Below are 144179 nucleotides of genomic sequence, written 5' to 3'. Positions count from 1 at the left end.
TGTTTTCTTTAATGTACAGTCTTCGCACTACTGTATTTTTGTGTTTGGCAGACTTTTTCTGGCTTTTATGCCTAGACCACCTAACATTTTTTTCTGCAGGTTTTGCCATTGTTCACATTGTACCAATACTTTGTTTCTGAAATTTGTCGGGACCCGGTTAAATGTATTGAAGGAAGAATCCTCAAGGTAATGTAATAAACCTTCTAGCTGCTACAACGTATTCCATTTTGAAATAAACATTTCATTTAACTTTATTACTAAATGTAATTGATTTACTGTTCCTTGGTATATAACATTGTGCCATGAACTGTAAAAGAAATATTTTATACTTGAGTTCTTGTTCAATATTTTTCTCTCAATGAGCATCTTGATGGAATGAGAGTCCTTTGTGATTGAAATCACTTATTTTTATTACTGTCTTTACTAATCAAGACTCCTACAATAGTCAAAAATATGAACATAACATATTCCCTTCTGAGTCTGGCCTTTTTCTTTGGCAAACATTGATTTTCCCCTCTCCTGCTCTTTTTAATTTTTTTTAAAGTTACGTGTACGTGGCGTGGCTGTCCTTATTCACTTCCTTACTCACTGTCAACACCAGTAACGTCATCAAGAACTTTGTCATAACTTTTGACATAGTTTTGTCACTTCATTTGTACTCCTGCTAAAGTTCTTTAAATCTTAGTGTGAGTGCATTTTTTAAAATAATATAACTTGTAAGTGAAAGCTTAACTATTCTAGCGTTTGGATGACTCAAGGAAATGATGAGGATTATGGAGAACGGATGACTACATTGATTTGGATAAAATAGGAACTGACTGGAACCTATAACTATAAAGTTCTAACCAAACCTGAACCCTAATTGATTTTTTTTTTCAGTTTTGGAGAAAGGTTGTTTATTTTATTGTTGTTACATGAAATCTTCAGCTTTTGGGTTCATTTATTCAGTACAAGACATACAGGATTGCTGTCTAGCAATAAACATTCTCCATTAAATTGTGTCCAGTGGTCAAAATTTAGGTCAAAATTACTTGACGATTTCCCTTTTAATATATTTTATTGTAAGTGAATGGAATGACTAAGAAAAGACACTAAAACTAAATCTCAGTTTCTTATTTCTTTAAAGATTAAAGTACTTACAGACTTAGGATTTTTTGCGGAGGCTTTCCATGAACTGTGTCTGCTCAATCATGGCAAAAAAATTCCCTGGAAAGTACCTGCGGGCTACAGACTTATTGGGAAAATGATGGTAAAATATGCATGCTTGAATTATATTTGTACCCTCATATGCCACGAAACTATAACACTTGGTTCTCCTTCATTGAATTATAATGATCAAAAACCTTTACAAGCAGTATAGCCATTACTAGTTCCTGAAATTACTAGTACTCCAGCATCATGCAATAAGCAGTTTAGGTGTCATGCACTGAATGAGGGAGAGAACCGGTCATTGAACAGTGAAGACAAAAATAAAGTTTGAATACCTTCCTTGTTCACTGTGTTCCATCCAACCTATACAATGAGTAAGGCAGGCGTCTTGCAGGGAAAAGTAGTATGTGACCATGTAGTTTAAGACTATGGGTGAAATCCTAGCCTTATTTCAGTCTATGGCAAAATTCCCATTGACTTCAGTGATGCTAGGATTTCACCCTTTCTCATAATGCATATGCACAAAGGGACAGAGTTAAGGATGTATGCACTTGGGCATCTCCTGGTCTTGAAACATTTTATTTTGCAACTTTAACATTCCTTTCCTGTAATCTCATGTAAAGAAGTGTGTGTAAGTGTGTATATATACTTTGGTGTCCAAAACAAAGGTCTGATAGCCTGATTAGTTCTGTTGTTTGTCATTTGAGGATTAGAATCACCCACGCTAGATTAAAAAATAAACTAACACATTACAAATCATATCTTTTCACTACTTGAATTCTTTAATTGCCTTCAGTTAACATTATCTTCCTCTCTTCCTGTTAATATTTGGTTACCATTTTTAGTATTTCACTATAGGAGAAGCTTGTAGCCCTTTTAACAGGGCCACTGTTATTTTGGAATCCAGTCAGTCTGGAAAGATGAGTACAAATTAGTTTTACATACCAAATGCGGCCCCAAGTTCCTTGAAAATTTTGTAGCATTACAATTACATGGTCCTCTTTTTTAAAATGTTTTATTCCTCTGTTTGTGTGAAAAGCTAACACAGGCAACAGGGGAAAATGACTGATTGTGTGGAACCAGTGAAACTGACTGCAGAGGCAGTGACATCAAATGCACAAAAGGCTAGATTCTGATTTCCTTTCCACAAGTGTTATTGAGACCAGAATCAGGGCTAAAGAAAACCAATTACAAAGAAGCTGAAAATATACAAAATGTCAAAAACACAAATTAAATAATGTAAAAAAAAGAGAAAAACATCTTCCTTTCCCCCATTTTAATGTGTAGTAATCTTAGGTTTCATATGAAACATTACTTAAATGAAAAGTGTTCAGACAAAAAGGTGATCTTATTTAAAATTTCCAGTGTTTCTTTCAAACAAATGCCATAGGGAGACACTTCATGGGTTAAGAAGCTGAAAGTCGTGCAAGAGTAAGATACCAGTGTTTCCGAAAGAGAGTGAACATATTGCACCCCCACTAGATTGGGTCTTTAAGGACACCAGTACCATTAATGATATTTTCTTTGGCCCTCTGGGAACCTTCATTATTCAGAGCAGTACTTAAGCGTGTGCTCAGCCCTACTGAAGTCAACTGCATTTGAACATATGATTAAATGCATTTCTGAACTGAGGCTTACATGACAATATAGCATGTGACACTGTACCACTACACTGGTTTCCCCCAAGTTCCTTGTAAGAGCATCAGCAACTCATTCATCATTCATTGTTACATTTTAATTCCAGTCTTTTCAGAAATTTGACTCATCGAAACCCCTCCTGACGAATGCAAACTTACAGGTAAGAAAACAACTTTGTCTCATAGAACTAAAATGTTAGTTCAGAGCATGATTATTCACCTGCATAGTACCTGTAAGAGTCAAAAGGAATTATGTGACCTGGAGAATATACCTATTCCTGTGCTTTCTATATAACTTTGTATTGTCCATTATATGCCTCTGTAAATGTTTCCTTTTATTATTATTTATTATTTTATGTTAATAATAACACTCTTTAGCACTTCATATACATTAAATTTCACAATAGGCCTCTTTGGATAGAAGTTAGTCTCACCGTTCCTCGGTGGGTCACAACTGAGAATACCAGATTCAGGACAAACTGCTAAGAAATAGGGCAGACACACTGCAAAACTTGTGGTTATTCTTCCATGAGAAATACCAAACAAGCAACAGAAGTAAATTTCTGTCTTACCGCACTGGCTAACAAGAAGTCAGAACTGCAGCCTCCTTAGGTATTCCAGTCCTTGTTTCAACTCCCAGACACTAGAGTTAATGATAAGTGGTTATTTAAAACCAGTTTCATCAACCAAAGGGCTCTTCTGGTTCTAAAGGACTAGCCACACACCCAGGTCAATATATAACTTAGATCTTACCCTATAATTATGCTGTTGCCAATCCTTTAGTATCTAATATCTAAAGGTTTATTTATAAGAGAAAAGAAGAGAGACTTAAAATTGGTTAAAGGAATCAAATACATACAATAATCGCAAATTTCTTGGATCAAGCTTGAAGCAGTGATGAAATAAACTGCTGGCTTGTTAAGTGTCTGGTTAGAATCATAGAATATCAGGGTTGGAAGGGACCCCAGAAGGTCATCTAGTCCAACCCCCTGCTCGAAGCAGGACCAATTCCCAGTTAAATCATCCCAGCCAGGGCTTTGTCAAGCCTGACCTTAAAAACCTCTAAGGAAGGAGATTCTACCACCTCCCTAGGTAACGCATTCCTGTGTTTCACCACCCTCTTAGTGAAAAAGTTTTTCCTAATATCCAATCTAAACCTCCCCCATTGCAACTTGAGACCATTACTCCTCGTTCTGTCATCAGCTACCATTGAGAACAGTCTAGAGCCATCCTCTTTGGAACCCCCTTTCAGGTAGTTGAAAGCAGCTATCAAATCCCCCCTCATTCTTCTCTTCTGCAGACTAAACAATCCCAGCTCCCTCAGCCTCTCCTCATAAGTCATGTGCTCTAGACCCCTAATCATTTTTGTTGCCCTTCGCTGGACTCTCTCCAATTTATCCACATCCTTCTTGTAGTGTGGGGCCCAAAACTGGACACAGTACTCCAGATGAGGCCTCACCAGTGTCAAATAGAGGGGAACGATCACGTCCCTCGATCTGCTCGCTATGCCCCTACTTATACATCCCAAAATGCCATTGGCCTTCTTGGCAACAAGGGCACACCGTTGACTCATATCCAGCTTCTCGTCCACTGTCACCCCTAGGTCCTTTTCCGCAGAACTGCTGCCTAGCCATTCGGTCCCTAGTCTGTAGCGGTGCATTGGATTCTTCCATCCTAAGTGTAGGACCCTGCACTTATCCTTATTGAACCTCATCAGATTTCTTTTGGCCCAATCCTCCAATTTGTCTAGGTCCTTCTGTATCCTATCCCTCCCCTCCAGCGTATCTACCACTCCTCCCAGTTTAGTATCATCCGCAAATTTGCTGAGAGTGCAATCCACACCATCCTCCAGATCATTTATGAAGATATTGAACAAAACCGGCCCCAGGACCGACCCCTGGGGCACTCCACTTGACACCGGCTGCCAACTAGACATGGAGCCATTGATCACTACCCGTTGAGCCCGACAATCTAGCCACCTTTCTACCCACCTTATAGTGCATTCATCCAGCCCATACTTCCTTAACTTGCTGACAAGAATACTGTGGGAGACCGTGTCAAAAGCTTTGCTAAAGTCAAGAAACAATACATCCACTGCTTTCCCTTCATCCACAGAACCAGTAATCTCATCATAAAAGGCGATTAGATTAGTCAGGCATGACCTTCCCTTGGTGAATCCATGCTGACTGTTCCTGATCACTTTCCTCTCATGTAAGTGCTTCAGGATTGATTCTTTGAGGACCTGCTCCATGATTTTTCCAGGGACTGAGGTGAGGCTGACTGGCCTGTAGTTCCCAGGATCCTCCTTCTTCCCTTTTTTAAAGATTGGCACTACATTAGCCTTTTTCCAGTCATCCGGGACTTCCCCCGTTTGCCACGAGTTTTCAAAGATAATGGCCAAGATAATGCTTCCAAATGATTGGAATGTCCTCAGTCCTTTGGTTAGAGTACTCCCATTAGTATAAATTCACAGTCCAGAGATCAGAGCAGGAAAGAGGCCAAATGGAGATGTTTCCAGGGCCTTTTATACTTTCTGCCATATGTTGGGAACGTCATTGTCCCAAACAAAACCCTCAGCAGTTTGTGGAAAAGTACAGCCACAAGATGTAGTCCAGTGTCACATGAGCTGGTCACAGGCCCTTGCATGATTCAATGAGTCATAGCAGAGGCCATTATCCATATTCTGACTGGAACATCCACAGGAAAGTCCATCAGGTAGGGATAAGATTCTTCCATGGCCTATTGTGTTTGTTGATGGGCTATCAACTTGAATACTCCATTCACGATGTGCTGGCTAGATTGGATGTAAACCACCTGGTCGGTGTTACCCAGGAGCAAACACATTTGAAATATAGGTACATAGTCAATATTCATAACTTCATGAATACATGCATGATACATATGATATGCATACAAATAGGATAATCATATTCAACAAATCATAACTTTTCTATTGACACCTTACATGACATACTTTGCACAAGATTTGTTGCAACTGTATAACAGTGGTAGCAACGATAATATACATGGTCATATTTTAATCATATAACATCACAATTAGTATTATAATTGCCAGTTTACCAAATGAGAAAACTGACAGAGATTTGACATGACCAAAGCTGAAGAATCTCCACAGGATCACTGTGGCTCTATCTTGAGATTTGATTTAGTTAGTTCCGCTATTTATATACTTCATGGTACTACATTAAGAACCTCTTCTAGCTTTCGGAGTGGTAGCCGTGTTAGTCTGTATCAGCAGAAAGAACGAGGAGTACTTGTGGCACCTTAGAGACTAACAAATTTATTTGAGCATAAGCTTTTGTGGGCTAAAGCCCACTTCATCAGATGCATGCAGTGGAAAATACAGTAGGAAGATAGATAGATATACAGAGGTTTGATACGAAATTTAATATTTATGAAGAGCTAAAAAGTTAATTATTATTAGTAATAATTAAGGAAGCATTTACAGAGAGTAGAATGAAAAATACAAAGTTGTATAGCAAGTACACAGTATTGTTAGTTTTGTGATGCAGGGTTTTTTTTGTGGGGGGTTACAAATAATGTGAGTTTGCTCCCTGCCTTAATCTCTGTAACAAGAATCAAGTCTGGGAGCAGAATTGGGATTTTGGCTGAGATTACTGATATAGAAGTTTAATTGTATACTATTTGTGACTATCTCTGTTCAAGGACAGATACATACTTTGTAAATAGAACAAATTATGAAAATATTCGGACTCTGTCATTGATTTTTTCCTCCAGCAGGAAATTCACCTGCCAGGCCCTCCCATATGTGACCACTTGGCAGAAAAACATTATGGGAAGAAAAATACCAGTTCCTCCATGGTGACAAATATTATATTATCTAGTATGAGCCATATCTACTTGTATTTTCATGAATGGCATTAATAGAAGTGGAGTACACATTTCTTTTATTGAATTCAGATATGGTGGTTAGCATGTAATTGCATATTAATTCGAATTATTAACTTTGCTTGTAGGTACTAGAAGACTTATTTAATTGGAGTCTACCTCCAGCTGTGGTTTCAATGTGTGATCAACAAATCATGAATAAATTAACTTTGGCCAAAATGCATTTCATCATTTGTCTTTCGGCAACAATAAATAGCATTCCTGAAAAAGTGATTAAAACAATCTATTCTGTGGATAACACTAGCTTAAAAAAGCCAAGCAGAATCGTGGAGTCAAGCATAAAAAGTAATTATAATTGTCATGAAAAAGTCTGATCATCATTTGATTTTATTCTCCAGCTTGTTTCATGTATAATTTTATCATTTTTAACATTTCTGTACACATTATACTGATGCATTTTAAAGAATATTCATATTGTCTTGCTGAAAATGTAAACGTTTATTTTTTATTTTAGAAAGTTTGAACATATAAGTTTTCAAATTTTTTATAGTTAAAATTTCATATTTAAATTTAATTTAGAGTTGCCTTTCATTCTTACTTCTTTTTATAGATACATTATTGTTGGTGGATCCTATGGCTTTTTGTGCTTTGTACTGTTTTAACATTTCCTGATCACTTTCTTCCAAATGAGTATCCATTTTTTCATCTTGGGAGATGAATGACTGGCTTCCTTTTCTTTTTAGTAAATTACCCACCAGAAGATACTCTTTAGATCATGATGTGGTCACCTATTTATTTTCCTTTCATAGTCAGAATGCTTCACTTATTACTATTAATTATATATATTGTGGAATCTCCCAAGATATGTTGGGGCCCTCTCCAAACATAAGAGATAGTTCATGTCCCAAAGATCTTACAGTATAAAAAGTTGAAGACAGAGAAGTAGATATGGGAACAAACAAAATGGTCACAATGAGGAGAAAGACATGCTTTGTTTGTTCCAAAGGTTGTTGGATTTAGTTTGTTATATATGAACTATGCCTAACTGCTCTGTTCTTCCTCATTGGCAGTTGCAGGCTCAGTCCTTTTCTTCATGGGGCTAGCTCTTGTGGGATTGGAGGCTTTTCCAAATTCTCCTCCCCCCCCCCAAAAAAAAATCCCCCAATGTCTAAACAGAGAGCCCTGTAGCTGCAACTGAGATGTGTGAAGTATAAAAAGTTTGGCAGGGTGGTAGAACAAATGTAAATAAGAAATATGTTTGAGAACAGTCATGAATTTCTCATGAATATTCAGTGAATAGAAAAATAAGATAAATTCTTCAAATTATTGAGAATTATTTGCTCAGCTCTGCTCCTTTGTAAGTTGAAGTCTTTCTTGGAATTTAACTGTTATCCTTTGCTTTTACAAATGTTATTTGCCAGTTAATGCAGAAGTTACAAGACACCAGGAACAAAGCAGCATTATTATACAGCTGGTCAGATGTAAAGACGAATTAAATATGGCTATGCTAAAGGTAATTTTGTTGTTTAGGAAACAGTCCACTATTCATCAAATGATGTATTTCCTATGTAGCCGAAATTATACAATGGGGACTAGATGATGTAGGGAACTGGAAATGAGTTAAAGAGTCTCTACTTTCTAGGTCACTGGTTCTAATGTGACCCAAGCTGTTAATAGCTATAGGTAGCGTCCTACCAATTTCATGGCCGTGAAAAATGTCATGGACCATGAAATCAGCCCTCCCCCGTGAAATCTGATCTCTTCTGCTGCTGGGAACCCACGGCTCCTAGCTGCTATTCCGGCCGCGCTAGGGAGGGACAGGAATTGTCCTTCTCTGCATGGCCGCCCTTGGTTGGGAGATCAGACCCACCTACAGAGGCAGCGCAGAAATGAGAGTGGTACACCCTTACTTCTATGCTGCAGCAGCCCTGGAGCTGGGCTCCAGGCTTCCGTTCCACCCCCCTCCACCGTCCCCAGCGGCTTCTGCCACAGCACCAGGCACCAAGCTCGAGGCTTCCTCCCACAGTGACTCTTGCCGGGCTGGAGGATTTTGCTTCCAGTGGCTACAGCTGGGGCATCCTGGGCTCTGGGCTTCTGCCCTCACTAGGGTTGCCAACTTTCTACTCACACAAAACCGAACACCCTTGCCCCACCCCTGCCCCACTCCTCCTGAGGCCAAGCCCATGCCTCACCCCTTCTCTGAGGCCCTGCCCCCCAGCTCACTCCATCTCCCCTGTGTTGCTTGCTCTCCCCACCCTCACTCACTCGCTCATTTTCACTGGGCTGGCTCAGGGGGCTGGGGTGTCGGAGGGGGTGAGGGCTCTGGCTGTGGGTGCAGGCTCTGGGGTGGGGCCCGGGATGAGAGGTTTGAGGTACAGGAGGGAGCTGGCGGGGGTGGAGCCGAGGGGTATGGGAGTGGGCTCTGGGCTGAGGCAGGAGGTTGGGGTATGAGGGTGTGTGACAGCTCTGGCTGGGGGTGCAGATTCTGGAGTGGGGTTGGGGATGAGGGGCTTGGGGGGTAGGAGGGTGCTCCAGGCTGGGACTGAGGGGTTTGGAGTATGGGAGGGGGGGCCTGGGAGGAGGTATGGGCTCTGGGCTGGGGGTGCAGGTTCCAGGGTGGGGCCAGAAATGAGGGGTTCAGGATGCGGGAGGGAGCTCCAGGCTGGGGCAGGCAGTTGGGGTGTGTGCACGGGTGAGGGCTCAGGGTGGGGGTGTGGGCTCTGATGTGGGGCCAAGGATGAGGTGCAGGAGGGGGCTCAGGGCTGGGGCTAAGGGGTTCGGAGTATTAGAGGGGGCTCTGGGCTGGGGCAGGAGATGTAGGTGTGTGTGAGGGCTCTGACTGGAGGTGCAGACGCGGGTGGGGCTAGGGATAGCAGTTTGGGGTGTAGGAGGGTGCTCCTGGCTGGGACCGAGGGGTTTGGAGGGGGAAGGGGGATCAGGGCTGGGACAGGGTTTTGCAGCCTGGGAGTGGGGCAGGGGTGCAGGCTCTCGGCAGCGCTTACTTAAAGCAGCTCCCAAAAGCAGCGGAATTTCCTCCCTCTGGCTCCTATGTGGAGCCGTGGCCAACTCTGTCCACTGCCCCGTCCACAGGCGCCACCCCCACAGTTTGTGGCCAATAGGAGCTGCAGGGGAAGCCCCGAGGTTGGGGGCTTGTGTGCCTGCCAGTTGCAGTCGGGGAAGCCTGGGCTAGGGACTTCCGTCCCCCCGCCGCTCCAGCTGGGGAAGCCTGGGCTTGGAGCTTCTGCACCCTCAGCCACTCCAGCTGGGGCTTGGGGCAGTCCAGACTCGGGGCTTCCCAGGCTTGAGGCTTCAGCCCCGCGGCTGCAGCCAGTCTCCAGGTGCCCAGGCTCAGAGCTTCTTCCCCTATGGCTGCTGCTGGGGCTTGGGGTGACCCGGTAGGGGCTTCTTCTGGGACTGGGACACCCATTTTTCCTGTGGGGCCTCCAAATTGGCCAGGGACCCCTGCCTTAATCTATCCCTGGCATGGACTAGCAACTAGGAGCCCCCTCTGTTTCAACAAAGAGGCTTGGGACTAACTTGGACATGAGAACTAATGTACCCATTCACCTTTAGAGGTGGTCCCTGCAGAACATATCTGAGTTATTTTGATGGGATAATATACTGGATAAATAGAAATTAATTCTCTAGAACCTTTGACAAGGCATTTAAAAGAGAAGCATTCCATTTCATTTTGTTGTGTAGTTTAAGAAATTACAGCTCCAGGCATATGACAAAGTAAAATAAAGATTTAAAACATTTTGAATAAACTTACTGGTGCTCTTGACAGGCATTAATTGCTGCCTGTATGAATTCCGCCAAATCCATGGAAAAGGTAAAGAAATAGATAGTGAGAGAAAGTAGTCATTCTAGTGTCAGTTGACTGTTCTCTCCTGGCAAATTAATCATCCTCTATCTATGACCCTTTACCCTGGAAATCAGGCTATTGCTTATTACCTTACCTAATTGTTTATTGCTTATTTTAGATATTAAACCTCATGCATCATGGTTTATCCCAATCTCTAACTATGCAGAGGTGGGAGGGAAAATTATCCCTCATTTGACCACTGCAGGGTTCTTACACCTACCTCTGACACAGTTGGCCACTATCAGAGACAGAATAACTGTCTAGATGAACTTTGGGCCTGATGCAGTAGGGCAATTCCTATGTTGCTTAGTTGGCAACTAGAAAGTAATACTATGCTGCTCCATACTTGAAAACATGCCACATATAATTTTTAAATGAGTTGGAAGAGTGCTCTTCTTTTAGAGACTACAAAACACTTGAGAGGCATAATACAGATTTGACGCTTCTGATGTTTCCTTTGAGCCCTATCATACCATGGATTTTTAAGAAGAGCACCCTTTTGAGGTCATTGTGGAGTTCTGCTTAAAAACGGATGGCATGACATGTTCCTATGACTTTTAACTTAACTCTTCCTAGAGTCCTGAGGTTGACAAGTTTTTAGTTTAAAGTGAAATTTCTTTCTGATCTGGTTTTTCCAAGGTCTCCTGCAGCTTTACTTAATGTGAATCCGAGGGCCTGCAAGCTACTCAGGGACTTTCAGGACATATACTGTACTCATTAATTATAACGAGGTTATATTTAGATAATAGGTTTCTTTCAATATGAACAATTGCTCTTTTATTATTTTATTTACAATTGAAAATTACTGAATCCTGAACTGTATGATATAAAGATAAGAATGAAAAATGTTTAACTGAATAATTTCTAATTATATTTTATTAAGATATACAATACTATATCTTCTGGTGCTTAGAGTAATAAATTAGAGTATTGTGCTTAGAGTCATAAATTACAATATTGCCAGTTAAGTATGCAGTGCTACTTCCTGTTCTTTGAGTTTATAACCAGATCAAAAAAAATAATCTTGCCTACAGAAATAGTGCCTTGTATTCATGTGGGCCTATTTCAAAGTATGGAAAGTCCTGGACAATAACAGGGAACTTTTTAAGTGTCTTTCTATTATTTGTATTATTTCTTGAAATTACATGATGTTGTGATGTTCTTCTCGTAGGGGATTTTATTGACAGAAGCTGAAGAAAGGCTTAACTCTCTTGTAGCCAACATACAGAATGAATATGACAGGAAGATTTCTCACTGTTCTGCTGTAGAATTAGAGACTGTTATTGAGGCCAAGCTTCAGCTTGCAGTTATTTCTCAGCAGAGACATCAAACTGCTTTCAGGTAAATGACCAGAATACATTGCAGCTTGCTGAATGTAAGATTAACCCCCCACCCCCACCCCCAAAAAAAATCAACTATCCTCTTTGCTTTCAAAGATACTCATAAATTTCAAACGTTAAAAGCTACCGGAAGTAACAACAATAATTGCCTGTCTATACCAAAAGAAGGACAGGAGACACTTGATATTATTTTAATCAGGCTGCAACTTTATTACTAGATGTCTGGGACTACCCGGCAGATAAAAGTGTCCAGTGCAGGTAACTCCATGATCATTTCAATATCTACCTGAGGGCTTCCGCAAGCCTCCCTGCTTTTTTTCCATCCAGGCCCCGCAGCCAACCCATTGCTGGGACCTTGCCACTCCCACCCCCGAAGGAAGGGTAAGGTGGGCTATAAGGAAGGGGGGTTGGCTCCGTGCCGTGCCAGTCATAGGAGCCCTGAACCTCCCCTGTTCCACTCCTTTAACAAACATCTCCTTTTAAAGTCCTTTACCAAGCCATTTATCTGGTCACTATGTCACTTCCCTATGGAGTACCTGCCCTGGACACCCACCCCACACTTACATAATGAGTTGTGACAGCATAGCCTAACTCCTTCCCTATTCACCATAACAAAGCTCTCCCTGAGCCTGCTGTGGGGAAGGTGAAGCCCCCCCACTTTCTACCGTGGCCAATCTTGTGGTAAGGGAAAACATCCTTCCCAGACTCCCTAGAAAGGAGCAATTAGCACAAAGCCCACAGCAGATCCTGACCAAATTTGGCATTTTGCCACCTCCAACAGGAAGGAGGTGGGTGCTGCTGAGCCTGGTCTGAGGAAAACGGGCTTCTCCCTCCAGGCTTGTCCTTTATCAATTCCCAAGCCCTTCTAGTTCCTGGGGGACATGTCAGCGTTGCCAAGCTGACCCACTCACTTTTGCAGCATCTACTGAGCTTCTCTCTCATCCCGCACCCATAAAGTGCTATACTCCTTCCCCCAGCAAGCCAGACAATATCCACCCCTACTTAAGATGTGGTGTGGTCATTTGTGTGCATGGCAAATTGCATTAGGATTCTATTGTCTATTTCATTTAAAAAAATCAATATTTGACATATCAGTTGCTCCAGATAGAGTGTTTGTGATATATTATTTTGCAGAATTAAAAAAATACACCCAGGATTTTTACTGAAAATAGGAGTCTGCAAATTTTAGCAGATGCCTTCCTATTTTTGGTATAATTTTAGTATAGAGAGAACATCTTTTTCTGCAAAATCTTTTTTTCTGAATTTATGAAATTGTTTTATTTTAAAATGCCTTTGTCCCTGGCCTAAGAGAACATTCGTCAGATTTACTCATTGATGTTAGATCTGAATTGTAATACTAGATTTTGGAGCTGTTCTAATTGTATTAATATAGCTTTAATATATTTGAATGAATTAGATATTAATTGCACTGAAGTATATTTGCATTTTTAAATTGAATTAATAGTATTGTGTAGAATACTGTTGTATTTTCATGACTTTCAGATTTCCCCATAATTTCTAAACCTCAAATTTTGTGAAAATTTCTGGTGCCCTTTGAGACCTTCATAAAATTGAGGTTTTCCTGTACTTTAGGAATATCAAGCACAATAGAGATACAAATTATTCATAGAAGTTTCTGTATAATCATCTTCATATCACATTAATGTTTAATTTGGGATAATTTTCCTGCTTAGTATAAAATAAAATAGATTAATCTATTTTTATAAGAATGATGATTTTATTACAGTATTTTTTGTTTTTGATAATGTCTACCTCTTCCCTTTAGCTAGATCTTTTATCTGATGTAAACAGTATTTGCATTGCAGTGGGCTGTTAACTAGAGATTTAAGCTTAGCTTGTCACCCCTTTTTGGGCTAATCACTCGTGTTTTAGTTTACCGTTCCATTCTCCCACTATTATCATGCTGAACTGCAATTCCCCTTTCTGGTGTTCTAATAAATTGTCTGTCATCCAGCTGAATCCTCATGTAGCCTTGACTCAGAGCCTACCAAAGAGAAGATTTTCTCTTAAATACATGGACTAATACTAATTATACATTGGACTTATCTACCATTCTCCATCTTCAAAGTGCTGTACAAACATTCACAAATTAACTGAAGACATTGAGATAGCACAACTATATAATCTTTCAGCTGAATTTTCTTTAGATTATTTAAAAGAAGACAGAAGTTTCCCTGAAGTCCAGGCAGCAGGACTGGTGCTTTTGTATCAGAGTTAATAAGGTATTTAGTGTAGATGCGGAAATGAGAACTTGTAGACTGCCTGTGGACATTTCTCCTCATGTAATCCTTGTGGTTCACTGTTCCTGTCAAGCAGATTAATGCTGCTGTAAATTTCCCCAAGAGAAATAACTGACCAGTATGCAATGACTGCTCTACCCTTTTGATTGCTATGTCAATTTTATGAAACTCTCTTGTCAGTATCCAACTACGTATTGTTTCTCTCTTGGCTTACAATTTGCTTCAGACTGGAACCTCTTTTTACGGTGTCAGAGGTACCAGTGTGTGTCAAGCATTTGCTGATTATCTTTTGGGGCTCTCCAATGCGGGGTAGATGTTCAGTCGGCCTTATAGATGGGTGGTTCAGTGATCCAAAGTGGTCAGGAAGGAAGTACGGTACTTAATCTTCAAATGTTTGCATATGTCCATTACACTAGATGTGTGTGTGCCTTGCACACCAATGCCAGAGAGTTTTCCCAAGTAATAGAGGGGTGCCACACCTCTGCCTCCTGCTCTGAGTTGAGGGTATAAAAGGCAGAACTGCCCTGCCCATCCTTCAGTTCCTTCTTACTGTCTGTTCTTAGAGTGTACTTGTTCCTCTTTCTAGCTTTTGATAATTAGTAGTTAGCCTAGTTGTAGTTAGTGATACTCATTTTGTTTCCTTGGACCTCTTTTTCCTTTTCTTTTTGTTTTCCTTTTATATCCTTAATGTCAATAGTTAGTGGATCTGGGCTTTGGGAAGCCTATGCCAAGGGCCCTTGGCTTCAAGCCCTGCTCCAGGGGTCACAAACCAATGCCTGTGAATCTATGAGTGACCCTGACTCCTGCTGTTTGAAGTATTTGGGTAAGAGCCACGTCAGGGAGAGCAATCCAGACTGCCAGGGTTTCAAGACTAGAACAAGGAAACAAAATAAGAGTATCTCAGATACATCCCCATGGAGACTGCCCTTTGCCCAGCATCAGAACCAGATCAGTCAGATTGAGGGAGTTCCTTGACCACTCCTTTCAGAAGTGCTCCCCTGGCCTTACCTGTAGACAGAGACAGGAGGAGATTCCTGTGATGGGCATCTGTCCCACACTGGGGTTAAGGTGGCTAGGCAGGCCATTTAAATCCCCCAGGTGCACCTGGAGGAGGAGCCGGGGAGCAGGCCACTAATTAGGAACAGGTGGGGCCAGTATATAGCCAAGTAGCTGGCTATTGCAAGGGTGTAAAAGGTTGCAAGGAAGTAGGCTACAGTCACTCCCTGAGTAGAGGGAGTTGGAGGGTGGCAAACCCAGGGAGGGGAGAAGCTAGTAAGGTAGGAAGAAGCCCAGGAAACTGCAGCAAGGACTAAGGAGATATAGCCTTTGGCTGCATGTTATAGGGTCCCTGGGCTGAAACCCTGTGTAGAGGGTGAGTCTGGGTTCCCTTACCAGCCACTGGGTAGTGGCACAGCGCAGTGGAGACACCAGCTAGACAACAGGCTCTGGAAGGACTTTGAATTCTCCAGAGGGGAAGACTTTAATGATCTGGCTGGAGGGCCAAGCCATGAAGAGGAAGCTGCAGATCTGGGAATGAGCGAGGCAGCAGAATGAGACAAGATGGGAGAAGACACCACTGGAGGGAGGGTGCAGACTGGCAGAGCTATTCCCCACAGTGGCCAGCAGTGGTAAGTGAACCCTGTGACAATTCCACTAACCAGGACAGTCTTCAAAGAGGTACAAGCACTTGGAGCACCCTCAGCTGCTGAAGCCTAAGAAGAGGACAGCTTTGACTTCATCAAACTCCTCTGTACGGGACTCTTTGGCTGCAGAAGTTAGCCAGTCTTGTATTGAAAGTACAGTGTGCCCTTTGGCTGACCGCTCCCTGGTACTGCAGTTTAGTGGATCTCATGAGCAAAGCCATTGACTCTAGTACCCATTCTGGGGCCACTGAGATCAGTTACTTCATCAGTGCAGATGGTGGAGCCATCATTGCTGAGCATGGGGATGTGAGGGCAAAGGCCCCTTTTGGTACTGACCACTCTGGAGGCCTACAAAGCTGCATAAGTTCTGCTGAGCCTTTTGGTACCGCCCTTGCCAACCATCCAGACCAACAGTGCCATGTGGAACCATCACACAAGTGATGCATATGTTGCCGCCAACATTTGGATCTGTTTTGGTCCTTGTGACCTTGAGTCCTGTACTGCTTTCTTCAATCTCCTTAGTGTTGGCTCGGAGACTACCGTAAGTAACTGCGCCACCTCAGATTAGGAAACCCTCAATGCTGCTGCCGGTACCATAGTTGCATCATGGATCACAAACCTGATTTGTGGTTATGCTGCCCGGTACTGCACCACCCTGGCTTCATAGTTCTCTGCTGCCACCTCGGATTCTGAAGTGAGTCCCTTCTTTTTCCACTTCAGGGAGTCCAGGGCCTCCTTCAGGAACCATTTCCATTCTCATAACAAGTGAAAGGACTGGAATGTCTGGTCTAGGCAGAACTCACCTCCAGTACCATACCAGCCCCATCACTGGCCTCACTGGGTGTCTTCCACATTACAGTCCCTATCCTGAAAAACACTGATAGCCCTGAGTACCTTTATGCACAAGAGTAATCCCATTGAACTCAATGGGACTACTCACAAGGTGCAGGACGTAGGTAGTTCTTCACCATTATGTAAAACTGGAATAAAGTGGTGGCAAATCAGTCTTTAAGGATTCAGTTGGGAAGAGTGGGAAGACTAAACAGTACTAAAACAGGTTTCAGAGTAGCAGCCGTGTTAGTCTGTATTCGCAAAAAGAAAAGGAGTACTTGTGGCACCTTAGAGACTAACAAATTTATTTGAGCGTAAGCTTTTGTTGTTAGTCTCTAAGGTGCCACAAGTACTACAAAACCACTTTCTTGGTTTTCATTACTGTTTGAGGCTCTTTGTGTACTGAATCAATTAAGTCAGTCCAGTGTGCAGTTGACACATATTGGTAGGAGTATGTGAGTAACCTTAGAATACTGCTGTTCATCCTTTGTCTGTTTTCTGCATAAATAAAGGACTGTGTCTTCTAGAACGTTCAATCTAGCATTTTTCAAATTTCACAGTCTGATTCCTATTTACAGTATTTAGAGGCCTTAAATTATATTTACTCTCACTTTAAGGCAGCTTTACATTGCCAGAGCTGTGCAAAGAGGCCGCAGTGTAAATTAACCTGGCTTATCATTTTTGAACAATTAATTTGTGGAATAGTTTTATGCCTTCCAACAAGAAGTTGGAGCTTTTGCCTTTTGAGTTATGGTAGCTTGGAAATACTTTGCATTGTTCAATATCACAGAAAAGCAATAACGTTTCAGAAATGTGGTGAAAGATGGGAAGGTTGGAAAAATACTTATAACTCATATGGTGTAACTACACATGTGACGTTGTTGCTTGTAGCTCTGATTCAGTAGAAAGTTGGGGACAGCTGTTACAAGGAGCACATTCTCTGGAGGGTAGGCCTATGTCTGGCTCAAGAGCATTTGTTGGAAAAGATTTTCCCACTAGATCAGTTTCCCAAACATTTTCCTGTCTTGAAAATACCTTCATTCTTTTGACAAAATGTGGGATTTCCATCTATATTTGCAATTGTTGGAGATTCCTTTTCAGTCATAAAATATCAGTGTAGCTGGTAAGTCCTCTCTTTCTTTTTCAAAGAAGCACTGTTTAATTAGAGTGTTGCCAACACTCATGTTTTTTCCTAATGCCTTAACTGCTAGAACGAGGTTGCACAAGAATCTTACCTTTTAGGTTTTTTTAAAAATGAAGTTTATTGCCCTTGTGGTTGCAAAGAAAATCTTGAAAATGTGACCCAAGTGCAGTCTACAGGCTCAGAAACCAGAAGGCAAAGAAAAAAAGCCCATCATTTATTATTTTCAAGCCAATCTCATGATGTCGGGGGGAGGGGGGCACTGACTGATGATTTTTGAACACTTGATGTTCACAGTACTGTGGTTCATAGAGCACTGGGCCTTGGGTTGCATGTATGTGCTTCTCAGTGTGCCTGTTACAGCCCTTTTATATTAAAGGTTACTGAAAATCAGTCTCTAGCAACGTTGAATGATTGTGAGGGGGCAACTTCCAAATACCATGTGATTGCTTACTGGAGACTATGTAAAGGAAGTCTCTTGATTCAATCTTGGGAAGAGAGAAGCCTCTCTACAGGGACTTGGCAAAAGCCTGAGGTATAGTTACAAAGGGATACCAAGGAAGAAGGGTGTGTCCTCTCCTTTCCTAGCATGCAGAAAGTGGTACAGCCTCTATTAACAGGTTTGTCTGACTTTAAGCCAGGGATCTCAAACTCAAATCACCATGAGGACCACATGAGGATTAGTACATTGGCCGAAGGGCTGTATTACCGACACCTTTTCATGCAAAGATGCAAAAGCCCCTGGCCCCGCCCCCACTCCACCCCTTCCATGAGGCCCTGACTCTGCCCCGCCTCTTCCCACCCCTTCCCTGCCCCCATTCCAACCCCTTCCCCAAATCCCCGCCCCTGCCCTGCCTCTTCTCTGTCTCCTCCCCGCTCCTTCCTGGAAAGCGCTAAGTGCTGCCAAACAGCTGTTTGGCGGCAGGAAGCACCTGGCGGTAGGCAGAGGAGCCAGGACGCGGCGCGCTGGGGGAGGGGAGGCGGTGGGTGAGGGGAGCTTGGTGGCCACAGGAAATAACTCTGCATAGAAGTGGGTTTTTTACCAACAAAATGCCCAAATAAATCTGTTAGTCTTTAAGGTGCCACTGGACTCCTCATTGTTTTTGTAAATTCAGTATATGCTATAGATACATTTTTTTGTATTAATTAAGAAAAATCTAGTCTATAACTGCTGATTCACAATCAGAAATGGTCTAGACATCAGAATGATTACATAAAAGCATAAAATGATACATACTTTTGTTTTTAACAATATGTTCCCTATCAGTGCTGCTTTGGCTTTCTCTGCAATTCGACTTCTTCAGGATGCAATCATTTTCAGGAAGAATGTTCCACATATTCAGCTAAATATACAGCAAACAGAGCATCGAGTATGTATTGATACAGATTAACTTTGTAAATTATTGTTTGCTTGCTATGTAAAGTCTTGCATCAAAATGTCAAATTGAGCACACTGCTGAACCTCTTTTAGAAATGGTGGTGCGGTGATCACCACTCATGCATTTATCTACAGCTATTAAGCAGTGGTATCTGAAGTATTAAATTTACTTTTAGTCTTAGTATAGGAGAGGTCTGATATATCTGATAACTCTGTGTGGTTACTGTTGCTAAACATTGACTTTTAGTTGCCATCATAGTAGTTAATATGCTGTGGGAGTATTGTAAATGCAATTAGGATACTTTTTCATGTTGCATATTTTAGCATCAACATTTCCTCTGCCTATAAATCCCATAAAAAGCAAAGCAAAACAAGAAAAAAGACCACCAGAGAAATACCTTGTTGTATTGACCTAACCTCCTCCCAGTAGTTGTGCTACAGTATACAAATCCAGGATTTTCTTTTATACTGTAAAATATAGATTTGAACTTCAAACCTCTTCAGACACTTTTGGATGCTATGTAATAAATACGTGATTGACTTTACTATACGTAAATTGTATAAGCAAATGTATTGAGTGAGAGCATTTCACTGGAAGAGCCTGAGAGAGAAGTACACATCACCACTGAGATCTAAAATTAGAAGAGTGTCTGATCAAATCTCCTAATTCTCAATACTTGTCTAAGGATTGACAGAATTTTGACTGAGGTCTTTTATTATCTTGACAGTCCCACATATTGTAGCTCCAGCAGTGACAATTAAAATGTAAGATGGACTGCAGTAATTGTTAAGGCTCTCAACATACAATATCATTAAAGGAAACTGATTTTGAAGGTCAAAATCCAGCCTTATATCTAATTTTCATCAATCTTTGCAAACATGCAAGCCATTTATGTTGAATGGGTGTCACTAAAAGCAGAATGTGAGTTGAAGTATATAATTGTGATACTAGCTAAACAACAAGCTCTGGCCATGCTCATCTCTTGTGTTCTGATGGCACAAGCCATTGACATCTGGGCTGCAGAACACAGTCTCAAGAAAAGCTATTTGTAATGGATTGGAGGTGGTATAAAAGATTGGCTTGGGAGCCTGAACTCTGTGGTAGGTTTTGTTTTGGAAGACAACTGCTTGAGGTGCCTTAGACATCTGAAATGTTAGAATTAGTCTCAGTGGATTAGTGGGCAGACTGCAGATGAGGTGATCAAAAGTGTATAACAAATGCTCTTTATCATCTGGTCCTTGAATTTATCACGTGCTCATCACCGGCACATATTCTACACATATTACATATTTATTTGTTCTCACATTACCACAGTTGAATTTTCATTGTAGATTTCATTATTTCATCGGGTTTTAACTTAATAAATCATAATTTGACATCTGTAATAAAAATGATTGAGCCAAACTGAATAAACTTTTTAATTATAACTATGCTATTTTTAAAATATTTGTATTATTTTGATTTATATTATACTAACAAATACATAAACTAACACAAACAGTTCTGCATTGTCTGTATTAAAGTAGTTTATTCACAGAATAATTTTTTTTTATTGACTTTGGAAATATGACCAGGATTCTTATGTAGACAGTACTCCGCTGCCTTGCAATGTAATAGCACAAGAACATATGAACATACGTCTGTGGCTGAGATGTCGCATGGCATTAGTGACTGCACTAACAGCGCAGATCCGTGGCATTTGTGACATGAAAGGTACTACTGTCTTTGCTTTAGTATTTTAGATTGTAAACTTGTTGGACAGGGACCATATGTTCTTGGGTGTCTGTATAGTGCCCAGCATAATGGTCCTCTGATCCCAATCTCTACTACAGTACAAATAATAAAATATTAATGTTAGCACTATCAGTAAACAGCTGTTTATACTGAATTCAGCCAATACAGCCAGGAAAATATTCTGTTTCTGAATTTGGTCTTTCCCTCTAGTTTATAAAGTATAAGCCATTAAATCAAAGAAGGCTCATTTAATGCTCATTACCTTCTGAAAAATCAAGTATGTAATAAAAAAATTGATGTGCTTTAAAGCAATTAAGTTAAATAGGCACACTTAATTTTTAAAATTTATTGCTGCTACATATCTCTATTTTGAACAAACCTCAAATAAGCCTCTGCTGTGCTGACTTTATATAGCTCCCATAAATGGAAATGTTCTGTTCCAGTTTCTTTTATTTCCAGGCATTTGAGCATGACAGTATAAAAATACTTTATGCCACTAATTGCACAGAATTGCTAGGGAATTTTTTTTGTACATAAGATTGTTAGTTAATATTTCATCAGTTACACAATGATGTATTGGTGTTAACTATATTGCATTATGTATACATGTACATTAACATATATGTTAAAATTATGTATTTACAATTTATATATAATTCTACTTCCACTCTGAAAGGTGACTGTAAAACAGGAACATTTATTGTGTCTTATTGATTCCAGACTGAATTTTTTTAGTTCAAGTCGTACAAGCTCAACAAGGGCTCATACGCTGTGGTCTTTCTGGCATGAGTATCATCTCTACTAACATAGGTTTGCAGGCCAACTCTGCTCTGAATTGCACCTGTGCAGCCCATATAAAGGATAATGGAGTTTCAAAGTTGTAACTGGCAGAAGATTTTTGAAGACAATAGTGGAGTTGAGCAGGTGTAATTGGAGAATATCCTCAGGCTTGCAGAATCTTCATTACTTGTACTGATGCCTCAGAAGAAAAGAACCCAACTTGTGTGTGTTGGCAATGCTGACAATTTGAAAACAAACCATTTTTTCTTGTAAATTGAACACATTTGATATTGAAATCAGTGAAACACAATAAACATGGAAGCCCATTATATCACTTTTATAGTCATTTTTCAGAGTGGATGCAACCTTAAAGTGTGGAAGAGAAAGGTACTGTAAAATTTTAATCTTATTTTTATTTTTAATCCCCTTATTTGTTTTAGAAAATGACATGAATGATTGCTCAAGTCTAATAAATGAAGTAATAATAGAAGCAGAGGCCTTCAGTGACATTGAGACACAGGCTGAAGTGATGGTGCAAGCTGTTATACTTGACCTGCAAGAAAGGCGCCCAGTGACCGGCATTAAGCTTCTTCTGCAGGTTTGAATGAAAACAAAGAACAGTTGTTAATTTTTTTGGTTTTTGCCAAATAAAACTGCTGCCAGGACAAAATAATCCTGAAATAGTTAATACCTCTTAGATAATGTGAATATAAACATACTTTTTCATTTTATTTGTGTCTTTATAAACAAACAATAACATTGGTTAAATTGGTTTATTTTATCTGTGTTTAAATAGGATATAATCAATTTACTCCAAGAAAAGCCATTTATTTCCCCAATGGCTTCTTTAACACTAGTGAAAAGTATGCTTCTGCTGGCTGACATATTGACAACACAAACGGATGAGGACACAGAGCATCACTCTTCTGCAGTCGAACGATTAAATTTGTTAATTCTGGCTCACAAATTTACCATTAAACAGGTGAGGGCATGTTGGTGATTTATGTTAGTTTCATGCGATTTGCAAACTTCTCATACTCTTCTCATTTGTGACATACTCTGGAAACTATTTTAGCAACTCATTGGAAAGAAAGGGGGCATATAATCCAATTTCCTTCAGATTATACAATGTACAAAATTAGACCTTACCAAATTCCTACAGACTCAACAAAGGTTTTAGATGCAGATGTAGATAATCTGTACTTTGAATACTATCCTGTGTCATTTTGAAATGGATAAGCACTTAGGCACCCAAATCCCTATGTAGGTACTGAAATAAATGGCCTGATTTTCAAGGATGTTGAGCACCCACAGCTCTCACTGAAGTCAAAGAGTGCTCCACACCTCTGAAAATCTGGACCGAAACCAAACCAGAAATCAAGTATAAAATAGCAATATTTAGTATTTATAGATATTCACAAAAATAAACTGAAATGGTGTAAATAAAGTGATTTTACATACAGTTAAAATTCATCGAAAGGCATAACACCTGTAACATAAGCTTATAGCAATATGCTATTTCTTCATTATTTGGAAGTAGACATGCCCTTCTTCATTTTCTGCCCACTCCCAATACTGGCTCACAAAAGAAGCTTTCAGATTAAACTCTCTCCTTAAGTGTAGACATGCAGTGGCTTAAACTATTAAATTGTTATGTCCCCAAACCTATATGATCAAGAATGAAATGGACCACTCTGTCCTCTTAGAATTCCACCTCTGGAACTTGCTAACCTGAATAGTTTTACAGCCTGCATAACTGTAGTTCCTAATTGTCTTGACTCCCCCTATGTCAACAGTGCTTGTAGTTTTGGCACATGAATTTATATTATTGTGAGACAATCTCTCACTGGCTTCAAGATCTTTTCTCCAAATCTGGCAGTAGCAGCATTCCATCTCCAGAACTAAGTTGTCAGTGGTTCTGTTTCTTGATGACTTTCTGGTGTGAGGGAATTTGTTTCTGGAGCCCTTATCCTGTTTCAGAGGCTGAGACTTGTAAACCTGATCATGAGCTCATTGACCTTGTGTCTGTCCCACCTGGGATACAATTTGAAGTACCCAACTTAGAGGAACGTTCTTCTCAATGGAGAGGACACTTGGTGTTAATTCAGCAGTTCAGGAGTATCAAGCCCTTCTTCAGTGCGCTTTCATAAGACATAATGAAGTCAGTCAGTGGGTCTTTGGATCTATGAGCGCAGACCCTTGTATACATTCAAAGTGCAGAATTGCAACCTGGATGTATATAATATGGATCACATGGTTTGTATTGTGTATAATTATCTTTATAAAATACATTTTTACTAGATTTTTACCCTTGGAGAACCAATCGAACAGTGCATAGAAGACCCTGCATTGACAAGTCCTGTGGTTCCTTTGAAAAATAATTACTTGCCAGCTATCAACGTACTGGCAAAAGTCAAAATGAGAATTGGTAAGAAAATCAAGTACATTGTTGAAGTAATGGGTCTGATGAATAGTTGAAAACTAATATCAGATTAACTGAAATAGTACCAGAGGGGTATGAATTACATCAATTTTTCATTAAGTAATGGTAAAAATGTAAGGAAAATATTTCCTTCTGAAATCTTCAGTAGATGGATACAGTCATTGCAAATAGCAAAACAACTATACGGACAAGGTACAACTATTACAACAACCATAAACATTTTAAAAATATGATTTTTACATAAATATTATAGTTTTGTATAATGCATGTTACTGTATTCCATATAATTTGCATTCACATATCCATTTATTTTACAACTGCCAAGTGCAATGTGTAGTTTTAAATTAATAACCTTCATTCTTTCCAAGCAGAAGTTAACAATACCATGCTGAGTGCCACACACAGCATTTATTCTCTGAGAATTGCCCATATATATTCCAACTCCCTAATGTATGGATCCCCATGGGGAGTCATCTCAGAGAACAGTTGTTATGGTAACTAAACATTTTTTAAAAAAGAATAGGAGATAATCTGGGCCAATATTCCTTCTCTCAATAAAATAAGTTATAATGTTTAATGCTGTGTGTGAGCTGTTAATGAACAAATAAATTCTGCTTCATTTGTCTAGTGTAACTAGCAGTGCATGATTTTTTTGGCACATTACTTGGAAATGTACTGAATATACTCAGAAAAAAGCTTTAAACTCTGTTTGATGTTTAAATTAAATTAAATTAAATCATTACCGGACCTCTGTCAGTAAAAAGCCAAATGTTTAAAAAGTCAGGACATTCATAGCTAAAGTTACACAAACAATATTAATCTTGTCTGCATATTCCCTCCTGCCAATTGTCTTTTGGTGTAGTGCAGTGGTGGGCAACCTGCTGCCCGTGGGCCACACGCAGCCTGTAGGTTGCCCACCACTGGTGTAGTATCTGAATCATGGTAGATTACAGATATCAGTATTTAGGACAAGGCAGAGTGGTCTCTTTGGTTCACAAAGATGGCTATGATATAGTTAGGCCCCCACCAAATTCACAGTCCATTCTGGTCAATTTCACAGTCATAGGATTTTAAAAATAATAAATTTCATGATTTCAGATATTTAAATTTAAAATGTTATGGTGTTGTAACTGAAGGGGTCCTGACTCAAAAGGGGAATGTGGGGGAGTTGCAAGGTTATTATAGGAGGGTTGCATTATTGCCACCCCTACTTCTGCACTGCTACTGATGGCAGTGCTGTCTTCGGAGCTGGGTAGCCAGAGAGTGGCGGCTTCTGGCCGAGAGCCCAGCTCTGAAGACAGCACTGCCAGCAGCAGCAGCAGCACAGAAGTAAGGATGGCATGGTATGGAATTGCCACCCTTACCTCTGTGCTGCTGCCTGCAGAGTTGGGTGGCTGGAGAGTGGTGGCTGCTGGCCGAGGGCCCAGTTCTGAAGGCAGTGCAGAAGTATGGGTGGCAATACTGTGACCGCCTACAATAACCATGGGGGAGAGGGGGAAATGCAATGTCAGTGTTTCAAATGGTATTTGATGGTTCAGCTACCCATATGTAATGTGAGACACTGTATGCACATCTGACTCTACAGTGTGGTATTTACAGTGTGAACTGGAACCAAGATCGTGTAACTTTAATGATGATGTAATCTCAGTAGCTCCGGTTCTTTTCTTTCTCTTCATTAAAGTTGTATTCCCAAAGGTGCTTGTACAAATGTTTAAAATATACAAAAATAAAGAGAAGAGTTCCAAGTACAGTGACTTGCCATCCATATAATTCCAGTTCACACAATATAAATCACCCAGCAAAATAATGACCTCATTTGGTCAGTGTTTACGCTTCAACCTAAACTTTTAGGAAAAGCCTAGGAGAATAGATAAGCTTTGCAGAGTTCCATGGAAAATGTCAAAAAAGCCTCTAGATCTGAAGGTTGCAAAAGGGGCTTTGACATTTGGAGATTCCTGGCAATGTTGGTTTTGTATAGAATCTGAAGTTCAAGTGCAACTAGGGAATGATTCACTGCCAGTCCTTCCAAATGTCCTCTGCAGGGTCTGGTTCCTGTGGCCCATGTGAACCGAGCCACGCAAGATGGTTTCAGAGTAGCAGCCATGTTAGTCTGTATCTGCAAAAAGAAAAGAAGGACTTGTGGCACCTTAGAGACTAACAAATTTATCTGAGCATAAGCTTTCGTGAGCTACAGCGCCCTTCATCGGATGAAGTGAGCTGTAGCTCATGAAAGCTTATGCTCAGATAAATTGGTTAGTCTCTAAGGTGCCACAAGTCCCTTTTTTTTTTTCCAGGATGGTTTGTTTACATCATATTGTGTTGAAAGATCTTAATGATCTCTCAGCTCCACAGGACCTCACTGAAAATATTTGTACCGTTTAGATTTTTGGAGTTTAGTACTGTAAAATAATTTTCGTTGCCAGGAAGTTATTTCCTTTTTACAGTATTTGTGTTTTTTGATAAACAACTTACCAAAGCCTGCCTAAAATGTTTTCCTTTCAGCACATGCATTAGCTCAAGAAGTAGCTTGCACATCTAGAAGAGAGAATCCATTACAATGGTTACCTGCTCTCAGTCACTTAGAAACAGCATTGGACCTTTGCAGAACATCCGCAACAAGAGAATTAGATTTGGAAGCAGAAATTCTGTTTCAGAAAGGTAAGCAAAGTCCTGGTTTTGTGACATGACTATCTTTCCAACTTATTCTTATGCCTGCAATATGCCTTAGAATGGATACATGCTCCTGACATTTCCCACATTGACAGATGACTAAAAATATCTCTACTGCATTTAATTATACTTGAATATATTTAACAAGAGTACAGTATATAATGACATATTTTAGAAATACAAGAGGAGTTTCATAGAAGCATTAGGTCAGGAAGGGACTTCAAGATGTCTTTTAGTCCAGTCCTCTGCACTAAGGCAGGACTAAATATTATCTAGACAATCTCTGACAGGTGTTTGTCTAACCTGTTCTTAAAAACCTTCAATGATGGAGATTCTACAACCTTTCTGGGCAATTTATTCCAGTGCTTAAGTACTCTGATAGGAAGTTTTTCCTAATGTCCAACCTAAACTTCCTTTGCTGCAAATTAAGCCCATTGCTTCTTGTCCTATCCTCAAAGGTTAACAAGAACCAGGGCCGGATTAAGACCTTTAGAAGCCCTAAGCACTGAAAAGATTATGGTCCCCCCTCATATGTAATTGAAATAAAAACAATACTTTATCAAAATAAAATTTTTATTTTTTGAAATGACACAAAACTTACATGTATGCTGAAATTAAAATAGCTTTTTTCTAGATTGCAAAATTCTGGATAAGCTCATCGAAGCTGACTCGACAAAGCATGTCCGCTTCCATACACAACAGGGAAAGTGAATCAAATCTGTCCTGACATGTTGTTCTCTGAGGGTTTTTCATTCTTTTCAGCTGAGAAAAAGAGCGTTCTGCGGAGCAGTTAGTAATCATCAATGTTAGAAAAATACGTAGTGCAATCTCTACATTTGGAAATACACATTGTATTCCATCTTTCAATATTGTGTCATGAAGATCAATGTGACTGAATTTCATTTTTCCTATTTCATTAAATTTTGCACGCATATAACAGTGGAACTGCCATACTTCTACACAGAGATTCATGTTCAAGTCAACAGGGTATGAGTCAACTAGCTTTTGGGAACCTTGTGAATATTGTTCGTCAGATAAGTCCATATCGTTCAGAAAAGAAAATCTACTTGATACTTCTTTATACACTTTACCTCTCCTCTTCATATGAGCGTCAAGTGTATCAATTATAGCATAGTAAGTAGATACGCGAAATTTATCTCTAGGATTCAATGCTGTTTCTGTTGCATTGCTATCATTTGCTGGTTTTTTCCTGATTCACTTGTGGGACTGGGCTTCTTTGTAGTTAGTATCAGGCAAGAAATCTTTTGATATGTCTTCAAATCTTTCAAAATCATTCCTCAAAGTGTGTAAGTGCTGATGATTGACAGAGGTCTGCACGTTTTCAAATCCAATTCTTTTTCTTGGAGAGCTTGACTTGTGTGGTAAAAGTGTTGTAAAATTTCATTCCACATGGTCAACATGAATACAAACTCTATTCCTTGCTTCTTGTTTGCAATGTTTTCTGCCTCTCGTATACTTTCTCCCTTTTGTGATTGGTCTTCAGCTATACTTTCTAGTGCACCCACAATTTTTGAGTAGGACTCCAGAATTGCACTTGTTGACACTGCATGTGCCTCTCAGTGAGTATTAGAAAGATTTCAACACATGATTATTGCCCAAATATGTTTTAAGAACTGCCCATCGGTGTGCTAAGGCAGAGAAAAATGTATAAAGTAACTGGACTGTTGAGAAACAACTTACTGCCACCGGACAGCAATCAGCACTGCGGCCAACAAGATTGAGAGAGTGCAGCACATGGTATGAATATGGCATATTTGTTCTGTTCTAAAAATTTCTTCTGCATTCCTTGATAATGCCCTGACATGTTGGCAGCGTTGTCATAAGATTGACCTTTGCACTTTGAGAAATCTATTTTGCAAACTTGGCACAGATAATGCAGTACTTGATTTGCCATTTCTTCACCAGTGTGGCTTTTCAAATTGAGGAATATTATAAATCGTTCAACTGGTTTTCCATCTGTGGGAGACAAATATCTTAGTACAATACTCGATCAATATGTGAAAGATCAGGTGTAGAGTCGACAGATAAACAGAAGTACCCAGCAGTACATATTTCATCCACAATAGCTGAATGAACTTTGTCACTCATTAGACCAATGAGTTCATCTCATATTGTCTTGGATAAGTATGATGGGTTACCTTTGCCAGCACTCCCATATTTTGAGAGATGGCCTGCTAAAAATGGGTTAAACTGAGCCACAAGCTCCAACAATCCCAAGAAACCTCCATTCTGCAATGATCCAAATGTGATTTCCTCGCATTATTTCAATCTACATTATTAGGACGCCCCCCTGATTTAGGTGGGGATAAGTAATAAAAAGAGAACAGAAAAACAGGGGAAAAGTGTGTAGTGGAGTGTCAGGAAGTCTAACAAAGTTCTGATTTTTCCCATGATGACCACTTTGATGCTTTTTTTGAAATATCAAATATCAAACTCTTTTTTTTTTTTTTTTTTTTTTTTTTTTTTGGTGCCCCCTGCTTTGCTGGTGCCCTAAGCACGTGCTTAGTCTGCCTACTGGGTAATCCAGCCCTGACAAGAACAATTTTTCTCCCTCCTCCTTGTAACAACCTTTTATGTACTTGAAAACTGTTATGATATCCTCCCTCAGTTTTTTCTTCTTCAGACTAAACAAATCCAGTTTTTTCAATCTTTCCTCGTTGGTCATATTTTCTAGACCTTTAATCACTTTTGTTGCTCTCCTCTGGACTTTCTCCAATTTGTCTACATCTTTCTTGAAATGTGAAACCCAGAACTGGACACAATACTTCAGTTGAGGCTTTATCAGTGCAGAGTAAAGCAGAAGAATTACTTCTGGTGTCTTGCTTACAGCACTCCTGCTAATACATCCCAGAATGATGTTTGCTTTTTTTTGCAACAGTGTTATACTGTTGACTCATATTTAGCTTGCGATCCACTATGACTCCCAGATCTCTTACCAAAGTACTCCTTCCTAAGCAGTCATTTCCCATTTTGTATGTGTGCAATTAATTGTTCCTTCCTAATCGGAGTACTTCTCATTTGTCCTTGTTGAATTTCATCCTGTTTACTTCAGACCATTCTCCAGTTTGCCCAGATCATTTTGAATTTTAATCCTATCCTCCAAAGCACTTGCAACCCCTCCCAGCTTGGTGTCATCCGCAAACTTTATAAGCATACTCTCTATGCCATTGTCTAAATAGTTGATGAAGATATTGAACAGAACCAGACCCAGGACCAATCCCTTTGAGAACCCCACTCAATATGCCCTTCCAGCTTGACTGTGAGCTACTGATAACTACTCTCTAGAAATGGTTTGGCAACCAGTTATGTACCCACCTTATAGTAGCTCCATCTCGGTTGTCTTTCCCTAGTTTGGATATGAGAAAGTTATGTAAGACAGTATCAAAAGCCTTACTAAAGTCAAGATATATCATACCTACCGCTTCACGTCTATCCGCAAGGCTTGTCAGCCTGTCAAAGAAACCTGTTAGGTTGGCTTGACACATTTTGTTTTTGGCAGATCCATGCTGATTATTATCACCTTATTATCTTCTAGGTGTTTGCAAATTGATTTCTTTAATTGTTTGCTCCATTATCTTTCCAGTTACTGAAGTTAAGTTGACAGGTCTGTAATTCCCTAGGTTGTCTTAATTCTTTTTATAGATTGGCACTATATTTGCCATTTTGCAGTCCTCTTGAATTTCTCCTATCTTCCATTATTTTTTGAAGATAATCATTTGTTCACCTATCTAGTTTATCAGAGAGTAAGGGGCACAATCAAGAAAGATAAGGATATTGCAGAGACACTAAATGACTTCTTTGCATCAGTCTACAGTAAAGAGAATGAGAGGATTGTGACAAATTTCAAAATGCTATGGAATTAAATAAGAGTCCCGTTAAATTAATTGCAGTAGGGTTCAAAGTCATATATATTGGAAAGAACAATCTGAAATATTGACATGCATTATTGGATTCCAATGACATCTAGGTGTCACTGTGTTTCCAAAGTTGATTATTGTAACTATTTCACGTATTTCAATACAGGGTAATACTTCAGTTTGGAATAACTTGTCATACTGATATCATACATTACATTTAAAAGCAAATTGAAGAAAACTGAATATGTGCCCATTACTTGCTTATCAGCAGGAGAAAAAAGGCAACCTGAGTTTCCTGCAGGAAAAAGCAATTTGGGTCTTGCAGAGAAAAGAATAAAATCATGCAAAACTGCTTTGTGTTTCTTTCTTAGGTAAGGTAGAGCGCCAGATTATTGAAGCAGGTAACAATAAGTCACCACAAGCTGCTGAAACCCTGTTGAATGCCATAAAAGTGAGCCAGCGAAATGATCAAAACTTTGGGTAAGGAACTGTGAATATAAGTTTTCATAATACTTTCTCACTTTAGATATGTGCCACTATGTAGTGTTTGGCTTTATTCTGGGACTTTTTGTGATGCTTCTTTTATAAAGGACAGGCTTCTTTCCCTCTTTGTGGAGAGATTGTCTATTCCAAGATAAAAGAAATATTGATATAGTGTCTTATATAATGTAAATGTTGCAGGGGATTAAATATACATTTCCATAAACACTGAAATAACCAACACATAAATATTATGTTAGATAAAAGTTAGAGCTTTCAGTTTTGTTTTGGAACATGTACCCTCTGTTTCAGCTCCAGGAACAAAAAGTGCTAAATTTAAGTTGATGGTTTTATTTCATTTTAAAAAACATGAATTGCAGTCCACGTCCAAAGGATAGAAAACCAGCAACTGTAGCAGGCAGTGCAGCTGGCCACCAAGCAAGAGCAGCAGAACTAGTGACCTGAAAGCGAATGTTAGAAGTCAACCAACATCAATATGAGCAGCAACAGGAAGAGCACAGGAAGAACGGGGGATGGCCAGGAGCTTCTCCTGAAATGGCTGCTGGAGGGGTCCAGTGCCAATGTCAGAACTGACTGAGGCTGCATGAACCAACTCAGACCGGCCAAATTGGACCCAAGTGATGACCTTGAAGACTATTTGATTATGTTAGAGAGAGTAACAGTAGCCGCGGAGTGGCTATGAGCATCTAGGGGGAGCTCAGGCCACCTACCAAGGTCTCAGTGAGGTTGCCTGACATCATAGCATAGTAAAAACTATTGTCTTGCACTATCACCGTTGCTCCTGATCTGAACCCTATTGTTGCCCAAGGGATCTTTCTCAAGCACTTGGAAGCCCAATCCAGAGCTTGGGAGTCCTAAAGAACTTTCCAGACAATGACTTCAAGAGCAGCTTGGCCTGAATATGTGGGAAAGGGCAGCTGTATGAGGGATCGCAGGGGGAGTAGGTGAGGAGTAGGTGCCTGTAGCCTGGCAAGCTAAAAGAGTTAGCAGCTAGAAACAACCGAAAGGACAGATGGAGGTGGAGAAGGGCAAATGTGCCTTGGAACAGGAACGAGAACAGTGTTCCTTGGTATTAGTTACCAGCAAAAAGCTGGCAATAGACTGGAAGGACCGAGAGGCCTGAATCGATTCAGGCAGTGAGGACCAGGATGAGCAGCTTTGGGATACTGGACATCAAGATTGTTAGTTTCTGTTCCTGACTCAGGGAGCAGATTGTGGTCTCATGGTTACATACAGTATAGCCAAATATAGCAATGCCCCTGATTGGGTTCTCTGTGGGGACAAAACTGGGGTCCTCTGCATGTAAAAACATGATCCTCTACCTCTTGAGCCAAAGAATCAGAACTCTGAGCACAGAAGCAGTAGCAGAGGCATAAACCTTTATAAGTGGCTTTCCTTCTAGAGGGTGACACAGTACCATACTGTGTTAGTGTAGGTTTCATAAGCATCTAGTGTGCCATGTTCCTTCTGAAAGAATGTGTGGCGAAGTAAATGAGACATAGTTCTGTATTAAAGACCTGGGTTCTGTTCTGGATTGTACCTGATGTGACCTTGTGCAAGCTCTTAGTTATCTAATCTGTGAAACTGGTGAATGAGAGTTATTCCCCACAATGTAAAATGTTGTTTCAGAATAAGAATTGTGACATGCACAGAAATATTAACAGTTTTGAAGAGCTGGGTCTAGAACTCATGATCTTTGATTTTTGTTGCTTAGTGCAGCTTCCCTTAGTCTACACAGCAGTGTGTTAGTGTCTCTCTCTTGTTTTGTTTCACAAGAATCACGTCCCTGTTGGAACTTATCACAATAAATCTGTGAATTGGCAACAGTTCAGCATGTGACTGTGCTTGGAAAGAGGACTACATAGTCAGGAGACTGTTTCACATAGGAAGAGTCCAGAGTGGCAGGAGGACCTGGAGAGAGCCAATTAGGAAGCCTGGAAAAATGACCTACAGGGAGCATGAATATTAAAGAATCTCTCCAACCATAGAGTCTTGGCCCATGATTATAAGGATATGTAGGAAATGGCCCGGAGACAAAGTGAAGAGGACACCCTGCTTGAAAGTTTAGGGTCTCAGGGTCAGGTTTGAGTTGAGAGAGGGATTACGTTCCCCGTGCGTCAGCTGAGCCTAGTACAGGGCTGAAGGGGCTGTTTTTTCTTTGTCTGGACACGTTTTGTTTATTCCTGGAAGAGGAAGGATCTTTGTATAGATTTATCTGGAGAGCTATACTCCAAATCTACCATCCATGAGAGAGAAAAACTGAGGCAGTGGACATGTGACCTAACATTGAAGCAGTAGATTGTGCTTATAGGAACGTGTACAAATTGTGTACATAGAACCAGATCAGTTTGACAAAAACAGTTTTTTGTTTACCAAGTACTTGTTTGCATATTACACAAAATACATTTTGCATATTCCTAAATAGTTATCCCATTTGTTAGGTTTTCTTGCCTGGTATGGTATGCCTTTCTTTCTTGAAGTCTTTATATCAGGACTGGATATCTTTCTAAAAGATCTGCTATATCTCAGACTGGAGTTATGGACTGGATGTAGGAATCACTGGAGTTCTACAGCCTGTATTATGCAAAAGTTCAGCCTGGATGATCGTAATAGTCCCTTCTGGCCTTAAAATCAGTGCATTTGTGTCTTTATTTTTGCAGGCTGATAAGGAAATCCTACCTGGAGATAGCACTGTTATATTTCCATTTGGCTACATATAAGGAAGAGGCTTTGCAAACTGTTAAGATAGAGGCATCCAAAACAAAGGTACATACTCCTTTTTTTAGATCATAACCTCCTCAGAGCATGGACCATGTCGTCTTTTAGCACGTTGTGGACATTACTACAATATATATTACAAATAAATAATACTAACGCAAAGTAGAGCGGTAGGATTCTAATTTAGTTAATTTGGTTTATGGTATTTTTGCAATGTTAATGTTGTATGTAAAAATGGTTTCAAATAAACAGGAAAATACTGAGGTCAGAAGAACAACCCCAAAATTGTGGCTTAGTTTCAGATTCTGTACTAATGAATTTGTGGTTCTCAAACAAAGTATCATTATAAACTGAACTTCAAACATTTTTCAGACTGCTGTTACTCAGTATATTGTTTGTATACTGTTTTACAACTGGAGATGGGGGGCAACATTGCAGACACAAAAGACTAGTGTACTGCAAGGTACAGTCACAAGCACTACACCATCAGGGAATACAGGTCAAGTAGGTAAGGAAAAAAGAGGTAGTAGAAAGGTCACTTAAAACTCAAGACAATGTTTACTGACAAAAAATGGAAAAAGCTGTATACAAGAACTCTGTAAAAGAGCGGGATCATGATGTGCCTTCAAAAATATAGGGGAGACCCATTTATATAGTTTGGGTGGTTTTTAAAATACATCTGACTTTCACAAATGTTACTGATTTCTGTAACTTAATTACCATGACACCTCCAGGACCTCCTCCCCACCAACTATGTATTTCCATGGCAAACCTACCAACCTAATTATGAACTGTTGCTAAATTTTAGACTACTCCCAAAGAAAACTTGGCTTCTATCGAGAGAATCTCCCATGTAACTGAAGTGTACAGAGCACAGGCCTGGATTGCAATCAGAGCAGCTACACAGGTTGGTGTGATATTTGGGGGAGATTTTTTTGTGCTTGATCCCATTTTTGGGTATGGCTACAGAGCAAAATAATAATAATAATCCTGTGGCAGTGAGTCTCAGACCCTGGGTCAGTTGACTAGGGCTCTGTGATAAATGAAGGGGGAGGGACTCCCTTTTGTGGACACCCAGCCAGCCAGTAGCTATAAAATCCCTTAGTAGCTGTTCTCAAATTGCTCTACCTGTAAAGGGTTAAAAAGTCTCACTGCTATGCACAGGTAAAAAGAAGTGAGTGGGCACCTGGCCAAAAGAGCCAATGGGAAGGCTAGAACTTTTTAAAATTGAAACAAGACTCCCCTTTTGTCTGTCTGTGGTGGTTCTCCTGGAGAGAACGGACAGAGAAGCTATGCTGTAAGAAGCTTGGGCCAGGTATGAAAAATCCTCAGTATCATACCTAGAAACTACTCATTTGAAACCCCAGATATGTAAGTAGATCAGGAAATATCTAGGAAGATGTGATTAGGATTATCTCTTATTCCTTTATGGCTTGTGGATTCCTCTGTGCTAACCCCAGGTGCTTTTTGTTTTGCTTGTAACCTTTAAACTGAACCTCAAGAAAGCTATTCTTGATACTTAATCCTTGTAGTGTTTTTTTTTAATCTAGCAAATGCCTAAATTCCCAGATGTATTTTCTTTCTTTTTTTTATTAATAAAATTTACCTTTTTTAAGAACAGAATTGGATTTTTGTGTCTTAAGAGGTTTCTGCACATGTTGTTTAACTAGCTGGTGGCAATAGCTGATTTCTTTTTTTTTTTTCTTTCTCAGCTCGTGTGTGTGTGTGTGTGTGTGTGTGTGTAAAGGGCTTTAGGGTACCCCACAGGAAGGAATTTCCATGTGCGCCTTCCTGGGTTCTCAAAGGGGTTCTTGCACTTGGGTGGTGGCAGCATCTACCCATCCAAGGTCAGAGAGAAGCTGTAACCTTGGGAGTTCAATACAAGCCTGGAGTGGCCAGTATTAATTTTTAGAATCCTTGCAGGGCCCCACCTTCTGCACTGGAAGTGCCAGAGTAGGAAATTAGCCTTGACAGGATTGCATTGCAAGACTAAAAATAACAGTGTAGGTGTTCGGATTCGGACTAGAGCCTGGGCTCTGAGGCCCTCCCCCATTGCCAGGTTTCAAAGCTCCAGCCTGAGCCCAAACATCTACATTGCTATAGCCTCACAGCTCAAATCCCGTGAGCCGAAGTCAGTTGACATGAGCTCTGAGACTCGCTGCCTCAGGGTTTTTTTGCTGTGTAAACATACCCTGTATTTCACTCCTACCAGCTGTGAAGACAACACAACACAGGAGAGACAAGAATTAAAATTCATTGGGACTTCTGCCAGGCATGTTATTTGGAATACTTAAAATGAATGCTGTATGAGCAATGCTTTTAATCTCTCCTGGCCATGTCTGACACAGGTTGCTTTTACTTTGATTCAATGCAAATCTAGGAATTAAGTGCCTTATATGTATGCATACACATTTGACATGTGGGCAGACATCAGTGGCATCCAGGTGAGGATGTCTGATTTGAAATCACTTGTGTAATAATTAAGTTGTCAACAGTAATGACCTATTTAAGTGAGATATGTACTCTATGTCAGAGAGAAATGGAAGATTTCCCCAGTCACCTCTGGTGTTGGGTGCTTAATTTTTTGTAGTCTGTTTTCTAGTCTGTGTGTGTGTGTGTGTGTGTATATACACACACACACACACACACACACACACACACACACACACACACACAGATATAGATATAGATATAGATATAGATATAGATATAGATATATATCAATGACCTGATTCTGACTAAATTAAATATTAATTTTAGGTCAGTGAAGCTATGCTTGCTTCTCAGCTATTAATTGGAAAGAAGAGTGTTAAAGGCCACGAAGTGAAAGCCGCAACACAACAGAACATCCCAGAATTTGCTTCTATGGACCTTCTTGCTTCATACAAAGATTTTTTGTCTGGTATTACTTTATATCTTACAACTGTAGAGCATTTAATAATCCATGGAAAATATCCATCACATGTAATATTATAGTGAATTTAATATGTAAACTCAGATCATCTGGTTTACCTTGGTATTAGGTTCAATCACTTGTTTTTTGGTAGTAAAGAAACATGAAAGCTTTCTTATTAGTTTTTCATGCTTGCAATACATTTTATTTGAAATACATGTAAGGTAAAGACAAAATCCTTCCTTGCCTTGCAAAGAAGTATAAGACTTAAAGAAGAGGGAACATCTGCCACTGCCCCAGTACACCCTTACAGGAGCAGGGCAAATTACACTCCTAATGGTTTTAGTGCCAGCTAACTCACCTGGCAGCACTTCGTATCACCAAGGGAGCATGGCCAACTGAGTTAGGGGCATTACTGTGTACCTAACTCCCTGTGAGCATGCTGGGGTTGGCAAGTAAATCAGTGTGTGTGGTGGGAGGGATGGACACACTGCTAAACTGTTACTTTTTAAGACAGCTGTGCATGCTGAATCAGGATTATCTGAGCCAACCTGCCCTATGCCCAGAGGGATGGCTCCTGACCCTCTGGTGAGCTACCATTGCTTCTTTTCACATGGTGAGTTAGGGCAGATTTTTTTCTCTAAAGGTTAGTTTTACCTTGGAATGTCTGAATTTGGAATAAAAAAAGAAATATTACCACTAGTCAGTAAGGTTCTGTTTGATTTGTTTTTCAAAGGAATTCTGAAATTAAGCAGTTATAAAACACTTATTAGGGCTGCAGTTTAGTCATGGTATTTTTTATCAAAAATCCTGGAGCACTCATGGTAAATTCAGTAAAAGTCATGGGTCATTACATTTATTGTGACTGCTCCCTGATTTTTTCTTATTTAAAAAAAAAAAACTTCCTCCTTGCCCCACCCCACCTGCAGTAGCCCCAGCACTGCAACCCTAATCCCACTCTGTGAGGAAGGGAGAGGGGACTAGAGAACAAGCCTGCCTCACACTCACCCTGGGTAGTGGCAGTTCCTGCAGCGCCTGTCCTGCAGGACTCTGCCTGGTGCCCCATGCTCACCCTGCAGCAGAGACTCCTGCAGCTGCTGTCCCACGGGGTTGGGCCCAGTGACCCACTCCAGCTCTTGTGACCTAGCACGCAGGGTTGCATTATTGCTCAGGTTTGACCACCCCACATCTCCCCCATTATGATGGAGGGGCATGTGAGCCAAACCTCAGATGTGCTGTGACCCCCACATGCTAGGTCATAATGCCACTCAATGAAGTTTTGCCCACCTATCCTCCCGCCATGATGCGGGGATAGTGGGGCCAAACCTGAGCAACGCTCTGCCTGATGAATGCAGAGCAGGCTCACTTTCCAGCCTCTTCATATCTCCTCACTGGGCTGAGGTAGGTCCACTCTCCAGCTCCTACCTCCCCACTGCTCCCTGGGCCTCTGCTATGCATTGGGCCAGTGACCCAGCCTTTGGGAAAGTCATACAGACAGGGAAAAAAGTCACAGGCAGACAGAAAAATCAGTGACAAATCTGCAGCCCTAATGATCTATTCTAGTTATTATACTCTATTACTCAACCACTATCCAACACTATCTTTCCAGTCCAGTAAATAAAAAAATTATATTCAGTAGATTTTTATGTAAGACCTAGCCAAAAATAATGTTTTCTGATCTTGCATTGGTTGATTCATAACAAACCCTGTTCCTAGAACTACACAGAGATCAGTCTCATAGTAAAAATAAACAAAAAAGATTCCCTTAAAAATCAAGCTCCATTTGAGAAACAAAGTAAAAAATTATCCGTGTTTGCTGAATGATAAAGTATACAATTAGAAAAGGGAGATTTTTACCTCCAACCTCTAAAATTATTCTGCAAACAATGGAGCTCATTAAAAATGATGAAATGGCAATTTTTGTTTCAGAAATAATTTCAGTGAAATAAAGTGTTGCTGTGGAACAATGATTTTGAAATGCTATGTAAATACCAAGGCAAAACAGATATGTATATATTTCTTGAAACAGAAAACCTTGATGCTGTGATAACGTTCTGTTCTAATGACTTAATTTCAGTTATTCCAAATGACTACTGGAGATGGAATTATTTTGTCTGATACATGATGGTGAAGTGGAGCAATGACTGCTTACTATACCATTGTTAAATAGATGTGTTGTGATTGGTTTATAAAAACAGATGGGTCGTGTGCTGTAGCCTTCCATTAATTTAATTGTCTGGCACGAGTTCCATTGGCTGACAATTGCTTATCATTTTTCTTTTAGCAAATGTTGCAGGTGTTTGTCCTGGTTGTTTTGAGAGGGAATACAAAGGAGAATGGAGGATGTAGAAAGGAAGTAATAAGCCATAATAAGAAAAGGAGAATTGAAATGAAAATGAGCAACACAGCATGTAAAATATTAGATTTAGAGGCACTAATGAGGGAAATTGTTAAATTTTCATTTATATACAGTGTGGGCATTTTAAGTACATTCTGTTTTTACAATTAACAATGAAATGATCTTTAACAATGAAAATGGGAATAATGGAGGCATTACTTATTTTTCTATATGCACGCATAATTAGCTTAAACTGTTGTTTGGGAGATTGCCACTGGGAATTAATACCAAAGGTTTTTTTGAATGGTTGTAAGAGACAGACAAGAATGTAGAGGAAGATTTTGTAGTCTTTGAAAACAGCAAGGAATTGGAAAAGAGACTAAATCAGGCATAGTTCAGATAGTGCTGCCAGGCCTGCAGATGCAAAGATTCCCTGTGTTCTGTGCTGAAATAGAAGTGTAATACTTACTACTCCATCTCTACTGTTGCATTGTGAGGATTACATTCTCTTTTGTACTGAGAGCTTTGTGCTAATAATAACTTCTTTAAAGATAGCATCTGTGCATGATTCTCACTTCTGGGTCTTAGTTCCTTAGCTCAAGACTGGCAAAACTGATGAAACTTCCCTAGCTCTTAGGGTTTTTCTTACCCTGGAGGGCAGCAGTAGCAGGGTAGAGTGTTAGCCTCACTGATCATTTTGCTCAGTCCCTGCTGAGTATAGATGCTGCCCTCTGAAATTTACAGTCAGTTATTTCCTTTTTGAAGTTGGCAAAGGAGTTTCATGCAGGAGACTGCCAGCCATCAGTCCTCAGGGTTGAAATAACAAAAAAGGAGCTTGGTCTTGCAAGTATTCTGGGAGCCAGATGCCCAGCCGATTTCATAGAGTTCAGTATTCAGAGCACTTGCAAAATCAGGAGCAAGTTCTACAAGGAGGGTCAGAGACCCATTCATTGTATAAGTAATCTGGCCTTTAAATGGTTTCATTAAAAGAAAGAAATAAGATTAGCCAATGTGCTTTTTGAGTTTGTCATGGATTAAGTAAAACAAGTGGCTAAACAAAAGATAAAAAATTAGAAATAACTGGACCAGAGTGATTTTTGTTATAACGTCTTATTAGGTTGGGTTTAGACCCTACTGCACAGTGCAAATGAAAAGTCAAAGTCCGATCCTGCAGTGGATTGCACATGCGGACTGCTGTGCCCAGATCGAAACCTGTTGACAACAGTAGTGTTCTACACCCACATAGCAGTCTGCCTGTGCACTACCAATGGGAAGATCGGACCCACTGAAGGCAATAAGCCAAAATATGGAAATGTGGAATGGCCTAATATGACATAATGGAAGAATCACATGGAAAACTATATGCACTCTGGCGCTAGTTCACATCTGTTAGGCACAGCCCAGAGTAAGAAAAGTCACACTGCCTCAAGGGGGCCCAGGGAGAGTCATTGCTTTCAGGAGCTTTCTAGCTCAAGGAGAGTGCATCTACTGCCTGCCCCGCCCCCCTTTATTGGGTACAGCCTGCTCCCCAGGCTGGTGCAGAAAGGGGTGGGAGTATGTTCCTCCTCCTCCTCCTCCTTCCCAAACAGTTTGTGTCCACAGTCTCCGTGTCCTCAGGGGACTGTGCTCCCCTGAGCACAGGAACTGCAGTTTTGCCTGGCCTTCATGTGGGCCATGCAAAGAGGTTGAAGGTGCCATGTGCCTCTCCTCCTGCCCCCCACCCGCACCCCAGCTTCAGTTCACATAAGGGCCAGGCAGAATCTGACTCCTGATGTTAAAATATTGAATGTTAAAAACATTTTCTCCTGGCTGGTAAACAAATACAAGAGCAGGTTGGAAAGGGCTTTATAGTTGCTTCCCTTGTATTGCCACATTGCTGGGGTCACAAATGGCATTTCAGCTGCGGATGACAAAGTTCAGCAGAAGACTCAGAAATAGCATTGAAAATAAAACTCCCTTTTGGTGTGCATTTTAGTTTCTTTCTGCTGTGAAGTACACCTTAGCTTTTAAACTTACAAATTGCAAGGTTGAATAAAATGGGTGTGAGTTAGGTTTAATTGTTTTTGCATTTGCAGATGGATATGGATATGAGGTTCGCTATAAAAACCTTATGGCCCCTTCTCTCAAAAATGAAGAAATCTTACAAAGTGAAAAGGACCAAATAGAAAGTGAAGGAACAGCATGTAATATCTCCAAGGACAGCCAGAGGAAACAAACTATAACATGGGTCCATTTAATCCGCTACCATAATTACTTAATAAGATATAACATGAGCCCTCTCTTTGGTATGAACTGTCAATTTTACTTTTTTCTTGATGCCAGGGGAATTAGTTATTCTCTGAGACTAACTCCAAAGTACCTAATACTGAGCCTGATTCTGAGCTCTTTTGCACTGTGTAAATCAGGAGAAACTTCAGTCAATGGGGTTATGCCAGTGTAAAACCAATGTAAATGAACATAGACTCAGGATACCATATTATGTCTCTTTTGCAGCACCAAATGAGTCTCTTGAAATTGGTTTCTCATTATTATTTCAGTAACCTATTTCATTTTCAAACTTTCTTTTTAATTATGGAGACCTAAGTAAACATTTGATTGTCAAGGTGATAGTGAGAGTTGCACTTAAAAACAACATTACATGCCAGGCTCCAGGGGTGGTTTTGGTCCTCCGCAGCTGTTGTCTCGGGGTAAGCCCCTAACTGAGCTCCTGAAGGAAGAATCCATCTCTCTCCACTGAGCAACTCTTAAAATCACCTCAGAAAGCTTTTCTTTCTGCAAGCACCAACTGGGAGGTGGGTGCTTTAGTCTGTCACAGAATTGTAAGGATTCTTAAGCTACTTTTGTTATGTGTATTCAGCTACAGACAGCCCTGGTCCATGACTGTGGCTTCAAGGTGCTACAATTCAAATAAACAATAATAATTAAGAACCATCAGTTTAGTAATTCTGAAAAAATATTTATAGATTTTTGCTGAATTTATTTAAATTTACTATGTGATTTGGATTTATAAACGTCAAGCAGTCATAAAGTCTATATTTCTAAATAGCAAATGGTAAATTAATGAAGATTTTCTCTTTCCAAAGCTGTCTCCAAATCAACACCTGGACCATTTTCTATGGAAGATGCACTGTTCACTTCTGTTTTTGATACAGGAATTGTTCTACGTTTAGCAAAAATGCATTTTTTCCTAAAAAAACATCTGTATATATATTCAACCTGTTGTCTTGAAGATTTTCCAAAACAGCTGCAGGTTTTAGAAAAACCAGGTGTTAGTCTGGCTGCTATTCCTGTAAAGGTATGTTTTAAAAATTATTTTCCCTGTCACACTTGCATGACATGCCTTGCACTCATCATGCATGAAGAGCTTCATGGACTCTCCAAATTTTCTGTTTCTTACCAGCTCTTCTACAAGGGTGACATTCACACCACTGCACAGGGCCAGCACAAAGCCCATGCAACACTTAAGTCCTGCTCAAGCCTTATTTTGAGGAATTAATTGTTGCACAGGCTTTTGTGCTGATCCTCTGCACAGGAGTGGAATTGCATCCAATGTACATTGTGTTTAAAGCATGGAAAACAGTAGCAATTAAACAATGTTATTTTGAAGGGAAATTTTCATAAAAAGCTAAAGAAAATTTCAGTGTTATTTGATAGAAGACCAATATTTTTGTCTTATCCCTTGGTCAAATCCCCATGCATCACACCAAAAATACCCAATGCCTAATACGTATTCAGATTGTACAAACCTTCTATCCTGTCAGAATTGTATATGTTTTGTATATATTCTATATGTTACATACAATATTATGAAACATTTCATTCAAAAAATGAATTCTATTTATTTGTCTAAAGAGGACACTGCAGAGGTGTTTAACTCCAGGTTTAGCTTATTTTTAAACGTGTGTTACAATTGTAAATATGCTTATTAGACCAGCTGAGTTAGTAGTTTTAGAGTCAGTCCTTTCAGGACTGAAGGGTTGCAAACAAACGTGGCAACTAGTCCAGTCCAGATCTCACAGTCATAGAGTTTAAGGCCAGAAGTGACCACCAGATCATCTACCCTGATTTTCTGCATATCAGAGGCCACCAACACAACCCAGCACCTACACAATAAATCCAAAGTATTACAGTCCACAGGAGCCTAAGTTATTACGTGAATCAGGCAGCGCATGGGAGGGACTGACATATACCAAGGCTCTGCAATGCCGGGAATTGATAAATGAAATATACCCAGATTATCTCAGTGAGTGAGCTGCACAACATGCTGCAGAGGAAGGAAAAAAAGCCCCAAAGTCATTGCCAGTCTAATCTAGGGGAAAATTCCTTCCCAACCCCACATATGGTGATCAGTTAGACTCTGAACATGTGAGCAAGAATCAGCCAGCCAAGCATCTGAGAGAGAGAATGCTCAATGCCACTTTGGAGCCCTGGCCCACCCATACAGTATCCCATCTCCAGACATGACCATCTCTGATGCTTTAGAGGAAGTAGACCAAACAAAACCACCCAAGAATACATTGCAAGGGTGAGGGATGTCCTCTCCTGAACCTTGCAGGTGGCCAGCTGAAGCCCTGAAGCATAAACTTTTAAGAACATAATATATAAATTGGAAGAGACCCCACCCAGGTCTGCTGAGCTGTGTCTTCCACCATCACAAACAACTCCATCATACAATCCCACTCATACATTTGTCCATCTCTCACTTCAAAATCTAGTTTTTTCTCCCCGCAACTCCTATTGTAAGGATGTTCCAGAATCTTACTCCTTTGATTAGTAACTTTCTGATTTCCGGTCTGAATTTGTTTATAGTCAGTTTATATCCATTTGGTCTGTTGTCAACATTGTCCTGTAGCTTAAATAGCCCTTTACCCTCCCTGGTGTTTGTTCTCCCTTCTTCCCCCCCACCTTCCCCAATAAGAGCAATCATATACCCTCTAAGCCTTCTTTTTGCTAGATTAAATAAGCCAAGCACTTCCAGGAGAAACAAAAATAGGTCTGGAACTAGGTTCCATGATTGCAAAAGGAACTTTTAAATGTTAAGGGAAGTTGACTGAACTTAAGAGGTCAAGCATCTGAATATGAAGAAGCTTGGAATTACTGTAAGTCAAAATTGCATAAACTATCTGAAGCCTGCATCCAAAGCAAGGGGAAGAAACTCATAGGGAAGCATTGCAGACCAAACTGGATGAACAAGCATCTCAACAGATTATTAAGAGAGAGCAGAAAGCCTACAAGGAGTGGAAGAAGGGATGGATCAGCAAGGAAAGCTAACTCTTGGAGATCAGAAAGTGTGGGATAAAGTGAGAACTATCAAAAGCTAAGCAGAACGGGACATTGTAAAGGAAATTTAAAACCAATAGTGCAAGGTTCTGTAGCTATATAAATAAAAAGAAAACAAGTAATGAAGTGGAACCACTAAACACTGAGGATGGGGTGGATATTAAAGATAATTTAGGTATGGGTCAGCACCTAAACAAATACTTTGCCTCAGTTTTTATAAGGGTAATGAGGAGTTCAGGGGCAATGGCAGGGTGGCTGATGGGAGCAAGAGTGTGGAAGTAGAAATTACCATATCTGATGTGAAAGCTGAAGCAAAACACAAACAATTGTAAGACCAAGAGCAAGGATTTTTCATGAATCCATAAACTTCGGGGGTCATATCCCAGGATTGGAGAATTGCATATATAATACCTATATTTTAAAAAAGGGGGGGAAGGGTGATCTGGAAAATGATAGGCCTGCTAGTTTGGCCTCAACTGTATGCAAGGTCTTAAAACAAATTTTGAGAGAGTAATTAAAGACATAGAGGTAATTGGGATAAAATACAACATGGTTTTACAAATGATAGATTGTGCCAGACCAATCTGATATCTTTCTCTGAGAAGATAAGATTTTCTAGAAAAAGGAAATCCAGTAAATCTAATTTACCTGGATTTCAGTAAAGCATTTGATACAATTCCCATGGGAAATTGTTAGTTAAATTGGAGAAGATGGGGAAGGAACTGGTTAGGAGACCTTAGCAGGTCATACTGAAAGGTGAACTGTCAGGTTGGCAGGGGGTTACTAGTGGAGTTCCTCAAGGATTGATTTGGGGACCAGTCTTATTTAACATTTTCATTAATGACCTTAGCACAAAATATAGGAGTGTGCTAATAAAATTTGTGGATGACACAAAGTTGGGAGGTATTGCCAATATGGAGGAGGACCGGAATATCATACAAGAAGATTTGGAGGACCTTGAAAACTGGAGCAACAGAAATGGGATGATATTTAATAGTCATGACTTTGCACGTAGCGACTAACAACAAAAAATTCTGTTATAAGCTGGGGATGTATCGGTTAGAAGTGACAGAGGAAAAGAAAGACATGGATGTATTGGTCAAACTATGAGCCATCAATGTGATACAGCTGTGATAAAGGCCAGTGCAACCATAGGATGGATCAGGTGAGATATTTTCAGTAGAGACAGAGAATTGTTATTACCATTATACAAGACACTGGTGAGACCTCATCTGGAATACTGAGTGCAGCTCTGGTCTCCCATGTTTAAGAAAGATGAATCCAGACTAGAACAGGTGTAGAGAAAGGCTACTAGGATGCTCAGAAGAATGGAAATCCTACCTTATGAGAGGAGACTTAAGGAGCTTGGCTTGTTTAGCCTAACCAAAAGAAGGCTGAGGGAAGATATGATTGCTCTCTATAAACACATCAGAAGGATAAATACCAAGGAGGGAGAAGAGTTAAGGGCCAATGTTAGCATAAAGAACAAATGGATATAAACTGCCCATCAACATGTTTAGGCTTGGAATTAGACAAAGAATTCTAACCAACATGGGAGTGAAGCTCAGGAACAGCCTTCCAAGGAGACTATTAGGGGCAAAAAGTCTAACTTGTTCCAAGACTGAGCTAGATATGCTTATGGAGGAGATGGTATGATGAGGTTGCCTCTAATGGCATATGGCCCATCTACGACTGCTATCAGCAATATATCCATGTTGGCTGGAGATTGGACACTAGATGTGCAGGGCTCTGAGTTACTACAGAGCATTCTTTTCCAGAAAAAAGGGTCTCGGCTGCTGGGTCTTGCCCACATGCTTAGGGTCTAACTGATCGACATATTTGGGATTGAGAAAAAAATTTCTCCCAGGTCAGATTGGCAGAGATCCTGGGGGGTTTTCATCTTCCTCTGCAGCATGGGGCATTGGTCACTTGCTGGTTTGAACTAGAATAAATGGTGAATTCTCTGTAACTTTAAATCAAGATTTGAGTAGTTCAGTAGCTCAGCCAGAGGTTATGGGTCTATTTCAGGAGGGGGTGGGTGAAGTTCTGTGGCCTGTGATGTGCAGGAGGTCAGACTAGATAATCACGATGGTTCCTTCTGGCCTTAAAATCTATGAGCCTCCTCTCATAAAATAATCCCTCTATGCCCCCAGTCATAGAATCATAGAATATCAGAGTTGGAAGGGACCTCTGGAGGTCATCTAGTCCAGTCCCCTGCCCAGAGCAGGACCAATTCCCAACTAAATCATCCCAGCCAGGGCTTTGTCAAGCCTGATCTTAAAAACTTCTAAGGAAGTGGATTCCACCACCTCCTTAGGTAACGCATTCCAGTGTTTCACCACCCTCCTAGTGAAAAAGTTTTTCCTAATATCCAACCTAAATCTCCCCCACTGCAACTTGAGACCATTACTCCTTGTCCTGCCATCTGCTAAGACCATCCTAGTATCTCTTCTCTGCACCTGACCAGAATTGTACACTGTATTCACATGAGCTCTAACCAGTACCTTGTCCAGTGGCATTAAGACTTCTCTATCTCTTCTGGAAATGCCTCATCTGATGCATCCAAGGATTGCACTTGTATTTTTCAGAGCCTTATAACACTGTTGACTTATAGTCATCCTGTGATGGATCAACATATCTAGGTCTCTCTCCATCTCTGTCACTTCCAAACGATGAACCCCAGCTTGTAGCAGAAATTCTTATTATTAGACTCAAGTCCATGACTTTGCACTTTGTAATATTGAATTTCATCCCATTCAGGTCTTTAAGGTCATCAGGATTTTTCCATATAATATTCTGTTCATTGTCTGCATTGATGATGCCTCTCAACTTAGTACCATCAGCAAATTTAGTACACTCTTATATTTGTGCCAAGGTCAGTAATAAAAAATATTGAATAAAATTGGTCCCGAGACTGATCTTGAGGAACTTCATTAGTAATCTCCCTTCAGTTCAATAGTTCACCTTTCAGCAGAACCTGTTGCCTTTTCCACTTTAGCCAGTTCCTTATCCACCTTACAATTCTTGTACTAATCCCCATCTTCTCCAATTTAGCTAGTAATTTCCCATGTAGTAGTATATCAAATGTTTTACTTCAGTCCAAGTGTATTAGATCTACTGCATTTCCCTTATGTAATAAATCAGTTATTTTCTCAAAGAAGGAAATCAGGTTAGTCTGGCACAATTTACCTTTGGCAAACCCATGTTGCATTACATCCCCATTACCATTAACCTCCATAAATTTAATTATTCTTTCCTTCACAATTTGCTCTAAAACCTTGTGTACTACTGAGGTCAGACTAATAGGTCTGAAATTGCCCAGATCACTTTTCCCCCCTTCTTAAATATAGGTACACTGTTAGCTATTGTCCATATGGTATTACCCACAAATATATAGATTTATTAAATATCCTTGCTACTGGACTAACAATTTCATTTGCCAATTCTTTCAGTATCTGGAATGGAAATGATACAGAACCCCACCCCACCCCCCCATTTGAGCACATTAAGCTCTTTAAATTTTCCTTCCAACTCACATGTGGTAATTTCCATTTCTATGTACTCATTTTCATCAGCCGTGCTTCCATGTTATCATCTTTATTGAAAACTAAGGCATTGCATTCATTTAGATTTTGGGCTTTTCCTAGATTATCCGTAATCCCCTTCCTATCCACACTGCATAGAGTCCCAACTTCATCTTTCCTTATTTTCTTTGTATTTATATAACTAAAAAACCTCTTGTTATTTACTTTCCATAACATGGGCTAATTCAGCTTGACTTTTAGGTACTGTCATTTTATTCCTACATTTTTTAACCTCCAAACTGTAGCTTTCTTTGCTGATCAATCCCTTCTTCCATTCACTGTAGGTCTTCTGCTTACTCTAATAACTTCTTTGATGTGTTTCAGAGTAACAGCCGTGTTAGTCTGTATTCGCAAAAAGAAAAGGAGTACTTGTGGCACCTTAGAGACTAACCAATTTATTTGAGCATAAGCTTTCGTGAGCTACAGCTCACTTCTGATGAAGTGAGCTGTAGCTCACGAAAGCTTATGCTCAAATAAATTGGTTAGTCTCTAAGGTGCCACAAGTACTCCTTTTCTTTCTTTGATGTGGTTATTTGTCAAGCTGGGTCTGGAGCCTTTCCCTACAAGTTTTTCCCCTTGTTTGAGATGCAAATTGGAGATTGTTTTTATATAGTTGATTAAAAGAAATTCCAAGCTTCAAACCTAAATAAAGCTATATACTCACATTATATCATTCACAGCAAGCTTCAACAGTTGGAAGTGCAGGGTCTGCAATAACAATGCCATATATATTGATTTTAGTCTCTGAAGGTTCAATGTAAAGTTAAACATTATTTTCTTCCCATCCCACTCTTCACCTGAACAGGAATAACAATTACCATTACAACATTAAAATAACAGGTTATTCTTTATGGTTAATCTTACTGTCCTTTCTTCAGTGTTTTCATATAAGCCTGCAAAAATGTGTTCTCTTACCCATCTGATTTAAACTGCTTTTATGAAAGTAGCTCTTTAGAATTGGTGAACTTTCTGTAATGTAAGACAGCATAGCATTACCCAGTTCCCAGCAATGAAGAGCTAATTGTGCCACTGAATAAACTGTAACTATATGATATGTGACATTTATAACAGCCATCATATATCAAAAATTATTTTACTCAGTCTGCTCTTCTTTTGATATAATTAGTGTTACACTGTCCTAGAATAATCAGCTCCAGAGATCACTGTTATGTTTGTGACAGGTGCAAGCAGCATAATCATGAGTTAGTTTCACTGTTGTAGACAGCTAACAAGCATAAAATTGTTTGATTTTTTTGTTATCCGCTCAAAGCTTCATTGATTTTTATAATAACATTTTAGAAACTTTAATCATTCAGCAGGTTGTATGCATTATTTTAAAAAATTGTTCCTGTAATTTGATACGTAAACCTCAGCGGCTTTTCACTACAAATAGGTAGATGACTTATTGAAGGTATCATTGTTATATTCAGGATCTCCTCATTTATGCATGTCTGTATAACTTTTTTTCATCCATTGAAGCTTTTTTCTGCTCTGTTGAACAAAGAATCCAAACAAATTACATTAAAATTTCAAAAAATGCTCTAATAAAATGTACCTTTTAAAAATTTTTCATGCTTACATTTTATATCACTCTGTAAGACAATAGTTTGTTTACAGGATTTTGAGAAAGTTGAGTTGATAAATACCAATGTCTGTAGTCCAGCAACCCTCCAGTTTGACAGGAGGAGCTGTGTCATCTTTCTTCTGAAAGATTCAATGTGATGTAAACCACAACAAATGATGATGTATGTTTAAAAACAAAATATGCCACATAGCACTGTGTGGTACATTAGAAATATATACTGTAAAAAGAAATTTCTATAAATCCTTAATTAAACTGTACAACATAGACTAGATATTGCAAAATCATAGAGATATCAAAAATGAAATCTTTTTATACACAGATACACATTAACATGGAGATGCAACAAACTTACAACAACATTCTAAAATGGGCCTGGGAATAGGGATTTAATCAGGCATTGAGGGCTCAAAAGTGTCTTAAAGGTAGAGCCTTGTTTTGTGGATGGTGAAGAGTTCATGGCCACAGCCAGAGCACCAAGAGACACTGAGGAACCATGTATAGTGTGGGGTACCCCCAAGAACAGAGTCTGCTTTACTTTGCCAAGAGACCATTGTGCGTATGTCATGGGTGCTTATTGTCTCAGGGTGTTTTTATCCTTTGGATCTGTGTGGCCAAGGACCCATTGACCATATAAGACCATTTTTTGTGGCCAAATGGTGAAGTCACTACTGTAGTTATTCAACTCGCTTCCATATATGTTAATATCTCAGCACTGGATTTCCACATGATCAGCATGTCAAATAATTTTTAGAAAGGACGAACCATTTGGAGCTTAGAAGTACAGATTTTGATTAACTACTTCACTTTTAAAAACTCTTCAGTTTACTCATTTTAAAATGTTTCACCATGTGAACTCTTAAAAAGCTCAACTGAGAAAAATGGGTGTGGCTTCTTTTAAAGCTGCATATTTACTTGAATAACTATATAAAAGGTATCAGAGGGGTAGCCAGGTTAGTCTGGATCTGTAAAAGTGGCAAAGAGTCCTGTGGCACCTTATAGACTAACAGACGTATTGGAGCATGAGCTTTCCTGGGTGAATACCCACTTCGTCAGATGCTGTATAAATAAAAGTAGTATATTTATACAGCAGTAGATGTTATAATGGGACTAAAAAGACAGTGTAGATTGTCTAAAGCAGTGGTTTTCAATCTTTTTTCATTTGCGGACCCTTAAATTTTGAATTATGGTGTGGACCCTTTTGCAAATCTTAAACATAGTCTGTCAACCCCCAGGGGTCCACGTACTCCAGGTGGAAAACCACTGGTCTAAAACTAACTGCTAGCCAAGCTTATTTTATATTGGAAAAAAATTATAAATCATTATTTTGGTTTACATTTGTTTTTCAGGTGTTTCCAGAAATTCCTGGAGCCCCACATAAGAAGTCCACAGTGAGAATAGCTTCCCCTGTTTCTTTTAGCACAGACACAGACATTCAGCTAGACAACAAGGCAACGATTGCTCCAAACAAGGAACTTTGCATCCAGTGGTACATTCCATCTCTGGAGAAAAGAACGAAAGATATGGAGACTACGGTATAATTACAAAATGGAAAGAGTTGGATTGGAGCTTTTTATTAAAAATAACAAAGTGCATTTAAGCGCAGTACCTGAAACTTGTATAAATTCTATATACATACAGTGCATGATGCCACACACCTGAAATTGCCTGTGTATGAACCAAAAATCTTCATCTATTGCTAAGAAATAAATTTTCAACCATAAAAGCAAATTAATTCAGTAAGACTAAAGTTGACCTAACTCATCTTGTTGGTATTACTCCATAGACTGGGTGATTGTGCTTGCTATATGGACCATAATAGTTTGATATAATAAAATGACTGACACACACCAGGGCAGAGAAGAAGCTTCAATAGTAACATGTCCCCTAACCCACATTCAGTAGAAGCCCTATGTTCAGTCTGCATGGGGTGAAGACTCTCTGGGTTTTGGAATGTGTGGTTGAATGGGGTCAGGAAGTCGGGGTGCATTCGGGGTGGTCATGCCATGTGGCATAATCTTTCAAACCCACAGAAATTACTTACTTACTTAGTGGTAGCACCTACAATAGTCTGGATGCTGTACAAATAGCTATATAGAAAGAAACAACTCCTTCCACCAAAGAGTTGACAATCTAAGGTTTCTTTACAGGTTTTGCTGTTTTATGCTTACAATACAAAGTATGTCAAGATTGTCAGCATCAAGACTTTCAATTCAGTCAATGTGTTTTCTGGTCACTTGTGGATTCCACTGACTAGGTAATTAATCACAGACCTTGTTATATTACTACATGCTATATTATGTGTGTAATGTCTACTGTATGCATAATTTGTGTCTTGATCAAATGATGACTGCTCAGAAATATAACTTAGTATTTGAAGGCTATAAATACTAAGGACAGAGATCAGTTGTGTAGGGTGCTACAAGGGGGAATAGCTAGGAGTAATGCGATAAAATTAGGTAAAATAAATTTTAGGCTGAATGTCAGTAAACTTTGAGATATATCAGACTGTGGATAGAGTCCCAAGGAAAGTAATAGAAGCAGTATTGTTTGAGCTATGCAGAATTGAACTGGAGGAAGCACTGGAGAACATTGTGAAGGGAATAGTCTTGTAGGTAAGAGGTATCCCTGCCCGGCAAAGTTCAGGAACTTCCGAATTTTGTTATACAACTATAGCAATATTTTATGTATTATTTCAAATTCAACTCAGATCATCAAATTGTTAAACTTACCTGGTGTGTTCTGGCATACAAAACACATAACATAGCAACAAAGGCAACAGAATGGCAATGGCATAAAGGAGAAAATATTATTTTTGAAGTATGTTTCCTCTCACCATTTCTGTTGTGGTTCTTTTAAATCACAAAATGCCTAATACTGCATTTCTTCACATTTCATATTTCCATTGTCTTCAGTGAAAGCTTGGTTTTTGCAAAACTGCAGGATCAGGCTTGAAATGAAAGAAACCATCGTAGCAAAACTATGTGAGAAACAACTCATGTCAATTTGTTTATGTATGGAAATAAAAGTAACATCTAAGCATTGCCAAATGTATAACTGCATTTTGTAACAGATACAACATTATTCTTTTTTAGAATTATTTCCTTACGTGAGAAATTGTCTAATGTGAAACAGCACATTGAAATTTTGGTGCAGTCATCTACAAGTTTTCCTTTACAAGTACAAAGTGAAAGACAGAAACAAGTGCCTTCAAAAAAGTCCAAAATTAATCTCGCAAAGGTGCAACTTGATGAAAAAACAGAAGTAAGTGAGGACAAATTATGCCTAAGATTCTAAATACGTCTGATAGTCCAATGTCTTACATGTTTGTTTTTGAGGAAATGGGAAAGTTGGAAGAAAAGACAAAAACTGAGACCTCCCTCAACTACTTCAAGGAAGGTTGAAACATTTTAACCCACATCACCTAATCTTTAACTTTGTAACTTTTTTCCTTTCTTGTCAGGTGTGCCTGACATAAAATATGCTCAGCTTCCTTGAAAATAAAGGCCACATTCTCAGATGTCTAAATATGGCTGTAAGCACCTAACTTTTTTAGTGATCCATATTTGAAAATGTTGGCCATGGTATTATACTAATATGCAGATGAACACAAAAGCTCTTTTGACAAAATAGCTTATACATCTTCAGTGCAGAATGGCCAGTGATTGGATTCTAAAAAGAGAAACTTCCAATAACTGAGTAGGACTAAAAATGGCAAGGAATTTCTTTTCATTTTCTCTATACCACCATGCTCTCTCTTTTTATTAGCAAGGCTGAATATGTCTCTGTGACAGAAATAAATAAATACAAAAGAGGCAATTTCAGGATTTCCATGTGGTCTCTTTGAGATAATGTCAATGGAATAGAATATCGCTACAGCATAACTGCTGCTTGATAAATGCCAAGGAAAAGAAGACGTTTATTTTCAAAGTGGGAGACGTTTATCATGTGACACTGTTCTCTTTATATCTATTATATGAAATGATTAATGATGTAGATGCTGTCATTTTTCTTGATGGGTGCTGTGAAGCAGTGACAATTGCTCACTGTGCCATTATTGAAAAGCTGTATTCTGACTGGCTTGGAGAACAAATGATGTTTCAGCCAATCACAGAATACAGTGTTTTTAGGAGGTAGACAGAGCTGTCCTTTAGTGACTGTTTCTGATTAGCTGAAGGTTTTTGTTCAAACTTTCATTAGTAAATAAGTCAGTGATCTGAAAACCACAGTCTGGAATGCTAATTGGTTGTGGCATTTCTTTTGTATGTTACATGTACATAAATATCTTCCTCCTATCTGCTTAACTCTAATGTCTCCAGTAAATGTGTGGCAGAAGTACATTTATTGGGGGCTTATTCCCAGAGCTGTGCTGTCCATAGGACGGACCGGGGCAACCGCCTGGGCCCCATGCTTTGGGGGGCCCCGTGCTTTGGGACACAGGGTCCAGGGTGGCCTGGGGGGCTAGCAGGGGGCCTGGCACTAGCAGCAATGAGCAACTTGGCCCCAGGCTGCCCCACTCTGCTCCGCCTCACCGGCTCCTGGTGTCGCTTGGGGGAGGAGGTAGAAGCTAGAAAGAGGCAGGGCGGGGGCTTGGGGAAAGGGGTAGAATGGGGGCGGTGAGGGGGTAGTGGGGAGGTGTTGTCCCAGGCCCCGCATTCCCCTAGAGACGGCCCTGCTCATTCCTCAAGTCAATTGGTGTTTTGCCTAAGTAAGGACTGCAGGATTATGCCCTTGGGTTGCTATAGAAAAGACCAGCATGAATTTACTGTGGATACTATAAGTCTGGTACTTTATACATTTAAGGATTCTGAGCATCACTTCTCTGCAGTATTAAAAAACGGAACATAAACATTCCCACACTTTGAATTCTGTCAAAACAACAAATAACCCCATAATTGTGAGGCAATGAAAAAGAATGTTTAAAAATCCTCTCTAATAGTTCATAGCATAAAACGTAAAATACAGCATTGATTTTTCCTATTTTGTTATCATTAGGAAATGCTTAAGCAATGTTTGTCTGAAGTAAAAGCTTTGCTGTGTATTGTTCCAGATCTGGCCTCTCCATTAACTGAGGTATGATATTCTGATTTTTAAAAAACCCTCTTTTTCTTTAAGGCTAAAATTTTTTGATCAAACTAAAACAGAGATGATATCAATTAGTCTTTCTTTCTTTCTTTTTTCTTTCTTACGTTATTGGTTTTTAATAGAGATTTGTACAATCAAAATAGCATTGATGTACACAATTGTGACCTGCTCAATTTAGGGCACCCTGCCTATACCCTACCCACAGCTCAAGGCATGACCCAATCAATGTAGGCACCCCCACCCTTTTCCTTCCGAGGGTTCAGGGTGTAAGGTACGTATCTTTACCCACAGGGCTCAGGAAGAAACCTAATCAATTTAAGTACCCACCCCTTTTCCCAGTGAAAGAGCTTTAAACAGCTGTGCTCTAAACACCTATTTATTAGCAACACTCACAGAATACATATACCAAGCAAATCTCTTATGCTCACCACTCCCAATATACAGACAAATTTCACGCAATGGCCAGTGAGGATCCACTAATCTAGGGGTTCCCAGCGATGCCTCTGCACGTCATGGTCATATAGAGGGGTCAGAGTTCTGGCAGCTTGATGTTGAACTGCAGCCCAGAAATGGTTCCCAAAGAGCATTGTTTTTCATTTACATTATATAGGTAAAACTAGCTGCCTTCATTAAATTTACTAAACCTATCACATTATCCCCCACTCCTAAATAACAAATATTTAACCAATTACATACTGGCACCTACCTGTCCTCCTTCCTGCCCAAGTTTTTACATTTACAATTTAGACATGAAAGATAAACTTAGTTGTGACCTTCTCTGTTTATGCAGATGGTCAGTACTGAAATGCTGGTCAGATCTTATCTTAATATTATTTTTTTTTTCCAATTTTAGTGCTGAACTCCCTGAGTTTCACCCAAGGCTGGTTTAATATGGGACCGGGGTTAGGGGGCATATTTGATCAGGTCTCAGGCCTCCACAATAGCATGATTATAAACTTTATATCTTTGTTGTTTGGCTACAAACACTTCCTTCTACATACAACAGAAAACTAAAAATGCTCACAGTAGATTTGTCTAATTTTTCCCTTCTCAACCTTTGCCAAGAGCTACATCCTTTGCATAGGCTCCACCAGATTCCCAGCACTTTTTAATATAAAGACTACATGTATCCTTACATCTAGCTTTGGACCCTCCAGTCATTTGGGCTTTCCTTTTGTCCTTTTTGGCTCTTACCATCAACTTTTTGGGGAGGTGGATTGGTACATTTTTTGTCCATGACAGTATACTCAAGTTGTTACCCCACTTGTGATCAGCATTCAGTTTCTCTTGGAGGCATCCAAAGAGTGATTGTGACCTCACTACCAGTTTCCAAGTCCGCAGCAAGACTGTCTTAAATAAAAACAAGATGGGTGAGGTAATATCTTTTATTACACCAGCCTCTGTAAGTGAGAGACAAACTTTTGAGCTTATACAAAACTCTTCTTTAGATCTGGGAAATGTATTCAGAAGGTACTTTAATGGATCTGTGAAGGTAGGTGTAGTGATCTGTGGGTTTCTTGTATGCAGTTGTCTGTAGGGTTCCATTGCTGAAGCTGATCGTGGAGTCCAGGATGTTGACCAGACTCTGTCAGAACAACTGATACAAAACCTGTAGACATAGCTCCACTGCTACGATGATCGACACTCCCCATAACACACCCTTCAAAATCCAGGGATTCTACACATGCCTATCACAACATGTGGTGTACCTCATTCGGTGCACTAAATACCCCAATAACAACTATGTGGGTGAAACCAGACAATCACTATGCTCCCAAATGAACTCTCACAGAAAAATGATGAAAGACGAAAATACCAAATTGCCTATGGGTGAACACTTTTCACAAAGCAATCATTCTATATCTGACCTCTCGGTCTTCATCTCAAAGGAAACCTGCGCAACACCTTCAAAAGATGAGCCTGGGAGCTTAAATTGATAACTTTGCTGGACACCAAAAATCATGGACCGAACAGAGACATTGGATTTATGGCTTATTACAACAACCTGTAACCCACTAAACCCCTGACCCCCAGCTTTCTGTTTCCCCTATGACTGGAGAGGTGTTGACAGGCTACGTGACTGTGAATGGACCCTTGAAACTACTTATGCTATACAATCTTTTTCACCTTGTATTTTGTTGTGACACCCAGAGTATGTTTCCCAGACCTGAAGAAGAGCTTTGTGTAGCTTGAAAGCTCGTCTCTCTCACCAACAGAAGTTGGTCCAATAAAATATATTGCCTCACCCACTTTGTCTCTCTAATATTCTGGGACCAACATGGCTACACCAACACTGCATTAAATAAAAACAGGTACAGCATACCATGTTAAAAAATCTGTTGGTCAGTCAGACTCAGCATGACAATTCAACCACCGGCCCTCTAGGGATTTCCTGCCTCTCTTCATTTTTTTCAGGTTATTTGTAAACCTTGGTGTTCTGTGAGGAGAAGCTGGCCTAGGGGCAACTATTGTGATAGTAGATGCCAAAACATTAGTATAAAGTCTCATAAAACTGTTGATAGACTGATGAGGACAATTTTTTCCCTCAAGTCTACCTGATGGAAGCTTAATGGTTCTTCTTTGAATGATATACCGATGGGTGCTCCACTTGTAGGCGTGGCAGCGCCCCCTGTGCTTGGGATCGGAGATCTTCATCAGCAGTGCCTGTCGGACCACACATGCACACCTCCCCCGTCTCGCAGGATGTATATGTAGTGCTGTGCTGTCCAACTGCCCCAGTTCCTTCTCTGCTGCCTTTGGTCTGGGACGGAATCCGCAACAGAGCCTGCTTATCCTGTTCCCTCAGTAGATAGTGCGTTAACTTGTTAGTTGTAGTGTAGTTCGTATTTTCTTCTTTTCCTTCTCTTTTCTTCTATCTAAATTTTTTTTAAAAAAAATTGTTGTAACTTTACCTTTACAGTTATTTCATAGTTTAGGTTTTCGTTTCTCCGCTTCCCATCCTTCCCACCCAGGAAGCTTTTTTCTCCCTCACAATTATGCCCAGATCACCCAGGTTTAAGAGGTGTGTTTCTTGCGTGGTCGCCTTCCCAGTACCAGAGGGCCACCTGCAGTGTATTCACTGTCTGGGAGAGCGATACGTCCCACAAAAATGTTCCCACTGCCCTGGCCTGATAGCCAAAGCCAGAAAAGACCAGGAAATTCAGTTAAAATTTCTCCTCATGGAGAAATCACTACAACCGGCATCGGACCCAAGCCCAGACTTTCCTCCTGTGAGGCCTTTGCGCTCTGTCAGATCATCTGCCAATCCTCATTCCCTGCGTCCCTTGGAGAGAAAGTCATCTCTTTCTTGCTTGGATTGAAAGAAATGGGCTCCCTCCTCACACTTTGAGGCACAGCCTGCCAGAACACCATCCACTGAGAAGTCAGTTGCTTCAGTATCATCTGACAGGGGACATAGCTCCAGGGCCCATCCAAGTACTTCTCCCACCAAAATGAAAAAACCGTCTCGCAGTTCTGAAGACCGAGACAGGCCATAGAAAGTGTCCGCACTGGCAAAGTCATCAGCACCGGCCAAGCCTCTTGCTCCATCTACTGACTCTTCAGGGGAGCACATCCCTCCTTCAGCATTGAGTCGCACATCGGCACCGATGATGCTTTTTCCCCCTCCACAAGACTTCAGATATCCTAAAAACTTGCTGGTATCTGACATTCCTGAGTTCCCTCTCCTTAGACGTGACCTCCACCCACTTCCACCTTCCTCTCCAGACTCACGATGCTCCCTTCCTTTCTCCCCCAAGGACGGAACCTCCCTTCTCCAGTGATGAGGAGGAAGAAGAGGAGAAGGAGGAGGGCTCCATTGCACCCTCATCTGCCAGACAAGTTCCACCTACTCATCCTCACTACGCACAATCTACATCTGGTCCACAATCTTGGTACGGACCACCATGGATGCAACCACATGTTCCATTCCCTTACACTGGCCATATTGGGACCTTTGGGCCAGGTACTGGGCACAGTCTGGGAAACCTCTCATGGAGCAAAACCAGAGACCTACACCTCTCCCTTCTTCATTGGTCTCTCGCCTTCTGGAGGCTGAGCCTCCACCAGTACTGCCTGAGGAAGAACAGGAGGAGGAACAGAAGGAGGAAGCTACACCAACATTACATTTCTCTTCCTCTTCCCCAGACGAGGCTATCGTGCCCCCATGTCCTATGACTGATGACAACTTCAAACATTTTTAAGAGTTATTCCACAGGATTTCAGACTCTCTTCAGATTCCTTTTGGAGGAAGTCAGCAACAAGCAGCATAAGGTGCTTGATAGTCTGCACACACCCTCTTCTTCCAAGATCTCACTACCAATAAATGAGGCTCTTCTCAACACCACGGAAGTGCTCTGGCAGCATCCATCAGCCCTCTGACTTTCAAACGTGCCAACAAAAAATACTATGTTCCATCAAAAAATGCAGAATTTCTATTCTCGCAGCCCACCCCTAATTCTCTGGTAGTCAGTGTGGTGCAAGAGAAAGAGACCGTCAATACCAATCCCAGTCTAGCCATCCAGACAGAGATTGGAAATGCTTAGACTTATTTGGATGCAAGGCGTATTCATCAGCCATGCTTCAATTTTGAATTTTGTACTACGAGCTCTGATGGCTAAATACAGTGACAGTAGAACCTCAGAGTTATGAACACCTCAGGAATGGAGGTTGTTCATAACTCTGACATGTTCATAACTCTGAACAAAATATTATGGTTGTTCTTTCAAAAGTTTACAACTGAACACTGACTTAATACAGCTTTAAAACTTGACTATGCAGAAGAAAAATGCTGCTTTCCCTTTGTTTTTTTAGTAGTTTACATTTAACACAGTACTGTACTGTATTTGCCTCTTTTTTTTTTTTGGTCTCTGCTGCTGCCTGACTGCGTACTTCCAGTTCCAAATGAGGTGTGTGGTTGACTGGTCAGTTCATAACTCCAGTATTCATAAATCTGAAATTCTCCAGTACTTTTTTTTTTTCTCTCCTGCTGGTAATAGCTCACCTTACCTGATCACTCTCATTAGTGTGTATGGTAACACCCATTGTTTCATGTTCTCTGTGTATATAAATCTGTCCACTGTATTTTCCACTACATGCATCCGATGAAGTGAGCTGTAGCTCACGAAAGCTTATGCTCAAATAAATTTTGTTAGTCTCTAAGGTGCCACAAGTACTCCTTTTCTTTTTGCGGATACAGACTAATACGACTGCTACTCTGAATAATGTACTTAAATTATTCCAAGTTGGAGGAACTCTGTTGTGACCTTCCGGAGGCCAAGAAAGAGCAATTTCAGACCCTAATATCTGAGAGATGCTTCCTAGCACATACAAACCTAAAAGCCGCATTAGACTTTGCAGATACTACTGCCCGCTCCATTGCAACTGGTGTGGTCATAAGGCATTCTTCGTGGCTCCACCTCTTGGGCTTTCCTAAGGATGTACAAACCTCTGTGGGAAACTTACCTTTGAGGGTGAAAAAGTATTCTCGGTGCACACAGATGATTCCCTGCATTCACTTAAGGACTCCCAAAGTACTCTCCAGTCCTTCAGCATCTACATGCCAGTGCCGAAAAGATGCCCGGGGAAGTATCATACCCCCCCCCCCTTCTTTGACATCCCACCAGTTTGGCGACCGACTAGCTCTGTTTTTCCTATCATGGAGATGAATCATCTCGGACAAGTGGGTTCTAAAGATAGTCAAGGAAGGATACTCCATCCCCTTCCTATCCTGCGCTGCCACCCCCTCATCCCGATCCCTCTTCAGGGACCCCTCGCACAAACTCCGCAATAGACACTCCCCTACTGCAATTAGAGTACATTGCACATGTTCACTATCCACCTCGATAGCTTTTCTCAATAATGTCCCCATTGCTGACATTTGCAAAGCTGCTAAATGGGCACGAACCGACACTTTTGCCCGTCACGATGCTATTATGCATGATGCAGACACTCTCTTAGGACATGCTGTCTTATCAGCAGTAAATGTTGCTCTGAAACCCCAGCCTTCCAATTAGGGGCACTGCTTTCTTGTCACCTATAAGTGGAGCACCCATAGTGACATCACTCTAAGAAGAAGAGAAGGTTACTCACCCTGTGCAGTAACTGAGGTTCTTTGAAATGTGTGTCCCTGTGGGTGCTCCACTAGCTATCTATCCTGCCCTCTGCTTCAGAGCCAAAAACACAAAGTTCTGCGGCAGAGAAGGAACTGGGAACGGTCAGACTGCACAGCACTATATATAGGTCCCGCTCACAGAGCAAGAGTGGGGAGGTGCGCATGTGCAGTCCAATGAGCACTGCTGATGAAGATCTCCAATCCCAGGTGCAGGGGATGCTGCCGCACCTACAAGTGGAGAACCCACAGTTGCTGAACAGGATAAGTAACTTCTCTTCAATCAGCATCAAAGCTCTCCAGAATGAGGCACTATTATTCAACTTTCTTGACTACCTTAAGGTGGCCATGAAAGTGTTGCAGTGGCTGCAGCTGGGTGTTCAAGTAAGAATCCCTAGGGTAAGCTTCAAAGTCCATCCTAACCAGTGACCCCTCCACTAATCCCCAAATACCTTTACCCTGCAGCTGCCCACAGCATAATGATTATTACACAAGGCATCCCCCTCATTCATCCTTTATAAATAATTAAACCGTGGATCTCTCACCTCCACTCCCCCTTCCCAAACACATTATCTCCTCCTCCTCATTACTAAATACAGTACTCCATGGTACTCTTAGAGCAGTCCTGCCTATAGGAGTGAGATTGTCCAAAGGACTGACTCTTATGGATCCTGGCCCAACTAATAATGGGGAAAAGGTCCATGGTATCTGGCAGTTCTGCAGTCCTACCTTGGCTGATCAACATTCACCAGCACAAATGATGAGCTCCTCAAAACCCTTTTGTACATATCACCTTCCCCCTTCCCACCAACCCAGATATCCCCTTTGAGAAATAAATCATCTTCCTCCCAAAGGACTCTATCCCTCTACATTTAATTCATTGCCCATATCTAAATACAATTCCTTTCTGCAGAAATCAGACTTCCAACAATCCCTCCCAAACATCTTTCCTGGAAGGAGAAACTGGGCCAGGTGAATAGGAAGAGAAGCCATTCTAACTTCCTTACAATCCTAGTGGGCTGTATCAGTGGGGCCTGTTTTAAAATGTTGAATAGAGGCTTCAGGCCAAATCCTCTCACGTAAAACTTCCATGGGAGATTTTGTTAAAGAAGGATTTCAGACCTGATCCTGCAAAGGGCTGAGTATTTTCAAACCTCACTGAAACCAATGGAAGTTAAGGATGCTCAGCACCTTCCTCCTTAAAGTATATTTCAGAGCAATATTTCCAACACTTTCAGTACATTTTATAAAACATTTTTTGTTAGACTGTGCACATAACAGATGACCCTTTGTTGGAGTCAGGGGAAGCTCAGGGAGAGATTGTGCATCAGGAGGTATAATCCCTCACCCACGTTTTCCAGCCTGCAGGAGGAGTACACACACAACATCTTTAGGATGATGTAGCATGCTCCCCTTTTGGTGAAAACCGAGCCCCACCCCTACCTGTCCCCTGAAGCCAGGATGCATAGCTAAAACACTCCTTGCTTACTTTGAGCACAGGGACTGCAGTTGTTCTTCCCCTTGTATGGGGTATGTAATCAGAAGAGGCTTCTTGTGCACCCTCGCCTCACAGCAGAGCCAGGGAGAACCTAGTCTCTGAAAGAAACTTTTTGCAGTTGTTTTTTACCTCCTTTTTGTCTTTTCCTGAGCTAATTGAATGAAGTCAGTTTCGAATTTTGCGTAGTCTTTTAAAATTCTCTTTCTTGTCCTGTCACACTTAGCAGCCCATTGTATTTTCCTGTCTTTTTTTTTCTTTTGTTGAAGTATCTGCCTGTACATTTGCTTCATCATTGAATTTACTTCTTAATTAGAACAAAAGGCCATTTTTATTGACTCATTCATTTTAGAGTATATTAGTGTTCAGGTTTTGAGAACAGAAGATGGATCATCTGTTTAAAAATAATATAGTCAGTACAGTCAGGTGCCCCAGTGAAACTTGAAAAAATAATGCTAGGGAAAGTCCATTTTAAATTTCAAAAGTGATTTCTAAATATAATCCCTTTTTGGCTGAATGCAGTTAAACAATAGTTTTAAAACTGGTCTAATTCATATAGACTAGGTGGTCTCACATTAATTGGTGGCAGGACTAGGGGGACTGGCATCACCTTCTTACAAGATTCACAGAGATTAACTTGGAACTGTAATATAACCTGGGGCACTCTCTTCTCCATTAGAGCAGTGGTGGGCAATCTGCAGCCCACAGGTTGCCCACCACTGCTTTACAGCCCTCTCATTGTGTGTGTGTGTGGGGGGGTATTGGAGGAGGATTGAGGATAATTGTAGCCAGTGGGATTCCCTGGCACCATGGCTCCATTGGAGCCACGCTACTGAATGGTGGGCAGAAGGAACCAAAGTTCAAGAGCTGGCACAAAGACGTGAATGGGGCAGATGGTCCTGATGTTCTGGCATCCAGTGGATATGCCAAAGTCCCCAGGCTTGAGGGGTACAGAGTGATCAAAGAGAAACTCTGTGAAGGGATCTTGCTGAGGTTTCCTCCCCCTTAACCTGTGTCCATGGGGTTTTATGTAAGAAGAGGTCATTTTGGCCTCAAACCTATTTATGTGCCGCAAATATTTGCAATTTATTCTTCCATTGTGGTTGGGAAACCTGTTTGACTATTTAAGAGGTCTCAGTTTATTCCTACTGTAATATTAAAAAGCTATTTACTTAAGAAATATTGTTTTTATTTTTGCCAGGTCCCATTTGACGTTACTTTGCAGTCAATAAAGAATTTGGAGAAAATGTTTGATCCTGCTAATGGATGTGCAATAGCAGGAGGAAGCCTTTTCAACTGGATTGTATCTCTGCTCCCTTGAATTTTCTTTCTGTAGTAACTTAATCAAACACTGAATTTCATAGTTTTTAAGGTCAAATTGTGTTCCTACTTAAGCCAATGGGAATTTTGCCATTGACTTTAAAGGGACCAAGATCTGGCCCCTAGTGATTTGCGTAGTTTTTAGTTACATTTTGGAAAATGTCATCTTATTTTTTTTTAAATAAAAGGTAACTTTCCTTCTTCCATCTTAATCTTAAATGAAATTGTCTTTTTCAGGAATTAATGTTTTTATATGAACTTTTTTCAGTAAAAAGATTTAGAATGTAAGCCATTCAGTCCTAAATAAGTGAGTCTGTATTTTGCTGGGGTTTCTCCTTTTCAAAAAGCTCATATTGATTAAAAAATGTGAATAGGCCAAAAAGACTGCCCTTGAGATACTGCAGGCCTTGTAGCCTCCTAATATTGAAACATAAACTATGGATTTTTCCATAATGCATGTGTTATATGCTAAACTTTACCGTACCAGCACACTTTTAACTGCTTTTGCACTTAGTCAAGGGTGCTTCTATTGATGAGCTTCATTGAGAAACCACTGCACTGGACTCCTTCTTTCACAATTTCACTGCATTTAAATTACAATTTCAGATTCCTCTGTCTTTGTTAAAGGAAGAAAAACTCTTACATACTGCTGACAGTGAAACTGATTTGTTAGAAAGAGGTGTATTTAGATGTCTTCATATAATTCTGAAGAGAGAATCTGAAAACAGGCAAATTTAAAAGCTACATAAGTGTAGTACAAAGGCATTGTATCTTTCATACAATATTCTAAAATGCTTAACAAAATAACATTGAAAATATATATAAATGCTAAGTGTTGTTATTGTTTGAAAATTCGTACAAACATTAACTAAAGTATCATAAAAACATTCCTCTAAGGAAGGAAGTGTTGTTATCCCAACTTTACAGATGGGGAAATAGACACAGAAAAATGAAGTTGCTTGACCAAGACCACATAGTAAGTCACTGTGAGATCCAAGATTATAATTTGGGAGTTTCTGGTCCCTAGCCATTGCTCAAGCTATGAGACCATTTTGCCTCAAAACCATTGCTAACTACAGTAATTCAGGCAACAAGCAATACAAATAACAGAAAGAATCAGGGGAATGTGTGAGGGAATAAGCTGAGTTGTACCTGGTGATTAGAGTTTGAGATTGGGAGTCAGAAATCCTGGGTTCTATTCTGCCTCCTGTGTGTGACTATAAACACTTAACGGTGAAATCCTGGCCCCATTAAATGGCAAAACTCTCACTGACTCACTGTATCTCTGTGCCTCAGTTAACCAAATGATAAAATAGATATAATGATACTTAAAAGTGATCTGTAAAGGGAAAAAGAGGGTTGTGGTCCTTTTTGCTTTATTATATGTAAAGGTTGACTGAAAGTATTTTAGTTATGTGTTGCTTTTATTATAAGAGATGTGGGGGTGGGGAGGAGTGTTTAGTTTTACATTATTCAGATGTTGTCTATGTTGTTTTTCCTATAACACTATGGATAAGAGGAGTACTACTAGGATTATCACATCAGAGGAACCAAGAAAGTGAAACTTGAGTAACTAACTAGGGAATGTATTTTTAGTGAGATTGTTTAAAACTCTCTTATAACTCATATTTAACTCAAACGCCTAACATAGTTGGGAGAAAAGATTCACAACTACTACCCCTTCAATTAAAGGCTGAGAATACTCCATCTACACTTTCACCGTCCTCCAGGAAGACCCCCCAACTCTTACAGGGAAGATAAAAATTTACATTCCTCATATGCTGTTTTTCTGCTTCTTTTATAAAAGAAATATTTTAGACTTCATAAAAACCAAAAAAGGGCACATACCTCATTTTTTCTTTTTCTTTATTCTTTTTTAAGGTCACCTTGAAGTATATCAGAGGGTTTTCATGAGGCTTAATTAATATTTGTAAAGCACTTTGAGAGTATCAGATGAAAAGTGCTATATAAGTAAAAAGTTTTTTATTACAGAGGAGATAACTCTTCAGTGCTGTCAATCTGGACCCTGCCACCACTATTACATTTATTTTTAAAAGAGAAATAAATGTTCAATAGAATTCTTTTCACATTCATATTTAAATATTTTATGCTTTTAAAGTTATTTTTGTTGAAATAAGAATTTTGCCCTACCGTCTCTCCTTAGCACTTCAGTAGAATGGTAATGCTGAAATTTTGATATCACTGTATCCAGAGCAGCAGATTTTACTTTCATAAACACAGGATTAAGAATTCATTGCAGGTTTCAGAAGGTAGCATTGGAGACAACATTTTTCTTTAGCATGTAATTAAATTCTTTAGTTAACAATCTGCTTGTAAGGAAGAAAGCTCGTATTTAAACACATTTTCAACAATTTCATAGAGTAAAACATAAAATTAATTGCAAAGTAAATTGCTTCTTGTTTTCTGTAGCATAGGAATTTGCGTGGGTTTTTCATCCCATACCATTGAATGAAGACTAGGGTTTGCAGTCTGTTAGACTCAGATAAGTCTCTGTTTGCACCATTACTCAAATCTCCGCAATATGCTCTCCCTCAATCCTCCCCAAAATATTATGGGTGCAGGGGATCATGTCTTGTTTGATTCCAGAGTTTGAAGACTAACGGATGGAACAGGCATCCCCCAGGCCTTTTTGTAGTGAGGGTCCAATCCATGCAAAGGATCATCCCTTTCCTGCAGTGCAGGGGTGGAATTAGTTACTTCTATGACAGCTCTGAAAAACCTGCATGTCTCAAGTTGGACACCCAGACATAGAGACTCCAACAATTAATGGACAGTGGCCAAATTTTAGCCAAAATATTTCTGTGCCTCAATTCCCCTTCTGTAAAACGGGGTTAATAATACTTCCCTCTCTCACAGGGGTTCTGTGAAGATAAATTCATTACTATTGTGAGAGGCAATAGTGAGGAAATAACATACTGCATATTCAGTGCAGTGCTTGGATGGCGTGCAGTAAATTGGGGAAGGGTCCAGACACTGAATGATGAGGATAGACAGAAACATTAAACAGCTGCTTCATTCAATGACTCAGACTTCCTGAGGAAAAAATAACCTGTGATTATGTAATTAAAGATTGTGTCAGCACGCACCAGGGGGACAAAGTAAGCTTTATTTTCACAATTCTGAAATTTTGAACACTTGACTTTGCAACCTTAATGTCTTTTTACCATAGTTTTCTTGTATGTAATGCATATGTACATTAATAATGAAGGCCTGCATGGGATCTGCCAGACCTCCACAGATACTTAGCTTCTTGTAAGTACTTCAGGTTTCATTTAATAAATTTTGTAAAGTGAAAATTGGTTGTTTCACGCAGTTTTCTTCAAGTGTATGTGATTATTGTGTGAAAGTTGTGTGGAGTCCCTTCTGACTCCAACTCTAGTTACTTTTCATCTGCTTAGCATTAGGAACGTATCCTCTTTCTTGGAGAAATTATCATCTTGTGGGACTGCCCATAGATTAGCCTCACTGTACCTCAGTTCCCCCATCTTTAATAGGGATAAAAGTACTTCCCCAACTTAGAGGGGTGTTATGAGACAATCCATTAACATCACAAAATGTTTTCAAATCCTTGAATGGAAGATGCTCTGGAATGCAAATTATTATATCAAGAGACAGTATTAAAGAGAGAATATTTAATCCTTTTAATCCTTTTTTCAGTCAAATAAGAAAAGAAATATTTTTCTTAAGTAGAATAATGATGGGGCTAGGATTAATTTGCAGAATTACAAGATAATAAACCAAATGAATTAGGATAGCAAAGAGCTCCATTTATGTTTGCCAGATATGCTCTTTGAATTAAGCATAGGTTGCTCTGTAAAACAAAAGTCATATAAAGAAAGCAAGTGAAAGAATCCAGAGGCAAGTACTGAAATCTAATATTTACCAAAGCAATTTTAATTTTCAGCCTTCAAACTCCAAAGATAACTCATTCATATCACTGGTCAGCCTGAATTAAGATTCCACTTACAGGCAAATAGAAATTTATAATGTGTATGCAACAAAATACAGCAAAAATCTCAATGGGAGACACTGGAAAGAAATGGAATGTCCTGGTTATGATTTCATCAGAACAATAAGGGCCAGATTCCTTACTCCAACTGAACTGTCCACAGTATAAGTGTAGGGGGGTGGGGGGGTTGAAAGATGCTCAAGGGTGACTTTAAATCAGGGATTTCCCTACACCTCCCCTGAATTCCCCCCCCCACCCCCAGTTTTGTGAACTATTTACATGCAGTGTTGCCAATTTAGTGATTGTTTGGAAATTTGAATTGAAATTGAAACATTAATACACACTTTAAAAGCATATAAAGTGTATGATAAAATATCTGTATCTGAAAAAGTATAATAGATTTGAAAAAAGAAAAGGAGTACTTGTGGCACCTTAGAGACTAACCAATTTATTTGAGCATGAGCTTTCGTGAGCTACAGCTCACTTCATCGGATGCATACTGTGGAAACTGCAGAAGACATTATATACACAGAGACCATGAAACAATACCTCCTCCCACCCCACTCTCCTGCTGGTAATAGCTTATCTAAAGTGATCACTCTTCTTACAATGTGTATGATAATCAAGTTGGGCCATTTCCAGCACAAATCCAGGTTTTCTCACCCTCCCCCCCCACACACACACACAAACTCACTCTCCTGCTGGTAATAGCCCATCCAAAGTGACCACTCTCTTTACAATGTGTATTTGAAAAGTATGAACATAGACTAGCTTCCTTATACAGCTGTTTTTATGACAATGTCAGTGCATTCATTTCGGTGATGTTGGCCAACCTAATAATTTCAAATTATGATTTGTAAGGAAAGTCTAAATGAGCTCTGCCTAACAGTAGTGATGAGTTGGGGGATGGGAGGAAAGGCTTCAGGACCAGATTGTATTTACATTCACACCTAATCTACCTAGGTATCCAGCAAACAGAGTTGTGTTGCCCAAGTGACAGATTTTGGCTGGGGTTGGGTTACAAATCACTTGAATGTGGGGGTGAGGCGGGGAATGAAATGTTGTTGTTCTTATTGTAGGAGTAAAGGGCAGTAGAACTGTACTTAGCCTGTGCTGATTGAGGGCATCAAGAGAGAGGGTGGGGACAGGTGTTTAGCTTGATGGTCTGCCTGAGTCACAAGTACTATTTGATCTGCCCCCCTCCACTGTTTAAAGACAGAGCTGATTAGGCTCCATAAATAGTCTTTTGTTTTGTTAAGTGACCACTACAGCTCAAATCACTGATAATCGGGTCTAAGTGCTTAGACCTTGTCATAAATAGAAAGGGAAGGGTAAACCCCTTTAAAATCCCTCCTGGCCAGAGGAAATCTCCTCTCACCTGTAAAGGGTTAAGAAGCTAAAGGTAACCTCGCTGGCACCTGACCAAAATGACCAATGAGGAGACAAGATACTTTCAAAAGCTGGTAGGAGGGAGAGAAACAAAGGGTTTGTGTGGCTGTCTACATTTTGTCTTTGCCGGGGATAGACCAGGAATGAAGCCTTAGAACTTTTAGTAAGTAATCTAGCTAGGTATGTGTTAGATTATGATTTCTTTAAATGGCTGAGAAAAGAATTGTGCTGAATAGAATAACTATTTCTGTCTGTGTATCTTTTTTGTAACTTAAGGTTTTTGCCTAGAGGGGTTCTCTATGTTTTGAATCTAATTACCCTGTAAGGTATTTACCATCCTGATTTTACAGGGGGGATTTCTTATTTCTAATTCTATTTTTATTAAAAGTCGTCTTGTAAGAAAACTGAATGCTTTTTCATTGTTCTCAGATCCAAGGGTTTGGGTCTGTGGTCACCTATGCAAATTGGTGAGGCTTTTCATCCAACATTTCCCAGGAAAGGGAGGGTGCAAGTGTTGGGAGGATTGTTCATTGTTCTTAAGATCCAAGGGTCTGGGTCTGTAGTCACCTAGGCAAATTGGTGAGGCTTTTTACCAAACCTTGTCCAGGAAGTAGGGTGCAAGGTTTTTGGGAAGTATTTTGGGGGGAAAGACGTGTCCAAACAGCTCTTCCCCAGTAACCAGTATTTGTTTGGTGGTGGTAGCGGCCAATCCAAGGACAAAAGGGTGGAATATTTTGTACCTTGGGGAAGTTTTGACCTAAGCTGGTAAAGATAAGCTTAGGAGGTTTTTCATGCAGGTCCCCACATCTGTACCCTAGAGTTCAGAGTGGGGGAGGAACCTTGACAGACCTGCTGTGGGACAGTGTTTCTGTGGAAGAGATGGCCCAGCCTGCAGTAGCAGTGCGGTTTCCCCACTGAGAATTCAGCTGAAATCACTGAGAGCTGGGTGGAACCTCAAGAGACCAATTCGCAGAGGTCACAGTGGCAGGTGGCAGCAGAAGGAGACAGCGCAAGGCCATTGGCAACAGAACGACGGAGTGAACAGTGGCACAACGAACAACAGTGGCCAGAGCGAAGAGAGCAGCTCGAGGAACAAGCAAGGTGCCTTCTTGCCCCCACCTGGCAAGAAAGCACCTCTGAGTCATGTGAAAGCACCTCTGAGTCTCCACTGACCCAGGACAACACTAGTGACTGTTAATGAGGCTGTTAAGAATGCTGGAGACACAACACAGTTCATGGCTGTGGCATCATACTTTTTATTTAAGCAAGAGATACCACACACTACAAACTGGAGGCCAATGTTAAGTGCATTGTCACTTGTTCATCCTGAAGTTGAACTCTGGTTCCGAACAAGACCAGCAAATGCTCACTATCTTTCCGCAAGAAACTCAACTGACTGGCTAGAAGCATGTGGTGAAACAGTGAAAGACTCAACAGTTGAAAAAGTGAAGAACTTTCTCACCACATTCAAAATTTTGCATACATGGCTGATGAATTCACCGATGCAAATGGGCATCAAGTATTAAGTCATTGTGTACATTATCTTGATGAGAGTGGTAGGCCAGTAGATGCATTTCTAGATGTTCAAGATATAAAAGACACATCGGCTACATCTGTGACAACTCACATCTTAGCCCTGGTCTACACTAGGACTTTAGGTCGAATTTAGCAGCATTAAATCGATGTAAACCTGCACCCGTCCACATGATGAAGCCCTTTATTTCGACTTAAAGGGCTCTTAAAATCGATTTCCTTACTCCACCCCTGACAAGTGGATTAGCGCTTAAATCGGCCTTGCCGGGTCGAATTTGGGGTACTGTGGACACAATTCGACGGTATTGGCCTCTGGGAGCTATCCCAGAGTGCTCCATTTTGACCGCTCTGGACAGCACTCTCAACTCAGATGCACTGGCCAGGTAGACAGGAAAAGAACCGCGAACTTTTGAATCTCATTTCCTGTTTGGCCAGCGTGGCAAGCTGCAGGTGACCATGCAGAGCTCATCAGCAGAGGTGACCATGATGGAGTCTCAGAATCGCAAAAGAGCTCCAGCATGGACCGAACGGGAGGTACGGGATCTGATTGCTGTATGGGGAGAGGAATCCGTGCTATCAGAACTCCGTTCCAGTTTTCGAAATGCCAAAACCTTTGTCAAGATCTCCCAGGGCATGAAGGACAGAGGCCATAACAGGGACCCGAAGCAGTGCCGCGTGAAACTGAAGGAGCTGAGGCAAGCCTACCAGAAAACCAGAGAGGCGAACGGCCGCTCCGGGTCAGAGCCCCAAACATGCCGCTTCTATGATGAGCTGCATGCCATTTTAGGGGGTTCAGCCACCACTACCCCAGCCGTGTTGTTTGACTCCTTCAATGGAGATGGAGGCAATACGGAAGCAGGTTTTGGGGACGAAGAAGATGATGAGGAGGAGGAGGTTGTAGATAGCTCACAGCAAGCAAGCGGAGAAACCGGTTTTCCCGACAGCCAGGAACTGTTTCTCACCCTGGACCTGGAGCCAGTACCCCCTGAACCCACCCAAGGCTGCCTCCTGGACCCAGCAGGCGGAGAAGGGACCTCCGGTGAGTGTACCTTTTAAAATACTATACATGGTTTAAAAGCAAGCATGTGAAAGGATTACTTTGCCCTGGCATTCGTGGCTCTCCTGGATATACTCCCAAAGCCTTTGCAAAAGGTTTCTGGGGAGGGCAGACTTATTGCGTCCTTCATGGTAGGACACTATACCACTCCAGGCCAGTAACACGTACTCGGGAATCATTGTACAACAAAGCATTGCAGTGTATGTTTGCTGGCGTTCAAGCAACATCCGTTCGTGTGTTATCCTCAGGAGAGTGAGATATAATCCATGGTCACCTGGTTGAAATAGGGTGCTTTTCTTCAGGGGACACTCAGAGGAGCCCATTCCTGCTGGGCTGTTTGCCTGCGGCTGAACAGAAATGTTCCCCGCTGTTAGCCACAGGGAGGGGGGAGGGTTGAGGGGGTAGCCACGCGGTGGGGGGAGGCAAAATGCGACCTTGTAACGAAAGCACATGTGCTATGTATGTAATGTTAACAGCAAGGTTTACCCTGAAAGAGTGTAGCCAGTGTTTTATAAAATGTGTCTTTTTAAATACCGCTGTCCCTTTTTTTTTCTCCACCAGCTGCATGTGTTTCAATGATCACAGGATCTTCTCCTTCCCAGAGGCTAGTGAAGATTAGAAAGAAAAAAAAACGCACTCGAGATGAAATGTTCTCCGAGCTCATGCTGTCCTCCCACACTGACAGAGCACAGACGAATGCGTGGAGGCAAATAATGTCAGACTGCAGGAAAGCACAAAATGACCAGGAGGAGAGGTGGCGGGCTGAAGAGAGTAAGTGGCGGGCTGAAGAGAGGGCTGAAGCTCGAATGTGGCGACAGCGTGATGAGAGGAGGCAGGATTCAATGCTGAGGCTGCTGGAGGACCAAACCAGTATGCTCCAGTGTATGGTTGAGCTGCAGCAAAGGCAGCTGGAGCACAGACTGCCACTACAGCCCCTGTGTAACCAACCGCCCTCCTCCCCAAGTTCCATAGCCTCCACACCCAGATGCCCAAGAACGCGGTGGGGGGGCCACCGGCCAACCAGCCACTCCACCACAGAGGATTGCCCCAAAAAAAGAAGGCTGTCATTCAATAAATTTTAAAGTTGTAAACTTTTAAAGTGCTGTGTGGCATTTTCCTTCCCTCCTCCACCACCCCTCCTGGGCTACCTTGGTAGTCATCCCCCTATTTGTGTGATGAATGAATAAAGAATGCATGAATGTGAAGCAACAATGACTTTATTGCCTCTGCAAGAGGTGATCAAAGGGAGGAGGGGAGGGTGGTTAGCTTACAAGGAAGTAGAGTGAACCAAGGGGCGGGGGGTTTCATCAAGGAGAAACAAACAGAACTTTCACACCGTAGCCTGGCCAGTCATGAAACTGGTTTTCAAAGCCTCTCTGATGCGTACCGCACCCTCCTGTGCTCTTCTAACCGCCCTGGTGTCTGGCTGTGCATAACCAGCAGCCAGGCGATTTGCCTCAACCTCCCACCCCGCCATAAACGTCTCCCCCTTACTCTCACAGATATTGTGGAGCACACAGCAAGCAGTAATAACAGTGGGAATATTGGTTTCGCTGAGGTCTAACCGAGTCAGTAAACTGCGCCAGCGCGCCTTTAAACGTCCAAATGCACATTCTACCACCATTCTGCACTTGCTCAGCCTGTAGTTGAACAGCTCCTGACTGCTGTCCAGGCTGCCTGTGTACGGCTTCATGAGCCATGGCATTAAGGGGTAGGCTGGGTCCCCAAGGATACATATAGGCATTTCAACATCACCAACAGTTATTTTCTGGTTTGGGAATAAAGTCCCTTCTTGAAGCTTTTGAAACAGACCAGAGTTCCTGAAGATGCGAGCGTCATGTACCTTTCCTGGCCATCCCACGTTGATGTTGGTGAAACGTCCCTTGTGATCCACCAGAGCTTGCAGCACTATTGAAAAGTACCCCTTGCGGTTTATGTACTCGCCGGCTTGGTGCTCCGGTGCCAAGATAAGGATATGGGTTCCGTCTATGGCCCCACCACAGTTAGGGAATCCCATTGCAGCAAAGCCATCCACTATGACCTGCACATTTCCCAAGGTCACTACCCTTGATATCAGCAGATCTTTGATTGCGTGGGCTACTTGCATCACAGCAGCCCCAACAGTAGATTTGCCCACTCCAAATTGATTCCCAACTGACCGGTAGCTGTCTGGCGTTGCAAGCTTCCACAGGGCTATCGCCACTCGCTTCTCAACTGTGAGGGCTGCTCTCATCTTGGTATTCATGCGCTTCAGGGCAGGGGAAAGCAAGTCACAAAGTTCCATGAAAGTGCCCTTACGCATGCGAAAGTTTCGCAGCCACTGGGAATCGTCCCAGACCGGCAACACTATGCGGTCCCACCAGTCTGTGCTTGTTTCCCGAGCCCAGAATCGGCGTTCCACAGCATGAACCTGCCCCATTAGCACCATTATGCATGCATTGGCAGGGCCCATGCTTTCAGAGAAATCTGTGTCCATGTCCTGATCACTCACGTGACCGCGCTGACGTCGCCTCCTCGCCCGGTAGCGCTTTGCCAGGTTCTGGTGCTGCATATACTGCTGGATAATGCGTGTGGTGTTTAATGTGCTCCTAATTGCCAAAGTGAGCTGAGCGGACTCCATGCTTGCCTTGGTATGGCGTCCGCACAGAAAAAAGGCGCGGAATGATTGTCTGCCGTTGCTCTGACGGAGGGAGGGGCGACTGACGACACGGCTTATAGGGTTGGCTTCAGGAGGCTAAAATCCACAAAGGGGGTGGCTTTACATCAAGGAGTAGTTCAGGCAGGACTTCACGGAGGGTTCCAATAAGAAATGGTGCACCTAAGTTATTGTTCTTATTGGAACAAGGAGGTTAGCCTGGCCTCTGATTGATACATGGCTAGATCTACCTCGCTGCACCTTCTCTGTGAGTGACTGCAGTGTGACCTAGAGGAATGAGTCCCCTAGACAGGGGAGGAGGCAAATGAGTACAAAACAAATCTGGTCTATTTCTTGTTTTGATCCACTCCATCTATCTTTTACATCTTTGGCTGGCAGCAGACGGTGCAGAAGGACTGCAAGCCATCCACATCTCATGGCTGCTCGGCAGAAGATGGCACAGTACGACTGCTAGCCATCCTCATCTCTTGCCTGCCTGGCAGAAGATGGCACAGTACGATTGCTAGCCATCGTCATCTCTTGCCTGCCCGGCAGAAGATGGTACAATACGATTGCTAGCCATCGTCATCTCTTGCCTGCCCGGCAGAAGATGGTACAATACGACTGCTAGCAATCCGTATTGCCTGCCTGCTCACCATTAGACGGTTCAATACGACTGACTGCAGGACTAAAGAGAATGACCTGGTCAAGTCACCAAAAATTTAGTCCCTGCGCCCATGTCTGCCCAGGCGCTCCCAGCCGACGTGGCCAGGAGCACCTCGGACATGACGAGGACGGCTACCAGTCATACTGCACCGTCTGCTGCCAGAAGGCAATGGGTTGCTGCTACTGTGTAGCAATGCCGTACCGCGTCTGCCAGCACCCAGGAGACATACGGTGACGGTTACCTGAGCGGGCTCCATGCTTGCGGTGGTATGGCGTCCGCACAGGTAACTCAGGAAAAAAGGCGCGAAACAATTGTCTGCCCTTGCCTTCACGGAGGGAGGGAGGGAATGGGGGCCGGACAATATGTACCCAGAACCACCCGCGACAATGTTTTAGCCCAATCAGAGTGTTCCATTGGGCTGCTCTGGACAGCACTCTCAACTCAGATGCACGATTGTTTGCCGTTGCTCTGACGCAGGGAGGGGCGACTGAGGACACGGCTTACAGGGTTGACTTCACGGAGGGTTCCAATAAGAAATGGTGCACCTAAGTTATTGTTCTTATTGGAACAAGGAGGTTAGCCTGGCCTCTGATTGATACATGGCTAGATCTACCTCGCTGCACCTTCTCTGTGAGTGACTGCAGTGTGACCTAGAGGAATGATTCCCCTAGACAGGGGAGGAGGCAAATGAGTACAAACAAATCTGGTCTATTTCTTGTTTTGATCCACTCCATCTATCTTTTACATCTTTGGCTGGCAGCAGACGGTGCAGAAGGACATATTGCCTGCCTGCTCACCATAAGACGGTTCAATAGGACTGACTGCCGGACTAAAGAGAATGACCTGGTCAAGTCACTAAAAATTTAGTCCCTGCGCCCATGTCTGCCCAGGCGCTCCTGATCGACCTCACACAGGCGACCAGGAGTACCTCGGACATGACGAGGACGGCTACCAGTCGTATTGTACCGTCTGCTGCCACAAGGCAATGGGTTGCTGCTACTGTGTAGCAATGCCGTGCCGCGTCTGCCAGCACGCAGGAGACATACGGTGACGGTTACCTGAGCGGGCTCCATGCTTGCGGTGGTATGGCGTCCGCACAGGTAACTCAGGAAAAAAGGCGCGAAACAATTGTCTGCCCTTGCTTTCACGGAGGGAGGGAGGGAAGGGGGGGACTGACGATATGTACCCAGAACCACCCGCGACAATGTTTCAGCCCCATCAGGCATTGGGATCTCAACCCAGAATTCCAATGGGCAGCGGAGACTGCGGGAACTGTGGGATAGCTACCCACAGTGCAACGCTCCGGAAGTCGACTCTAGCCTTGGTACTGTGGAAGCACTCCGCCGAGTTAATGCACTTAATGCACTTCTGTGGGGACACACACACTCGAATATATAAAACCGATTTCTAAAAAACCGACTTCTATAAATTCGACCTTATTCCGTAGTGTAGACATACCCTTAGAAGAGTTAAATACTTGTCAATTGGACCCCAAACAGATGGCTGCTTGTGCATTTGATGGAGCTGCAAACTTCTCTGGAAGACATGGTGGAGTACAAGCTTTGCTCAGAGAAAAGTGTAACTCTAATCTCTCCTGTACAAACTGCAGAAGCCATCTACTCCAACTAGTGCTAGTATGAGCTGCAGACTCTTCGGAAGACATTAAAAAAGCTATAAATGTAATGTCTTAATTATATTCTTTTTTCAGCAAGCGTCCAAAAAGACTGAATATCTCAGAAAATATAGAAGATACACTGGGACTGAAGTTCAAATTAATCCAACCTGGGAAAACCCTCTGGCTTTCTCACGAGCAATTCTTGGCTGTTGTCTTAAAATTACTCCAGCCTTTATTAGTGGCTTTGGAAAGTATCTACCAAGATGGGATGGATCTAAGTAGCAAGTCTGGTGGATTACTTTTGCTAATACGTTCAGAGAAGACTATTGCCATTCTCTCTCTTGTAAGTTTACTGTTGAAACCACTTGGGTCATTAAAGAATGTCATCTAGGCATCTGCTTCAACAGTAGTAGATATTTGTCCAGCAATAGAAGCTACATTTGGATCAATCAGAGAGCTATCCATTGAAAACGTACTGGAAGAAGCAAAGACTTCAGTCCAGCAGTTGACTAATTAAGGCATTTATATTGAATCCTTAAGTGAAGAGGACAAGAAGTGTTTAAGACAACTGAAAAGTACACAGACTTGATTCTTAAAAATCTACAACAGCGACTTCTAGATTCTACTCAACCTCTACGTAGCTTTTACAGATGCCTGTCTTTTATAAAACACTGACAGTTGAGTGGAGTGAGGCACTACCAGCAATGGGGCTGCCATGTGCTCAGGACAGAATAGAGAATTTGAACACAAAGGGGAATATCATACGACGAATGACTGAAGATTTGTCTTCAACTTCTTTTTTATCATCACTAGTGGCTCGACCTGATCTTTATGCTGTTTTGTGGGATGAAAGAAGTAGGAATTCATCTCTTGCTACTCCCAGTCACAACAGCTACAGTTGAGCGTTCTTTTTCATCACTGAATAGAATTTTGTGTTCTAAAGAAATCGCCGTCTGCGTGATCATGTGAATGAACTAATGGGCATATCAACTGAAGGAATGGAAATACCAGACACACGAGAAGCCACCAGAGATGAATGAATTGCATTCAAGAAGTTCATTAACAGAGTTGTGCAAAATTATAACAAGAAACCAAGAATGATGTTGATGTAGTGCTTCATAGAAGGCTTGAGTAGCCATCTTTAATTTATGTGATGATTTAAAAACACGAGTTAAATCTAATAAAATGATCATGAAACATTTTTCAGTTTTTATTATGGTGTCATACAGCCCACCTTCACCCTCACGGTCTCACCCCTCATCGGCCCTGACACACACCCCCTGTAAATTTGAACACCCCCCCCCCAATTTCAATTCCTGGGGAAAACACTGCTTTAAGCTGCCTTTACATTGGGGGTCAGTCCCAGAGGAAGTTAGTGTATCTCATGGTTGATCTTGCTTCTGGCCAGTTGTACACAGGGTCATTTCAATAGCCAAAGACTGCCAGGGCAGAGGGATGTCCCAGCCATAATCCTTTCCTCTGGCCATGCCTCCTACTCAAGGGGCTAGCAGGGAGTTGGCAAAGGAGCTGTTACTGTGACTACACAACCAAAGAATTCCAGGTATCTGCCAGTTCTGTGGCTGCTTTGCAGCACTGCAACAGCACAAAGCACAGGCAATCGGGGCTAGGCGCTTACCATATCTTCCACCATATATCTGGGAATACGACAACACTCCTACGGCATAAGAAATGAAGACTGTTACTAACCAATAAAATTACAGCATATGCGTGACTAAAGTCAATAATATGCTGATTGTGAGAATGTGACTGAACCAATCTCACCACTCAACATAGAATTGTTTCAAAATTTTTGAAATCAAGTTATACTTGTAAAAGACATGCACTGTATTTTTCTCCTCCTGACTGTCAGGAATCAGGGTCTGCAGCAGAGCCAGTCTCTGGGCAACCTAACCAGTGCAGCTGGCCTGTTTCCTGATTGGCTACACTGCCTGATTGGCAAGAAGAGTCAGCAGACCAGCTCTTGAGCCCAGAAGCAGTTTGGCAACTGCTCAGAGAATTTGCCCATGGCTGCAATAGCTCCTACTCCTACCTTGTTCTTGCCCTGATCCTGTCTCAAACCCAGGCGTGCTCCTGCCTTGCTTTGATCCAAGTAACCTGGGTCTGACCCTCAGCTTCTGTTCTGACTCTGGATAAGACTAGGCAGGCTACTTGTCTGGTATTAAACCAGACAGTCCTGCTTTTCTAGGGTTTGTCCCCCATCTGGAGTCAGACAAAACTGGATGTGGTTTCATCGGGTATTGGATGGGGGATGCCATTTTGAAGACTGTGCTGCTTTGCCCCTGCAAGCATCACCTCCCATGCAAGGTTATACTGGCGGGGACAGAACAGCACGCTCTTAGACCTGGTGTCTCCCCCCACAAGCAGTGTGGCCTGGCACGCACAGCATGTGCAACATCATGCCGCATGGGGGCGTCATTCTGCCCCCATGCAGCGTGACCTCACGTTCATTGTGCATCCGAGGTCATGCTAGCATCAGTGGGGTCACATTGGCAGGGCAGGCTCACACTGTTCCCAGAAGTCCTGGAATGTCCAATATTCCAGGAATGCATGAGTTAGGGTTCCCACCTATCTGGTTTTCACCTGGAAAGTCTGGGTTTCAGCTTGTGTCCCCAGATGCCATTTGACAAGCCCTGATGTCCTTTTTTTTTATCTCTGGAAACCACTCACTGCCGATTTTAATTTAACCCGCTGAGAGATGCTTACCCAGCGAATGCTTGCCACCCTTATGAAGAGGGGGACAGAGCCTAGCCAATCACAGCCTGGCACCTTGCCTGCCCAACCAATCCCAGCTCACAGCCCTCCCTGCCATGCTCACTCCTGACCACCCAACTGGGGAAAGTTTGGAAAGTTTCTCAGCCTAGAATTTGGCAGGGCGTGGGAACTAGGCAGGTGTGCAACAAATGGGGGGGGGGGGGCTCCACTCCTCTCCTCTCTCATGTGGGTTTGCTGCAAATGGAGGAGCACCTGTTTCTCTTCCTTCCACACTCCCACTGTGGGTGTGACCACCTTCTTTCTCAGGTACTAGAGCAAATAAGGGGAGTCTCTCCCCCCCCAATTTGGGCATCCATGTAAATGAAGGGGGAGTCCTCCCTTTCACTCCAACTGTATGTCCCTTCCCCTGCTCCCCAAAATGGGTGTACTAATGATGCAAACCTCCCATTGTGTGTGTGTGTGTGTGTAAATGGAGAATTTCAAATGAGTGTTTGTTATATGCACAAACTTCTTAGGACACAAAAACCCAATCCTGTTCTTAAAAAAGGTAAATTTTATTAAAAACAAAAAGAAAGAAAATACATTTGGAACTTGGGCTACTGCTAGATTTAAAAAGAGCAAATATAATAATAAGCATCAAGAATGGTTGTCTTGAAGTCCAGCTTAATGGTTACAAGCAAAACAAAAGCATTTGGGGGTTAGCACAGAAGAGCCACAAGCCAATAAGAAATAAAAGAAATAAACCTAATTGTGTCTTCCTAGACATTTCCTGATCTAGTTAGATATCTGGGGTTTCAAACTGAGTAGCTTCTAGGTATGATTTGATTATTTTTCATACCTGGCGCAAGCTTCTTACAGCATAGCTGCTCTGTCCATTCTCTCCGGGAGAACCACCACAGACAGACAAAAGGGGAGTCTTGTTTCAATTTTTAAAAGTTCTAGCCTTCCCATTGGCTCTTTTGGCCAGGTGCCCACTCACTTCCTTTTACCTGTGCATGCTGTCAGATTTTTTAACCCTTTACAGGTAAAGCAAGTAGAGAACAGCTACCAAGTGGGATGTTGTAGCTAACTGGCTGGCTGGGTATCCCTAAAAGGGAACTACCCCCCCTTCATTTATCACAGCATCTCTTGGAAGCAAAGTGGAAAACCTGTCTTATAGGGATGGACAACCGTATAAAACTGGTTAAATCCCTGAGTGAGAAGCTAAAATAAAAAAAGCCTGAGGCAATAGCTAAGGAAAATAAAGGCTTTGCATTCTGTGTAGTAGACAATGATAGGAGCACAGCAAAGATAAACAAGACAGTTGAGAAGCACATTAAGACAAAAAGGTAGAGAGATTTATTATTGGATTGCCTGGGGCTTTTTGGAATCCCTGTAAATGAGGCAGAAACTGACTCTTTGGAGGGAGGGAGACTCGGAGAAATTTCTGTCATAGATCATGAGCCTGACTCTCCTTTCACATTGCTTTTACATCTGTGTAACTCCACTGACTTTAAGGGAGGTACTAATTTACACACATGTGAGAGGAGAATCAGACTCTTTAAGCCTACAAGAAGAAAAAGAGTACTGACTAATGCTGACTAATGCTACAGGAGTCCCTTGGGAAGAGCTATCGGTACAGGAGATAAAACATGAACAATGCTTGTGTGATGATGATGAATGTAAGGAATAAAGACACAATGCTAAAGGCTGTCAGGAAAATGAAAAGTAATGGCATTTTGTATGATTTTGTTTTTTCCTTACCTTAGCTCACTTACATAGACCAGGACAAATGAAGTGAACCACACAAATTAACATTTCATCAGCAATGGAGTTGGCATGAGCATTTTATACTTAGCAACATTGAGATCATTTATAACGGGAAGACTCATTAGGAAGCAAGGCAATTACCAAGGAAGCTAGGGGCTGAAGGAATCTGCACTGTATCATTTTGTTTTGCTGCTTTTGTGTTTAATAGCCCTCTAGTAATAGTCTTTATTAAAGAATATACCATTTAGAGCAAGAGAACAAAGACAATGTGAAACACCAACATTGGCTGTGAGGAACTGACAGTTGTCACTTTAACAGACCATACACTGTTTATCTTGTTGTAAAGCTCAAAGAAGCTGGAGTAAGCAATTCATATTCACAGTTAGGGTATACATGCCAAGAAATGGGGAACAGGGGTAGAATGTTGTAGTCCTGTAAATAAATTAAATGTGCTCTAAGCTGGAAAGTTCAGTACAAGAACTGAACCTTCTCCAAGTTGGGGTTGGTTTTATTTACAGTAGCACCTAGAAGCCAGTCATGATTAGTAGCCCCATTGTGCTGGGTCAGGGGTTCTCAAACTGGGGGTTAGGGGGTTGCAAGGTTATTACATGGGGGGTCGCAAGTTATCAGTCTCCACCCCAAACCCTGCTTTCCCTTCAGCATTTATAATGGTGTTAAATATATAAAATAGTGTTTTTAATTTATAAGGTGGGGCTCACACTCAGAGGCTTGCTATGTGAAAGGAGTCACCAGTACAAAACTTTGAGAACCACTGTGCTAGGTGGTGTGCACATATAATGAATGGGCACTGGCACATGCAGGAGACAGGATTAGGCTTTGACCCATTATGATGATACAGGCCAGTCCTTATGGATCTAGAGCCAAATTTCCTCAATGTTTTGGCAACATGGGCTAAGCTCATCCCCATTACACACGTATGCACTAATGGCTGAAACGATCAATAAGCACTTCGCTGCGCCACCCTGGGCCCTTCGAGCGCCATCTCCGCCAGGATCCAGCCAAGGGCAGGGCAGGGCCAGCGCTAGCGCCCCTGCTACCCGGCCCCCGCCCGGACCCTGCATGTGCAGGCCGAAGGGGGACAGCGGCAGGCACACCAGACGAGCCGCGTGTGTGTGGGTGCGTGTCTGCCTGCACACGTGTCTGTGTGCGCGGGTCTATTCGCCTGCCTGTCCGTCTGCACGTGTGACACGTGCCTGTCCCTGCACGCCTGTCTGTACCCCTACGTCTGTCTGTGGGTCTGCCTGCACCCGGGTCTGTCCACCTGTCCGTGCGCGTCTGCCTGTCGGTGCACACCTGTGACACGTGCCTGTCCCTGCCCGCCCGGGTCTGCACACGTGGAACCCTGCAGAGGGGGGAGTGAGGGGCCGCTTCCCTCTCTGTCCCCAGGAGCGGCACGGCCTGGAGCCCCCACAGCTGACGCGACTCCCCCGCTTCCCTGCCCTTGCTCTGGAGCCGGCCGCCGCGTGCAGCCCAGACACAACTCCGTCCCGCCAGGCGCCGCCCCGCTGCTGGACCTGTAAGGGAACGCGAACGCGCTCTAACCCTTTTGCCCTCTCTGGGCCGCCGTACACGGAGTCGGCGGGGGGAGGGGGCTCGCGGTGGCTGTTGGGACGGGCTGTTAAGTTGCAAGAAGCGCGGAAATTCCGCTGTCGCTGCCCGGCGCCTGGGGAGAAGCGGTGGGCGGGCGCTTGCAGGTAAGTGTCTCGCGTGGCCCGCTGCCGTTAGCCACGCTCATTGGCTGGAACCGTGAGTCGGACCCTGTAGAGGACTCTGAGCCGGGGTGCCCCAGCCAATCGGAAAGGGCCGCGGGGCGGGGTCTGAGTGCTGTCGGGCCAGGTGCCTGTTACCTGGGCAGCGGCCCCCTCCCGCTGAGCCGGGCGGGCCGCCTCCCCCTGGTCAGTCCCCTCTGCCGTCCGCGGTGGCCATCGGTTCGCCGGCAGGTGAAAGCCCCGGGGGGCGGGGGAGCACGAGCGAAGTTCCCGGGGCAGCCGGGGGCGGCAGCCTAGTTTAAGCCTGAAAATCCGGCCTCCCCCGGTCCCAGGGCGGCGCGCGGCGTGCTAGAAACCCGCCCCAGGCCCGGTGGGGTGGGGGGCCGAGACCTGCACGCCGAGGGCGTCGCTTAAATGTCACGGCGGGTGGAGTTTGCCGACTTGGAAAACTGGCACCGTTCAGCCTTCACCCGCCTAACTTTGTGTAAAGCTGGTGAAAGGCTGGAGCCAACTGGGTTGAGATTTAGGCCTGATCTACATCTAAAAATTATATCCGCTTACTTATGGCGCTGAGGCTGTGAAAAATGTCAGACCTAACCCCTGATGTAGACAGACTCAGCTAGATCAAGGGAAGAATTCTCCCATCGACCTACCTCCTACTGCTCTGAGGGAGAAATCCCTCCCAGTGATGTAGGAAGAGTCTACAGCACTATGGTGCTACAGCCGCAGCAGCCTAGCTGTGCCCCTTTAGCACTGACATACCCTCCGATTGTGAGAGTTTGGTTCTGGTGTTCCAGGTGGGCCTCTCTCTAGTAGAAATTAGAAGAGGAATTTGATATAATCAGTAAAACTCAAGAGGGATTATTGCTGTGGCAGGGATAACTGAAGGAAAGAACATGCTAGTTATCAAATTGTGGAAGTATTGTTTCATTTACAGAAAAAAGCTTTGAGATCTCCATTGGCTAATAATAACTTGCTTTTATAGCATCTTCCATTTAGAAAGACCAAATAGTAGTTTGCACGCTTAACAGATATACACAATTTCCAGTATTAAAAAGACCACCACCACTCCCTCTCTTATGATGAAGCGCAGCCCCATATTGGGTGAAATCCGGCAGCAGTTAAACAATACACAGCAACACTTCATTATGCACACACACACACACAAGTTTAGGCTAATCAGGGGAAAAGGATATGAAATGCAGTTAAAACTACAGGGAAAACTTTAAGTAGGCAGAGTACATCAATTGCCAGTTTGCTGTGCCAGGGTACCTTAAATGAGTACAAGTGTCATGGGACTTGAGTTTTATGTCTGTCTGTCCTTTTTTTTTTTTTTTTTCTTTCCATATTTTGCATGTGTGGATCTTTTTTAAAAATAATTTGAATCAAGTTAAAGTATCAGTTTGTTTAGACACAACAACCAAAGATCATATGGAAATGTTTCTATAAAAAATCAAAAAAGAAAATGCTAGTGCATAAATTGGTGAGAAGAAAACTGATTATAAACAAAAGTGAAACTGAGTAGTCTGTTTTTATTGTGGAAGTTGAATGTAGTACAAAACCAAACAGCATTGGTAGTGACAATAAATTAGAAACTTCAAACTCTTTTGAATGATCTGTGTTACTAAAACCACAGTTTCAGATTTTCCCCCATCTCTTTATATGATCTGGGATGGGGAAGCACTGGAGTGCTTACAGTTTAAACTTCCAATCCTTGCTGGAACAATTCATTTATCTTAGCCTGAATAGCTCCATCTGCTGTTTCTCAAAACAGGTCTCTGAAAATACTCATGGTTCAGAATGAAGCTATTATGAACTCAAAGAATTAAGCATTTAAAAGAGGGTGGATGGGGGAATTTATCATCTGTAGTGCTTCAATCTGAACAGTTATGAGTTATCAGCCAGTCAGATTTAATATCACAGGCTACAAATTCCATCTTTTTGACTGTTTGTATAATGTCAGCTTGATGCTTTAATTTGTCATTTTTTTAATTAAGGAAATCTTGTAAATAACTGTGGATGGAATCCTTCCCTTTAATTTACAAGGTGAACTGGAGCTGATTTTTTTTCCCCCATGCTTTTTTTTTTTTTTAAAGGCATATAGGTGCAGCCATGCAGGAAAGCATCCGTTTTGCTTCATCAGGAGATGATATTAAAATTTGGGACTCCTCATCTATAACAGTGGTGGAGCAGTTCAACCCACATACTTCGCATTCAGTCAACTCACTATGTTGGGGCAATAATAATATCCTTTACTGTGTCAGTTTGGTACTGTATCTGTGCATTTCTGCAAAACTCTATTGAACTTCTGGATTAAAGTATATGTAAATATCAGTTTTCATTTAGTCTTGATTTGAAGAACTGCTTTTTTTAGTTTTAGGCAAAGATTTTGTCCACTGATGCAGAAACTATTTAGAGTTGAGGAATAAAATGAGATTACACAGGGAACTAAGTTGTTTAGATCAGTGATACTCAGACTGAGGCCTGCGAGCCACAAGTGGCTCTTTAATGTGTGTCCTGTGGCTCTTTGCAGCACATGGTTTTAAAACACAGTGTGATTTTAATTATTAACCAATCAGGATGCTTTTATTATGTTAACCAATTGTAGTTGATAAAATACTTGGTCAGTCATTTTGCTGTGAGAATAAAAGTACATATTTAATAAAAAACAAAATATTTCCCCTGTCATGCTGTTTAAATATGAATATATAGTACTATAGTAAATGAAACAATGAATTCACACTACTGTGGCTCTTTTGGGTCCTGAACCCCTGAGGTTTGAATTGTATGTGTGAGAGAGAGATGAGGCAAAGGTTACAGTAACGAAGGTGTGGATGAGGATTTTAGTAGTGGAGATTGAGGAAAGACTGACTAAAATAGTGCAAATACTAAACCAGAGCTCTGAAGGGATATAGTCAACTTGAATTCTAGACAGTTTAAAACAAAATTAAAGTATTTTAGTTACTACACCTGCCTCTTAATCCCTCTGCCAATCTTTGTGGGATTTTTACAACAAGGTTTTCCTAATTTTTTTTTAAATATTTTTGTCCTTTGTTTCTGTATGAAAGGTAGATATAAGCAAAAAGGGAAATTGTGGGGGAAATCATGAAAGTGCCTGTGTGCAAGTGCTGTCAAATACACAAAGCAAACTGGAAAAAATATTTAAGTCCCTTAATCTAAGATGGTGTTTGTAACAATAATACATGATAAAAATCATACTTCTGCGTGCAAGTTTAAGTTGAGTTAACTCAGTGTCAGAACTAGGGAATTACTTGTCCCCCTTCTTCCCCCATCCCTAATGCCATATGTGTGCACTTTTTCAGATGGCAGAGGTTTAATTTTCTTTAATTAAGAGGAGAGGTTTAATTTTCTTGGGTTACAAATCCAGCTAACTAGATTTGTATTTGTTTACTTCAGATACTAATCCTCATATGCACTGCCCTGGAGATGACTATAAGAGGGACACGTGTCTCAGAGGGGATAGTTAATCTGGTTATTTCAAGTTTGAGGAGTGGGGCACTCTGCACTCCTTGGGGTGGGGTGGAGGGGGAAAAGTGCTATACTTCTCCCATTTCCACCCACCTTGATCCTGTGTATTTTATCCCTCTACTCATCGATCATCTTCCCTGCAAATGCTCTGAGAGAAGAGCATAGTGGTGAATGCCATCTTATATATCTGTTTTATGTCAAAGGCTGTTCTTACTATTTTGTATGCCCGAGCTGTTAAAAAGAGTTTTGTTATGCTATAGCTAGTGAAGATAAACTTTAACTCCAGTTGCATCTTTATTTGCTCCAGACTATATATATTGTCCTTAATAAGCTACTATGGGTGACAAAAGACTTATTGGCATTGTGGTCATGATAACTGCAACTGTTGCTAATGTGCTCTGGTGTTAGTTAAGCCCCAAAAAGGGCTCTATTTTGAGTTTTCTCTTCATTCAAAAGGTTTCGGTAAAGCTTATTTCATATTAAAATTAACTGTGGGATAATGATAAGTCTCCCTTTCACAATACTTGTACTGTAATCTGATTCTGCTTATTATCGTGTATGCAACATATATCTAAAATAGTCATTTTCATAATTCTAAACACAAAATAACTTTTTATTGGAAGTATTGTATGGTTTTCCTTATCTAGAAGACCACTGGAAACTAAACCATAGTAACCTGTGCTATATTCTAGGAACAGCACACTGAATTGGATTTTTTGGCATGAAGTGGTGTTTTCTCTAGATTTATAAGCTTACTAACGGTAACAAACATTGACTGGAATTTTGCTTAATGGTAGATGGAGGCTAAAAGAAGTGAGGGGGAAAATGTTGTGGGGATAGATGGGAGAGAAATATTGACAGGGTAGACAGCCTAGCGGGATGGAGATTTAACCAACAAAAATAATCCAAATACCCAACACCCCCCACACTCCCCCGCCAAATTTGCCTTGGTTTTTTGTTAGGGTTGGGGGGCAGTGGCATCATATAGGAGAATCTACTTCAGGAAAAGGCAAACTATTTACATAACAGCTGCTTAATGAAATTCCATAAAAGAGAATCAAGAGCAAGGAACCTCACTTCATATCTTTTTATTCCCCCCCTCAAAGAGCAGAGTTTCAAAGCAACTATGTCATTTCAAGGTATAGTACTTTTTAAGCCAATCTATTGAACAGGTACAATGATGGGTAGTACCTACACTTGCTTGCCAGCAGCTGTACAGAGTTTTATGATCTATATTCTATGGTCCTTAACTCCCAATTCAGATAATTTTCTGGTCACTGCATCTACCATTGGTGATAAAATAGTTGTTTCAAGCTGTAAGGGTAAAGCTGTTCCACTTTTTGAACTAGCTGAAGGGGTAAGTATAACTTGTGGCTTTGTTTTTTCTGTCTTGTATTTGCATTATGTCTGCTCTGCTCACTTTTTTTTACAACTTTATTTAGATACCACTTATAATTAAGTACTGTTAAGGTTATGACACGCAATGCCAAGTGTCAGAAAATTGAGCAATATATATATAGCAGGGGTGGTCAACCTGTGGCTCCGGAGCCACATGTGGCTTTTCAGAAGTCAATATGCAGCTCCTTGTATAGGCACCGACTCCAGGGCTGGAGCTACAGGTGCCAACTTTCCAGTGTGCCGGGGGATGCTCTCTGCTGAGCCCCTCCCCTCTGCTACAGGTCCTGACCCCACTCCACCCCTTCCCCCCCTCTGAGTCTGTGTGCCCTCACTCCTCCCCCTTCCCCTCCCAGAGCCTCCGGCAGGCCATGAAACAGCTGATAAGGAGGTGTGGGGAGGGAGGGGGAGGCGCTGATCAGCGGGGCTGCCGGTGGGTGGGAGAAGCTGGAAGCGAGTGGGGGAAGCTTCTGGGGGGCTGCTGATGTATTACTGTGGCTCTTTGGCAATGTACATTGGTAAATTCTGGCTCCTTCTCAGGCTCATGTTGGCCACCCCTGATATATAGTGTTCAGCTTGTTGCCACTTTATTAACTTGAGTTCAATGGGACAACACAATGTATCGTTGGGTTACATTAGGTCAGTAAATCCTACCTACTTGCAGGAGCAGAAAATGAGACTTAAACTTTGTTCTTAAATTTTTGCTGGGTTGTCATACCTATAGCCTCTTAAGTGTGTGTGTGTGTGTGTGAAATCACTCGATTTTTGTAGCAAGTGTTCGATCCCATCCCACATACATTATAAAACTTACTATGCCAGAGAGAGAGACCCACTTATAGAGTAATAGTCTGACATGGCTGCTTGAGTAAACTGTGTTGGAGTGATAACTTGTTATAATCGGGTTCCGAACTACTGTAGCTTTTATAATCATAGGACTGGAAGGGACCTCTCGAGGACTTCTAGTCCAGTCCCCTGTACTCGAGGCAGGACTAAGTATTATCTCTCTAGACAATCCCTGACAGGTGCTCTTAAAAACCACTGATAAAGATTCCACAATGACCCTAAGAAATTTATTCCAGTGTTTAACTACCTGGATGGGAAGTTTTTCCAAATGTCCAACTTAAACCGGCCTTGCTGAAATTAAGCCCATTGCTATCCTCACAGGTTAAAGAGAACAATTTTTTCCCCTTGTCCTTGTAACAGCCTTTTACGTACTTGAAAACTGTTATCATATTCCCCCTCAGTTTTCTCTTCTCTAGACTAAACAAATCCAATTTTTCTATCTTTAATCATTTTTTGTTGCTCTCCTGTGGACTTTCCCAGACCCAAGAACTTCAAAGTGAATCTTTAATAATAATAATAATTAATAATTAATAAAAAAGTTCTGTCTTCAGTGTAGGTCTGTCATTGAGAGTGGCTTTTTTGTTTTTTGTTTTTTTTCAAATTCAGTGCTGCAGTGATTATTTTAAAAAAGAAGCACTTTGTGGAATTGGAAGACTTGCTACTATAATATTCTCTGTAATGTTTAAAGAATATGAACTTGGAGACCTAGACAGCTTTGCAGTGTCTTTTTAAGGAGTTTGTTTTTGAAAGTCTTATCCCATTTGTGCACAGTAGCTATTGTGTGAGACTAGAGGTGTATGGCCTCACTTCTGGGAGCTATATTGCATAGGGAAAATGCTTATTGAAATAAAGGAAACTGAGGTGGTGGCAACATAAACAGGAAAGAGGAAAAAGTGGAGTGAGAGGTTTGAGCCCATATGATGGGTTTAATATTTAAGTAACATACATAGAGTCCTGTCTGACTAATTCTCACATATAGAAGTAATCGTTGCGTGCACCAATAGTTTCATTGAAGTCAGTGGGACTGATTGTGTTAGTAAAGATTAAGCTCTTGAGCATTTACATGATATTTTATTTATAAATAATATGTGGAGGGGGTGTAGAGCGAGAGAGCAAGCGGACGGACTGACTGACTGCAATAATAAACATTTCTTATGCCTATTTTCTTTACCAGGCAAAACAGACATGTGTGAGCTTAAATTCCAGTTCTATGCATATTGTCAGCGGAGGCCTTGATAACACTGTTAATATCTGGGATTTAAAGTCTAGAAGACTACATCGATGCCTTAAGGTAACTATTTTTTCTTTTGGCTCTGATAGTTGACAGGGAAAAAAAAAGTAGATCCCATATTTTCTAGCTTTTGTTGACCATCTTGAATGTATACTTTCTAGTTTTGAGCTAGCAAACAAGATACTATTTACCACCCTGATCCTGGGTAGACTCTCATATGCTTAATTTCATGCTCTATAAGCAGCTCTGTTGAAATCAGGGACGCTACTCATAGGGCCTAAAGTTAAGCACACGTGTAAGTCTCTGCAGGATCAAGGTCAGAATAACAAACTTTGTGATTTCAAAATGTTTTCAGTGCGATTTTCATATTGGAAGAAACTGGCAAATAGCCAAGTTCTAAAAACAAATCATTTCAGGAACTGTACTTTCTATTATTATTCCTGCCCTACTACAGCCTTGATCCTGCAAATATAAAAGGACATACATAACTTTAACTTTACGCATGTATGGAAGTGTTGTCAGGATTGGCACCTTATTGAGCAAAGGTACGTGTTAGAGAGGTCATTTCGCGCCCCGCCCTCCCCCCCCCCCCCCCCTGTTACCAGTCCATTTTGGATTCTCAATCCTACAGTGAAGCCATTATACAAGAAAAACCTGTGATAGTCTCATTTATTTCCATGACATCTTATGGAGCTGCACTAATATGAACTCCATAATTAAGGATGTAACTTGTTTGTTTGTTGGTTTGTTTACCACACTTGCTTCCCTTTTCCTACCCCCTCCACTGTCAAAAAAAAAAAAAAAAAAATCAAGTCAGGTTAATTAACTAAGATGTTTTGTCATTATGAATGTTTGAAAATGAGTTTTTATTTTGTGCAATTAAATAAGCCACTGCTCAAAAAACAACTCATTCTACAAACTCCAAATTTGTTTTATTTATCTGTACTTTTGTTTGCAGCTAGAGCTTCTAGGCAGTAGAGGTTGGCAAGGAAAAAGGCTGTATGGCTGACTGCTGAAGTCACTTGCTAAGGGCTTTATAATATCTGTAGAGTCTAACATCCGTACTTTTCTTGAAAACCTTTTGAGTCTTTCAAGCCAGTCTGCATGCATCATAAAGTCTGTCCAGGCAGGCGTGTCTTAAATCTGTGAACATAATTTTTGAAGTAACTTTGGCTTGGGACTTGCAAATGAGAAGCCAAGATGAAATAAAAGACACAATCTATGATAGGTTTCAGAGTAGCAGCCTTGTTAGTCTGTATTTGCAAAAAGAAAAGGAATACTTGTGGCACCTTAGGGACTAACAAATATATTTGAGCATAAGCTTTCGTGAGTTTTCTTTTTACAATCTATAATGTAATCTTAATTCTGGATGGGGGGGGGAAGTTCCCCAGAGTAGGAATATTAATAACTTTTTATTATCAGCTATAAAATTAAATTATAAAATTAAAGACACATGGTATTAAGATTTTAATTAAGAAAAGCCACGACAATCAGGGAAGTTTTGCCAGATTTTCAAATCCTAGTTAAGGTTCTGCTGCATCCTTAACTCTAATTCCATATCAGTGCCAGTCATCCATCCACCAAGCCCTTTAAAAATGTACTGCTATAGGTGAAACTTAAAAATGATTTTTCCTGACTTTCAGACTTTTTTATAACTGCAGTATTGTAAGAAGTTTTTCTTTCCGGGTAATGGATACAGGTTTCAAACTTATACTTTTTGGGCTGGGAATATGATACCTGGATGTTTTAGTTTAATGTACAAAGACAGGATGATGCCTTCACTGCCAAAGAGAGAACTGTTGAGCAAATATGTTCAATAACAGTAAAGCTACTGAAGGGGGAAATTTGATAAAAGTAGACTGCTCTTAACATAACTTTGTTAAACTGGCAGTTGTCCCTGAAAGGTTTTACTTTGATATTTATGCGTGCTAGAGGTCTTTACATTATATAATTAACATACTGTTGATACCCTAATGAAGAACGTGTTGGGTTTTATAAAAGAACCTTCTGAAAATTCTAATCAGGTGTCTGGTAAATCAAAGTTCCCAGTTTTTGTTACACTAGCATGAAAATCCAAGTTGTTTGGGTGATGCTTTTTGAATGCCCAAGTTACACCTGAAATAATTCTGCAAAAAGTCAGCTTCAGGCTTTTGTTTTGCCTCTTCTGAAACAAGGATGAAGTATTTCTATAATAGCACAGAAAAAACGTTTTGTCTTCCACTAGAATATTCTTCAGCACTCAGTTTTAGTTTGTTTGTTTCTCTTTCAGGATCATAAAGATGAAGTAACTTGTGTAACATTTAATTGGAATGATGGCTACATTGCTTCTGGATCTATGAGTGGTGAAATTATTCTGCATAATGTTACTACCAATTTATCCAGCACTCCCTTTGGTCATGGTAGCAGTCAGGTACAGTATATGTATGGTGAAGTAGTAACTTCCTTGGGTATGGAGTTTAATCTTAGATTATTGAATATTTTACACTATTGTAAAATGGTGAACTTTTGTTCTGCAAAATTTTAGGTTTGTAAGTCATAAATGTGAATTTAAAAATGTGTTGAGAACTCTTGTTGCTTATTAGTATTAATCAGCATAGCCTTTAGTAGGAGTAATATTTTAAGATTATGAAACTACTAACCTACCATTTCCTTTCTGGAAATTTTATAAATGTATTGACGGGGATGAGAATGGAGGCTTTCAGTTCTATTCCAGTTTGGAATGGAAGGGAGTAGAATGTGAAGAGTCAAAACTGGACAAGTTTGAAGTACACTTCTACGCAGTGATTGGTTTTTTGTTTTGTTTTGTTTTGTTTTGTTTTTGTTTTGTTTGTTTGTAAAAAGTTGTTATGGGTATTCATATTGGCTTCAGTACCTCCAGATTAAATTTACTCAATTTGTAAGAAATGTAGAAAAAACATCAGCCAGATGGGGCAGAATATAACTCTGTATTTTGAATTTAGCGAACATTCTGATACTCAAGTCCGAATAGAATTTCGTTCGTTCTGCACAGCTCTTCAAAAGGAGTAAAAATAAACTGTGTTTCTATTGTGTGTAGATAGGACTGAATACACATAGGGTGAAGTTCATCCCTGTGGAAAGAGCCAGTGCAAGGCCTGTGCACCACTTAAAGGACCCAGCTGTAGACTGTCATTTCTGCAGGCTTACAGAAATTGGAAAACTGGGAGATTTCCTTCGGGAAATCCCCCTCATGTAAGTTTCTCCTGTGAAAAATTATCAGCAGAATGACTCTTCGCCACCCGCAGTGTAGCCTTTGGTGTAGCGAGATTACACTGAATAAAGGTAGAGACTAACTACAGCAGTGGTTTTCAAACTGTGGGTCGCGACCCAGTACTGGGTCGTGGAATGGAAGACACTGGGTTGTGGTGGCTCTGGTCAGCACCACTGACCAGGCCGTTTAAAGTCCCGTTGGCAGTGCTGCCCATCTAAGGCAGGCTAGTTCCCACCTTTTCTGACACTCTGCTGCTCCCCGGAAGTGGCCAGCAGCAAGTCTGGCTCCTAGGCAGGGGGGCCATGGGACTCTGCGCCCTGCCCCGCCCCGAGCACTGGCTCCACACTCCCATTGGCTGGGAGCTGGGGGGGGAGGTGTCTGTACCTGCGGGTGAGAACCAGGCAGAGCTGCTTGCACGCTTCCACCTAGAAGCCGGACCTGCTCCTGGCCACTTCCGGGGCACAGCGTGGTCTGCAGTGCCAGGACAGGCAGGAAGCCTGGCTTAGCACCCCTGCTGACCCGCTGACTGGGAGTCACCCGAGGTAACCCCGTGCCCCAATCTCCTGCTACAGCCGTGAGCCCCCTTCCAAACCCGGAGACCCTTCCTGCACCCCAAACCCCTCATCCCCGGCCTCAGGCCAGAGCCCCCACTCACACCCTAGATCACTCATTCCCAACCCCCCGCCCCCCAGCCCTCATCCCCGCACCCTAACCCTCTACCCCAGCCCTGAGTCCCTCCCAAACCCCTCATCCCTAACTCTGTTGGGTCATGGGCATTAACAATTTTCTTCAATTGGGTTGCCAGAAAAAAAGTTTGAAAATCACTGGCCTGGGGGATGGACAAAATTGGCACTTCTGCCATGCTGCCCTACTCATGAGCATTTGCTGATTCCCAGTGTCTCCATAGCACCAGTGAAGTGGTGGCTCGGCTGCTTTCAGCTGTTGCAGCTGGTCTTTCACCTCCCTTTTGTGCTGGCATAGAGCTGGAAGCAGTCCTCATGTCTAACACTGAACATGTATCACTTAATGAAGATCTAATACGATTTTTCACGGGGGAAAAAGGTAGTGTTTTATAAACATTGGGGTGAAGGAAACAACATAAAATTATTTTTTTAAAAAAAGTTCAGTTTCTAGTGTTGTGGTGTCTTTAATGCATCGTTATCATCTACCATTTATATTCATGCAGAATTGTCCTTAATACTCAGTTTGCTTTTTAAAAAAGCAATTCAGCTATAGAGCTAGTAAATTTGTCATACTTGGGCTGTATAGATAGCTCATCTTGGGGATTATTTTTGGAAGTTATTTATGGACAGTATGTAGTCATTAAGACCATAACAGTGAAAACAACAGGAAATGTGGATTTGAGAACCAGCGACAAGCAGCTGGAAAACTTTCAGCTGGGTTACACTGTTAAAGTGGTGTTTTCAGTAGGTGCCAAATTGATAAGCCTTTATTGTAGCTGCTATTTATTCAGGTATATTTTAACTTTTCACTGAAGAGAGATCAGATTGTTTTTCCAGTGCTTGAGGATGATTAGCAATAATACAGTGAATAGCCATTTTCTTGATAGAGATGAAATCAAGAGCTCCGACAACTAGACTGGAAGATGGCTAAAGATATTGTTGGTGCTACATGAAGGTAATTGCATACATATAGCTAGTACTCTTTCTCACTAAGGGGCCTATAATATTTTCTAATGAGGTACTGTGACGGGTACTTGATTACTGTGTTTTTGTGTCAAAATGGAATTGTTTGGGAATTATGTAACATGGTAGCTATATAGATTTTCAGTTTATCTGCATATAGTGCATCTTTTAAAATCTTTTTGCTCCTATATACCTACATAGTTTTATTTTTGGTTTGGATTTTCATTGGAACTTGTAGAGAATTGCAGAATTATACAGTTATGTTATTATTTAAACATACATATAGTGCTCTTACCGAGCTTAAAAAGACAGTGCCTACTCACATAATTAGACTACAAATTCTTGAAGGGTGAACTTTCCAGGGTAAACAGTGTATTGTGCCTCTTGATTCTGGCACAGGTTCTTTGGCTTAGCTAAGGAGGGGTGACCCTTATTAAGGGGAAAGAACTGCAGAGAGTTAAGCATCTTTGTTGTCAAGCTGAGGCCGGACTAACTTTATAAAAGTGACTTGTCTTTGCCTGATTCAGCAAAATGGAATGTAATCTCTTGACCAGTTAATTTCTGAAATTATATAGGCTCTATATTTAGTAGTGTAGCCCTTGGTCATAATGCTTTCAGTGATATGAAAAATGTGCATTTCACCTAAGAATTGTCCTGTTAATTGTGACTGTAAATTCACATCTACGTGCATTAATAGAATTAAGTTCTTGTACTGGGTTGTATGTTCTTGCACTAAGCTGTATGTAGACCATCTACTCCTAGAGTCTTCAACTGCTGTTTTAGATTTTATTAACACTACTAGATTTTATCTGTTTGCTGTGTGAGAATGTATTGAAGTCTGTTTCAAAAGAAAACATTTGTTCAAATCTTGAATGCCTAGCACTGTTCTCCCAGCAACTGGGTTAGTTTAGCTGTTTGAGCAGCTGGTGATCTGTGAAGGTATGTGATTGCTTCTATTCTTTTCATATACTGAAGCGATAATCATGAGCTCCACAGCCACTAACTTTATCTACCTTATTTGTCCCCTTTATGAGGCTGTCCATTGGGATATGGAAGAGATTAGTTTATTCACTGATATTGTGTAACTGCATAAGGCTAATCAATAAGGCTAGAATAGTTTTGGCTTTGGGGTATTTTTTCTCCCCTATTTAATTCTGTAACTATATTATTTGTATTTTTTTTCCCCCTTTTGTAAGTTTTCTTCCAAGGTTGGCTAATTACTAAGAGGTGAGGTTTGGGTTTTTAGTTTGTATGCTAAACTCTTGAGTTATGGTTAGGGTGTTTTTTGTTGTGGTTTTGGCAGTGGGTTATGAGCCAACATTTTTCTAACACACACGTTTCCTGTTGGCTGCCTTGGCCAAAGAGTCCAGAGATAAAATGTGCTTGGGCTTGAATGACCCTTTCTTCGACAAAGACCCTCTGTTTCAATCAGAGCTGGGGCATAATGGTGTGGGGAAGCCTGCGCTGTGACAGCCTGTAGTGCACTGGGTTTTTTTGTGGCTCCATAGAGGACTTTATTTTCTATTTCTATCAATCTAGTGCCTTGCACTAGTAATACGTTTCTGCAAGCCCTCCATGTACAGAGCTCCCTAAAGTCAGTGGGAGTTGCATCCACCTGGATACCACAATTTACTTCATACTTCACTTTTTTTTTTTTTTTTTTTTTTTTTTTTTTTAGAGGTTCAGTCTTGGGGCTTGGCCCTCTTCTGTGCATCCTAACTGCAGAAATGTTTTTTCCAAAGGGGAACTGCTGGGTGCTCAGCACTCTAGAAATCATTTAGCCTCTTATTCAGAAGCGTAACTGGGCACTCTGGCCCCAGTTCAGCGAGTTACTTCAACACTTGCCTAACTTGACTTAATGTTAGGCACATGGTTATTATTATTAAGTGTCTTCATAGATTTCAAGGCTAGATGGAACCATTAGGACTAGTGTCACCTCTTGTATTAAAAACAAGTCCACAGAATTTCACCAGGTTATTTCTGCATGGAAGCACATAACTTTTTGTTGAGCTCAAGTATGTCATTTAGAAAGCTGTTTTAAAGTCTTCAAGTGATGGAGAATCCATTACATCCTTAGCTGAACTCTAATTACCCTATTAACAAATTTGTGCCTTATTTCTAGACTGAGTTTGTCTATCTTCAACCTCCAGCCATTGGATCTTATGTTTTTGTCTGCTGTATTAAAGAAGCTTTACTATCAGGGCTGAATGGGGCAATAGTTTTTTAAAGTCTTGGCAGTAGAACTTTATACTTGCCAAGCCCTAAGGTAGATGATGGCAAGTGAGGTTCATTGTTGATAAATACAAAGTAATGCACATTGGAGAGAAAAATGAAACTATTCACATAACTTACCTGACTCTGTATTAACTGTATCAACTGCGGAAGGGGACCTGGACATCACTGTAGACAGCTCACTGAAGGACCTCAGCTCAATGTACATCTGCACCCTCCAAAAAAAAAAAAAAAAATAGCAAGATGCTAGGATGTATAAGGGATGGGATGGAGAATGTTATATAAATCAGTGGTGCAGCCTCACCTGGAATACTATGTGCAGTTTTGGGCACCCTATCTTAAAAATGAGATTGTAGAATTAGTAAGGGTTCTGTTAAGGGGTTACAAATGATCGCAGGTATGGAAAAACTCTTTTGAAGAGAGACTGAAAAAATTGAAATTCTGTATCTTAGAAAGGAAATGAATAAGAGGGGATATGATAAAGGCATATAAAATAACAACTGGTATAGAGAAAGGTAGGTTGGGAGTATTGATTCTTCCTTGTCTCATAACATGAGAACAAGGGATGTTCAATGAAACAAATTTAAAACCGTTAAAAGAGAGAACCATTTTTTTTCACACAATATATAACTAAAATTAACGTGAAACTCATTGCCACAGAAATGTTGCAGCTAAAAACTTAGCACAATTCTAAAAAGGATTGAGTGTTTTATATGGATAGCAAAAATATCAAAAGTTATAATAATTAATGATAAATTAAGAGTATTAGGGAGAGAAGATCTAATCCTTCAGAGGGTTTAGGCCAGTGGTTCTCAACCCACAGGCCATTTGCAGCCCAATCAGCATGCAGATGCGGCCCATCTGCCATACTCAGAGCCGTACAGGTTGTACATATATTGTGTGAATACGGCCCATGTAATACAGAGAGCGCTGCATATATGGCCCACAATGGTAAACAGATTGAGAACCTCTGGTTTAGGCTAATTTCAGTTATTGGAGATTAGGAGGTGAGTTAAAAAGCGGGTCAGGTTATTCCACTTCTGTCTGCTGTGGGGTGTCTTGAACCTTCCTCAGAAGCATTGGGTGCTGATCACTGTTGGAGACAGGACACCAGACTAGATGATCTGCAGCTCTGATCCAGTATGTCAATTCCTGTTTTCCGTTACACTAAATCCAATTGCCTGTATAGCTTCCAATTTATTTAAAATGAAAAACAAGCTCCATTCTTTCTGAAGACATGCCTGTTTTGATAAGGTTCTTAAATTCTAATTGTATGTCATCGCTCCAGAGAGTCCTCACAACAACTCTGCAGACTGTTCAATATCTGAAAGACTTTTCTTGTAATAAAGCTATAATGGAATGCCAAAACTTTAAATGTAAGGGGTTTCTAGTGTTACTTTTGTTGGCCCTTTCTCATTCCAAGATATGATGTTGAATTTAATCTTTGTCGTGTTAGGAATTATAAGTAAAGTGTTGATAGATAGGATGCATCATATGTGGTGCAGGCTATAACACCTTAATTCAGATTGCGTCATGATTAAGACCCTGTCTTCAGTGGCTTATAACTTTGCCAGACTGTAATTGTTAGGGTGAAATTTTCCATGTTGGGTGTCTGCCACAGGCTGAATACTTTTGGAAAGTTTCAGCTAAAATTGTTCAGCTGTTTCAGAGAATGATTAGGGGAAAATACACTGCTTTGCCCATGCTTGAAACTAAAAATCTCCCGTGCAGGGGCGTGCACCGGAATAAAAATTTGCCTGCTTTTGGAGGGGTACTTTCTGTGCCCCCTGGGCCGGAGGGGCTAGCTCTGCCCCCTTTCCCTGTGGTCCCAGGGCTGGTGGAGCTCGCTCTGTTCTGGCAGCTGGAGGAGCTGGATCTCCCTGACCTGGGGGAGTTCTGTGCTCCTGCTGATTGGGGGAGTAGAGGGGGGTGTGCCCCTGCTTGCCCACTCTTGCACACACCCTTGCTCCTGTACTTACTACTGTCTCATTGAAAAGCTCTTGTACCTCTGTGCTTTGGAGCAGGGACTTGAACTTTGACTTGGTGGGGAGGTCACACTAGTGTCAGGGATGTGTCTCTTGTTGTTCGAAGGAAAACTTGTCCAGATTAGAGCTTCTGAAAATGAGTTCACACATGCTTAGAGACTTGTTGGTATCTTTGGCCAGTTTAACTGCCTAACTGTGCCTGCATTGAATATGCTTGAGCCCAGGGCTGTAGGAGCTAAGCAGGGCTTCCCTGTAATTGCTCCTCTTGGCTGCTGTGAGGCCAGGAGACAGGGCTGTTTATGCTTTCCCTGCTAGTGCCTAAGCAGGAAGCTGCCTAACTCAATAGCAGATGGGTAAGGAAGAGAAGGAGGGGGAAGAGTTGTTCTGGGGAGGGAGGGATAGAGGGAGGGTAGAAGGCTAGGAGCAGGAGAGGAGAGGGACAGGAGCAGAATGAAACAGAAGATGAGGGGAGATGAGTTGTGCAAAGGTAGAGGATAGGAGTGGGGGAAGGATGAACATGGGCAGGAGCATAAGGGTGTGGGGGCAGGAGCTGGAGAGGGAGGGATAGGAGCAGAAGGGCAGGAGGGATGGGGCAGAAGGGTCTAACCACTAGAACACCCTTCCCTACAGAACCTACCCCACACCCCATCCCTGTCTAGTGGCAGGTCAACACAGAAGATAATCCAAGCCTGTATCAAACTTATCTACCTCTTTATGTGACCCTGCTACCACTAGAGGGGCATAGAGCACCATATGAGTGGGTGTGAATTACATACTCAAATCCCAAGCTTTGTTTCCATAAGAAAGAGACACTCTGTGTGAGTTCTGCATCTGAACACAAAATGGCAACTGTCTTTGCAGCAGCAAAGTGAGTTCTCTCCATTTTTAAGAGACAGTACTCAGAAAGCTGATGGACGTCACATTCATCACTCCAGAGCAAAGACTTAAAATCATGCACTAACTCATCCACTTATGAGGTCACTGGGTGGTGGTGGGGGAACTTTGCATGCAAAATTAGAAGACAAACAGGATATGCCTTGGTCAACTTAATTTCCTCAGTTATCATATTTACACTAATGTATAGTGCCCACATTGTGTCCTTGGACATCAATAGTAAAAATATTCAGCCAAGTCTTCTCCCCCTAGATTACAAATGCTGTGTCACATGCTAGCTGTAACTTCCTCTTCTTCATCATGTTTTACCAAATTACGTCTACATCACTGTGGTGTATTTAAAAAGTTCAACACTCTTGGTAAGGTAGCAAGTAGTAAAATTATAATATTTCTTTTCACTTGTCTAGACACAGTCTCCATAGACCAACTGATGCCTTATAGTTAACTTTATGATACAATCATTTTTAAAAGTTTCCTTTAATTATAAGGGTAATTGGCATAAAATCAGGAAACTTTTCTCAGGAGTTTCTGCTGCTGCTTCCTTAACCCTCACTTTTTGACTGTGGTGTAAGCGAAGCAGCACAGTGGTCAGGAAGGAATTTTCACTTCACACATACTGCATTGCAATACTGACCAAATGCATTATGGGTGTGTAGTTTGTTTTGTTTGTTTGTTTTTTTTTAAAGCCACCTTCCTTTGAAGCATCATGTCTAAGAAACATGATGTCAGTCTATTGACTTATGGCTTGTTAAATTAAGTCAGCTTTTGCCATCCTAATTCAAATGACTTTTTTTTTTTTGGTCTGAATGATTTAGACTTGTTTAACCTCGACTTTATATATAGATGTATTGTATGCATTTAACTTCTTAATAATTTTAAGTTAATAGTGCATTATGCATGTTTGGTTTATTTTACAGCCTATTCGACACTTGAAATATTCTTCCTTTAAGAAGTCTTTATTGGGCAGTGTGTCTGACAGTGGAACTGTGACGCTGTGGGATGTAAATAGTCAAAATCCATACCATAATTTTGAAAATGCTCACAAAGCTCCAGCCTCAGAAATCTGCTTTTCTCCTGTCAATGAGTTGCTACTTGTAACCATAGGTTTGGATAAAAGGATCATTCTCTATGACACTTCAAGTAAAAAGTAAGGATTATATAACTTATGGTAAGCATTATCTATCAGTGGATTGTATGGGAATTTGACTCTATTCTTGTAACGTCAAGAAGTACATTTATCTGTGATTAGAGGTTGTTAGTGTTTGTTTTAAAGTCAGACTGTATTAAGAATGATAGCTTCTAGATTGAATTCTCTAGAAAATAGTGGTTGTGCTCCTGTTAAATTCCTTTTTAGGTATATATAATATCTTGCTAATATGTAAGTGTACAAGCTTCACTAAAGGCTTGATCCAGTGCCCACTGAAGTCAATAGGAGCCTTTCCACTGCCTTAAGTAGGTATTTGATCAGTCCCTAGAAGAATAGATATATTGTAAATCTGTAGCTGAATTACAAAAGTCTGTGTTATATAGTTTGCTGTAATTCTTCAGTGCTGTTTTGAAAGTCTAATAAAAAGAGTGACTTGAAAAGTATTTTAAATAATTATAACATCTTCCTATATTTTTCCTGTCTGAAGACTACTGAGAACTCTGGTAGCTGAATCTCCTCTGACAGCAGTAGATTTTATGCCTGATGGCACTACCCTGGCTATTGGCTCTTCCCGTGGAAAAATTTACCATTATGATCTAAGAAAGCTGACATCACCGGTAAAAACAGTCAGTGCTCACAAAACCTCTGTGAAGTGTATACGCCTTCAGTACAGTAGCACTTGTTCGAAGGTAAAACATTTCCTTCTTTATCACTCAGACTTAGGTTAATAAAAGGAAACCATTAACTTGAAGTCTTCTAAAGAAATGTGTATACTGAACTGTCAATGTATTACAGGTATCAACATAAAGGAGAATCAGATATGTCAACTGAGCAAGAGAAATTGTATAGAAAACAAACATTAATTGTATACCTTGTCCATTTAATTTTCTTCTCATTCTTAAGTACAGTTTCAGCATTGCTAGTTGTCTTGTGTAACATGAGTGAAGTTTAGTCTTAGGCCTGGTCTACACTGGGGTGCGGGGGGTTGGGGATTGATCTAAGTTATGCAATTTCAGCTATGTGAATAACGTAGCTGAAGTCAACGTACTTAGATCTACTGACCGCAGTGTCTTCGCTGTGGTGAGTCGATTGCTGCCACTCCCAGGTCGACTCTGCCTGCACCTCTTGTGGCGGTGGATTACAGGAGTCGACGGGAGAGCGCTCGGGGAGGTCGATTTTTATCACGTCTAGACTAGACACGATAAATTCCCCCCCCCACCCCCTGCGATCGATTGCTGCCCACCGATCCAGCAGGTAGTATAGACATACCCTTAAACTCTTTTTGTGTGTGGCTACAGTGCTGTTCTGGGCCTCCGCTTCACCCAAGGGGGAGTCCTGTGACACGTCAATGTCACTCTTTAGGGTATGTCTACACTTGGAGTGGGATGTGTGATTTCCATCTTGCATAGACATACTCATGTTAGCTGTCACTGAGCTAGCATGCTAAAAATAGAAGTGTAGCTGGGGTAGCATGGTGAGTGGTTGCACGGGCTAGCCATCTTGAGTTCAAACCCCCCTGAATCCCATGGGTACGTACTGTGACAGATTTCTGTTACCAATCTGCCTGAGGCATCAGGTGATCAGGCTGAGGCCACAGGATCGGTTGGGGGGGGGGATGACAAAACACACCAAGTGTCTAAGTTTTAAAGCTTTATTGGTAAAATAATAAAATAACAGCTGAGAGTGTGGGGGAGGGGAGGGTCCCCACAACACTCAGAGGAAGGAAGAAAGCATTAGTGCCCCAAGCCCTAAGCCACTTTCATACTCACACCTGCACTACCCAAGGCTGGCCAAGCCTGGGTGTAACATAAGAAGAAGAGGGGAAGGGGTGGGCGGGAGTTCTTGTCCTGTGCATGGGTCATCCAGGATCTGCTGTGATCTCCGATTTGCCTTAGCTCCCAGGAGGGTTTTAAGTCCTGGGGTTTCATGGGGGCGTCTCCTTCAGAGACCTTTGCTCCCCATACTCTGTGTACCAGTCCAAACCAGCCTTCCGTGGCTTCTTCATCTTTCCCAAAACACACCGGTTTCAGGGCTGTGAGACTGTTTTGTTTGTCCCTGGCTGGCCTTTGCCATCTTGCTTCTTTTCGCGGCCTCTGCAGTTCGTTCAACAACTCTCCTTTCTCACGGCTGGTTGGGGGGGTTGGACTTCCCCCCCCCGCTTCTGTCTTGGCAGGTAGTAGCTGGCCTTGGGCTGGAGTCAGCGTCTTATCTTCGGGTTTAGCTGGAACATCAAGTTAACCTGTGTTTTGGGTTGTGTTTTGTTTCCTTCTTTCCTCCCCCTTCCCAGCCTTTTGCAACCTGCAAAGGAACTTTTCAGTCCACACTCACACCTTTGACCCTCCCCAAAATGCTTTGCGATGCTTGCAACAGCGTTAGCAACATGCAGTGCTGATTGGCTTTCCCAGGGAACCCCCTGAGGAGGGGTCATGGGGGTGTGACAGTACACGGCATGCCTAGCCCACGCCACCAATCACTGCTGCCCATGCTACCATGGCTACACAACTGCTTTTAGTGCACTAGCATGATGAGAGCTAGCGCAAGTATGTCTATGTGACCTGGGAATCGCTCCCCCAGCTCCTAGTGTAAACATACCCTTAGACAGAGTCCCCAGGCTTCAGCATCCCAGTTTCTCACTGTGACTCTGCCCTTTTAGTTTGCTCCCTGCAGACGTTTTCTCTCCAGGGAGCTTTATAATCAGAAAACGTTGACTTGTGTTGCTGCAAACCTTTACCAAACCAAGTATTGTTTATTAGTCAACAGGAACAGTGTATTAGAGAAATAAGGTAAATTAACAGAGAAGGCCTAGACTCATGAATCTAATCTAAACTTTATTCTCTCCTTGCACGTTTTGGATAAGTTCCACACGGGCCAGATATATCTGTTCCTGGCCTGGCAGAGACAGTCAGCCCCTGCAACATTTTTCTCTTTGTACCTCAGTCCGAGACTTATCTCCAACTGCTCCTGCCCACTTACCCCTGCCCTCTCTCTCTCTGCTGGGGTCTTTAATGGTTTTGTGTCCCTGTCGAGCCTAGTCTTAGACCTCGGGAAAATAAACCCGCTACTCTGTCTGGACTAGGCTGTGGGCATTTCCCTATTAAATGGCTTCTTCGTGGGTCCCTTAAGGACCCTCAGTATTCTTTCTGGAGGTATTTTATCTCTACTATTGTCCGTTTCCTGTTTGTTTCCCACTAACAGCCTCCTTTGATTTAACTCCATGCAGTCAAGCATAGTAATAGCAAGCAGGTAAAATGAGGCACACACAATATTAATAGAAATAGTACAAAAATCTCCCACATTCTCCACATTTGCTTTAAGACCTCTGACTCCCTACTTGTAATCAGAAACTGAGAGGTTATATTTGTTTAGACCAATTTCTTGCAATTTAAACATTTTGTGAAACTTGTCCATATTTTGAACAGGAAAAAAGAATTTGTCTATTTTTTTCCTTTAAGTTGGAGCACTAATAATGTCTCAAATTTGCTGTTTCTCTTCAGTCCAGCTTTAATAAATGTTCTTCAAATAAACCAGCATCCAGAAGAACAGATGTTAAAGCGAATAGCAATGTTGGAGGAATTCAGAATACTGGCATCATCAAAAGTCTTTCCTCTAACCCACCAATTACAGTGTCACCCCAGCCCATGTCAACAATTGAGAGTAAAGGAGCAGATGTTGTTGTTCAGGACAAAACAGGTAAGGAATCTGTTTTTTAGAATAGGAAATTATCTGAGTTTGTGGAAAAAAGATCTTGGAGCAATACTTCTCATGCTTTGGCCAGCCTTGCAGTATGAAAGTTCACAAGTCATTATGTCACTGTGAAATATTATTTTTATATGTTTGTGTATATAATTGGATTCAACTGCCTTGACCATGAGACTATCCTTTCTCTTCCTGCAGTTCCCTACCTCATTCACCACATGCTTTCAAACCACTGCAACAAATCAGGAAGGTATTGACCAACAACAGCCCCATTGCTAGATAACCTTAATTCAATCCCAAACTGGGTCCGTCCTGTGCACTGAATGAGGCAGGCATCCTTTGGGGAAAAAACAAAACAAAACAGTATGAGATCATGTAATTGAAGGCTGTATCCTATAGCATACACACAAGGAAGTCAAATTAAGGCCACAGGGAACATTAATTCTAACATTTTGTAAGTTTTTAACTTCACAACCTTAATTTTCGTTTTATTGTAGGGTTTTTTTATTATAATATTTAGCTTAGTACAGGAAGTGCCCGTTTTGCCCATTTACATTGTTAGTGATACAGGCAGTGTCAAACCCCAAAACAAAAGAATGTAAAAGTTTTTTCTAGCCTACTTAGGGCTTGTCTAGACTAACAGTTAGTCCATGGCAAGCTGGGTTGTAAATCTACCTCTCGCTGTCTATGTAGACCCTGCTGCTGCTCACTAAAAGTTCCCTAGTGTGCTTTGATGTACATCGCTTTGAAACAAGAATAGATCAAAGCAAGCTAGGGAATTTTTAGTGCACAGCAGCAGGATCCCTGTGGACAATTAGAGAGAGGTAGATTTACACCACAGCTTGTTGCACACCAACAGCTAGTCTAGACAAACCTGCAGTATAATAGGTATGGTGCTATGTTTTTCCATAAAATTGGGAGCAGCCACAATTTAATCACCATTATGTCAACCCTAAAACTGCACATGCTTATCATAGAATAGCTATATATGAGCTGAAGGAACTGAGAAAGTCACTGGGTCCATGTGACATTACCCAGGGTACAATCTGGACAGTTGAACAGCTGTGTCCCCTTAATTCTCTAGCCAGAGGTGTCTTTTACACTGTTTTGCTGTCTGAACATCCACTCCTGCCCTGTTCACACAGCTTTTAGCGTGCAAATTCACTCCCAGCTAAATACATGACCACTCTGACCAGTCACTCATGAATTACATACAGTGCAACACCCACAAATTCTTAGTTCTAGCTTTGTCACCCCAGAATTATGCGTCCTTGTATTGTTCAGGACACTACTAAACAATGCAAGCTCATAAAAAGTCCGTCATTTCATCAAAGGAAAATGCTGTATACACTAGTTTTTTTATCCCAAATGGAGTTTCCCACAGACTTTAATCCAACACACTGGTTAAGATAAAACCATAATAAAATCTATCTTTATTAACTACAAAAATGTATAAGTGATTGCAAATGATGATGCATGAAAGTCAGGAGTGGTTACAAAATAAGAGTAATACACAAGCTAATACCTCACTTAACAAGCTAAGTGAACTTAAAATAAAAAAAAAATTTTGTCTCACCATGTGCTGCTATACATTGCATAGGCTGGGTCTCCTTTCAGCCTGAGACCATTCCCCCTTAGCTGAGTTCTTTGAGGGTTGTTGATGTCAAGACAGAAAGATGGGAGGAGGAGAAGTGAATCAAGTGTTTTCCTTCCTCTTTAGAATTCAATTTCTTCAGCTAGAAACATCCTTGCTGAGTCATGGTGACATGCAATCCTCTGTGGATGTGAGGTTGAAATTGTCCCTGGGGTGAAATGTAAATTTCTTCTTTACACCTTCCCCGTGCTGGAGGATGGCTGCTTAAGTAGGTGATTGCCCTTTAACACCTGTCTGGGGTGATAGTGTGTCTTTGTCTCTGAAACTGATTTGTGAGTGTTACCCCAAATTACAGTTTATTTCAGTAACTAGCATACAGTAGAATCTTATAACTTTGCATATAGTGTCGCGACACATATTTTAACATGATAATGATATTCAGCAGATTATGACTTTTCAAATGATGCCTCACAAGGCATACTTTGTGCAAAATTTATCATAGTCTTGTAAAAGTGGTGACCATAATAGTAGACCGTCAGTCCACTTTATATAATTAACCTTGTCGAGTTTAACTGTGGTAGAGTGATAAAAAGATTTAGATTACCTGTAGACTGTTTAGGTTCTGCATGAAATTATAAAATGTAAGAACGGCCATACTGGGTCAGACTAATGGTCCATCTCACTTAGTATCCTGTTTTCCAACAGTGGGTTGTGCCAGATGCTTTAGAGGGAATGAACAGAACAGGGAAATTATCAAATGATCCAATCCCTGTTGTCCAGTCCCAGCTTCTGGCAGTGAGCAGTTTAGGGACACCCAGAGCATAGAGTTGTCCCTGACCATCTTGGCAAATAGCTATTGATGGACTTATCCTCCATTAGCTTATCTAATTCTTTTTTGAACACAATTATGCTTTTGGCCTTCACAACATCCCCTGGCAACGAGTTCCATGGGTTGACTGTGTGGTTTTTTGTGAAGAAGTACTTCCTTATGTTTGTTTTTAAACCCACTGCCTATTAATTTCATTGGGTGACTCCTAGTTCTTGTGTTATGTGAAGGAGTAAAATAATATTTCCTTATTCACTTTCTCCACACCATTCATGATTTTATAGACCTTTATCATATCTATCTGTCCCGTGTCCGTCCATCTGTCCCCGTTAGCCATCTCTTTTCTAAGCCTCACTTAGAGGGCTCCCTAGAAAGGCATTCCTCTGAGCTTTTTATTGTTAGCAGGGTCTTGTTCTAGGTGCAGTTTTTGCCCAAGAGGCTTAAAACATGGAATGCTTTGCGGGCTAGTTTTTTGTATCCCCCGACTCTCCTTTCCAGCTCTCACTAGAAAGATAGCTGGGGAATATAGGATGAGAGTTAGGTTAGTTAAATCTCCTAGGGACTTGTGGAGATCTTTGCCTTTTACTCAAGAATCAGATTATATATGCCCGATGCTAACAAAACAAAAGAAGAAAATTATGGTGCAGCATATTTTGTGATATTTGTTTTAAAGGCATGCTCCATTTTTTTTTTATTTGACTTTACTTTTGCATGACTAGTGTTAGACTTGGAACTGCCTGTCTTGCTTTTCATGCCACAGTATTTGTAGTGAAGAGGAAGGCTAAATGGGTTTTCTCATTCCTCTGGAGTTTATGCCTCACACCTGTACTTTGGCTGAGAGAAGTACTTACAGTTAGCCTTTAAAGATGCAGGAAGTTCTTTACATTTTTTTTCTTTTAAAATAAAGCTCACCACAAAAGCAGTTAATGCATGTGCCCTTGTTGCGTTATTTTTTAACATTGTGTATCGCTTTGGCGGAGAAGATGATGCTAATTAGCAGCTGTTTTGCAGGAATTCTGACCCTTACTCTTCATTGCTCTCTGAGGTATAACTTACTGGAATTTAACTTGAGCAAATTCAATTCTGAAAAAATATTCTCAAGTCTATTGAGCAAGTCTTTGAAAGGTTTCAAGACTCAGAAAAAAATGTTTAATTTTTTTTATGCAGCTAAACTTTCCCTCTTTTTAAATAAAGAGAAGTATGTTTAACAACATTTATTAAACAATAAGCCACTGTAGTCTTTAGGGACACTGATTAATTAATCCCCTTGGGTATGCAGTGCAGTATGAGGTGAAGTAGAATGCTTCTTGTGTACCCAAGAAGTGTCACTAATCAACATTACTGCACTGTCTGGAGGGTGGGTTTTGTTTTTGTTTTTTTTTTTTTTCCAGTTCCAACATGCACTTATTAAAAGCATTCATCATTCCTATTTTAAATATTTTACTGAGTCCTAGCACACAAACAAGACCAGTAAAAAAAAATTTTTTTTAAAGAGTGCATGCTTGAAATTGGCACCTGGGTAATGCTATAAAATAGCATACTTTCTTGTATATGAGCCAAAAACCCGGTGCTTAAGTTTTATGGAGACTCCTTTGGGTGTTAGTGAGAGCAAAACCTAGTAGGTGAAATAGTACACATTTATTGCAATATTACATGTAGGATAGAGTGGAAAGGAATCTAAGCTCAGAGAGAACACTGTATGCCAAAATATATCAAACTGAAATTCAGAATGTGATCCAAATTACAAGTTTATGGATCTTATTATGCAAACACACATGGGTATGAGTAACTTCATACACATGCATAGTTACACTGAGTTTAAGTTGGACCACTTGCATGATTGAAGTTACTTGTGTGTAAATGTTTGCAGGACGGGGCCCTATGAATGGATTTCACCCTGATTTGTTGTTAATTTACTGATAGATTCATAGGCATATGCATTGTTGTAGCCATGTTGGTCCCAGGATATTTAAGGTAGCTCACCCACATTGTGTCTATTTCAACTGTGACATTCAGACCTGAAGAAGAGCTCTATTTAAGTTCAAAAGCTTATCTCTAACCAAGAGAAGATGGTCTTATAAAAGATACTACATAATTCACCTTGTCTCATAGATTCATAGACTTTAAGGCCAGAAGGGACCATCATGATCGTGTAGTCTGAGCTCCTGCACATGGCAGGTCACAGAGCCTCACACACCCACTTAACCTCTGGCTGAGTTACTAAGTCTTCAAATCGTGATTTAAAGGCCTTAAGTTACAGAGCGTCCAACATTTAGTCCAGTTCAAACTAGTAAGTAACCTGTACCCTATACTGCAGAGGGGCGCAAAAACCCCGCAGCATCTCTGCCAATCTGACCTGAGGGGAAATTCCTTCCCAATCTTAAACAGTTAGCGATCCTAAATCCTGGCAATCAGTTAGACCCTGAGCATCTTGGTGAGATCCACCAGCCAGACACCTGGAAAAGAATTCTCTGTAGTAACTTAGAGCCCTTCCCATCTAGTGTCCAGTCTCTGGCCATTGGAAATATTTGCTACTAGCAGTCGCAGATGGGTCACATGCCATTGTAGACAGTCTCATCATACCATCCCCTCCATAAGCTTATCAAGGTCAATCTTGAAACCAGTTAGATTTTTTTTTTTGCTCACACTGCGCCACTTGAAACACTGTTCCAGAACCTCAGACTTGTTGATGGCCAATTTATATCGGTTTGTTCTTGTGCTAACGGCCCTTAATTTTAAATAACTCCTCTGCCACCTTCATATTTGTCCCTCTGATCTATTTATAGAGAGCAATCCTATTTCTCCTCAGCCTTCATTTGGTTAGGCTAAACAACCCAAGCTCCTTGAGTCTCCTCTCATAAGGTAGGTTCTCCATTCCTCTGATCATCCTAGTAGTCCTTCCCTGCATCTGTTCTAGTTTGAATTCATCTTTCTTAAACACAGGAGACCAGAATTGCACTCAGTATTCCAGATGAGGTCTCATCAGTGCTTTGTATAATAGTAATAACACTTCCCAGTGTCTACTGAAAATATCTCACCTGATGCATCCTATGGTTACGTTGGCCTTTATCACAGCTGCATCACATTGACGGCTCATAGTCACCCTGTGGTCAATACACCTGTGTCTTTCTCTTCCTCTGTCGCTTCTAACTGATACATCCCCAGCTTATAGCAGAAATTCTTGTTGTTAGTCTCTAAGTGCAAGGTCATGACTATCAAATATCATCCCATTTCTGTTACTCCAGTTTTCAAGGTCCTCCAAATCTTCTTGTATGATATTCCGGTCCTCCTCCATATTGGCAATACCTCCCAACTTTTGTGTCATCCGCAAATTTTATTAGCACATTTCCACGTTTTGTGCCGAGGTCACTAATGAAAATGTTAAATAAGACTGGTCCCAAAATTGATCTTTGTACTCCACTAGTAACTGCCCTGTAGCCTGACAGTTCACCTTTCAGTATGAGCGGCTATAGTCTCCTCTTTAACCAGTTCCTTACCCACCTTTTAAAGGCATCTTTTTAAAAAGTGGAAGTCAAATCCTAGTGAGGTAAATAGAAAAGTAAAGGTAAATAAACACTGCCAAATTTAAATGTAAAAATGTAATAAGAAAAGCCAAAAAGGAGTTTGAAGAACAGCTAGCCAAAATCTCAAAAGGTAATAACAAAATTTTTTTTTAAGTACATCAGAAGCAAGAAGCCTGCTAAACAACCAGTGGGGCCCCTGGACGATCGAGATACAAAAGGAGCACTTAAAGACGATAAAGTCATTACAGAGAAACTAAATTAATTCTTTGCTTCAGTCTTCATGGCTGAGGATGTTAGGGATATTCCCAAATTTGAGCTGTCTTTTGTAGGTGACAAATCTGAGGAATTGTCACAGATTGAAGTGTCACTAGAGGAGGTTTTGGAATTAATTGAGAAACTTAACAGTAACAAGTCACTGGGACCAGATGGCATTCACCCAAGAGTTCTGAAAGAACTCAAACGTGAAATTGCGGAACTATTAGCTGTGGTTTGTAACCTGTTCTTTTAAATCAGATTCTGTATCCAGTGACTGGAAGATAGCTAATGTAATGCCAATATTTAAAAAGGGTTCTAGAGGTGATCCTGGCAATTACAGATCGGTAAGTCTAATGTCAGTACCGGGCAAATTAATTGAAACCATAGTAAAGAATAAAATTGTTGCGCAAAAGTCAACATGGTTTCTGTAAAGGGAAATCGTGTCTTCCTAATCTATTAGAGTTCTTTGAAGGGGTCAACAAACATGTAGACAAGGGGGATCCAGTGGACACAGTGTACTTAGATTTCCAGAAAGCCTTTGACAAGGTCCCTCACCAAAGGCTCTTACGTAAATTAAGTTGTCATGGGATAAGAGGGAAGATCCTTTCATGGACTGAAAACTGGTTAAAAAACAGGGAACAAAGGGTGGGAATAAATGGTAAATTTTACGAATGGAGAGGGGTAACTAGTGATGTTCCTCAAAGGTCAGTCCTAGGACCAATCCTATTCAACTTATTCATAAATGATCTGGAGAACGGGGTAAACGGTGAGGTGGCAAAGTTTGCAGAGGATACTAAACTGCTCAAGATAGTTAAGACCAAAGCAGACTGTGAAGAACTTCAAAAAGATCTCACAAAACTAAGTGATTGGGCAACAAAATGGCAAATGAAATTTAATGTGGATTAATGTAAAGTAATGCACATTGGAAAAAATAATCCCAACTATACATACAATATGATGGGGGCTAATTTAGCTACAACTAATCAGGAGAAAGATCTTGGAGTCATTGTGGATAGTTCTCTGAAGACATCCACGCAGTATGCAGTGGCAGTCAAAAAAGCAAACTGGATGTTAGGAATCATTAAAAAAGGGATAGAGAATAAGACGGAGAATATCTTATTGCCCTTATATAAATCCATGGTATGCCCATATCTTGAATACTGTGTACAGATGTGGTCCCCTCGTCTCAAAAAAGATATACTGGCATTAGAAAAGGTTCAGAAAAGGACAACTAAAATAGTTAGGGGTTTGGAACAGGTCCCATATGAGGAGAGCTTAAAGAGGCTAGGACTTTTCAGCTTGGAAAAGAGGAGACTAAGGGGGGGATATGATAGAGGTATATAAAATCATGAGTGGTGTGGATAAAGTGAATAAGGAAAAGTTATTTACTTGTTCCCATAATATAAGAACCGGGGCCACCAAATGAAATTAATGGGCAGCAGGTTTAAAACAAAAGGAAGTTCTTCACACAGCGCACAGTCAACCTGTGGAACTCCTTGCCTGAGGAGGTTGTGAAGGCTAGGACTATAACAGGGTTTAAAAGAGAACTGGAAGAATTCATGGAGGTTAAGTCCATTAATGACCATTAGCCAGGATGGGTAAGGAATGGTGTCCCTAGCCTCTGTTTGTCAGAGGGTGGAGATGGATGGCAGGAGAGAGATCACTGATCATTACCTGTTAGGCTCACTCCCTCTGTGGCACCTGGCATTGGCCACTGTCGGTAGACAGGATACTGGGCTGACCCAGTATGGCCATTCTTATGTTCACCTTTCAGTTGTCATATTAATCTCCATCTTTTCTAATTTAATTAATAATTTCCCATGTGGAACTGCATCAAGTGCTTTACTGAAATTCAGGTAGATTAGATTTACTGTATTTCCTTTGTCTAGAAAATCTTATCCTCTCAGAGAGAGAGATCAAGTTGGCCTGGCACGATCTACCTTTTATAAAACCATGTTGTATTTTATCCCAATTATTGTTTACCTCTGTCTTTAATTACTCTCTTTCAGAATTTGTTCCAAGACTTTACATACAATTGATGTCAAACTAACGGGCCTTTTTTTTTCTTTTCTTAAAAATAGATGTAGTATATTTAGCAATTCTCCAATCATGAGGTATGACGGCCTACAGGGTGGATTTTATTTAAATCAAGTTGATTTAAATCACTAGTCAGGAAGACTCAATTTATCATAGATTTCTACATAAAAGTGCATTCTTATTGGTTGTTATAACCTTAATACATATTCTTCACAACTCAGAGATAGAGGTAGGTTTCATTTTTAGACGGTACACCCTTTACATTTTTTAAGTGATTTTTTTTGAAAACTTTTCAGATTAATTTTACAGCTATAACAGAACATGAATGATCGGTTATTTCATTTACCAAAGGTAATTGAAGCAGATGTTTATGAAGTCACTGGGAGGTGAATTATCTCCAATTCAACAGTTTAATCATTAATATATGGAGGATTTTCTTGCCATGCTGTATTAGGAGGAGAACATCACCAGACAGACATTTAAATTGTTTTATTTAACTAAAACTACAACGTTATGTATTCTGGATTTTTTTCTTCAACAGCAAACATATAATATTTTAACAAAACAAGCATATGAATGTTTGAATTTAGTTAAACATTCAAGTTTTTTAAAATCAGGTTTGTTTTTGTTAAAATTGTTTTAACTAAAATAGTTAAATGAAATATTTTAAAAAAAATTAATTGACTGTGTCAGCCAGGTCAACATGAGAAACTTAAAATATTGGCTTCTGCAGCTAACTCAGTCGTCTCTTCACCTTCATTTTCCTGTTTGTTCATAATCTGGAAAAGAAAAACAAGCTTTCCTGCTTTTTCAGGTCCCAAATGATTTCTCAATTTGGAATGAATTAGTCTGAAGGAAGAAAATATTCTTTCTACACCGGCAGAAGAAGCTATTGTTGTTAAAAGTGAGATGATCACTTCAACGGTCTCTGAATCCAAGTGTTTAGGTGGCTTCCAAAGTTCACTGGTGTGACTTTCTTTAAAACATCAGCAAACATATATTTCTTGAAGGTTCACCCTTAGCTCTGAAGCTTATTATATTGGCATTGTGGAGGGATGATTGCTGGATGTTCATGTCATAGCCATCTCCTCTTCTTCAGCAGTTAAGGTTTGACCCTGGTACCGACTATTGAGAATATTTGCAAGAAAATGAGCTGGAGATAGTGCTTGTCGCATTCGGGTGTGTGGTTTTTTGTTTTTTTTAAATGCTTGCAATTTAACTCTGTCATTGCATATTTCTCTTTTTAAGATCTCACTCAGTTCCTTCCAGATTTCAACAGTATCAGCAATAAAACAGCTATTTCCCTGTATTTTGTTCAAGGCTACAGAAATAGGCTTCAGGATACTAAGCATGAGTCCAACGTTTCTCTTAAACCCAGTGTTGAGAACTTTGGCTGTGACAGAGCAATCTATTTTTTCACGATTTCATTCACAAACGGATTGGGGCAGTTCTTGATATAGTGCTCAAAACAGTTCACTGCTGAGTTCCGTCACACATCTTGTGGGAGAGTTAGCTTGGTTCCTTCCACTCTTTTCAGAGCAGCTGCTGCAAAGTGGTTGTTACAGAAGTATTTTGCAATTTCAACAACATTAGCCTTTGTTTCTGGAACAGTGAAGTCTTTGGCTGGGAGGTGCATCAAGTGAGCACTGAAACTGTATGTTATTAGCTTGGGACTCTCTTCTAAATTTCTTCTCATCTTGGATACATTTGCAGCATTGTCTGTGACCAAGCTTCATACTAGACATATGAATTTTTTTTCACAGTTTGTTTTAGCTTACAGAATGTCTTCTGTAAGGAAAACATTCCCTTCTTCTTTTGTCACACAAGCACTTACAACAGGATCATTGTGGACATTGCTCCACCCATCAAGACTCAGGTTAACAATTTCACTCTCTAGGCCTTTTGCACACTGCTCAATTTCTCTTTCATACACTTTATCCAGCAATTTACCTGCGACATCTGCTCTGTTGGGTGGACTGTATCCTGGTCTTAATGACTGAACCATGTTAATGAAGTGTGGGTTCTCAGTCATACAGCAAGGACGGTTTGTTGCATTAAAAAAATGGGCAATTTTTTCATCAGTTACCTCTTTTTGTAATCTGCTGGTTCTTATCACAAACTTATTTTTAGAGAGGGATTGGTTTCTGGATGATGGAGATTTTTTTTTTTTTTTTTTTCCCTTTTCGCTACAGGTGATATACTGTGGCTATGTGACGTATGTGATGTGACTGAAACACTATCACTGGCAGATAACTCTGAAACTATAGAAAATGATGGTGATCTTGAACACGGATAGTCTTCAGAATCCTGTATGTTGAGGATGCATTCTCCTAAACAAAATAAGTCAATGCAGTTATTTAATTATTATTACCATACTGCTCATTTAGTATTACTCCATTGCACTCAGTAACACTCAGTACTATTTTAAAGGTGAAATTGTAAAAGGAAGATATGTCCATTTCCGATTTTTTTTTTTTTTTTTTTTTTTTTTTTATTACAACTACATCTAAAATGATGGTACCATGGAGTAACAACTATATTTTTTGCTCAGACATGAGAATTCAAAAATAGTCCAGAAGGAAGACAGGCAGTCCTTAAGAAAGAAGTATGAAATAAGAAAGGTTACCAACCTGAAGATCCTGTATGTTCAGACATGTTCCTTTCATCATTTTCAACACAGCTGCCTCCTGAGAAGGAACACTTCTCATGATGTTGTTTCATTTGTGCACCAGGCCTTGGATTTCTTTGTTGCACTGTTGGCATTTTGCACATATGCTGTCTTACCCACAGATAGAGGAACTTCATTCAAATATTCCCAAACTGGGTCTCTCTCACAGCCTGTTGCCATTATAGGTTTTCCCTTCTAGTGAGAGAATGGTATGGTAGATCTCAAATCAATGAAGGCTACACTCAGAAAGACCTCAAGACTTCTGGAATATGCTGCTCAGACAGTTTCCCTTTTGTTTCTACTGCCTGTCCCTCCCTTCTCACATTTATCTCCAGACTTCTTTTCCTTGTCCAGATCTATTCCGCCCCCCAACAATCTTCTGTTCCTTGAACTTTTTGAAACTTTGCACTTTTAGAGAGAGGTAAGGGATTGACTCTGTGTACACAAATTTGCAGAGGGACAATAGGGTTGAGGTCTGTTATTTCTCACCTCTATATATTATTTATTGATTTATTTAAAAATATTTTTGCTGTTAACAAACATGTTATCTCTGGAAACATGAATCCATAGTTTGAGAACTGCAAAACTAAGCATCTCTGATGGTATCTTCTAGACTGAGCACTGAGTCCCATTGGGTAGATAGAAAGATTAACCTAAATAATCTATACAGAAGCCCCTGGAGCCCCATAAAATTGGGTCCCTAATCCATGAACTATTGGAACTCATTTACAACACTTTTCTTAAACATTACATGAATATATTGTCTCATACTATAGAATTAGAATTTATAGTCCCTATTCCATGATGAGATATCTTTGAGCTATAATGTATCTTAATTTAAAAAAAATCCGATTTAAATAAAAAAATCAGATTTAAAAAAAAATTTTTTTTAAATCATTGATTTTTATCCACCCTGACTGCAGTTACACGCAGAAAAAAAAGTGCAGAGTCAAGTACTCAGAAGTTTGGAAATGCCAGAATTAAGGTTTCAATGCAACCTTAATTTGCCCCCTTGTGTGTATGTATTAGGATGCAATCTTTATTTACATGATCACATACTATTTTTTCCACAGGACCCCTGCCTCATTCAGTGTACAGGGTGGACCTGCTCTAGGCACTCATAATTAGTGGAACAGGGGTATGGAATTCAGAAACTCAGGACATTCCTAATTCAGCCTGTAAACTCATTTCCCAGAAATGGGCTTCCCATTCCACTGAGGATGTGTTTTCTTTTGATCCAAGTCTTAAAGTTAGCAGCCCACCCCTCTCCAAAAAAATCAAAACCAGAGATGATTTGCAATGGCAACTTCAGCCAGGACAAAACAGAGATCTGTTTTGAAGGGATGAAGATAGGATCAAAATTGTAAATGTCTCCTCCTTCACGTGGTGTCCCTATGGGCATTACCTTCAGATGCACATGCACCCATGTGCCTTTGATTGGAAATTTTTGTTAGGAGTGCCTATTCAGCCTGCACTGTGCTCTCTTCCTCCTTGTGCAGTGGTCCAAGGATATAGAGAGGTTTACCCGGGCAAGCTGCCCTCTGTTCCTTCTTAATTCCCCTTGGCCTGAGATGGAGCATCTAGTGTGCCTGCATCTTGCTTAGTCTCTAGCTTAGCATTACTGTTTTTGTTTTAACCGGTTAGTTTTAGTATATTTCAGTTTATTTCATATATTAGTTATTTTACAGGGGGTTTCGGTATAATATTTCCTCCCCCACCCGGAGAGCTTCGGGGGCAGGGGGAGGTTTGGTTTTTTTGCTGGGGTGTTCTGGGATCCCCATGATTAAAACCATCTTCTGCTGGGAATTCATCCTGATTAGTGACAGACACTGTTGGTGAGTCCACTGTTTAGGAGATACTCGCATAATCTGCAGACTGCAAGATCTGCACCTCTTTTAACAACAGATTGAGAAATAACAGATTAAATCAAGTTTCAGCTCGTGACGATGGGAATAGGCTTTGTGACCAGCCTCAGGCCCAGGAAATCCCTCTGTACATTGACATCTGAGTATTCTTTATTGCTGCCCTGTTGACCTTCATTTCTTGGTCGATCCTTGACAGAAAAGACTACAGAAGGTACTCCCGGGCTCCTAAGAAAAGAAATTCTAGTTCTCCTAGTAGAGAGACTCATTGAAAAGAGTCTGGTCATCTCAGAGACTGTGCTCCAGAGACCTGAGGACACAAAAGGAGTTCCATAAAGGCTCCAAACTACTCTGGTACTTGCAGCTCTTTGAAGACTTCCCGTTCTTCAAAACACCATGGTACCAGTCATACCTTGGTACTGAAACCAATCCAGGTACTATTAAAGCATGATAGACCTAGCAGAGGCTCCAAACACGCTACTTCACAGAAGTCGGTTCTGGTATATGAGTATCCGATATTTTGGTATCCATAGAAGAGAGGCTATCTTCATCCTTGGTACCAGAGTCATCTAACAGGAATGTGTCTCAACTGTCAGTGCCATTGGTACCTGCCCCATCTTCCAAGCTGGGATCACAGAGGCAGGTAGTTTTCTTGGTATTGACACTGATTTCTGCAGAGCCTTTATTTATTTTGGCTCATTTACACTTGGTACTGCAAGAATTTAGGTATTCTAGGGACTTGGTCATATCAGACAAGCCATAATCCCTCTTTTTAATGGTTCAAGGTGCTTGTCCGCACCAAAATCCACTTGGTCTCCAAGACCATATCTTTCACCGGTGTATCATAGATCTCCAGTACAGATCGCAGCAGACAGGCAGTTGCATTTGCTTCGGTTGTCCACTCCACCTTTGGACTAAATCAAGGATGGTTCCTCAGACTCCCAAATCTCTGTATGGGGATCCCCTGACTGTTCTAGAAGAGACATTCTTCTATCTTTCTATCCTGCCAGGAAATCTGAGGACAGATAACCTTATGCCCCTCTTTACCTGCATGACCAGCGTTGTATCCTCCCTCCTTTGCCTTATGGTCAACTTCAGTGGCCATACTGGAACCTCCGGGCTGTCTGCTATCAGCAGTTCTTGAAGCCTCCGAGCTCCTCCCATGGGGATTGTTAAGGGAGACACTCTGCCCTCTCATCACTTCCTCCTTAACAGCCTCAGAGCGGACAAGGAGGTGACATCACAAACTAATATTTCATCAGCCTCCTCAAACAAGCCCATAATGCCACTTCCACCTTCTCTTGCTGTGTATTTTAAGCAGTTTTAGGAATTGGTTAAATGTCTTTCTGAATCGTTATAGATTCTGCCAGAAGAGGTCCAGGAGTCCCAACGTAAGGGTTTTTTTTGACTTTTTTTATGTACATCAACTTTTGGCTGAAAGGCTCTACCAGTGATTGAAGCAAAACTGGATCCTAGCAAAACCATCTGGTAAAGTCCAGCCACTGCATGCCTGCTTGCAAATGGGAGGACAAGAAAATTGCATACTGGTGAAAAAAATCAGAATTTCTATTCATTCACCCACCCTTCACTGAATTCTTTGGTTGTGGAAGCTGTCAATGAGCATAACACACAACATCAGATGAAGTTGATACACGGTGTCAAGGAACAAAAGCGTCTTGACCTATTTGGACTCGAGCTACTTGACAGCGACTCTATAATTCCAGCCTGTTAATTACCAAGCCCTGATAGTAAAATACAACTACATCAATTATGATAAATTCAACAATTGTATTGATCACCACCCAGCAGAACATTGTAATCAGTTCAAAGCTGTCATCACCAAGGGCCAGCTCTTGGCAAGAACCTCTCTGCAAGCTTCCCGAGATGCAGCCAGCACAGTGGCTCATTCCATCTCTACTGTAGTTGCTATGCATAGAACATCTGGCTACAACTGTTTGACTTTTCTAGGGAGGTCCAAAATACTGTAGCGGATCTTCCTTTCTAGGAGCTTAACCTCTTTTCTGAGTCCTCAGATGAACCTCTTCGCACTTGAAAAGATTCCAAGGCCTTGCTCAGTAAGTAAGAGAAAATGTAGGAGGTTGTACACGGCATAGAGAGCTCATCTGATTCAATACTGTTTCTCCCATAGATCCACTGAACCACCTCAAAGAAACCCAGATATCAAAAGAAGAGACTACCCACTGTGACTATTGCTGCAACCATCACCACCTAGCAGTCCTCATCCTCCAAACATCAGTGTTGATGATGATTTGGTCAAGGGCACAGAATATCCCTACAATAGGAATCTTCAGCTGCACCATCCTATCTGCCTCCCTCTCTTTGAAAATTGACTCTTCCATTTCCAACCAGCCTGGGAACAAATCATATCCAGCAAGTGGGTTTTGGAAGCCACAACACTGCGTTACAACAGTCAATTCACCTCCATCCCCACCTTCCGCATCCCTTTTCAGGGACCCTTCTCACAAGCACCTGCTGAGTCAGGAAGTCAACTCTCCCCTATGTATAGGGGCCATAGAAGCAGTTTCAGCCAAGCACAGAGGGAAGGGTTTGAATTCCAAGTTTTTTTTTTCTGGTCCCATAAAAGAACAGAGGATGGAAACCAGTATTAGCTCTGGCGCTCTTAAACACCTTCATGAAATCACAAAAATTCAGAATGGTGACTCTCTCAGCTATAATTCCATTGTCAGATTCTGGGAATTGATTCTTGGCCCTCAGTCATCAGGATGTGTACTTCCATATCGCAGTTCAGCCCTTTGATAGTAGGCTTCTTCGCTTTCTAGTCAGCCAGTCTCTTGCAGTATGAAGTACTCCCTTTTGATTTTTTTCCTCGGCTCCAAGAGTGTCCTCAAACATCATAGCAGTGGTAGCTGCTCATTTGCGTTATCTGGGAATAATAGTTTTCCCTTACTTTGTTTGGTTGCTGAAGGGACAGTCGTACAACAAAACTCAGTGTGTCTGCCATCCATGTAATGATGTCTGTCTTCCATAGATTAAGATTTCAGCTCAGTATTGAGAAGTCCACCTTGACTCTGGTTTAGCAAATAGATTTCATAGGGGCTTCTTTGAATTCCATAACAGCCATAGCTTATCTTCTGAGGGACAGATTTGTAACTCTAACAAACCTCATTTCCAAGCTGCAAGTGGGTCCCCAGACTTCCGCAAGAAATTGTCTTCCTATGTTAGTTCTTATGGCAGCATGTTTTTTTGTAATACACTACACCAGATTATGCCTTTGCTGCTTTCAAGGATGGCTCAAACAGTCTATATTCTGAACATACAGTCTAGACAAGCTCCTATGAGTCCCTCACCATGAATTGGACTCACTCAATGGATGGAGGGACCCCTCTAAAGTTTGTGCAGGAGTCCCATTCATCCAGCTTCCTCCCACTGTCAGTATAACTTCAGATGTATCCCTTATGGGATGGGGAGTGCACCTCGGGCAGGGGTGGGCAAACTTTTTGGTCCAAGGGCTAGATCTGGGTATGGAAATTGTATAGCGGGCCACGAATACTCATAAAATTGTGGGGTTGGGGTTGCGGGAGGGGGTGGGGGCTCTGGGGTGGGGCTGGCGATGAGGTGCTCTGGGTTGGGACCAAGGGGTTTGGAGGGCGGAAGGGTGCAAGCTCTGGGCAGTGCTTACCTCAAGCAGGTCCTGTAAGCAGCAGCATGTCCCCCCTCCGGCTACTACGCAGAGGTGTGGTCAGACGACACTACGTGCTGCCCCATCCACAGCTCCCATTGGCCACGGTTCCCAGCCAATGGGAACTGTGGGGGCTGTGCTTGGGGCGGGGGCAGCATGTGGCAGCTTTAAGATGACATAAGACTGGCCATACTTGGTCAGTCCAAAGGTCTGTCTAGCTCACTATCCTGTCTTCCGACAGTGGCCAATCCCAAGTGCCCCAGAGGGAATGAACAGAACAGGTAATCAAGTGATCCATCCCCTGTCATCCATTCCCAGCTTCTGGCAAACAAAGCCTAGGGGTACCTAGCTAATTGCTCATTTTCTAAACACTAGTTTTAGAGTTTGGCAGGTGGGGGGGAAAGCAGCTTGAAGATACACATGCATATATTATATATAATTTTAAATTGAAAATTTAACAGCTGGATGTTTAAGCAGAGACTGCTTTTATTTCTGGATAATATTGATAGGTCACTTTTCTCCTGCAAGCTTATAAAAGTACTTTACTTTTTGGGGAGTGGGGTGTTGGATTTTATTTATTTATTTATTTATTTACTCATTTCCATTTATCCTGACTGCATCCAGGAAGTAAACAATACATTTTGTAGCGTTACCTGTAAATCTTAGTTTGAGCATTTGTCTCCATTAACAAGACTCCTTGTATAAAAGGAATAAGTCAACCGATATTTTTTCTCTCATGCGTGTGACTGGAGGCATCAATGAGGTACAGGCAAAGCTATCAGAGTTGGTTTTCTAATTAGAATTGTTATAAGATAGTACAATAAAAGTATAGAAAACTTTGTTTTGCCTTTTGTTCGGGAAACTGCTTGGATTGATGTTCAGTTTGAGATTTTGTGAAGCAAGCAGAATCTTTTATTTTTTTTGATTAAATGAATCAGTAAATCCGTAATTGAATGTTGTTGTTGTTATCTTAAGGTTTTCCTCGTAGCGGCAGCATGGATGTAATTATATCTAAAGAAACAGATCATGGGAAGAGTGCCGATATGACTAACTTTGATGATCTGGGACGAGATAGTTTGGGTGACATGTTCTCTCCAGTCAGAGATGGTAAGTTGTTAATATTGAAACTTGTAAGATTAGATACAGTGCAGATGAATTCTCGCTGTGTGCTCTGTCTGGCATCATTTTGTGCAGAACTTCTCCTTACAACAAGGCTCATGCGTTTAGTCTTGTACATATTGCACAGGATCTTATCTTTTTGCAGACTTTGGAAAACTAGGATTTTGTTTTAAGTAGGCAGATAACAAACTTTCATCAGAGCATATTTGTAAAAATGCAAGAGTTGGTCATAAGAAAATATCAGTGTTGAGTGTCAATAAAAATGCTGCAAAGAGTCCTGTGGCACCTTATAGACTAACAGACGTATTGGAGCATGAGCTTTCGTGGGTGACTACATGCATCCGACAAAGTGGGTATTCACCCACAAAGGCTTATGCTCCAATACGTCTGTTAGTCTATAAGGTGCCACAGGACTCTTTGCCGCTTGTATAGATCCAGACTAACACGGCTACCCCTCTGATAATAAAAATGCTGCCACTGTCGTCTTTTGAATACTTATTGTCCGAGATGGGCCTGTGGTGCACAGTCTAGATCCAAGTTTTCCCAAAGTGCTGGGATCCTGGTCGCACCTCAGACTCTTTCCCTATGATACATATTTTTAAAACTTATTAGAAACAAAAGTATGAAATAGACTAATGTGGTGCTCAAATACCCAGAAGACAAATTAATAAGAAAACAATCAGAGGCATTATTTGTATTGATTTCTAGGAGCTTATGTTGATGGGGAAGTTAGAGTAGTGCCTCTGCTTTCACCTTTGGGCTATGATCCTGTAAGCACATACACTAATGTGGATCTCTGCACCTGTGTGCAATCCTATTGGAAGTCATGAGTCTGTATAAGTAGAGCCCTATAAATCTGCGGATATCTGCGGAAACAAATTTTGTATCTTGAGCCCCGCAAATCTGTGCATATCTGCTTTTATCTGTGGACCATTTCTGTAGATCGGATGCAGATACAAACTTTATATCCGTACAGTGCTCTATGCAAGAGTCTATACTAGCACATCTCAGTGCAGAAGCAGGAGTTCAGAATACAGAAGCTGTTCCTGTTTCATAGTTCAGTTAATTGCTTATTTTTAAACTACTATGTTGACATAGAAAACTGACACAGATTCAATCTATACAGGTTTTAAATTGACCTTTTATTTTTGTCAATATTTTGTAGATGTTGCCATTTACAAAACAAATGAAGATCTTCCAGGAAAAGGAGATGGTAAGCGCTTTTGCAGTGCATTTCTGTTTACTGTCAAAGTTAAAAACAAAAGAATCCTGGTTAGCCAGGGCATTATGCCAGCTTTATGCTGATATGGTTCCATTGAAACCAAACCATCCATGCAGTCAAACATCAGTGGAAGTGCACTGGTATAAAATGGATGTAATAATGTCAGAGCCCAATGTGTATAATGTTTGGTGTGCTGTGTAACAGCAAATCATAACTGTTTTAAGAAAAGCATTCCTGTAGGTAATCAGTAGTGCAGGATGTGGGTTTTCTCTCCATGTTTGCTTGTTTGATTATGTGTTTATGAATACTTCAACGTAAGCCAGAAAAGCCTTTTGTTTTCTCTCTCCCTTTCAGGTTTGGCTTTGCAGCCCTACTTTCCTGGTTTGGATTTCCTCCCCCAATTCAACACTGTGTTTCCCATAAAAAGAAACACAGTAGGTGCTTGCATGCAAGGGACACGTTCTAGCCCATTACATGCATTTGTGGGCTCTCCTATTAAAGAAGAAGATGAGCATCCAAATCAAGATGCTGAAGCTACAAAAATAAGTATTGGAAAACAAGAATCTAGAGAACCCTTGAAACAGGTACTCTACGCTAATTCTTCTCATAAATGATAGTTTTTTGTTTTAAGTGTATGCCTCTTGCCTTTTACCTGCAATAAATACTTTTTTTTGCTGATGGGGAATTTGCCAAAAATTGTTCCAGCTAATGTGTACTAAAAGGACTGCAAAATAACCCTTAGATGTCACAATAACCTTACAGTATCTCTGTTTTACTCCAGTTTAGACCATTTTGATTCTTGATCTCTTTAAATGTCTGACTTACAATGAATCACTTTTGAGAAGTCTATTGCGGTCTTGAGCAACATGATATTCGCGTTTACATCCTTTTTTAAAAAGTCCTTGGCATTATAATACATTGAACCAATGAAGACAAACTATACTACCATGCAGAATATTTTTAATTTCTGAATAGTTGGGAGCTATTTCTTCTTGACTTAAAAAGCATTTTCCACAAAACTCTTAGGAATTAGAAAGGGGAAAGTGTCATTTCTTTTGAGGTGGTCTCTGCTTACTCCTCTTTATGAAATCTGCTTCCACCTCTGTTGTTGTTGAGATTCAGGAACTCTCTAGAAAGCAATGCTTGCAGCACTGAACCTTTACAGCTGAATTTACAAAAGACCCACGTCACTCCAGTTCTTTTCTTTCTGTAGCTAGCTTTGAGTATCAGTTGGTTATGAGGCTGATTTTTGTGTCTCAAGAATCTGTTGTTATGGGTCCTCTGTTAGTGCCTGGATCTACCCAGATAAGAGAGATGTGGTACTAAGCCAGCACCTGCCAAACATCATCTTCCATTGGAACAAGCCACAGCAAGTTTTCCCTTGATGTCAGGGTTTTCTTTAGCTTTGGAAAAGTCTGTTGCAGCACAAGACTTTTGGGCACAGTCTCCTGAGTTTCACGCAGGTTCTCTATCTGAGGATGTTTCAGGCATGCCCTCGTGAGCAAAGGTAAAAAAACCTGAGAGGTCTTCAGGTCCAGAGGTCTTGGCACTATCCCGGAAAGGGAATAAACATGTAAGCCCAAGAACTGTGTGGCCAGGGCACTGTTGAGTCTGAAGCCTCTTTTGGCTTTTCTTGTATTGCCAACTCCCTGTTTTTCTGCAATTGTGGCTCATGTGGGACCTGTAGCACCATTACCAGAACATATGGCTTCACTACTGGCTAGAGGAGATAGTGCTCTTCTCTTTCTAAGAGAATAATTCATCTGCCATATTTTTTCTGCTGAGAGAAAAATACTGCATTAGTCATGAATAGTATGTCTGTTTCCTTCAACAATAGTAAGTAGATACTGGGTTTTATCATTCTAATATTAATGCAAAGCTAAGTTTTTTTTTGTTTTGTTTTGTTTTTTGAGGTCAGCTTCAAGGATATGCTGTAAATATTTGTATTTAAATTTTAGTTTTCATTAGTCACTAGAGTTTGTTGGAAATTTTTTGTCTAAACACTTTCATTAAAAATGCCAGCTCAGCAAACCAATTTTTCTCCCCAGAAACTTTGTTAGTCCTCTCTGAAATGTTCCTATCTGTGTAACCTGATGTTTAGGGCACTTCTGATTTGGAGCAGGTCCCCTACATCCCAGGGGGTTCCCTAGCTGCTAGGCTAATGGGTATTCTGGGATTGGTGCTCTCATTTCTGTGAAAAATGTCAAAAGGTCTGTTTTGTTCTGAAACAGAACAAAAGCAAATTCCAAAATCTCAAAATTTGGGGGGAAATGGAATCCGTGTTTTCTAGCCAGAACTATTTGTTCCAGCTTTCCAAACACAAAAATACATGAGGCAATGTAGATCTTAAAATGTAAACTGTCATTAAGTACAACTGAAGTGTTACAATTATTGCTGTTTTTAATTTGACTTACAAGCTTTCAAAATTGAGCTCATCGAATGCTGAGTCTGGAAATTCAAATACTCCACTTTTGCCCACTGTAATCAAGACTCCAGAAGCAAATGAGAGGCTAGGGAAGAATATTCAGGCACTCTTGATGTCCGATTCACCAGTAAATGGTACTACCTCAGCAAGTAAGTGTGTGGAAGTTGTCTGTCTGGTTTTACAAGTGGTTATTGTGTGTTATGATACCTGATGTGAAAACTGTCACAGAAGTTACTTTAGCATTAAAACTGAATAAAAGGGCAAGTAACTGTGAGGAATTTTTTTTTTTATAGTGTACTAAGTATAACTTGAGTTGCTTAGATGTGTGATAAAATAATCAAAAGCATCTAAGGGCTTGTCTACATGAACACTTAGTTTGCAGCAAGCTTGGGTGTAACTATAACCTGCCGAACAACCTGTCTGTGTGGACCTTGCTGCCATGCACTTAAAGAAATCCCTCATTTCAAAGTCGTGTAGCTGAAAGTGCAGTAGGGAGCTTTTAGTCTGCGGCAGACTTACACCTCAGCTTGCAGCAAACTGTCTGTGTAAACACTGCCAAATGACTTGGGAGCCTAAAGGCCAGATCTACAAAGGTGTTGAGGTGGTTAAAGATGCAGGTAGGTGCTTAGTGGGATTTTTCTAAATCACCTGAATAAGACCTATATTTCAAGTGCTTTTGTAAATCCCACTAAGCACCTAGCCATATCATTAGTACCTTTGTAGATCTGGCCCTTAGGCTCTCAAGTCACTTAATCTTATGAGTAAAATATTCAACAACATAGAATCATAGAAATGTAGAGCTGGAAGGACCCCCGTACGTACGTTATCTAATCCAGTACCCTGCTCAGAGGCAGGACTAAGTATTATCTGGACCACCCCAGTTGGTTGTTTTGTCTAAGCTGTTCTTAATAACCTTCAGTGATGGAGATTTCACAACCTCCCTAGGTAATTTGTTCTAGTACTTAACTACCTTGACAGTTAAGAAGTTTTCCTAATGTCTAACCTAAATCTCTCGTAGTTTAAGAGCCTTGCTTCTTGTCCTGTCCTCAGTGGATAAGGAGAACAATTCAGCACCCTCCTCTTTATAACAACCTTATATGTACTTGAAGACTGTTAACATGTCCCCCCCTGAGTCTTCTCCAGACTAAACAAACCCAGGGCGTTTTTTTTTTTTCCGGATTTTCCTCGAAGGTCATGTTTTCTAGACCTTTACTCATTTCTGTTGCCCTCCTCTGGACTTTCTCCTGTTTATCCACATCTTTCCCGAAGTGTGATGCCCAGAACTGGACACAGTACTCCAGTTGAGGCCTTATCAGTGTTGAGTAGAGTAGAACTACTTCTCGTGTCTTGCTTACAACACTCCTGCTAATACATCCCAGAATGATGTTAGCTTTTTGTTGAAACAGTATTACATTGTTGACTCATTAAGTTTGTGATCCATCTCTCAAGACAGATGCTTTGTGGAGTAACTGAAGTTTTCTCTTACTCTCCTCCAGATTCACTCTAAGACTCTTCATTTTTCTTCTTTAGGTCCAAAGATAATTTCCTCTGTCACTGCGGGAGTTGCCAGTTCATTATCTGAAAAAATAGTTGACACCATTGGAAGTAATAGACCAAATGCACCTTTGACATCAGTTCAAATTCATTTCATTCAAAATATGATACAGGAAACGCTGGATGATTTCAGGTAAAGTCTGTTCATGCAGTGTTTGGAGTATTTCATTGACTTGATTTTTTTTAAACTGAATTTTATAACTTTATAAGAAGTATTTAATACAAACTCTGGATGGCAAAACAAATCATTCAATTTTGGATAATCAGAATTGAACTTTTCAACTAAAGTATGGTAAATATGCTGTAGATCTTTCCATTGGTCATCAAGCTGTCTTACTAATATTAGGGTTTCTGTTAGGACTGTCAAGTGATTAAAAAAATTAATCATGATTAATCGCACTGTTAAACAATAATAGAATACCATTTAAATATTTTTGGATGTTTCTACATTTTCAAACCTATTGATTTCAATTATAACAGAGAATATAAAGTGTACTTTATATTTATTTTGATTACAAGTATTTGCACTGTAAAAAAACAAAAGAAATAGTATTTTTCAATTCACCTAATGCAAGTACTGTACTGCAATCTCTATCATGGAAGTTGAACTTACAAATGTAGAATTTCGTACAAAAAAACTGCATTCAAAAATAAAACTATGTATGTAAAATTTTAGAGCCTGCAAGTCCACTCAGTCCTACTTTTTTGTTCAGCCAGTCGCCCAGACAAACAAGTTTGTTTACAGTTGCAGGAGATAATGCTGCCGGCTTCTTGTTTACAATGTCACCTGAAAGTGAGAACAGGTGTTCTCATGGCACTGTTGTAGCCAGCATCACAAGATATTTACATGCCAGATGCGCTAAAGATTTATATGTTCCTTCATGCTTCAACCACCATTCCAGGGGACGTGCGTCTAGGGTTGCCAACTTTCTAATGGCACAAAACCAAACATCCTAGCCCTACCCCTTCCCCAAGGCTCCGTTCCACGCTCTCTACGTTCCCCTTCTTTCGGTGGCTTGGTCTCCCCCACCCTCACTCACTTTCACTGGGCTGGGGCAGGGGGTTGGGGTGTGGGAGGTGGCTCCATGGTGGGGGGTGGGGCGAGGGATTGAGAGTGCGGGAGGGGGCTGCGGGTTGAGGCAGGGGGTTGGGGTATAGGAGGGGGTGAGGGCTCTGGCTGGGGGTGTGGGCTTTTGGGTGGGGCCATGGATGAGGGGTTCAGGGTGTGGCAGGGGGCTCTGGGCTGGGGCAGGGGATTGTGGTGCAGGGGGGCGCTCTGGGTTTGGGGGGGGCTCAGCTGTGGGTGCAAGCTCTGGGGTGGGGCTGGGAATCAGGAGTTTGGGTGCAGGAGGGCGCTCTGGGTTTGGGGGGGCCTCAGGGCTGGGGCAGAGGGTTGGGGCTCGGGGTTGGGGAGTGGGCTTACCTTGGCTCTTGGTCAGTGACGCAGCGAGGCTAAGGCAGGCTCCCTGCCTGTCCTGGCTCTGCACTGCACTCTGAAAGTAGCCAGCAGGTCCAACTTCTAGGTCAGGGGGCCAGGAGGCTCTGCGCGCTGCTCTCGTCCGCAAGCACCACCCTTGTAGCTCCCATTGGCTGCAGTTTCTAGCCAATGGAAGTGCGGAGTCAGTGCTCGGGGCAGGGCCGGAGCCGCCAGGGTCCCTTTTTGACTGAGCGTTCCAGTCAAAACCCAGATGCCTGGCAACCCTGCGTGCATCCATGCTGATTATGGGTTCTGCTCGACAACAATCCAAAGCAGTGCGGACTGACACTTGTTCATTTTCATCATCTGTGTCAGATGCCACCAAAAGAAGGCTGATTTTCTTTTTTGGTGGTTCGGGTTCTGTAGTTTTCTGCATCGGAGTCTTGCTCTTCTGAAAGCATGCGCCACACCCAGTTCCTCTCAGATTTTGAAAGGCACTACAGATTCTTAACCCTTGAGTTCAGTGCTGTAGCTATGTTTAGAAATCTCACATTGGTGCCTTCTTTGCGTTTTGTGAAATCTGCAGTGAAAGTATTTATTTTTAAAATGAACATCAGCTGGGTCCTCATCTGAGACTGCTATAACATGAAATCTGTGGCAGAATGCGGGTACCACAGAGCAGGGGACATACAATTCTACCCCCAAGGAGTTCAATCACAAATTTAATTAATGCTTTTTTTTAAAACAAGCATCATCAGCATGGAAGGCAGGTCCTCTGGAATGGTGGCCAAAACATGAAGGGGCATATGAATGTTTAGTATATCTGGCATGTAAATGCCTTGCAATGCTGGCTGCAAAAGTGCCGTGCAAATGCCTGTTCTCATTTTCTGGGGACATTGTAAATAAGAAGAGGGCAGCATTATCTCTTGTACATATAAACAAACTTCTTTGTCTTAGCAATTGGCTGAACAAGAATTAGGACTATGTGGACTTTAGGCTCTGAAGTTTTACATTGTTTTCCTATTTTGTTTTTGAGTGCAGTTATGTAAAAAAAAAATCTACATTTGTAAGTTGCACTTTCATGACAGATTGCACTACAGCACTTGTATAAATACTATTTCTTTTGTTTATCATTTTTGCAGTGCAAATATTTGTAATCAAGAATAATATACACTTTGATTTCAGTTACAACCCAGAGTACACTATATTTGAAAATTGTAGAAAAACATTCAAAATATTTTATAAATTTAAATTGATATTCTATTGTTTAACAGTGATTAAAACTGCAATTAATCGCGATATAATTTTTTGAGTTAATCGCGTGAGTTAACTGCGATTAATCGACAGTCCTAGTTTCTGTATCTCCTATCACTGAAGTATCAATGGTCCCAATATTGCAAACTTGTAAGCCTGTGCATAACTTTATTCATGTGAGTAGTCCTATTGATTTCAATAGGTTGATGCCACAATGGGGACTACTCATATGAATAAATTTTACATACGTTTGCAGGATTGGTAAGCTACATGCTTCTTGGGTAAGTTAAGATCTGCATGATGAGTTCCTTAATAGATTTTATGGAATCTTCTGTTGCTTCTCCCTTCTCTAGAAATAGGAGTTTCTGCTTTGGGTACTAACAATTTTGGGAGATTTTTTTTTTTCCCCTTGGGGCCCAATCCAACTCATACTGAAATCAATGGAAAGGCTGATACGGACTTCAGTTGCAGTTAAATCAGGTTTGATATGGCTCAAGTTAGAGTGGGAAAGATTGTTACCATCTTAACATTTTTGAAATGATGCACTTAAATAGAGATCACTAGAGCATTTTAATATGTCAGGTGTTACTGAGACCTATTGAAGGGTTTTTTGTATCTTATACTTTGTCTTCACTTCTGCTTTTTTATTTTTTGGTGGAAATTTATTGAGCCAATGACAGTGTGTGTGTGTATGTGTGTGTGTGTGTATATATATATATATATATATATATATATATTTTTAAACAAGAAAATAAATTGTTCAAAGCAATGCTTTGAGCTTTTCTCAGGATCTAGATAACTGCAAAGCTATTAAATCAGTTATGTACTGCAGTATTGGGTGCAGCTCTACACAAAATGAAGCCTGTATTGTAAATGAAGAATGTTGATTGGCATCCATTTAGTTGTGCGTGTGGAGCTGTTACTAAAAGTTCTCTCACTTTATGAAAACAGAATGCCTCCCTAAAAGCCGAAGGAATGGCTTTTTAAACAGCTTAGCTCAAAATATAGGAACATTCGCCATAAACCTCCTAACTCATTGTATCGTGAGTCCAGTGCATTGCATTTGTTGGAATTCGAGATTTTGGAAATGAAGAGGAAAAGAAACACTAGATGACCTAGTGGATTTCCCTGCTGGTAGAAAATTGTTCCCTACAGTTTTTTTTTTTTTTAGTGTTGCTTCCCCGCATAGTTTGTGTCCGAAGAGTCGGTCTTCTATTGGGAAACTGAGGAAAATTTTTCTGGTGTGATGTTCAGCCTGACCTTCACTCTTTCTTGCTTTTGGCTTTAACTCAACCAGTTTAGCCCATGTTAAAGGCAGTGTGCCTTGTGATTATTAAGTTTTTAAAACCAGTTAGTTGGAATTTGTTAGCTAACGACGCACCTTCAAGACCTAGCCTAGACAAGACCAAAATGTGTCAGCCTAAACAAGTCTAGTCCTAGCCTAGAGAAGGCCGACTGTGACTAAGGCAGCAATGTTTGCAAAGAGCCTGATACAGCTCCGAGGTGTAAACTGCCCCATTCATTTTAGTGGTTGGTAATGCAGATAACAGTTGTGATACTTCAAATGTGAGCATTATCAGGTATTTCACTGCTCATCAAAGCATGTAAGAAAGGAGAGGAAATGCTAGTCTACGCTACAAAGGCTTTGCTGGTACAGCTGTGCCAATGCAACTATACCAGCAAGGCCTCGTAATGTAGACTCAATATATTCCAACAAAAGGAGTTCTTTTGTCAGTATATTGAAATCGCCTCCTCAAATGACAGAAGCTGTATTGGGTGCCAAAGGACGCTTGGCACTATAAGCTGTGTAGGGACAGGGTTTTTTGCCAACATAGCTATGTCAGGAAGAGGTGTGGTTTTTCAAACCCCTAACGCACTTACCTGTGCTGGCAAAACTTTGTAGTGTAGACTTGCCCCAGTAACTTTATGAAGCTCCACAGTTGTGTAGGGTTTTAACAACAGCTGGTTGGGTTGAAATGGAGAGGAGGTGGTTTTAGACTCCTAGAGGGGCTCAAGCTAGCTGTGACAGATAGTTTAACTAAGGATTTATCCACCCCTGGAAATATCCCAAAATATCTATTCCTGAATAATTATTATAGATTGGTCCCTCAATAGTCCTTCTTTGCACAGGTTTGAACCTGAAGTGTTTGATCACTCATTGCCAGGAGTTCTCAGAACAACAAAAAACCCATCAGGGTTCTGGAGGGATTAATTTAGAGCTTGTCTACACCTCAGAATTTACCAAAATAGCTATTTTGGAATAATTATTCAGGGATAGTTATTTTGGTATAAGCTCCCATGGGACGACTTACTCCAGACTGAAAGTGCCTTTGTAAATTGGACGAAGGCACTCTTATTCCAGAATAAGAGTATCCACATAGGGACTTATCCCAAAATAACTCTTCGATAATTATTCTGAAATAGCTATTTTTCATAAATTCTCAGGTGTAGACAAGACCTAATTTAATCCCTCCAAAACCCCAATGGGTTTTTTGTTCATCTGAGAACTCTCAGCAATGAGTGATCAATGGTACAATCGAACCAGACGTGTGCAAAGGAGGACTATTGAGGGACCGAACTAGGATGTGATGGGTTTGTTTTTTTCTCTTTGCATTCCAAAATTTTTGGAGTGTTGTGGGGAGTGTCTGTATCCCCCACTTTTACTCCCATTTTCTTTTACAAACTTGGGTCTAACTTGTTGTGGAGTATCACCTCAGGTCTTCCTTATTCTTTTCAGCCTGCACCAGCACTCTTATGTTTGTGTTGGCTTTGGTTCTCTCTCCTCCATGGTCCCCCTCCTTGGACTGAGAATGTCACTTGGGATTCTTTCCAGCCACACATCTCCGAACATGAGCCTGGGCTTGTGTTAATTTTTATTTTTTTAAACAGATCCTTTGTGGGTTTTTTTTTTTTTTACATAGCACTCCCTAAAGTCTTAGGTTATTTTGTGTCTCTTTCAAAAGTCATTTTATATTTATAGGCTGTTTATACAAACAGAGATGTGGCACTGATTTCTACACGGATTTTCTGTTGAAAAAATTGCAGGTCAATTATATAGATGGAAATTAATAATTTTCACACAATTTTACTCTAAATAGAAATGTTCTAAATTTGTTTTGGTTCTTGTGATAGTCTTTCTCATATGTATATGACGTATAATCTTTTTTTTTATTATTCAAAACATTTTCTGGGGTCTCACAGTGGCTTTGCTGTGATTTGACAGAACTATTGCTATGCTATTAGCAAAAACTACTTCTACTATGACACTGATTACTGTCATTCCACCTACTCCAGAAGTGCCTCTCTCTCCTTTTTCATATGTATTTCAAGAGGAAATACCATAGCTGCTTATGTTTATAACCTTCAGGATTTAATCAAGAAATACAATAAAAATGTATATATTTTCCCCCGTTCGCAGTCTTCTTCTTGTCTTTCCCCACCCCCAATTCTTAAGAAAAAGGGTCAGCTTCCTCTTCTGTGACTCTAGGGAAGAAAACCAAAGCAAAACCTTCAGTTCCTTATCAAATAAACCAGGGAGCATGGAAGGAAATTGAGGCCAGGCAGCTAATGGTGGAAGCTCATTGTGTGCCAGGAGGAATATGTTTGAGTGAGGAGAGAAAGGGTGGGGAGTACCTGCCACTCTTGTTTCAGCCACTGAATTTTAGCAACCGCACAACGTAATGGTATATATTACCTCTTGGGTCTGATAAATTTTTATTTCTGCATCTTTTAGTAGGTTCTGAAAGTAGGAATCTGTGGGGGGCACTTAGTTTGTGGAAGCCGAGGGCTTGACTCTCCTACAGCTAACTTTTAATACAATTTGGTTTGAACATTTCAGTGCCAAGGGAAAAAAATTGAAAAAATGGGGAAACAAGGTTAACATTCAAATCAAACACTAAAAATACAGTCCAAATCTAAGATAAACCTATGATGCATCAGATGAAACGCCAATCTTGGGATCACTGATTAAAAATAAAAATGTATTTTTGTTGGCATTCCTGGTCCTGTTAGCAAACAGAGGACAAGCTCTCAAATGTTCTGTATTGCTCTGCTCTTAAAATTCTTTTTCAAGGATTATGAGCAAGGATTCATAATCACTGGATGAACTGTAGAAACTTGGGAGTAGCAAGAGACATGGGCCATCCTGAATGACTTATTACAATTCTACTTGTCTTTCTGCACCAGGTAGTAGTAGGGATAGGCATTGTCCTTATTCCTGTGTCCAGGATATCCTATAGCGTTATAAGACCATTAGTTTTTTGGTTTTGTGTGTTTGTTTGGGGACTAGAGGAGAACTACCGTCTTTGTGGAATTGATGAGAAAGGTGTCATTTGGGACTTTTTATACTTTGTTCCCCCAGAGAAGCATGCCATCGAGATATTGTGAATTTGCAAGTGGAGATGATTAAACAATTCCATACGCAGTTGGTATGTACAAAGAACAATATGAAAATGTATATAAGTAATGCTGAAGTGTGCCTGCTGCTTTACAGATAAAACTGAAAGCTAGATGCATGCCTTACAACCTAAATAGAAAACATACAGAGAAGGGAGGGGGAAACACCTACATATTAATATATGTATTAAACTGTTTCAAGCTAAACAAATGAAGTATTGAAATCTAGTAGACTGCCAAAAGGCAAATTAAACTAACCAATAATGTTTTGATACATGCGATACCAACAAGAGAAATTGACTAGCATTGGTTTCTCTTCTTTCTCTCTCCCTCCCTTTTTTAGGCTCTGCTGAATGCTAGCAGAAGCAGACCTATTTTTATGCTCTCAACTAATGCTAACTATACAGTATAACACAGAACACTGCTCCATACGGATATCCTACTTAATATCCTAAAACAGATCTAATTACTTGCATATTATGTTGTTAAACTATTTATTTCTTACCTTGTCCATATTCATATGGAGAGAAAGCACTGCACTGGGACTCATGAGATTGCCATTGACTCTGAACTACTGTAGGGCAAACACTAAAGAATTCACATTAACTATATTTTTATTGAGCTTACAGGGGCTCAACTTGAAATGAGTCTCTGAGACCTCTAGTCTGAATGTCTTGGTTTTGCTGTGAGCAGAAGGGGAAACAAATGTTTCCATTAATGAGGGAGGAAGGTAAATCTGAGAGGGAATGTCTCCCTGCCTTCACCACTTCCCCACATGTGACCAGTTAGAGTGGATGTCACACAGAAAAACAGTGTGTAGGTGGGGACATCTTTATAGTGGAACAGGGTGGGAAGACAGAATGAGCAACTTGGAATATGGCGCACCTGATGATTTTTTTATTTTAGATGCTCAAGGGAGTAGTTGGTTGTTTGAGGTGCCAGTATAGCCCTGACGCTTTTACTCTGTTAGGCTAGATCCAGCTAACGGATTCACGTGAGCAGATACCTGGGCATGCATGAAGCTCCAGTGATTGCGCCATGGGTCTCGGCACAGGCACAATAAATTGCAAGATTGGGGCCTTAACACAGACGTGGCTCCAATAAATGAAAATAAAAATACTTGACTGGGTGAGAAGAAGAGAGGAAGGACGATGGTAACATGAAATAAATATTGTTCGTTACCTTGGCAACAGAATTTCCTTTCAACAGCCATTACAATAGGACACTGTAATGCATTATCACTGCATTAGTTGTTGCTGTGATAATTATAGCATCTGAGTGCTGATGAAGATCCTGGAACTTGTAGAACATACTCTTTAAAACAAAGCTATGATGCAAAATATAATTTGAAATCATCCAACATTACAAATCTTGGGTTTTATAAAAAAAAAAAGAGAAGAAAATTCACTTAACATCTTTGGGGTTTTTTTTGGTAGTTTAAGCAAAAGAATCAGCTAGTAATGGAATGGGTTGCTTACATGCTGAAATGGAGTAAGGAAATACATTAAGAAATTGAAAGTCTTTAATCTGTTTTTTCAAATTAAGCTAATCTATTTATAAATTAAGATTTTTCTGCTATTTGGCCTACATAAAAAATCTTTAGTATCCAGCATTGGTCATTCTTCTTTTAGTGGAAATTGGAAAAATATATTCCCCATCTTAAAACTGGGACAAAAGTGTACTTTGATAAAATATCCATTAAAGAATAAGGAATTAATGATGGAAGTACTGTACCCCAACAAAAAAGAGTCATGTTAGTAACTTATCAAAAGGTTGTTTTTTTAAATTTCTTTGTGAAAAAGATACAGTATATTATCAGGTTGTTGTCATTTACATTAATTTTCATCTGCTCAAAAGAGGAAACTGCAGAGAACAAAATTTGAAAAGTAAACTTTAGCTGCTGATAATGAGGGTTTTTCTTTTTTTTTTTTTTTCTCTAGAATGAAATGCATGCCTTGCTTGAAAGATACTCTGTAAATGAAAGTTTAGTAGCTGAAATTGAGAGACTACGAGAGGAAAACAAAAGACTGAGGACCCACTTCTGAAAGGTCCACACAGAACTTATTTTGTTGACATGAACTTAATGAATTTTGTACTTTAACCTTCAAGATGTCATCTACCAAACATTGAAATCCTGTATGAAGACCAGTATTGTTTTCTTGAACTCAGAAAACCTCTTCTTTTAAAATAAATGTTAGAAGACAATACTGAACTGTAAAATTTTTAACATAAATCTGCACTAATAACTGCTGTAAAGAATGTGTTCATATCTTTATGGTAAACTGACTTGAAATACATGTGTTGTCTAACAGGATACATATTTTATCGGCGCTTTAGCTGTCCACGAAGTGCCTTTTATAAATGAAAAGGAAACAGGACAAATGTATTTTCCATAAGAATTTGAGATATACCTACTGTCAGAGCTCTGTAGACTGACACATTATTTTATGCTTTTGTCAGCAGCAGTCTTTTTAGCTTCAGTATTTCAACTATTTTTGTGGAAAACCGCATTCTTTTCAGTATGACATTTAGGTTTTGTTTCTGCATAGCTGGAAAAAACAGGGAATCTACTAGTAATTATTTAACATGCAGTTATAAATAACTCAAAACTTTTCCTATATGGAGCAAAACTTGGGTTCAGTCTTGGAAATATTAATGAATGTGATATCATCCTCTTGCTTGTGTTTTTTGTAATGGTTTTTATGAGAAGTGTGTGCTCTTCTGCCCCTGATTCTTCCTCTCCCTTCGCTTTCCCCTCTCTCACCCCCGCTTATAAATGTTAGATTTTTAGGATGAGTTTGTTAAAATTCAGTTGTGTAAACTAGAATCCTTTCACTTACATAAGTCTGAATATTTACATAATTAATAGCATATCGAATAACTTACCCAGTTTCATTGACTATAACTTGTATCCTTTGAAATGTTCTGAGTGAACACACTTAACCAGTGGTACTATTTACCACTACTGTAACTTTCTTTTGGCCATGCTGAATACCAAATTTAATTCATTTGTTTTAGCTATAAGCTAACATGACTGCATGTGTCATGCCAGTACTGACTGTTAGTCCAGCAGTATAACACTGCCAGGCCTATTCTTGCAGTTCCTAGTGAGGCAAAATATCTGAAGTGAAATGCTGGCCCTGTTGAAGTCAATGGGAGTTTTGCCACTGACTTCATTGAGGCCAGGGTTTCGCCCAGAATCACACCAGTGAAAGCGTTGCCTCAGCAAGGGCTGATTAGGTTCTGCTACAAGTGCCTTTTGCAGATGATGATCTGAAGATCTTAAGATACCCACAACCATTACATGATGATCCAGTTGCAAAGAAGACTTCAAAAAAGAAAATACTGAGAACACAAGAGTTCATTAGCTACAACATGTAACGTTTATCTCCAGCATGACATTCTTCCAATAAATGAAAAAGCCATAACAAAACAAGTCTGTCACTTACTTAAAATAATACATTGCAAAGTATGAAACATGCAAGAACACTATTTGAATCTTGTCACCATCTTTAACATGATTTTTTTTAAAAGAGAAGCATAAGGGAGTGGCTCCTGTATTTTTTTTACAAGCTAATTAATTATTTTGTTCTTCTAAGAAAAATAGAATAATATTGGTGTAACCTTCAACATTATGATCAGGACTTGAATATCAGTTTGTAGTTTATTGCTACTATGTTCAAAAGAGTTTTTTAAAAGTATGTCTATATTGAGTTGAATTCAAGGAAGCAGAATAAATTAAACTTATTGCAAATAATGTACAGATAACATAGTATTTTGTAAAGCTTTTGTAAGATTGTAGGATGAGTAAGCAATTTCTGACATTCAAATTACTAGCCAGAAACTTGTGAAAAAGATGGTGGTTAAAAGTGTGGTAAATCTTTCAGTTCTACAGCCTGCATTGTTAAGCTGATGTAGCACCCAAACATGTCCAGACTGTTCCCAAAGCGTTCACACCAGGATGGCCATAAAATAGCAGGGAATTGGAAGAGCATCCTGAGTATTTGTCTGCAGATGTCACCAAGACTTCTACTTTTTGATTCAGAACCCTTGGTAAACTTTTCTGCGCTTCTGAACAAAGGATATTGCAACAACAGTGATTAAAGGAAGAAAAGGTTTTTGACCTTTGTCCTAGGGCTTGTTTCCTTATCTCAGGATTAATGTGTCACTGCTGACTAGCAGAGAGACCCCAGCAATCCTGATAGCCCCTATGGGGGCAAAAAGCATATTTTACTTGTACACAGATCTGAATTGTATTTTAAAATAAAATTGTTTGTTTTAACTTTTAGAACAAAGCACTTGTGGTTAAACCCCCCCATTTTTTTGTGTGTGTATGGGAATGATGTAGATGTGTGTATGAGTCAGGAAGAAGACTGCAGACTAGGGATGGGCCACGTCTTGTGGAAGATTCTCAGCTTCAGAAGTCTCATTGAATCCCACCTTGGAATCCCTTTTTGAGTCTAGCTTTGCCATATCTCCCTCTACTTTTGAATCAGGCAGCCATCTAAAGGAATTGGTGTTATGGAAATGCTCCATTTGTACCATGGGATTCTGGAGTAATAGATATATCAGACTTGGAAATGGGAACAATTATGACAGGATTGATGGCCATTGCTGAAGAGCACTTTCAAATAAATGTTTGTGGGAAAGGCAGAGTGCATGCTCTCTACCACCCTTCTCAGGTACTGGTGAGTCTGGGATCCTAGACTCTCCTCCCTCCCATGCAGTCATTCCCTGGACTCATACATACTTCCTCTTCAAAAAATAAACAGTTAAATTTTTATATTATATATATTATATATAGGTCAAATTCCAGAATCCAGGTTCCCAGATGGGAAATACTCACCCTAAAATCTCTCTTGCTATAAACCCAGAGAAAGGGAAAAAAATTAATCAAGAGTGTATAGAATATATATGCATTTTTAAAAATGACTTGGTGTCAGGCTGATTTTTTGACAGTGCAAAGAAATATGATAGTCTTTTAAAAAAATTTTACTTAAAAAGGCAGGGTCATTGACTAAATATATTTAGACACCTGCTAAGATGCAAACCAGTACTACTTTTCCAGGAGGCTGTCACCTATATTTTAAGGTTAATATTTCTCAGAATATTTGAACTGTAGCATGTGGTTCGTGATCATTTGTTGGATGTTTGGGAAAAGAGGGGTAACATTCAGTTTGGGGCCAAAAGTCATGTTTATACCACATTATTCTAAAATATTTTTGTTTCAATAATAGCATGAAGTAGAATTTCATCTTCTCGGGAATAAAAATTGTTAGATGATATTTTGTAATAACGACAAATCAGTACTAAGCAGCTATAGATAACCTAAATTTACACTAGGAAAAAGGAAACCTGTTAAGATGTTAAAACAATTGTCAATGTAAAATTAGACTTTGTTCTCTGAGATGTATTCTATATATAATGTCTAATATAATCTCTCAGTAAAGGTGATATGCCCCTTGCGCTGTGGGCAATCTCAAATGTAGGAAGTTATTTCAACAGTAGGGTAAAAATACATATTCAGCCTTATGAACCCACAAACGATGGTAGTGGTGGATTCATGTAAAAATGCATGTTTCTTTTACTTATAAAGGTAGAATCACCATGATTTGGTGACCATCACAGCCACTAATGATGAAATAGCTTCATTCCAAGTCTTGGAACCATTATCTATTTGAGAAGGCATGTTAGAAAACAAGAGAACAATTTTACAGTATTTGACTGCATTTGGTCCCAGGTATTAACTATATGAAAGAGGACTACTCTGACAGTACATAGACCACAAATTCTATCTTACTAGAAAGAATACACATTGGATCAGTAGGACTAGCAAGCTGTACAGTTGCAGAGAAGATACTTTTAGCACAATGCAAGACTGCCCCTCTAATGACTGGACCATTCAAATGACACCTGTTTTTATAGGTAAAAAAAGTTACAATACTAGTAAGCCAAACATTGTGAACAGTCTGAAATCTAAGTGGAAATAATCACTGTTGCACTAGGGTTTAAAAAAAGAGTTGGGTTCTCAGACTGACCAGTTCTAGCTGCACTGACATCAATGGAGTAGGTGAAATCAGAACTGGGGCCTGGGACAGATGATGGGGATCTCAATAAGGATTATAAATCTAGGTCCCCAAATATGATTTATGTTCAGTGTGTTAAAACAGCAGTTCTCAAACTGTGGGTTGGGACCCCAAAGTGGGTTGCAGCTCTATTTTAAGGGGGTTGCCAGGGCCAGTGTTGGACTCCATGGGCCCTGGGGCTGAAGCTGAATCCTGAGGCAGCAGGGCTCATGTTCCAACCAGCTATCCGCTATTGCCACAGTACACTACCTAAACAAATAAGGGGGCAGGAGATCCCCAGCGTTGTGTATGGAGGCAGTTTGCCTCTGCGAATGATGCATCGCACATCATATCCTTTTCTCAGCAGCCTATCTGCCTGGCACAGAATGTGATCATAGCTTCTCTGAGCAGGAACTTTGCAATTGATCACAAATGGGAGTTGCACAACATGATAATCGCTGACATCTTGGGGTACACCAATCAGATACCTCTTTGCATCACACACCAATGCCGAGTGCACCCAATATTGCTCCAGGGGTGGATTTGGTGCCCACTCATGGGGCAATGCTTTGGTCATCGATTGGTCAGACTGGATTAACTATCCCTTCCCCCTCTCCCCCACACTCCTACCTTTCATCCTCCACAAACTCCAGCAGGAGAGAGTTATGGCTATTCTGATCACTCCACACTGGCCTCGCCGATTCTGGTTCCCTCTTCTCCATATATCAAAACCACCTCCACTCCTGCTCCAGACATTTCTGGAACTGCTGACACAGCACAATGGCATCCAGATCCGTGGACGGCATGGTCTTCGGATAGACACCTCCATTAGCATGAGAATGCTCATTAGCAGGTCCTCTCCAGTAGCCGAAAGGACTCCCTGAGGCGACTCTATTAGGCCAAATGGCAAGGTCTTGCCCCCCAAATTGTGGTCATCTCCATGCTCTTAGACAACTTCTTCCACCTGAAAACCTCAGGACTCACTCTCAGCTCAATCAGAGTGCACGCAGCCACCATTAGTACTTTCCATCCTCCAGTGGAAGGGTATTTGATTTTCATCCAACCTTTGCCCAATTCTGCAAGAGCCTTTTACATAAATATCCACCCATTCAGTGTATTGCTCCCCAGTGGAACCTCCACCTAGTCCTTAACTCTTTAATGAACTCTCCCTTTGAACTGCTTGCCTCCTGCCCCCTCTCTCTCTTCTCCATGAAGGTCGCTTGTTGCCATTACCTCAACAAGGAGGGTTGGTGAGCTGGGAGATATGGCAACCCCCCCTTTCACCACATTCCATAAGGACAAAGTGTCACTGCAACTGCATCCCAAGTTTCTACCAAAGGTGATTTATCAGTCACCATTTCCACCTCAACCAACCCACATATCTGCTTACCTTCTTTGCAAAACTACACACCTCAAACGAGGAATGGTGGTTTCATTCCCTCAATGTGCATAGAGCCCTGGCATTTCACCTATAAATGACAACCCATTGCAGAAGTCTTCCAGGCTCTTTGTTGCCATAGCGCAGAGAATTAAAGGACAGGCCATTTCCACCCAGAGAATCTCTAAGTGGGTCTCAGGGTACTTTACACATTGCTATCGCTTATCAGGCTGCTCCCCACCAGATGGGATACAAGCCCATTCCACAAGAGTGCAAGCATCAACCGTAGCTGCTCTCTATAACATGCTCCTTGCAGACATATGTAAGGCAGCTATGTCGAGTTTGGTACACACCTTTTCCTCTCACTATGCTCTGGTACGTGATTCTGCAACTAATATCTCATTGGTGCAACAGTTCTCTGTTCTACAGTTCTGCCATCTTCCTTGCACCCTTCTCCTATCTAGGTAGGTACTGCCTGTCAATCACCTTCAGTGGAATACAATAGAGACCATCACTTGAAAAAGAAGAGAAGGTTACTTACCTGTAACTGGAGGTCCTTCAAGATGTGTGGTCCCTATCTGTATTCCACTTCCCACCCTCCATCCCCTTTAGTGTGGCTCTGTAGGTCTGCAGTGGAGAAGGACCTGGCAACGTAGTTGGTCTGTCTCACTCTCTACTGCTTCTGGTGAAATCACAAGGCAATACAAGGGCACATGCACGGACCGATAAGCAATACTACTTTGAAAAGTTCCCACTCCAGGCACATGGTGCATGTGTATAACCCTCAATGGCATACAGATAAGGACCACACATCTCAAAGAACCTCCAGTTACAGGTAAGTAACTTTATCTTGTGAGTTATACAGGTGTACAAATTCATGGACAACATACAAATCAGTTCCCTGTCCACAGACCCATTCTTAATTGGCCAGCTTCTGGAAAAGATTTATACCCACCAGTTTTTCAAAATCAAGAACTTTTGAACCCAATGCATATAATTGCTCATCCAGACTCAAAATGGGCAAGGGTCTGGCCAGAATTTTACCACCATGGTACAGACTTGCAAAAATCCAAAACTTCACTGCATCAATCATTTCCCAGCAGTGGCCATGCATAGCCTCTCATCTCCAGGAGCTTGGATTACTGGTGCATTGGGTCAGCCCCAGAATGCAGTTTTTGTTGCTTCACATTCATGCATTCTTTATTAATTCATCGCACAAATAGGGGGATAACTGCCAAGGTGGCCTGGGAGGGGTGGTTGAGGAGAGAAGGACAAGGCCACACAGCACTTTAAAAGTTTAAAACTTATTGAATGCCAGCCTTCTGTTGCTTGGGCAATCCTTTAGGGTGGAGTGGCTGGGTGGCCGGAGGCCCCCCCCCCACCATGTTCTTGGGCGTCTGAGTGAGGAGGCTATGGAACTTGGGGAGGAGGATGGTTGGTTACAGAGGGACTGTAGCGGCGGTCTGTGCTCCTGCTGCCTTTCCTGCAGTTCAACCATACGCTGGAGCATATTAGTTTGATCCTCCAGCAGCCTCAGCATTGAATCCTGCCTCCTCTCATCACGCTGCCACCACCTTTCAGCTTCAGACCTCTCTTCAGCCTGCCACTTACTCTCCTCAGCCCGCCACCTCTCCTCCCAGTCATTTTGTGCTTTACTGCACTCTGACATTGCCTGCCTCCACGCAGTCGTCTGTGCTCTGTCAGTGTGGGAGGACAGCATGAGCTCCGAGAACATTTCATCACGAGTGTGTTTTTTTCGCCTTCTAATCTTCGCTAGCCTCTGGGAAGGAGAAGATCCTGTGATCCTTGAAACACATGCAGCTGGTGGAGGAAAAAAAAGGGACAGTGGTATTTAAAAAGACATTTTATAGAACAATGGGTACACTCTTTCACAGTAAACCTTGCAGTTAACATTACATACACAGCACATGTGCTTTCATTCCAAGGTCGCATTTTGCCTCCCCCCAGCGTGTGGCTAGCCCCTCCTCCCTTCCCGTGGCTAACAGCGGGGAACATTTCTGTTCAGCCACAGGCAAACAGCCCAGCAGGAATGGGCACCTCTGAATGTCCCCTTAAGAAAAGCACCCTATTTCAACCAGGTGACCATGAATGATATCTCACTCTCCTGAGGATAACACAGAGAGATAAAGAACATGTTGTTTGAACAACAAACATACACTGCAATGCTTTGTTCTACAATGATTCCCCAGTACGTGCTACTGGCCTGGAGTGGTAAAGTGTCCTACCATGGTGGACGGAATAAGGCTGCCCTCCCCAGAAACCTTTTGCAAAGGCTTTGGGAGTACATCCAGGAGAGCAGCAAATGCCAGGGTAAATTAATCATTAAACATGCTTGCTTTTAAACCATGTATAGTATTTTAAAAGGTACACTCACCAGAGGTCCCTTCTCCGCCTGGCAAGTCCGGGAGGCAGCCTTGGGTGGGTTCAGGGTGTACTGGCTCCAGGTCCAGGGTGAGAAACAGTTCCTGGCTGTCGGGAAACCCGGTTTCTCCACTTGCTTGCTGTGAGCTA

The 144179-nt window shown here is 41.0% G+C and overlaps 3 protein-coding genes across 3 annotated transcripts in view; all 3 read left to right on the top strand.

The window, feature by feature from the left end:
• Positions 1–66777, top strand: part of CFAP54 (cilia and flagella associated protein 54) — a 209517-nt gene extending 142740 nt beyond the window's left edge. Inside the window, exons 47-69 of the mRNA XM_074941863.1 lie at positions 100–186; positions 1127–1249; positions 2894–2947; positions 6785–7001; positions 8078–8169; positions 11693–11862; positions 19005–19107; positions 20691–20829; positions 22071–22228; positions 22427–22612; positions 23932–24058; positions 26576–26731; positions 30993–31101; positions 33783–33888; positions 34649–34747; positions 36601–36742; positions 41147–41356; positions 42155–42366; positions 50867–51052; positions 51668–51774; positions 52613–52781; positions 54513–54590; positions 63408–66777. Coding sequence (XP_074797964.1) covers positions 100–186; positions 1127–1249; positions 2894–2947; positions 6785–7001; positions 8078–8169; positions 11693–11862; positions 19005–19107; positions 20691–20829; positions 22071–22228; positions 22427–22612; positions 23932–24058; positions 26576–26731; positions 30993–31101; positions 33783–33888; positions 34649–34747; positions 36601–36742; positions 41147–41356; positions 42155–42366; positions 50867–51052; positions 51668–51774; positions 52613–52781; positions 54513–54590; positions 63408–63527 — 3150 coding nt within the window. The 3' untranslated portion in view covers positions 63528–66777. The remainder of the gene's footprint in view (positions 1–99; positions 187–1126; positions 1250–2893; positions 2948–6784; positions 7002–8077; positions 8170–11692; positions 11863–19004; positions 19108–20690; positions 20830–22070; positions 22229–22426; positions 22613–23931; positions 24059–26575; positions 26732–30992; positions 31102–33782; positions 33889–34648; positions 34748–36600; positions 36743–41146; positions 41357–42154; positions 42367–50866; positions 51053–51667; positions 51775–52612; positions 52782–54512; positions 54591–63407) is intronic.
• Positions 66778–70874: 4097 nt separating this feature from the next.
• On the top strand, positions 70875–72557 carry LOC141989136 (uncharacterized). Its single transcript, XM_074955542.1, has 2 exons — positions 70875–71457; positions 72037–72557. The coding sequence occupies exons 1-2, from the start codon at positions 70875–70877 to the stop codon at positions 72555–72557; spliced, it is 1104 nt and encodes a 367-aa protein (XP_074811643.1).
• Positions 72558–82508: 9951 nt separating this feature from the next.
• NEDD1 (NEDD1 gamma-tubulin ring complex targeting factor) lies at positions 82509–138941 on the top strand. Its single transcript, XM_074941862.1, has 15 exons — positions 82509–82589; positions 84701–84852; positions 87359–87450; positions 89506–89622; positions 91832–91972; positions 100466–100695; positions 101183–101384; positions 104190–104385; positions 121794–121925; positions 123103–123150; positions 123514–123743; positions 125577–125733; positions 127115–127271; positions 134170–134236; positions 136145–138941. Exons 2-15 carry the CDS (start codon positions 84717–84719, stop codon positions 136247–136249), a joined length of 2010 nt encoding a protein of 669 aa, XP_074797963.1. The 5' UTR covers positions 82509–82589; positions 84701–84716; the 3' UTR covers positions 136250–138941.
• Positions 138942–144179: the final 5238 nt, after the last annotated feature.

The sequence above is a fragment of the Natator depressus genome, chromosome 1, assembly GCF_965152275.1.
Source record: "Natator depressus isolate rNatDep1 chromosome 1, rNatDep2.hap1, whole genome shotgun sequence".
Taxonomy (NCBI): Eukaryota; Metazoa; Chordata; order Testudines; family Cheloniidae; genus Natator; species Natator depressus.
The sequence above is the reverse complement of the archived record's forward strand: the minus strand, read 5'-3'. Positions and strand labels throughout refer to the sequence as shown.

Bases quoted from the DNA above. Each gene is read 5' to 3' on its own strand.
- NEDD1 (XM_074941862.1), top strand. From the start codon at position 84,717: ATGCAGGAAAGCATCCGTTTTGCTTCATCAGGAGATGATATTAAAATT. The intron at 84,853-87,358 runs TCCTTTACTGTG...CCAATTCAGATA, and splicing joins ATGTTGGGGCAATAATAATA to ATTTTCTGGTCACTGCATCT. The intron at 104,386-121,793 runs GTAAGGAATCTG...TGTTATCTTAAG, and splicing joins TGTTGTTCAGGACAAAACAG to GTTTTCCTCGTAGCGGCAGC.
- LOC141989136 (XM_074955542.1), top strand. From the start codon at position 70,875: ATGCAGAGCTCATCAGCAGAGGTGACCATGATGGAGTCTCAGAATCGC. The intron at 71,458-72,036 runs GTGAGTGTACCT...TTTCTCCACCAG, and splicing joins AGGCGGAGAAGGGACCTCCG to CTGCATGTGTTTCAATGATC.